General features: G+C 45.4%; 1 protein-coding gene across 4 annotated transcripts; it reads left to right on the top strand.

Annotated features, from left to right (window-relative positions):
- The first annotated feature begins 50,734 nt into the window (after positions 1 to 50,734).
- LOC144817887 (deoxyguanosine kinase, mitochondrial-like) lies at positions 50,735 to 142,446 on the top strand. Of its 4 annotated transcripts, none has more exons than XM_078674794.1 (3): positions 50,735 to 50,838; positions 137,578 to 137,672; positions 141,389 to 142,446. In XM_078674794.1, exon 3 carries the CDS (start codon positions 141,393 to 141,395, stop codon positions 142,296 to 142,298), a length of 906 nt encoding a protein of 301 aa, XP_078530920.1. In that variant the 5' UTR covers positions 50,735 to 50,838; positions 137,578 to 137,672; positions 141,389 to 141,392; the 3' UTR covers positions 142,299 to 142,446. The 4 variants fall into 4 exon arrangements, with proteins under 4 accessions (XP_078530920.1, XP_078530928.1, XP_078530913.1 ...); XM_078674802.1 differs by lacking the exon at positions 50,735 to 50,838 and adding an exon at positions 132,835 to 132,914; XM_078674787.1 differs by lacking the exon at positions 50,735 to 50,838 and adding an exon at positions 132,873 to 133,005.
- The last annotated feature ends 1,733 nt before the right edge of the window (positions 142,447 to 144,179 follow it).

Raw genomic sequence — 144,179 nt, 5'->3', positions numbered from 1 at the left:
GAGGTGTTTTCAAATAACTGGAAGTGTGCAGCAAGAATAACTCCAAACTGAGCTCGTGATTAAGTATTTGACGGGATGAAAAAAAAAATTACAAAATGAGCCACCGCCATTCAATGATAACATTTTCATGTACCTGCTGTGTAACTGTGTACATCGTTGAAAAACGTGAGGCTGGCATTTTTAAACTTACTGTTAGTTGATTTGACATAGAAGCACGTGAGGCAGGCATTGTTCAAATCAACACGACTGTTCCGAGCACGAGCAGGCTTGTGGAAGCGCGTCACATTCAATTCCGGGTATGCTAATGAAGTCACATTCAAACGCGTTGAAGTCAGCGGCAGAAACAAACTAGAACGTGAGTGTTGGGAATGTATTCTTGGTGACTCGAGCTGTCACGAGCGCTCAGCTGCGTCTGGCTGCTCGTGACAAGCTCGTGTTGCTATTTACACATGTTGTGTTTTGAACTTATGGAATGTCATCGGTTGTACTGCATCTGTTAAATGCTCATAACTACTTATGACTTCGAGACGAGACGAGCTAATAAACCACGTCTCCAACTTTAACCTCTCTCAGTGTCTTCTTACCACTTCCTACACTGGCGACGAACGGGATCCGTTTTACCTGCGTTTAAAGAGACCATCGGATATTTATTTTAAAATTTTTTTTTACTTCTTTGTTCATCCTGGATTACCTTGGAATTTGCCAGCGTCTTGAAATTCGCCTTGGAGAACAGCATCGGATTGCTACTGTGCAGAGGAAAGCAGAAGCACTTCTGTTCACTTAAAGAATATAAATCAAGCAATTCTTACTTGTTTTCCGGATCTGCATCTTTGGAATTGTTGCCATAGGAGTCCGCGCTCAATATTCTTAATTGCGCAATCCTACGCTACGCACCTGACATCGCGTGATTTCATCCAACGTGACGTCTTTGGTCATTGCGCATGAGTGTGTCACGCAACGTTGCTAGGAGACTGCCGGCTTCATCGCGCAAAACAGGAACCACTACAGATTTGCCGATTTTCATCGCGCATCGATCGTTTCCTTTGTAAAGAACTGGGAATCTACTCTACCTTCAGTCCTCAGAACTTGAATTCAATCAAGATAACCACAATAATTTTTTATTCTCTTTTACTGAAGCAGGAAATTTTAATTACAATTTCATTTGTGTTGTGCAATACTAAACATTTATGACTTTAAAGTGCATTTTAATTTAGAAATACATATTTCAAGTGTAATTATATGTGTATACCAACTTCCTGATAGCTTATAACAATTGATTCAACATGTCTGGCATTGTACCACCACCTTCATTTTTGTCAGCACCTGGTGAGCCACCCATGGCTTGGGAGATTTGGGAACCTGTCTTCTTAGCCTATGTTGATGTTTTAGAAGAAGGGGATTGTGAACCAGAAAGGAAGTTGTCTTTGCTAAAACACTGTTTAGGCGGCATTGCTTTGAAAGAATTTAAAACTCTACCTGTTTTAGTGAATCCAGGAGAGATTAATGTATATGAGTATGCTTCACAACAGTTATGTTTAAGATATGGGAAAAAGAAGAACGTTGTCATGGAGAGGTTTATATTTTATTCTCGGAAACAACGTGCTGATGAACCTGTTGAAGATTTTGTTTCAGCTTTAAGAACGTTGGCTGTAACATGTGATTTCGAACATATTTCTTACGAGCAAGTATTAAGAGACCAAATTTTGATGAGAACTAACAACAAAAAAGTGCAGGAACGTCTTTGGACTACTTCTGATATGTCTCTTAATAACGCTATAGACATTGCAAAGTCCATAGAACACTCAGAGAAGTTTGTTAAGGAGATCAGAGGTAATGATAAGAGTGATGTTTTCAGTATACCTAAAGACAGGGATAAGTTTAAAAAAACGTTTTCGCAGAGAAATGAATCTTTTTCTAGGAACGATAATAGATATAAAAATCAGAAATATGACAAGAGAACTTCTAAACTATTGTGTTTTAGGTGTGGAAGTGATGGACATTTAGCAGATTGTAAGAATTGTCCTGCTCTAGGCAAAACTTGTTCAAAGTGCTACAAAAAAGGCCATTTCACCAAGTTTTGCAAATCTACACCAGGGAAGATGAATTGTGTACATGAATGCTGTGATGAGTTTCAATCAGATGATGAAGAAACTTTCCAAGTTAATACAGTTATTAATGTTTGTGAAGATGGGGATTGCACAAAATTTCCATCTTGTGTTGTTACTATAGACAATGTGAATTTAGAAATTTTTGTAGACTCGTGTGCTTGGTACACTTTAATTTCTCTAAGTGTCTTTAAGGAGAAATTTCCGAATAAGAGTCTAATTGATTCTGATGTTTCCCCTGGTGGTTATACGGGTCACAGAATTGACCTAATTGGCTATTTCATAGCAGATATACAATTCTCTGAGCAGCGTATATCAGGGAAAGTGTATGTATCAAGAGCTGGTCTATCACTTTTGAGTTGGCCACACCAATTTCAATTGGGAATGAAAATTGATCCCAGGGCTGATCCTCCTGTGTATGTGGTGCAATCTTTGAGTGTGTCTAATGTCACTGGGGACAATTCTCAATCCTTGAGTGTATCTAGTGTTACTGAGGACAGTTCTCTAATTATTGAGAAATTACGTCAATCCTTTCCCACAGTATTCAGTGGTACCTTGGGTCGGTATAAGGGTTTTGAACATGTCATCAAATTAAATGAGAATGCCATTCCTGTAAGACATAGAGTAAGGAATGTCCCTTTATCCTATAGAGTTAAACTTAAGGATATGTTAAAGGACTTATGTGAGAAGAACATTATTGAACCCATTGAGTCTTCACCTTGGGTTTCTCCGATTGTTATTTCGGTTAAGTCCAATGGTGAACTCAGACTATGCATTGACCTCCGCAGTGTCAACAACGCTATTTGGGTTGATTCGCACCCTTTACCAAACCTCCATGAGATGGTGTCGACATTGGCTGGAGCACAAGTTTTTTCCAGTGTTGACCTAGCCAGTGCTTACCACCAAGTTGTACTTGCTGAGGAATCCAAAAACATCACTGCCTTCATTACACCTGAAGGATTATACAGGTTTTGTCGTATGCCCTTTGGACTGGCGAGTGCAGCCTCCGTGTTCCAGAGGTTAATGAGGGATACCCTAGAAGGTTTGAGTGGTGCCATAGCATTCCAGGATGATATTTTAGTGCATGGAAAAGATGACCGTGAGCATGACAATAATCTAAAGTGTGTGATTGCTGCATTAGCGCAGAAGGGTCTTACTATTCGCCTTGATAAATGCAAGTTTAAGCAAAAGGAGGTAGAATATCTTGGACATACCATTAGTGGAATGGGTATCAAGCCAAAGAAGAATCATGTTAAGAGCATTGTTGATGCTCCAGTGCCTACATCAAAAGAGCAACTTGTGGCCTTTTTAGGTCTCATTGAGTTTTATGCTAAGTTTATCCCTAACTTTTCAGTAAAAGTTGATCCGTTCAGATGTCTTTTAAAGAAAAATGCTAAGTTTGTCTGGACTGATGAAATGACACAAGCTTTCAAATCTCTAAAAATGTTTATTGTGAATGCTCCTTGCTTAAAACCTTTCGTTATTGGCGTGAAATGCATCATTATGGTGGACGCCAGTTCCTCTGGTTTAGGTGGAGTACTCTTGCAGAAAGATTGTGAGAAAGAATGGGTTGTGGCCTATGCATCTAGGGCCTTACGTGATGCTGAAAAGAATTACTCCGTTATAGAAAGGGAGTTACTGGCATGTGTTTGGGGTGCTGAACATTTCAGACCTTTTTTGTGGGGCACCAAATTTTTGATAAAAACCGATCATAAGCCATTGGTGTACCTCATGGCTCCAGGTGGAGGAAGGACTATGTCGGCACGCCTTGCAAGGTTAGCATCTAGGTTGCAATCTTTTCAATATACTATTGAATATGTTCAAGGGAAGGCGAATGTTCATGCAGATTGCATGTCCAGACTGACTTCCGAATCTGATGTTTCGGGAGTTGGTCATGAAGAAGAGTGTGAAGTTGCTTTCAATTTTAAAGATGTCAATTCTGTATGTAGCGGAAAATTTTCTTTGCAGGAGGATGTGTGGATAGAACAGATGAATAAAGATTTGGAGTTGAGCAAAGTTATAAAATATCTTACACAGGGTTGGCCTGAACAGAGGAAGTTGTCTGGAGACATGATGGGTTTTTTCAAGGTTCAAGAGGAACTTGCTCTGGAAAATGGTTTGGTTCTTCGTGGCGACAAGATTATTCCACCTTTTCAACTTAGGAATTCTTTACTCGAAATAGCACATGAAGGACATTTGGGGATTTCATTTACCAGAAGGCGTCTGAAGGAGTCTTTCTGGTGGCCAGGGATTGACTCGTGTGTAGAGCATTTTGTGCGTAAGTGTACCCAGTGTTCTAACAGTGATAAATCAGCAGTTGCTTTACGTCCTGAACCGTGCCCCATTGACTTACCTTTAGGTCCCTGGCGGAAATTGGGGTTAGACATCATTGGCCCTTTCAGTTGCCTACCCAAGCAAGAAGCTTTCGGCATTGTACTCATAGACTATTTTTCTAAATGGCCTGAGGTCAAAATGGTTAAGGAAGTTACTTCGAGTCATGTTATAGAATTTTTAGATGAAACTTTTTGCAGGGAAGGAATTCCCCAGGAAATAGTGACTGACAACGGTCCACAGTTTGTAAGTAAAGAGATTGAACTTTTTTTTACTAAATGTGGTATTGTCCATAGGAAGATCGCAGTATTCCATCCTGAAGCGAATGGTCAGGTTGAACGCTTCAACCGTGTGGTCAAAGAGGCCATACAGCTTTCTATTAAAGGTAATCTAAATTGGAGGAATGCTTTGCAATCCATGTTATTGGCTTACAGGACGTCTCCCAACTCTGTGACTTTGGTTTCTCCCTTTGAGCTTCTGAGAGGGCGAAAGCCCAGCACCAAGTTAGTTCCTTGGTGGCTAAAGAAAAATTTAGCTGGTTCTGAAAACTGTTCTAAAGTTGATTTTGAAGCTGTTCTACACAGAGTTCAGTCATATAAGGAAAGAATGAAACACGACATGGTCAAAAGGACTGGTTCTATGTCCAGTCGTTCTATCAAAGTGGGCGATATCGTTCGCATTAAAAAGAAAGAGGGTGTGAGTAAGGGTTTTCCTGTTTGGTCGAATCCCAAGAAGGTTATTGAAGTTTTTAGGAACGCGGTCAGACTTGAGGGTGGTTCTGTCTGGAACTTGAGTAGGGTTTCTTTATTTAATGGGCCTTATCCATTGATGGAAGATTCGGACAGCAATGTTTTTTATGATGTTGGAGGAATGAGTGGAAATGGCGAACGTCCTCAAGCCACGTGTGACTCAGACAATACCAGACCTATACGCTCTCACCGCTTACCTGTTAGGTTTAATGAATTTGTGATGAATTGATCCTTGTTTTTTTTTTTTTTTTTTTTTATTTGGGTTTTCTTTTAAGGGGGGAAGGTGTGTTGGGAATGTATTCTTGGTGACTCGAGCTGTCACGAGCGCTCAGCTGCGTCTGGCTGCTCGTGACAAGCTCGTGTTGCTATTTACACATGTTGTGTTTTGAACTTATGGAATGTCATCGGTTGTACTGCATCTGTTAAATGCTCATAACTACTTATGACTTCGAGACGAGACGAGCTAATAAACCACGTCTCCAACTTTAACCTCTCTCAGTGTCTTCTTACCACTTCCTACAGTGAGATATGAACAAGCTGGTGGGAGGCGCATCACGGAAAAGGCGACGTCAAGCTGTGAAACGAAGAAGGCACGGCGAGACGTGTTTCAAGAACGTAATAGCAGATAATCATAGTCAACTCGTGTTTCAGCAATCGACCGCTTTAAGAATTGAAGCAGGTACAATTTTGATATTATAAAATGAGCTGTCTGTGTCTCAGTAAGGAAAGAAGAAGCAATCGGGTGAAAAGAAGTATTTGTGTTAGTTCATTATTTTAACCTGTTGTATTAGATTATTATTTTGAAGTTGTTTTTTTAGATTTTTATAGTAACTTGTTTTGCCAGTTTGATAGTTTGAGTATTGCCTTTCCAGCATGTTGACATCCAGTGGAATGAGTCAACCATCACAATTTCTATCTGAACATGGTGAACCTATTCTTCCATGGAAGAAATGGTCACCATTATTTGACTCTTATCTTATAGCCATCGGGGTGAGAAGTTCTCAGCTGCCAGGAAGCAAGCTGACCTACTTCTCAACCTTGGAATTTAAGAAAGAAACATTTATGACAGTCTGAATCCAATACCGATTGGGAGAGGGGCTGGTGAACCTGTTGAATTGTCTCATAGAGGTTATGGAAGGTGCTCCAGAAGCTAAAATGAGAAAATATTTTCTGTAAATTAACGCTGTCTTTCTCAGCCATACGAGAATGAAGTCTGACATTCTCAGGAAAACATGTACTTCAAACAGGAGCAGCCTGTCAGGATCAGGCTGCCAGTTAATTCCCTGGTGATGAGCAGCTTTACTACAGTGTTCTAATGAGCAACTAAAGTGCTATCATTGTGAATTTATGCCAAACTTGTGGCACATCTGAACTCTATCTTGATGGAATCGAAGTGGAAAACTGAAATCCCTTTCTACTTAGGATGCTGCAGTAAATGAGGAAATTAGGGAGCTTCACAACATTTAAATTTACCAAGAAGGCCACAAGAGAAAAAAGAGCCCAAATGTAGCCCAAATATCACCTAAATGTAGCCCAAATATAGTCCAATGATAGAAGTGTGCAAAACACATATATATTTTTTTTGCAGTTTTATATAGTGCAGTCTTTGGTCCGAAGGTATTAGAGTGCCTTACATGAGCATCAGTTATGTTACACAAGGACACATTGATTTTGGTTTTAGGCATGAGGAGAATAAGAGATTTGCCCAGAATCACAGGATGTCTAGCTGACGCGAAACTCGAACCTGGTTCCCCAGTTGCAAAGTCTGCAGCTCTCGCCATAACGCGACAACCTCTTCCCTAAGTCTACTATATAATCAAGTGATCATTGGATAAAAGAACATAAAGATAGCAAATCATTTAAAAGTGCTTTGTCGCTATTTGAGAACTCAGAAAATATGTCCTCGTTTCAGTCTTTTAGAGCACTAACTATAATTTCTATGGAAATAAGGCCCTCTCATTTTCATAATTTCTAAAGTAAATGCTTTAGGTGTTATAATTTTGATTACATCAAGATGACGTCAGGTTTGCCACACTTTTGTAATAAATATAGAATGTTAGCAATTTAGTTGTTCATTAGAATATTGTTGGGAGGCAGAGGTCAGGGGCACGGACCCAGATGATTGAAGGGAGGGAGGTGGGTGCAGAGACAACAAGTTGACCACGCTGGGCAGGTGAATAGACCATTGAGGGTAGTAGGAAGAGGCAGTGGAAGTACAACCATACATACCTACAAACCCGATTCAGGTAGGAGACTCCCAATGTTTTTAAGTGCAAAAAGGCTTTATTTTATCTGTCTCCTGCCTAAAATCCTATATTTTTCAATGTAATTCAATGGAGAACACCAATTCCCCAGTTTTTTCTCCAATTGCAATGACCAGACAATGCAGGAGGAAGGTGATAGGGGCAGTTCTTAATTTGTAAACAAATAAGTGACCGGGCCCTCGTTAGGAGCCACTGCAGCATACTCTACCCATTGTCCGTGCCAGCAGTGCTGTCATCATAATACCACAACTAGCGATCATCCCACTCATAGAAGTGTGACTATTTATACTATTCATTGCTGCCAAAGCTATAAGAATTGCTTGGGTAGCAATCATTATTCATTTTAATGCACATTTAATTTATAGAGAGCCATTGTTGTGCTCATCTCTACTGTAGACAAAGAGTGTTGCCTTGTTGCATCCTGTCATAAGGGCCGATGATAACATTTGAGTGCTGGTGCTGAGCATTGAAAACCACCTGCTCAAATTAAGCTCTGTATAGGGGTCTGCACATGGGAAACTGATGGCAGGGGGCAAGGGAAGAGCAACAAGCTGACCATGGAGGGCAACATTGAGACTATCATGGTATACATACAGACAACGGAGGGAAGATGGAAGGGGGTCAGGGGCAGCAAGCTGACCACACAGGGCAGGTGGGGGGAGCTGTGACAGCACAAAAGACCATACATGGCAAGCAGGAAGGTTAGTGTCAGCACAATGACCATGGTGTGCAAGACGGTGGTGCCAGGGGGATGCACAAAGGACCATGAAGGACAAAAGGGAGGGGTAAGGCTGAACACAAACAAGATATAGCAGGTTAAATGGACTTTACAACAGACCACATAGGCAGCAGGAGCAGTTGCAGCACAACAGAGCATGGAGTACAGAAGGAAGTGGCAGCAAAATGGACCATGGAGGACAGGAGGGAAGGTATAGGGAAATGGAACTCGGACAGGCAAGTTGGAGGTGGTAGTGGCAGGTGGCAGCATCTGACATGCTAGGCAGGTGGGAGGGGCAGTGGCAGCTCAACAGAAGACTCAGAGTAGACAGGAGTGGCAGTGGTAGGTCCAATAGAACAAGTTGGGCAAAATGGAGGGAGGAGGGGTATGCATACAAACATCGGATGAGGTAGGAAGAAGAGTAGGGGCAGCGAGCTAAGCACAGAGACTAAGCAGAAGGGAAATGATGGGGCATAGATTTGGGCAACCGAGGGCAGGAATAGTGGGCAGGCACATCGAGCTAAATGCAGGTGGCAGCACATCGGACCATGCAGGGCAGGAGGGAAGGGCTGTTGCATGGACTTGGACAACAGAGGGTAGAAAGCAGGTGGATGGGGCAGCAAACTAACTGTTTAGGGCAGGCAGGAAGGACGGTGGCAGGACACTAGCCATACACAGCTGTAATGAGGAGGCAGGGTCAGACTTGAACAATGGATGGCAAGGAAGGGGGGGACAGGAGCAGCAAGCTTGGGTGGGGGCAGCACAATGCCAGGCCAGGCCCTGCACTTAATGTTAAAAAACCCTAAAAATTCACTGAAAAACCTAAGGTTACAGAGATGTTATAATTAGGAAATAGAATTTGAACAACCTTAGAAATTTACTGAAAAAAACAAAGGTTACAGGAACGTTAAGCGAGGCAGAGATTTTACTTGTTCAAAACCAGTGAAATTCAGCAGTTATATTTACCTGAACTAACTATAAATTACGCCCTCGCAATGCAAATGCTTATGACCACACATATTACATCACTCATTACATCTCAAATAGCATCACTGATGACATCATCCAGTGATTTTGAGTGGTTTCTAAAAGTTTATGAGTGTTTAATATACTTTAGTACTATAAAAGTTAAATTACTATTGTTTGTGTACTACTAATGAGTGATATTACATGAAACACATTCTATGTGAGTTGCTGAGTGATTGTGTGTATCTGTGTGTAAGTGGATGTCTGAGTGGCTGTATAGGTGTGTGAGTGGGTGTGAGCGTCTGCATGGGTGAATAAGTGGGTGTGTGAGTACCTATATGGGTGAATAAGTGGGTGTGTGAGTAACTATATGGGAGTGGCTGTGTGACTTGCTGTATTGGTGAGTGAGTGGGGGAATGGGTGAGTGAGTGGCTATATGGGTGAGTGAGTGGCTTTGTGAGTTGCTGTATGGGTGGGTGAGTGGGTGGGTATGTGCGTGGCTCTATGGATGAGTGAGTGGGTGTGAGTGTCTGTATTGGCAAGTAAATGGGTATATGAGTGGCTGTATGGGTCTGTGAGTGGCTGTATCAGTGACTAAGTAGCTGTGTAACTTGCTGTATGGGTGACTGAGTAGCGGTGTGAGTGTCTGTATTGAATAGTGAGTGTCTATTTGAGTGGCTGTATAGGTGTGTGAGTGGGTGTGAGCGTCTGCATGGGTGAATAAGTGGGTGTGTGAGTACCTATATGGGTGAATAAGTGGGTGTGTGAGTAACTATATGGGAGTGGCTGTGTGACTTGCTGTATTGGTGAGTGAGTGGGGGAATGGGTGAGTGAGTGGCTATATGGGTGAGTGAGTGGCTTTGTGAGTTGCTGTATGGGTGGGTGAGTGGGTGGATATGTGCGTGGCTCTATGGATGAGTGAGTGGGTGTGAGTGTCTGTATTGGCAAGTAAATGGGTATATGAGTGGCTGTATGGGTCTGTGAGTGGCTGTATCAGTGACTAAGTAGCTGTGTAACTTGCTGTATGGGTGACTGAGTAGCGGTGTGAGTGTCTGTATTGAATAGTGAGTGTCTATTTGAGTGGCTATATGGGTGAGTGAGTACACATGTGAGTGCTTGTATGGGAATGTGACTGGGTGTTTAAGTGGTTGTATGGGTGAGTGAGTGGCACTGTTGAGAAGCTCTATGGGTGAATGATTGGGTGTGTGAGTGGATGTATGGATGACTGTGGGTGTGTGAGAAGCTGTATGAGGGAGTGAGTGGCGGTGTGAGTGACTGTATGGGTAAGTGAGCAGCTGTGTCAGTAGGTGTATGAAAAGTGAATAGTTGTATGGATGAGTGAGTGGGTGTGTGAGTGGCTCTATGGATCAGTGAGTGGGTGTATGAGTGGTTATGTGGGTGTGTGAGTGGGTGTATGTGTGGTTGTGTTTCAGTAGATGTGTGAGTGGTTCTATGGATGATGTCATCAGTGATGTCAGTTGAGATGTCATCAGTGATGTCATAAGTGATGTCACTGACCAAGTCATGAGTGATGCAATATGTGAGATCACAAGCAGTGCCTTGTGGGCGTAAGTTATAGTAAGCTCAGGTAACTATAACTGCAGGATTTCACTGTTTTTGTTCGAGTGAAATCTGAGCCTAACTATAATGTCCCCGTAAACTTTGGCTTTTCCAGTGAATAAATAAAAAATAAAAAGTGGGTCTTCCAGTTCTGTTAGTCGATAAATAAATTGCTCAGCTGCGCCATCACAAGGTTTGGAGTGTTCGAAACCTCTGGCCCCTTTCTTTCTGTGCGGTGGGTCATTCCCCACGGCCGGGCGCCGTGAATACATCAAGCCAAAAACGTTGCCACGTTGCGGGAATGACCACAGCAGCTGAAGGTTCAAACCTTTATTTGCATCAAACCGGCAAAACAGACTTTGGAAGCTTTAAGTATTTAAGATCCGACGCGTTTCGGATCCACTTGGAAAATACGTGGCTGTAGAACTACAGAACTACAAGCACCAGCATGCTGTTATCATTGGAACTCACACGAGAAGTCCACTGGGACTATTTACAGGTGCATGCATTTTGGTGCTTTGACAAGCCTTTCAGCGCACAGCGGAGCCATTATCCCATGAAGAAGGAGCAATTGCCTGCTCCGAAACGCGTCGGATCTTAAATACTTAAAGCTTCCAAAGTCTGTTTTGCCGGTTTGATGCAAATAAAGGTTTGAACCTTCAGCTGCTGTGGTCATTCCCGCAACGTGGCAACGTTTTTGGCTTGATGTATTCACGGCGCCCGGCCGTGGGGAATGACCCACCGCACAGAAAGAAAGGGGCCAGAGGTTTCGAACACTCCAAACCTTGTGATGGCGCAGCTGAGCAATTTATTTATCGACTAACAGAACTGGAAGACCCACTTGGGGAATACTGGATTTTATTTTTCTGTTTGTGCACAGATTCCACTTGGAAAATACGTGGCTGTAGAACTACAGAACTACAAGCACCAGCATGCTGTTATCATTGGAACTCACACGAGAAGTCCACTGGGACTATTTACAGGTGCATGCATTTTGGTGCTTTGACAAGCCTTTCAGCGCACAGCGGAGCCATTATCCCATGAAGAAGGAGCAATTGCCTGCTCCGAAACGCGTCGGATCTTAAATACTTAAAGCTTCCAAAGTCTGTTTTGCCGGTTTGATGCAAATAAAGGTTTGAACCTTCAGCTGCTGTGGTCATTCCCGCAACGTGGCAACGTTTTTGGCTTGATGTATTCACGGCGCCCGGCCGTGGGGAATGACCCACCGCACAGAAAGAAAGGGGCCAGAGGTTTCGAACACTCCAAACCTTGTGATGGCGCAGCTGAGCAATTTATTTATCGACTAACAGAACTGGAAGACCCACTTGGGGAATACTGGATTTTATTTTTCTGTTTGTGCACAGATTCCACTTGGAAAATACGTGGCTGTAGAACTACAGAACTACAAGCACCAGCATGCTGTTATCATTGGAACTCACACGAGAAGTCCACTGGGACTATTTACAGGTGCATGCATTTTGGTGCTTTGACAAGCCTTTCAGCGCACAGCGGAGCCATTATCCCATGAAGAAGGAGCAATTGCCTGCTCCGAAACGCGTCGGATCTTAAATACTTAAAGCTTCCAATGTCTGTTTTGCCGGTTTGATGCAAATAAAGGTTTGAACCTTCAGCTGCTGTGGTCATTCCCGCAACGTGGCAACGTTTTTGGCTTGATGTATTCACGGCGCCCGGCCGTGGGGAATGACCCACCGCACAGAAAGAAAGGGGCCAGAGGTTTCGAACACTCCAAACCTTGTGATGGCGCAGCTGAGCAATTTATTTATCGACTAACAGAACTGGAAGACCCACTTGGGGAATACTGGATTTTATTTTTCTGTTTGTGCACAGATTCCACTTGGAAAATACGTGGCTGTAGAACTACAGAACTACAAGAACCAGCATGCTGTTATCATTGGAACTCACACGAGAAGTCCACTGGGACTATTTACAGGTGCATGCATTTTGGTGCTTTGACAAGCCTTTCGGCGCACAGCGGAGCCATTATCCCATGAAGAAGGAGCAATTGCCTGCTCCGAAACGCGTCGGATCTTAAATACTTAAAGCTTCCAAAGTCTGTTTTGCCGGTTTGATGCAAATAAAGGTTTGAACCTTCAGCTGCTGTGGTCATTCCCGCAACGTGGCAACGTTTTTGGCTTGATGTATTCACGGCGCCCGGCCGTGGGGAATGACCCACCACACAGAAAGAAAGGGGCCAGAGGTTTCGAACACTCCAAACCTTGTGATGGCGCAGCTGAGCAATTTATTTATCGACTAACAGAACTGGAAGACCCACTTGGGGAATACTGGATTTTATTTTTCTGTTTGTGCACAGATTCCACTTGGAAAATACGTGGCTGTAGAACTACAGAACTACAAGCACCAGCATGCTGTTATCATTGGAACTCACACGAGAAGTCCACAGGGACTATTTACAGGTGCATGCATTTTGGTGCTTTGACAAGCCTTTCAGCGCACAGCGGAGCCATTATCCCATGAAGAAGGAGCAATTGCCTGCTCCGAAACGCGTCGGATCTTAAATACTTAAAGCTTCCAAAGTCTGTTTTGCCGGTTTGATGCAAATAAAGGTTTGAACCTTCAGCTGCTGTGGTCATTCCCGCAACGTGGCAACGTTTTTGGCTTGATGTATTCACGGCGCCCGGCCGTGGGGAATGACCCACCGCACAGAAAGAAAGGGGCCAGAGGTTTCGAACACTCCAAACCTTGAGATGGCGCAGCTGAGCAATTTATTTATCGACTAACAGAACTGGAAGACCCACTTGGGGAATACTGGATTTTATTTTTCTGTTTGTGCACAGATTCCACTTGGAAAATACGTGGCTGTAGAACTACAGAACTACAAGCACCAGCATGCTGTTATCATTGGAACTCACACGAGAAGTCCACTGGGACTATTTACAGGTGCATGCATTTTGGTGCTTTGACAAGCCTTTCAGCGCACAGCGGAGCCATTATCCCATGAAGAAGGAGCAATTGCCTGCTCCGAAACGCGTCGGATCTTAAATACTTAAAGCTTCCAAAGTCTGTTTTGCCGGTTTGATGCAAATAAAGGTTTGAACCTTCAGCTGCTGTGGTCATTCCCGCAACGTGGCAACGTTTTTGGCTTGATAGATATATATATATATATATATATATCCAGGTTCCACTCTTCTCGCTACCACTATCGCAGCGCTCGCCAGGAAATGAGAGAGACGGACTCTTGCTTTGTACAGCAGCCGCTGGTATTCTTTATTTTTCAAATCTTTTGTGCATTGCTGTGGCAAAAAACCAAACGCGTTTCGGCGTTCCCTGACCCCTTGCTCGCTGGTATTCTGTGTGTTGGAGCCCTCCTCTTTTTAAAAAAACATATAAACCTTCGTGATTGGTCATGATTCCCCAGTAAAAATAAACAACATACTACATGCTTTTGTTACTTCAGCAGTAATAAAACTGAAAACAGATTCAATGTGTTTAAGATGTTGTTCGGTTATTTTCTAAAGGTCAAATATATACAATGTTAATATATGTTTCAATTTCTAGATAGACAGAACACACCATTCTAGTGGTTAAACAGTGAAATTGTGGTAGAAATGTTTTATCCTTTTCCCTTTCTCTACCCTATGTACAGGGTTCTCTGTACTCACACTGCTTTACATCGCCTACATTTGTATCCTTAATTGTTGTACTACTCATGGGTTCATGATATCCACCTATGTTAGAGTTAAGTGCAAAATAAAAAATAAAAAATTAAAATCATTACTAGTTGAAGTTTGATGTTAACATTTCCCAGCCGGGAATATTGAAACATAAGTTGTATGAATACTTCAACAGTGTAATTTTGACATCAGAGTGGGCGTTGAGGGAAAGGAGGCAAACAATCCTTTATCATGAGAAAAAGAAATTATAACTGTACAAATACAATATGCTTCTCAGTTGCTAGGCCACATAGATGGATTATTCATTTCAGTTGTGCAAATAACGCATATACGTTACTACCCACAATTTACATTAGAGAATGCCTTTAACTACCTTATTCGTTCCTATGTCTGTTTAGTGACTTTTATAGCCTAATGAGCATAAGTGACCTTTTGATATATGTGATCCCTTTGTGGGAGTGCTATTACTGGGTCCATAACATGGTTTAATACATTTAATTGGCTGCCAAATGTTCTGTAAATGTCAGTTAGTCATCTCAACTATACATAGTATGATTTAAAGCCTTTTCCCATATCTAGCACAGATTTTCTATGTAATTCTCCCAATTTTACATATCAAATATTGTGTATTATATTTTTCATCATAACAAATCTATCTGTGTAAATGCTCATCTATGGATATAAGAATCCACAGTGTCTTACAGTTATCCTAGGAAGTGGTGTAGGTCTTCGCAAATGTTAAGGCCTCGTGGACTCTTGGTTTCTAGTTCCACAATATAACTGGTTTCTAGCCGACGAAGTTGTTTTTCCCTGTCTCCTCCCCTTTTACTACTAGGGACATGATGTATTACAAAATAGCTGAGAACATTGAGATTGTCTCCATGTTCAGCTCTTACGTGCCTAGCAACAGGGTAGGTCGGGTCCGAATTTACTGTGGCTCTTAGATGTTGTAAAATTCTTGCCTGTACCGGAAGCTTAGTGCTCCCTACATATCTTAATCCGCACTCACACGTTAGAATATACACCGCATACTCAGTTTTGCAAGTGTAATGCCCTTTGATTTTAATGGGTCGTTCTGAGAATGCGTTGGTGTATGTTGCGGTGTTTGAGCCAAATTTACAGGCTCGGCAAGAAAAGCATTTAAAAAAGCCATTTCGGGAAGAAAGCCAGTAATCTTTATTCACAATCTCCGGACTGGTTTTCACCAAGTCTGATTTCATAGAATGGGCCTTACGAAAAGTGAAGTTGGGCTTATTGACGTACATGTCTTTTAGGATACCATCAGTCATCACAATAGGCCATTCATTATTAACGTTCTTTCTAATGTTCTTAGATTGTCTGCTATAGGTTGATATGAATCTACATGTTTTAGAACTGTCTTTCTCTTTATTTATGTTTGTCGTAGAGACAGTTCCTTTCTTATTTTTGTCTACCCTAGATTGTAAAAGGGTTTCTCTTTTGATCAGAGCAACTTTTCGTAGGGTGGCTGTCAGTTTTCTCTCATTGTAGCCCCTGTCTAGTAGTCTCTGTTTAGTTAAATTAAGGGCTTCCTCACATGCAAGTTCTGTGCTGCATGCTCTTTTAACCCTGAGAAATTCACCGTAGGGTAGGCTGGCTATGGTGTGGCTGGGGTGAAAACTGCTGGCATGGAGCAGGGTGTTCCCAAATGTAGGTTTCTGGAACAAACTTGTTTCTACTTGTCCTGCCCTAATGTTAACCTGGATGTCAAGGAAGCTAATGGTAGTTGCATTTATTTGGTGTGAAATTCCAAATTACATGAGTTGTTATTAATAATTCCCATGAATTCAATTGCCTCCGCCTCCATACCTTTCCAGATAATAAATATGTTGTCTATAAATCTCCATAGATGTACAATGTGTTGGTCATATAGGGCTTTGTGTTTCCCCCTGAGGACATGCTCCTCCCACCAGCCCACATGTAAACATGCGTAACTGGGGGAGAAGCATGCCCCATAGCCACACCTTGTTTTTGCCTGTAAATTGTGCCATCATATAAGAATCTGTTGTTATGAAGGCACCAGGGTATCATACTTAATAGCATTTTGTTGTGGCCATAATATTCAATATTGCGATGATTCAAAAAGTATTCTACCGCTATCAGGCCATCAATATGTTTGATGCAAGTATAAAGGGATTTAATGTCTAGAGTAATTAGCAAATACTCCTCTTCCCATTTGACTTTATATAATTTAGCTAGAAAGTCTCTAGAGTCTTGTATGAAAGAGGGTAATGTTCTCACAAAATCCTGTAAAAAAAAGTCCACGTACTTGGACGTGTTCTCAAAAGTACTGTTTTGTGCGGAAATAATGGGTCTTCCTTGTAGTGGGTTGATTCCCTTGTGAACTTTTGGGATTAGATAAAATGTGGGCAGCTTTGGATGGTTATTCAATAGGAATTTGAATTCATCTTTAGTGATTAGATCTTCTCGTGTCCATTTATTAAGATCTTTTCTAAATAGTTCATTAGCTTTATGAACTGCTGTTCCATTAGAAACTTCATCACATTCCGCTTCATTAAGGTGCCTACTTGCTTCCTCTCTGTACTATTTTTTTATCCCACAGGACAATATTGCCCCCTTTGTCTGCCCGATTGATCACTACTGAGTCATTGTTCTTTAATTTGGCCATGAGTTGAAAATATTGTTTGTCTTTGGTTTTGATTTTAGGTTTGTTAGTGCACGTTCTTTTGTAGAGCGATTTTAATTCATCCACCACCCTATCGTGAAAGACATCAACTGCGTCTCTCGGCATTATCGGGACGAATGTTGATGGGGCTTTGGATAGAGTTTTTTCACCTCTGTTTCCTGAGATATTCTCTTCTTGGTGTGGCTGGGGTGAAAACTGCTGGCATGGAGCAGGGTGTTCCCTGCTGTAGGTTTCTGGAACAAACTTGTTCCTACTTGTCCTGCCCTAATGTTAACCTGGATGTCAAGGAAGCTAATGGTAGTTGCGTTTATTTGGTGTGAAATTCCAAATTACATGAGTTGTTATTAATAATTCCCATGAATTCAATTGCCTTCGCCTCCGTAACTTTCCAGATAATAAATATGTCGTCTATAAATCTCCATAGACGTACAATGTGTATATATATATATATATATATATATATATATATATATATATATATATAGAGAGAGAGAGAGAGAGAGAGAGAGAGATACACCATGAGTAATATATAGATTTGTTAAGCAGACCTATAGGAATATGTATATATTTTATACCATAAGTAGCATATATATTTGCACACAAAAATGCACATATCTAGATACGTTCATGTAATCAAATTATGCATACTTAATTGCACGGGCATATGCTGTATATATGTGTTTTGATAATGATGGGCATGTAGGAGAGAACCAACTCTTGAGTAGAACTCTGAAGGTAAGATAGTTATCTGTGGATCTTATTTTTGGAGGTAATACATTCCATAGTGTGGCTGCTTCAACAAAGAAGGATTTACCCCCCGTGTTTTTTTCTTGTATTCTGGGGTTTTGAATTGAGGTGCTCTAGTCTTATCTTTTCCCACTCATCAGATATGATTTCGTGACACAGGTCCCTTTCCCATACAAGTGTGTTTTTAGGTTTGTATTTGTGCCAAGGTTTGTCATAGTTCATTGTACAATTGTTATGCCTTTATGTGTTATTTTATCTGCAAATAATATTTCTAGTGCAGTTATTTTCCTTGCAGCTTTGTCCTTTATTCCCTTGGTGCTCAGTGGAGCAATTGTGTAAGGTGATAGTGGTCCTCCCTACCAGGCGCCAGTCTAGTTGTAACTCGTCCATAGTGGAGACTTTGACATCAAAATATAGGTCACCCAAAGTTAGCTGGGTTCCCCACTTTCCAATGTGCAAACCCTGGGTCTGGAATGCCCAGTGGAAATCTGGGTTGCTGATAATGGGTGTTAATGGGGATGGAAAGGCTGTAGATTATGTTTTGTGTGTCATTTGTTGCCACAATTCCAATAATATAAAGGTTTTGTTGAGTATGAGTCATTTTGTGGGTCTTGCTCTCTGGGAAAGCCATAGTATTTCCTGCAGTGGGTTGGGAAGAAATATTGCTTATTATGAATCCAGCCTCTGTCATTAACTCTATAATTCCAGTCCAGTGCTGGACAAAGCTGTGTGGACAGATGTTCGGGAACCCCAACCCCCTTTCACAGGAGATTTGTGAATGGTTGTTCCGGGAACCCTGGGAACCCTTTCCCTCCACATGAAGGTTAAAAACTTTTGCTGGATAAGGTCTAGGGTGGCTGTTGGAAACTTCATCTGAAGTGATTGAACTAAGTAAAGAAGACTTAGCAGAAAATCCATCTTTACCAAGGTCATGAAGCCTAACCAAGAAATCTCGAGTTGGGCCCACCTATATAGATCCTAGTATAAGGCGCAAAGCAGGGACGGGACAATACCCTGGTATATGTTTCCCAAGGAAAATGGGATTTCTCAGGTCAGGATAGAATAAAGCGTCTATGTGAAGTCGTTATGGAGGACTGTGTTACGGGAGCCCTGTGTTTCTGCAGCCATGCCCATGCCACAGAATTTGGAAAAGTTAACAGAGGAAGCCAAGGCTTCTGCAAATCTTGCCAGTTCCTCCTTTAACACAGAGATAGAGGTGGCAGGGTCAGTGAGGAAACAGAGCACATCGTCTGCATAAAGTGCAAATGTATATTCTTCGCTACCCACACGAAGCCCTTTAATACTGGGATTATTCTGTACTCTCTGAATGAAAAGTTCCATTGACAAAGCAAATATTAGCGATGAAAGTGGACCTCGTTGCCTGGTGTCTTTTGTGAATGTTATCGATGCTCTGAGCTTATTGTTTATCTTTATATTTGCTGTTGCGTTTTGGTAGTTAGACAATATCATTTGTTTCAGCCGTGGGCCCCAGCAGGTCGTATCATGGGCCCAAGCAGGTATTATCTAGCAGCGTAGATATATAAGGCCAATTGATCCTTTGATGACCTTTCCTTTGTCCAGTGAGAGAACGACCATCATTGTCTTGGTCCTTTTAGCTACTTTGATAGGGTGGTGGCTAAACTGGTTTGGTCTCTAGCATGTTAATTGTGTATGAGCCCTGTTTGTTAGAGTGACATCAGGGTGGCCAAGATCGTGTGGAGCTGAGACACTGTTTTGGATGTGAATATTTTGGCATCAATGTTGAGGAACGCAATGGGTTGATACACAGTGCATGCAGTAGGCTCTTTCTGGCATTTTAAGAGGAGAGTAATTTGTTCCTCTAGCAATCGGGACTACAACGATTAAGCAGATGACAATGTCATTATAGACAGAAAACAATGGTGTAGCCAGGAGAGTGGTGAATGCCTTGTAGAATGAAGCAGGAAATCGACCGAATCCCGGCCCTTTACAGGTTGGTAGGTTAAAAATTGTAATTCTGACCTTCCCTGCTATTTCTTCCGCAAGAGGCATAAGGTCTTCGATCCTCCTGGAGCAATGATAGGAGGACAAGTAAGCATCCTGTGGTTCCCATGAATACGATTTCTTGTGCACGCTTGTTGGAGCCAATATGCCAGCAATCTGTCTGCCTTGTCACCGCGTTCATAGTACGTGTGCTTTAAGTGGATAGTTTTCTCGTATTATCACACATTAGGAGTTGTTCTAGTTTGCTTCTAACCTTACGTAGTTTCCTATGTGTGTGGAGTGAGTATGTCTGCTTATGTTGTGTCTCTAAGCATTGTAGGTCCTCTTCTAGTTTGTCTTTTTTTGCCTTCTTAACCTCTCATGGGTTGAAGTATGTGAGGTGAGTTCATTACTGCTTTCACCACGTCCCATAGATGCTCTGGCTCAAAGCGCCGTCATTGTTTTCTCTGGAATAAAGTTCTATTGCCTCTTTTTTACAGCCTTTCACTATTGAATCCCTAAATGCTAATTCATTGAAGGGCCACAGGTGACTGAGGCATGGATAGGGTAGTGCTGTGTCTAGGTTCAGTCACACTGCTGTGTGGTCTGAAAGCATTTTGGGACCTATTTCCTATTTCTGTGGCCACTATCGGAGGCTTGAGGGCAGTGGATGTCAGAAAATAGTTAATGCATGTATATGATCTATGGATGCTGGAGCAAAAACTAAATTTCCTGTCACCTGATTGTATTCTCCAGATGTCCTCTGTATTCAAGTCCATTAAGCTTTGGATCAGGGACAGTGGTGGTCTTGTCTGCCCTGGTCATGTTGGGGATCGGTCCTGTTCTGTATTAGAGAGTTTTCATTTATCCCCCCTCATACACACTAGAATGTGTCCTTTGGATGAGTCCTTGATCGCAGCAACCGTGATTGCATAGAACTGTTCTTTGTCATTGGGTGTGCACAGACAAAGTAAATGATGATAACGAGGCCGCCCGGCCTGCCCTGAATCCCAACCAGCGTTTCCGCCCTTGTCTTGCAATTATGAGCCAAGTTCGCAAAATAGGCCATGTCTCAACATTATGGCTATGCCTCCAGGAGAAGCTCCTCCGATATGGTGGCGGAGCGTCACCTCACCGCTACTACCCAGTAGAGGCAACAGTGATAAATACAAATGATAATAAAATAATTTTATTATCATTTTTTTATTTTACCGGGGGACGCCATCCCCCCTGCCAAACAGCTGGACTTAACTCTTTGGCCTCTCTGGGATGAGGAGCTCGGCACCTTTCGTGACGTCACTTCCTGTCGTGACGTAACTTCCGGTGACAGCGTCCCCCCACTTCTTTTTTCATGACTTGTGCCCTGCTTCCACCTGATATCAAAGGTGATATTGCATTAGAAAGCAATGAGTACCGTCTGGCTCTCACCACATAAGCAAGCATTATATCAGGAGTAGAGAGATCGGTGCGCATGTAGTACAAGAGTAAACCTATTGGACAATAAAAGCCTTGGAGTCTGCTTCCTATGACATCACAGAAGATGACACGTCTGCTTGACGAATAAACCGATTTAATCATTCCACAGTTTAATTTTAGACATCTCGACTCACTTAAAACAGACAAGGGCTTTTAAGCATTGGGATAAGCATTAATAAAGAACAACTGGGGTCCACAATTTATTGGTGGATATGTCAATATGTAACAACGTTAGTACATAACAGAGATTGTGAACAAAGGGCTAATTTGTCCTTGTAAAACATTCTTTAAAGATTGGGATTAGGATGGAACCTGCAACTCCTTGACTACAAGCAGATTTAATAGTAATAAAGGACATCTTTCCAGGTAACCATCCTGATACCACTGCCAGCCAAGGAGGCCTTAGAAGGCTATTCAGCCAAAACAAAATCTACCAAATTGAGGTCTCATGCAGGGTGGAATCTCTGAATTGGAGGCAAAAGTTTTTCAGGGACTTAAGATGGCACCTCCTCACAGCTTGATTAACAAATAACCTGCAGGGGGGGCGTGACCAAGTGCGGGTCGAAGATGGCCGCGTAGTGCACTAGCTCCGGAGTTTGTCCTTGCCCCACCGTCCCAGAATCGCCGCACAGCTCGGATAGGGGAGATATCTTCCCCATGACATTGAGGCCTACCAGGACTGCAGAAGCCGGGGCCAACAGTAATTGTGAGGCCGGCGGAGGGCCCGTTCGGCTCGGGCCCCTTTGTGCGGAGGTGCTGCGATCTGAAGGGGCTGCCACTGATCTGTGGCAGAGCTGTGAGGAAGTGTCTTCCGCCCGCGACAGCAGCAGAGACTGGATGCCTTGACTTCACCATGCATGAGAGCGCCAGGGGAGAGGCCGGGCTGATCGGATCTCACTGCGCGGCGGCGCCACAGGATTAAAGGTGCAGCCGCAATTCCCCTGCACATCCCCGCGACCAGGTGCATTCTACCCCTGGCGGTGACGGTGAGTTCTGGGCCACGCATTATCCCCTAACGAGGCAGTGGAGCGTAGTCACCACAACCTACACATCACGCATCAATCGTAGTTTGGGTAATGGCGGCGGTGCGCATTTAACTACAGTGACCTTCCCCTGCCTACTCCGTTGGAGCCGTATACACTGCGCAGTCTCCCTCAGCAGTGACCCTGCATGCTGAGCAGCCGGCCCCTTGGAGCGCTGAAGAGACCCCACCCCCAAGAGCTTGGGGGGGCTTTGAGGGAGTGCTGGCCCCCCTGTGCCACCCAGTCGCCGCCAGGCAAGGGTGACCAGAATTTTAAAGCAAAAACCGGAACATTTCCTAAAATGGAGGAAGGACTACAGTTTTCCTTCACCCAAGCGCACAGAATAACAGTACTCCTTAGCAGAGAATTACTGAAGAGGCAATAAGAACATCCATAAAATGCCATTTTTAAAGCCAGAAGCATGCTTGTTAATCAAAGTGCTTTCTTACTACAGTTGCTGCTTTGCAAAAATAAAAAGATACCTCCCACCGTTTTCACCCGACCCTCTCAAAAACCGGGACATGAGCTTAATTTCATGAAATCTCCTGGGACAGCTGCCAAAAAACATGGACTGTCCGGGCAAATCTGGGATGCCTGGTCACCCTACTCCAGGCGGGAGGAGTAGGAGCGGGTTTCCAGGGGGTTAACGCAGGTAGACTTTGGGGCATGCAAACGGCGGATGCCCCTGAAGCCCGTGGATCGCTTGGCGCTTCTGGTCCCCTGGACGTCTACAGCTGCCAGGAGCTGCTTTCTGGGGGCCCATCCCTCCCCGGGGGGGAACATATGGTGTGATTGAGGTCCTACCGGGCTGGCATTGCTGTCAAGAACTGTGGGGGGAGGCACATCGGCCCACTCTGAGTGCCCTGGTCTGGTTGGCAGTTTGCATTGGACATTACTAAGGAGCGCGTCAAGGGCGCTGGATCCCGCGGGACGAAACCGGTCCAGTCTAACAAACTGGAATGCTACACAGTCTCCAAAGACGCTCGGGGGGGCCGACTGTCCCAGGATGACACCAAGGGGAGTCCCGGGGAAGATGAACAGGAACCGTCGCTTAAGGATGTCATGGAGGCCATTACTCGAGTCAAAACTTCCCTGGATACCGTGGCGATTGACGTTAATCTTATTAGGGGCGATCTTGGAAAACTTAACGAAAAAGTCAAGCAGGTAGAAATCACGACCTCTAGTCTCGTCGAAGACGTCTCGCAGCTACAAAGGGAGGTCCGCGAGCCCCAGGATTCTCACGCCCTCGCGGACCTTAAGTTGGACGATTATGAAGGTCGACTTTGGCGCAACAATCTTCACATCCTGGGAATTCCGGAGAAAGCTGAGGGGCAATCCCCAGACCTGTTTATCGAGGACCTCATCCTTAAACACCTCCAATCCAAAGGACTTAGTAAGTTCTTCGCTATTGAAAGTGCTCACAGGGTCCCGGGCGGCCATCCCAAACCGGGCGCTCCCACGTGGCCCATGCTGGCTCGAATCCTGAACTTTCACGACAGAGATGTGATTCTCCAGAACTCCAGGGCAGGGGCCCCCCTTCGCTACGAGAATACTGACATTTCCTTCTTTGCGGACTTTACGCAAAGAGTGCAGAAGCAGAGGCGTTCACTTCTCTCTGTGAAATGCGACCTGAGGGACAGGGGCCTGAAGTACTCGATTCTGTTCCCAGCGCGCCTCCGGGTTGATGCGGAGGGGAAAGCGCAGTTCTTCGACCAACCGGAGGCAGTAGCAGAGTGGATTGAGTATCGAGGATCAAAAGGTCCTACAGGTCGCAATGCCAGGGAACATGCGGACACTCGACCTCCTTGAGACAAAAACTTGGAGCATGGCAGCCAGACACTGAGTAACTGGGGACACAGTGGCGGGGTGGGCCAGAAGGGCTGGGGCATGAATATTTGATTGCAGGGGTTGGGGATTGCGTATGGTTTTCTGCTATCAGTCTTATAGGGGCGTTGCGAGTATTATGGTTAGGGGCAGGGACATGGAGCACGTTATTTTTCCCCTCTTTCTTTCTTTGAATTTTTCTGGCGCGGCAGGCACTCTGCAAGTTTTCTATGGGCAGTTCAAAGCCCAGAGTGAAGGGCAGCGGGGTGGGGGTTTGTTTGTTGGGGTGTTTTGTTTGTTGGTTTGGTGTTATTTTTGTTACATCAGCATGGTATATGACTACATCCTCAGGAACATAACAGGTGGAATAAATGCGGAGGGTATTTGGCTTGGTGACTCGCAGGACAGAAGTGATGTGAGATAAAAACATTAAAATCTTGACCTGGTATGTTAATGGGTTAGGGGTCAAAATTAAACGAAGTGTTGCTATCCAGTACATTAAAAGGCATGTTCCGGATGTAGTTCTACTCCAGGAAACACACCTGATTTGGAACCTATGGAAAGCGAGGTACAGGGGGGATATAAAATGGTTGCGCATTCTGGGTTCACATCGGGCTCCAGGGGGGTAGGTATTATGACAAGAAATGCCTTTCCATTGGCACTGAACTCCACGTGGGTGTATGATCGAGGCAGATATGTTGGTGTCTCCGGGCTGTGGGAGGGCCGGGTTCTTACCCTCATGTTGGTCTATGTCCCTCCAGACTTAGAGAGCACAACGTTCGCTGACTTGGGTGCGGTCCTGCTTACCATTCCGGAGGGGCTCTTAGTAATTGGGGGTGACTTTAATGCAGTGGTCTCAGGTACATTGGATAGGTACCCCCCCTGGGAAGTGCGGCTATCGGCTCGGTTGTTGCCTGACTTTCTTGAGGCAATGGGGCTAGTTGATGGATGGAGGATATACCATCCAGACCGGATACAATACACTTTCCACTCTGGGGCACACCACAGTCTCTCCCGTTTAGACTATTGTCTCGTTCCTGCCACACAAGCCACCTATATAAACAAAATCAAACACTTAGCTAGGGGTATTTCCGATCATTTACCCCTCTGGGTCTATCTGCTTATTAGCCCGCACACGGTGGGAATGTTAGCTCCCATTAACCCTTGGTACTTGTGCAGCCCTAAGATCCGCAAAGATCATATCAAGACCATTGACGAATATTTCTCTGAAAATGTGGGGTCTGTGTCCTCCCCCCAGATCCTATGGGAAGCGTTTAAGACCGTGATTCAGGGAAAAGCCTTGTCTTTAATATCTTGCTCTAAAAGAGATAAGCAGAAGGAAGTGCTTGAGCTCGAGGCTGCTATTTATAGGCTAGAAAGTGACCTGGCATCTGGGGTGACGCCAGAGAGGCTCCATCTGCTGAACCTAAAACATCATTACTATAGAACTTTAGTCTCCGATAGGGCCAAGGCCCTCAGTAGAGAACAGCAGGGCAGACTGTACGATCTGGGAGATAAAGCCGGGAAGCTCATAGAGTGGTTAGACAGAAAGGAATGGGCCAGCCGGCTGGTCCCAGAGCTTGTAGGAGAGGTTGGTGTCTCAATTACGGAACCCCAGGACAGTCGACAGGTTTGCTGGTCATTTCCAAATGGTTTACACATCAGTGAACCCTCACACAGAAGCAGACTCTCATGACTTATTGCGGGATATTAAGCTCCCCTGTCTCTCCCTTGAGGATCAGGATTTTATGGACAGCCCTCTTATAACCGATGAGATTGCACTAGCAATCCGCTCTTTAAACTCTGGAAAAGCTTTGGGCCACAATAGTCTCCCCATTGAACTTTACAAACTTAAACCGGACAAACTTGCCCCCTATCCAAAAGCCATGTTCGAGGAATCTAGGGAAGCGGGAATGCTCCCCCGGGAGCAGAGAATAGCTACCCTTGTCACTATCCATAAGGAAGGGAAGGCTAAAACAGACTGTGCCTCATATAGACCATCTCTCTCCTAAATGCAGAGCCTAAGATATTAGACCAAATTACTGGCTAACCGCCTGGTGAAAGTGATCAGTGACTTAGTGCATCTGGATCAATCAGGTTTTATGCCCCATAGAAATACGGCCCTCAACCTTTACAGAGTCCATGGGGTGGTGGATAGAGCTCACACTCTTCGAGAACCGACTGTGATCGTGTCACTAGACGCGACCATAACCTTTGATACAATTGAGTGGCCCTATTTATGGGCAGTCTTAGCGAAGTTAGGATTTGGTCCGAAATATATTCACTGGGTGCGTCTTCTATATTCCGAACCACTGGCTCAAGTGGTGGTAAACTGCAAAGTTTTGGCCACTTTTTCGCTTAGTCGGGGAACTCGTCAGGGTTGCCCGCTATCCCCTCTTCTTTTCTCCCTGGCCTTGGAGCCCTTTGCTGCTTGGATCTGTCGGTATCCGATGATAAGGGGGCTGCGGTGGTCCCCCGGGAGGGAGGACTGCATATCCTTATACGCAGACGACATACTATTTTATTTGGCCTCCCTTAAAAAATCTCTTAGAGTAGTACTAGACATCCTCAGAATCTTTGGCAGATCCTCTGGACTCTCCATTAACTGGGGAAAATCCTTACTATTTGTACTGAGCGGTGATCCCACTGTTCCACCCCGGGACTGTCAAATATAAATCAACACAGCCGGATTCAAATATCTGGGAATTTTTATCACACGCGACCCCTCAGTCCGTTATGCCCAAAATCCTCTTCCCCTTCTTCGAAGGCTCAAAAGCAACATTGCTAGTTGGAAGACACTTCTGATTTCACTTCTGGGCAGGGCCACCTTATTTAAAATTATGGCTTTACCATGATTCCTCTATGCCCTACAAAACACCTTCGATCTAGTTTCAGCTCATTACTTTAGGGAGATCGAGAGCCTGCACAGGGACTTATTGTGGGATGGAAGACCCCGAATTGCCCTCCATAAACTAACCCTAAACTGGTATGACGAGGCATCAGCCTCCCAGATATCAAGAAGTATTATTGGGCCTCTCAAATGGCGGCCATCAATCATTGCACATATGGTCGTGCGGACGATCTGGGTAAGCTATGGACAGGTGGCTCCGTCCGGGAGGCACCTACGGCAGAGCCTTGTATTCCCGACCTAAAAGATTTGTGTTAACAGGCCCCACGAAACATTCCGTTCAAATTTGGCATAACGCCACCAACTTACTTAATTGGAGACATAAATTGACTTTGGCCACCCCTCTTTGGGACTCGGAGCGGTTGGGCAATTTATGGAAAACGAAGGGCTTCGATAGGTGGGATCTGATCGGTATCTCAGCTGTCAAGGATATCTGGGGAAAGGAGGGGATCAAGTCCTTCAGTACGCTTCAGAGCGAATATGAGCTTGCAAACACCGAGTACTTTCATTATTCTCAGGTCTCACACTCACTCCAATCATTACTGCCTAAGGGTTCCAATCCACCGGAGGCCTCTCCCCTGGAAAACAGGATTCTAGATGGTCACTTACCCGACAAAACAATCTCGTTAATATACAAAAAGTTAATCAACCACATGGCAGACCCTCTACAGACATTGTGGGATCAATGGACACAGGATGGGATTGAATTGGATGACGAGGATTGGCAAGTTGCAATATCCTCCCCTAAAGAGGTGGCTATTCCGGCACGCTTGAGGCTGGTTCAGCTTAAAATCCTTCATAGGATATACATAACTGGGCCCCGGTTGGTGCACATGGGGTGGTGGGACACAGGCGAATGCAAAAGGGCTGAGGCCTCACCGAAACATTCATGCACACCATCTGGGAATGCACACATATTAGCTCCTAATGGCTCCAAATCCACGACACAATTAATGAGGTGTTACGTGTCTCTCTCCATCCGGAGGCACGACGATGTATTCTAAATATTTGGGAGCCCACAAACCTGAACACTTCCCAGACACAATGGGCCACACTGGGATTCATGTTGGCCAAACGAAACATCGCTCAACTGTGGGGGGCAGCGCCCCCACCCACTCTGGACGCCTGGGAGAGGGACCTTGATTGGTGTATGTTTCGAGAAAAAACTGTATTTCTGGCAAGGGGGTGTCCTGGGAAGTCATCCCGTATCTGGACTCCATGGAATGTATATAGAGGGGAGATTTGTGTACCGCCTCGAAGCGTTGAGCATGATAACCCAATATCCTCATGATATTCCTCTCTATGATGAAGTCAATGTATCTATTCACCCACACGTACTGTAGTGTGTAACCTTGCTACCCCAAAAAAAATCAAACTTGCTTTATTCGATTTAGGAGTTCAAACCATAAAAGCACACAAGTTAAGAACAATTATTACAAAAAATAGTACATGTAATAAACATATACAGATGAAGGTAATTAATAGTACCCAGAAAATAATCGTTAGAAATTTTTTGATCAATTCATTGAGTTATGGAACTTTATTACAAGTTTTAGAAAGCAGTTCAGTGCATGAATAACGTAGTCTTCTTCCATCCGTTACAATTTGAAAAAAGCTAGCTTACAAGGTCGAATCCCCCATGTCCTTAAATTTGGGTAATAAGTACGCCCTGCCTTGCTACCCTCTACACTGTACTGTGTTGCCGATGTATGTTTCAATAAAAATATTTATTAAAAAATAAATAAAGTACCTACAGGAGGCAACATGCATTTCCAACCAAGCCAGGCAGGAGACAAAGAAAAGCATATACTCCAGAACGTGACTGAGATTATTTTCCAAGTGTTAATATCTTCAGTAGTAAGTCCTAATAGACCTTCTCTTGACTTCCTGCAAAGCATCTAAGAATGTATTTGACAAATCAACGCAGAAGTATTCCAAACTAGGTGGCTAAAGGTAGAGATGGAGGGAGAATACAGCTGCAGAATGGAGTCTACTTGCTGGGACAGCCTTTTATCTGCCTAGAAAATAAGTTAAATATTTTATGCCATGTGAAGTGACGTTATCCTGTGTAATGTTAAGTTATTGAAATGTGTATAATGTGTGATGTACTATTCTCATCACATTGTTTTCTTTAGTCTTTCCAGGCAGTTGTGAGCTTTTCCTCATAGACAGAGCCAGGGCTTTAATTGGGGTAAAAAAAAGTGATGGGGGGGTCTCTAACGGGGATGAGGCCTGTTTATTTAAAGGCCTGGCTTAAACATGTAAACTAAATTTCTGTGATTCCCATAGTCTGCCACCCGATCGCTATGCGTTTTCTCACATTGACTTCGCTTCACCATTCGAAAGACACTAAACACTCACTCACCTATGAGCATTTTCTTACACTTTAATCATGTGAATATTTTGATTACTGTTTAACTCCTTCTCACACATTTGCAAAGAATCACAATCGCAACTGGAATATGGGACCATTGCTTTGAGCACCCAGAAGAGAGGCCAAGGATTGGTTGACCACGATTTCTGAACACCTTTTTGACCTAGTGATAGGAACTGTGAGAAACTCACACCCCTTCTCCTCTCTTTGGAATTTACAGAAACTCACATCAGCCTTCAGCGTCAACTCCACAGCTATCAAGCAAGGCCCATTATATACAACTGGCGGCGACTTAGTTCAAAGTATGCACCATACAAGGGTAATGTTCTACACAAAAATAAATACAGGAACACAACAACTTGGAAATAGCTAGAAGCAGAGCTGCTTGCAACATGACTTAAAAGTCAAGAAAAAAATTGTTATGACACGCCCTGCATTGACCAAGTCATATCGCTTTTTTAAGCACAGTTTAAAAAAAGCAGGGGGATAAGCAATAACAGACAGCAGGAGGAGGGGGGCATGTTGACAACAAAATGAGGGAGGTGCGGAAGAGGCAAGAGGGAACACCAAATGGGGGCAAGGGAAGTGGGAGGGAGGAAGAAGAATTAGTATCTCAATCACAGCATCAGCAGCGGATGGGCACTAATTAAGTTGAATCAAATTGTGGTTGGTCCATGCTCCACAGAAAGGAGCGAAAGTGACATTTGGCCTATGCTGGGCAATTAGGAAGCTGCCAAGAAGAGTGACACTGAAGCCAACAAATGGTAAGTAATAGGTGTACTTCAAGTCTTTTATTTTATTTATTTATTTATTTATTTTTTTTAAAACCTTTATTGATATCCAAAAAAGACAAATCGAGGCCCACAACCAAGCCGGCCGGCCGCAGTGTACAAAACAGTCAGGAGTCATCAGGCAAATAGTACACAATCAATCAATACAAAGCAGAGGCCGTACAATCGCAATAGGGGAGAAGAAATACAGAAACTAAAGGGCAAACACAGGAGTAAAGAAGGCTTAATTTTACAATAAGGGGAGAGGACGTATGACAGGCACACTTGCAATACGGAGGCATCCGACATCCCGTAATCAACCTCAACATTAAGAAGGGGGCATGGGGCAAAATATCAGGGGGACAACACAATGCAGTCAAGAAATCAGGATATGTGAGATACAGTCAGCCCCTGAGCATTATCCTCGCAACACGCCCACCACCCGGGACACTACCAAGCCAGAACAGAGGGATCGGAAGACAATGCATGAAAACCCGCCCGTCACAGTACCCTCTGGGACGCAGGAAGGAAAAAGGGAAGGGGGACTAGATAGGGGGGGGGGGAGAGGAAGGGAAAGGAAAATGGAGGGAAGAAAAACCAAACAATAAAAAGGGGATAAGGAAATATGAAAAAAGAAAGGTAAAAGACACGCCGACACGGCTCCCCGTGGTGGGAGGACAGGAGACAAAAGGATTAGCGGCCCAAGTGGGGCATGGCAATCGGATGGAAAGACAGCCGAAATGTAGCCGGAGGAGTAACGATGCCATACCCCCACCCGAAACACACCATAGGAGGTCGGGACAGACGCGGCCTCACGAAAAAGAGATACAAAAGGGCCATAGAACCAGAAGACAAACAAAAAATAGAACCCAACCCACCCGTCCCACCCTGCACCCCTGTAGAAGGCTACGGCCTACCCTTCAAACAGCGTGCCTGTCGCCCTAAACCAGAACCCGAAATATAGCAAGAAGAAAGAAAGAAAAACGAGACAAAAAGGCCACAAAAGCGGAGAAAGAAAACAGGAGGGAGGAGCAGAATAACTATAATACAAACGGTAGGCCACAGCCCTCCGCCCAACCCGACAAGTACAATCAAAAACAGACCAGGACGACACCCCATCACGCGCCACAAAATATTAGAAGAAGGGGACCTCCCACCCCTCTACAATCAGAGACAATTGTGCAACGAAATCGCATACCGGGAATCAAGCAGAAGTCGTACATTTCACCCCCAACCCTTCCGAGCGACAAACCCCACCCACCACAGGGCAATGTACAACCACATACCAAATACGAAATCAGCATATAATCGAGTGGAATGGTGACTAGCATAGCTACGTGGGGGGTAGATAGATCGAAAAGTGAGCAGTAGTCCAAACTGAAAGTATCGATGCATCAACAATCGAGGCACGAGCCATGAGAAACAGGAGTTCAGTTGCACCACTGGAGCGGGCGAGGTGGTCCCAATTTTAAACACAGGCAAAGTCATCGAAGCAGGCGCAGGAGTAAGTCCACCCATAATTCCAGGCAACAATGTCGAACAGGGTCGCAGTCCCGCATCCGAGTCCCCGGGGTCCGAATCTTGAAAAGCAGGACGCCCCAAAGTCACCAGCACACTACACGATCTTCGATCAGTGGTGGAGACACTCAGGTCAATCGAGGGGGGTGAGGCAATGGAGGCATCGAAACAAGAGGGCGACAAGAAGAAACGGCCGCCCAAAATGGCGGCGGATCGTGGCGGACCCACCGAGACGCCCATGGCCAGGGAAGCGTGCAGGGATCTGAGGGCTTCCAGGATATCTCTGACTGTCGGCTCACGCCCACCAGATCCGATCCCCACACAATCAGGCAACTCGGGCCCGCCGCCACAGGGTGACTCTCGTTCCAGAGGGCCGGCCGCCATTTCGTGAATCAGCCCAATCGCCGCCCACGAGGACCCCCGGAAATAACAGTTCTCAAATGTAGGACTTTACAAGCGCCGGGGGTCCCAGCAAGGGCGGCGTCGATGCCAAAAGGATGTCCGCCCAAAACGGGTCTCCGCCCGCACCGGTGCCCCAAACAAGCGGAGTCCGGGCCCCGAGGACCAGGGCCATCGGACAAAGCAGCGGCGGGGGGACCCCCTCTCAGAATCAGGTCCCGGGGCTTTCCACCCACGTCGGCCACGCGACCACCAGGGCAGGTCCGGTTCAGGATCGCCGGGATCTTCGCACATCGGCTCCCAACACTGGTTCTCGCTCTCGGCCGAGGCCGAGAGCCGTCGGATCCCACCGGCCAGGTCCCGGTCCAAGTCTCGCAGAGGCCCCGATCTCTCGGAGGCCAGAACTCCGGAGCCACTGCACGTCGAGACCCCGGGGTCAGATGGTAAGTACAAACAAGCCGTAATGTTTCCAGTTCCCCAAAAGTGTGCCGTCCCGGGACAGGATAAAAGACAGGATAGGCAGTCAGGATGGAGGGCTGCGGGAGCCGAGCTAAAGGGCGACCATCACGGCCGCGAGCGAAGTCTTTTATTGTAAATAATTAGGCACTGTTGCAGGCTCAACCTAAAAATCGTCCAGAATGCTTCTTTTTTCGGTTTAAACTTTCCAGTTCTGTAAGTGTTTGTTATAAGCTGCATCACTTAAACTGCTAGATTTTCAGTTCAATATTCTTTAATTGATCTACTGGCAAATTTCATTTTCTTCAAAGTATAGTCTTACTTTGTAATAATCACATTTTCACTGGGCTTTAATGAGTAGATGGGAAATTGCGACACTGTTTTGCCCTGATCAATAGAGGAGCAGTAATGCTGGAAAAGGGAAATATATGTGTTGGACCTGACCCATTTTGCAGGTTTATCCCCAAGCCTTTTGCCTACTATTTTTCCGACCCTCTTTTTGTTGGCTTTAGGACTCTAGGCACTTTACCACTGATGATCAGTGCTAAAGTGCATATGCTCTCTGTCTAATTTGTATTGGTGATTGGTAATCCATGACTGGCAAATTTGATTTACTGATAACTCCCTAGTAAAGTGCACTGTATGTGTCCAGGATCTAAAAATCAAATGCTACTTGTGGCCTGCGCACTGGTTACGCCACCCACACTAGTAGCCCTGTAACTGTCTCAGGCATGTCACTGCAGTGTCCGTGAGAGCAGTTTTAATCTTTACTTACTGTTAGACACCTCTAAGATAGGCCCAAGGTACCCCTATGAGCAGAGTGCATGTGAAAGGTAGGACATGTAATAGTGTGTTTTACATGTCCTGATAGTGAAATACTACCAATTTCGTTTTTTAGGTCGAGCAGACGTACTCTCAATGCGTGAGCATTGAGGTGTCTGCTTCAGACCTATTGCTACCCGTATCTAGTTTTGAGGACACCAATCTGACACGAGCTTTTCTTTTCCAGTTTTGACCGCGTGAGCGCGCGTCTGAGGCGCGCATGCGCAGAGTAACTTGCTCACACACAGACAGCCCCCACCCCTCCCACCCCACCCCGGGACACATGCACACGCAGGCAGGAAGGCACAGACACGCGCCCCCCCCGCGCGCCGCATCCACACACACGCACGCACACACACACACACACACATACAGAGACACCACCACCACCACCTCCCCCCCCCGCCGCATACATAGAAGGGCCCCCGGCCGCCGCATACATTCGGGACTCACCGGGTCGGCTGGCGCTCGGCGGCGGGCCGGTCTCTCCTTCTCCAGCGGGGGCTCCATCTTCTGCACGGGGCGCCATGGCTGGCACGGCATCTCCGGTCACAACAGGCAAAGCTTCCGCAAGGCAGTGGGAGTGGACACACCTCTTCCCGGCCCCGCCCACATCCATTATTTTACAACAAGGGGTGGTGATGGACAGAGTCTCTGAATTAAGCAGAGTACTCTCACCCAGTCAAGAGATCAGGGCTAGATCCAACACCGTTTTTTAGCTCATTGCACCATCCCAGTTTCAGAACCTGGCTGTATGCAAATTAGTCTGTCCCTGGCCCAGTGCATCATGGGAACAGGGCAGACCAGACTACAAAAGCCAATTCTTACACTGGGAAGGAAACAAGCTTCCGGGGACCGGTTTCTGCCATTTCAGGCGTCTTCGGCCCGGCTTGCTTGAATCCTGATGGTGCAATGAGCAAGGGACTCACATCTGAGTATACCCTTCCACGCTTAGGGTGGACAAAATAATTTACAACAAGGGGTGGTGATGGACAGAGTCTCTGAATTAAGCAGAGTACTCTCACCCAGTCAAGAGATCAGGGCTAGATCCAACACCGTTTTTTAGCTCATTGCACCATCCCAGTTTCAGAACCTGGCTGTATGCAAATTAGTCTGTCCCTGGCCCAGTGCATCATGGGAACAGGGCAGACCAGACTACAAAAGCCAATTCTTACACTGGGAAGGAAACAAGCTTCCGGGGACCGGTTTCTGCCATTTCAGGCGTCTTCGGCCCGGCTTGCTTGAATCCTGATGGTGCAATGAGCAAGGGACTCACATCTGAGTATACCCTTCCACGCTTAGGGTGGACAAAATAATTTACAACAAGGGGTGGTGATGGACAGAGTCTCTGAATTAAGCAGAGTACTCTCACCCAGTCAAGAGATCAGGGCTAGATCCAACACCGTTTTTTAGCTCATTGCACCATCCCAGTTTCAGAACCTGGCTGTATGCAAATTAGTCTGTCCCTGGCCCAGTGCATCATGGGAACAGGGCAGACCAGACTACAAAAGCCAATTCTTACACTGGGAAGGAAACAAGCTTCCGGGGACCGGTTTCTGCCATTTCAGGCGTCTTCGGCCCGGCTTGCTTGAATCCTGATGGTGCAATGAGCAAGGGACTCACATCTGAGTATACCCTTCCACGCTTAGGGTGGACAAAATAATTTACAACAAGGGGTGGTGATGGACAGAGTCTCTGAATTAAGCAGAGTACTCTCACCCAGTCAAGAGATCAGGGCTAGATCCAACACCGTTTTTTAGCTCATTGCACCATCCCAGTTTCAGAACCTGGCTGTATGCAAATTAGTCTGTCCCTGGCCCAGTGCATCATGGGAACAGGGCAGACCAGACTACAAAAGCCAATTCTTACACTGGGAAGGAAACAAGCTTCCGGGGACCGGTTTCTGCCATTTCAGGCGTCTTCGGCCCGGCTTGCTTGAATCCTGATGGTGCAATGAGCAAGGGACTCACATCTGAGTATACCCTTCCACGCTTAGGGTGGACAAAATAATTTACAACAAGGGGTGGTGATGGCCAGAGTCTCTGAATTAAGCAGAGTACTCTCACCCAGTCAAGAGATCAGGGCTAGATCCAACACCGTTTTTTAGCTCATTGCACCATCCCAGTTTCAGAACCTGGCTGTATGCAAATTAGTCTGTCCCTGGCCCAGTGCATCATGGGAACAGGGCAGACCAGACTACAAAAGCCAATTCTTACACTGGGAAGGAAACAAGCTTCCGGGGACCGGTTTCTGCCATTTCAGGCGTCTTCGGCCCGGCTTGCTTGAATCCTGATGGTGCAATGAGCAAGGGACTCACATCTGAGTATACCCTTCCACGCTTAGGGTGGACAAAATAATTTACAACAAGGGGTGGTGATGGACAGAGTCTCTGAATTAAGCAGAGTACTCTCACCCAGTCAAGAGATCAGGGCTAGATCCAACACCGTTTTTTAGCTCATTCACCATCCCAGTTTCAGAACCTGGCTGTATGCAAATTAGTCTGTCCCTGGCCCAGTGCATCATGGGAACAGGGCAGACCAGACTACAAAAGCCAATTCTTACACTGGGAAGGAAACAAGCTTACGGGGACCGGTTTCTGCCATTTCAGGCGTCTTCGGCCCGGCTTGCTTGAATCCTGATGGTGCAATGAGCAAGGGACTCACATCTGAGTATACCCTTCCACGCTTAGGGTGGACAAAATAATTTACAACAAGGGGTGGTGATGGACAGAGTCTCTGAATTAAGCAGAGTACTCTCACCCAGTCAAGAGATCAGGGCTAGATCCAACACCGTTTTTTAGCTCATTGCACCATCCCAGTTTCAGAACCTGGCTGTATGCAAATTAGTCTGTCCCTGGCCCAGTGCATCATGGGAACAGGGCAGACCAGACTACAAAAGCCAATTCTTACACTGGGAAGGAAACAAGCTTCCGGGGACCGGTTTCTGCCATTTCAGGCGTCTTCGGCCCGGCTTGCTTGAATCCTGATGGTGCAATGAGCAAGGGACTCACATCTGAGTATACCCTTCCACGCTTGGGGTGGACAAAATAATAACAACCAGGCGGCGGGCCGGACATCTGCTTCCGGTGTTTTCCTCCGGGCTGCGGCGGTGATTGTTCTCTCATCTCCTCCTGTAATGCACCGTTCGCTCCTCTTGTATTTTTTTAATATAGCTTTTCTTTTTTCGCGTTTCATCAGCCTGATGAGCAATGAGACCAACTTCCGGGCATTTCGTTTTCTCGATCACAGAGTTTCAGCGCCCTTTCCTTTTAACAAGTGCTGTCCTGTAATTGGCGGCTGCACTGCAAGTTGTGAAAAGGCTGCAGCTGCGCGAGAGACGCCCACACTGGTGGCAGACCACCCGTAGCTTTATTACAGTTCTCTCTCAGGGCGTTGGTCGGGTAATTCAGGAAGTGTTTTATCACTGTTAACCACATCGGCGCCATGCTCGTAGCCTCTGCGGAGGCGGGGGGTTGGGAGAGTGGGGGCACGAATGTAAGGCACTCTGCTTTTATAAACACCATCCGTTCCTGTTCTGAAAGATTATGTGAGATGTGTATCTGGTCCAGGTCTGAAACGAAGTTATGGGAATTTCTATCTTGTTCTTGCTTTGGCGGCAGCACTCCTCAAAGACAGCGGTGAAGACGCAGGCACCGCACTGGGCACGAGCCGCAGGACACTCCCATGTGCACGCTCACGGCGAGCCTACAACGTGCACATCGCGTTCTTTCACGCGCGGCGGCACTGAAAATGACTAAACTAAAGCCAGGGTGCTGCTAGCGCGCGCTGCCCAGCGCACAGAGGCCGGGCTCCAGGCGCTGACACCCTGGAGGCCTGAGGCGCTTCATCCAGACATAAGCCGAGGGGATGACATGAAAAGCCGCTGAATCCGAGCATGTTTACTTAGCCCAGGCCCCTCCTCCCCACAGCCCCCACCCCACTACACCCACCTCAACCCCCCTCCGTAGCTCCTTCGGGCCCGCACAAGGGAAGGCTTTAAAAGGCCAGGACGGTACAGCATCACACCCGAGGGACAGAGCAGCCGAGAGGAGCTTTCGCCACACCCTGGACAGGAGCATCGCACGCAGGAGCTAGGTGAGTGCGCTTTAAGGCGCTGTGAGGGCAGGGGGGGGTCTGTGCAAAGGGGGGGTATGTGCAAAGGGGGGTATGTGCAGGGAGCTTCTGTGCAGGGAGCTTCTGAACAAGTACGTTAGAGCCGCACACACATGTGGCAGCGCACAGAGGCCGGGCTCGAGGCGCTGACACCCTGGAGGCCTGAGGCGCTTTATCCAGACATAAGCCGAGGGGATGACATGAAAGGCCGCTGAATCCGAGCATGTTTACTTAGCCCAGGCCCCTCCTCCCCCAGCCCCCACCTCACCCCCCACCCCTCCCGTGGCTCCCTCAGGCCCGCACAAGGGACGGCTTTTTCTTTCTCCCAAGGTTTAAAATGGTTTTTCCCTGTATTTTATTCCTTCTAAAGAAATTGTCAAGGAGAAGCCGAGACTGCCCGGGCTATACATTAACATCACTTTAGCTTGTTACAAAAAATGCTAAGTTGCCATTGTTTAATGTCTGACATTTTAAAATGCTTTAGGAGTCATCTATCCCATAAAATTATTAACTGATGCTAAAATTGCCTTGTAAGTATTAGGACAAAAGCAATTTCGAAACAGCTGGGACACTGACAGGGGAAGATAAGTACATTTTCTTCGCAGATTCATAAAGTGCTTACAGTGAGTTCTAAATTACAGATGGGTGCATTTGAAAAAGGCTTAAAAAGCTGACACACATGCATGCAAATGCCATCCTGTTGGTAATTAGCTTTTTCTTTCAGAGGCATTAATGGCATAGTTAGACACATTATTTTGTATATTGCACATAACAATACAAGATACACAAAATCAGCCGGTACAAAACATTTCATATTGATAGAAGAGTCCGTGGCTGCAGCGTCGGATTAGCATAAATGTGCACGCACTCTCTCAAGCGCCTGCAGGCAGCGCCGCACAACGAGGTGCAACTCCTGCTAACTTTAAGACGGGGATGATGTATGAAACGGTGTCTGCGGGGAGACACCGGCCCGGTGACGGCCTAAAGGCAACCTTATACATTCGGTGCCCCCGTGCCTTTGCCTATCCCCCCATGCTCTAAGTGCATCCACCAACCGTACCCGCCCAAAGTGCCTAGAAGTCTCTGATCGCGCACTCTGTAAATGCCATTCCTTCATTATTCACAAATTAACAGAAGTATAACCGTAAGTTTCAAGGACTGAAATAAAACAATTGGGTGAACAAGATCCGTCTGTTACGTTGGCCCGAAAAGTGCCGGTCGCTAATTTTGCACCAGCGACCGACATGTACGGTGGCCCGCGTAGACAAGATTGTGCCGCCAGACTGGCGTGGCTTTGGTCCCATGCATAGAGATGGCTTGAAAGAGCACCTTATCGGGACACGGCTCATAAAAGTGTTCTGGGTTTCTTCAAAGTTGACCCCACCGTCTGGGGTCTCATGTAATGATATAGTAAATATAACAAGCATTTGCAATGCAATAGGTCTCGCATTTACGCGAGTTTAAGCTATTGGCATTGTAAATAACAATGCCTTTTATTTATGTTTTTAAAACGAAAGCAAAAATAAAAGGCATTTTTATTTGCAATGTCAATAGCTCAAACTTGTGTAAATGCGAGACCTATTGCATTGCAAATGCTTGTTTACTATTGCAAGGACTAGCTCTCCCTTAAGCTATCATTGGAGCTGCACTGTAGCAGTTTACAAGTGTAACTTTCAATTGGGAGCAGCAAGAGATTTGGAGTTTGTGCTCTCTGAGCTCAGAATTTAAAAACATATTTTAGTGACCATGGTTTTTAAATTGTGTATTTGAAAATGCCACTTTTAGAAAGTGGAACTTTTTTTGTTTGACTTTCCTGTGCATCTGCATGCCTGTGGAATTAATGTCTTGTTTAGACTGACAGGGGCCTGTTTGTTTATTCACTTTAGACAGGCACACAAAGGGAAGTGAGGTGTGCCCCACATATCCTAATGGCCCATCACCAGACTGATGGGCCTACCTGAGCCAGAGTGGTGGGAGTAGTTGTCACCTACACCTGAATAGGGCTGTGGCTGGTTTCTCACAATGCTGTCTCCATGCCTCTGTGTGTCTGGAGCCAAGACCAGGCAGGGTAGGAGCTTGTGTATTACAAAGACAATCGTTTGACAATATCCGACTTGCCCTAGATAAAGGCGAGTCCACAGTTCAGATCCTATTGGACCCATCGGCGGCCTTTGACACCATATCCCACAGCATTCTCAAACATCGGCTGTGGGAGATTGGTATCAGAGGCAAGGCCCTATCCTGGTTTGAGAACTATCTCGCGGACCGCCTTACTTACATCAAGGTCAATACCCTTGTATCCAGTAGTACACCTCTCACCGTGGGAGTCCCGCAGGGGTCAATTCTCAGCCCCATGCTATTTAACCTATACCTCACTCCGCTGGCGAACATCATAAAATCACATGGCTTCACAACAGTGTCATATGCCGACGACACTCAGGTGCTCATCACCTGCAGCTCTGATTTCCATGAAACCAGTACTATATTCAAACAGTGCATGATCAACATCAGCAACTGGATGTGTGAAAATAAACTCCAACTTAATTACAGCAAAACAGAAATCATACTGTTTGGCAAGGCCAAGAAAGTCTGGTCACAGGATTGGTGGCCCCAAGAAATAGGACCCTGCCCTGAACCTAAAGAGGTGGTACGCGACCAGGGAATCATGATTGACTGCGCTCTTTTCATGAAAACACACATCAATCAAGTATCAGGTGTCTGCTACGGGATTTTGCATAAATTGCGTAAATTTTTTAAATGGCTACCTCTTGAAACCAGAAAGCCTGGTTCAAGGCTTAATTATAAGCCGTTTAGACTACGGAAACGCTCTGTTTGTCGCCATCAATGAGTGTTTACTTACAAAATTACAAACTCTTCAGAATGTTGCCGCAAGACTGGTGCTAGGACTGCCCCCTAGGTCAGCCACTATACCCAGCCTCAAACAACTGCACTGGCTGCCTATCCGCCAGCAAAGCCAAATTAAAATCTTAAGTCTGACTCATAAACTCCTTCATAGCACCGGGCCCACATATCTAGCGAAAAAACTGGTCTGGTATCGCCCGGCCAGAGCTTTAAGATCCAGTTCCAAACTCCTTTTAGTTCAGCCACGGGCTCGAACATCGCGAAATGGATGTAAGTCCTTCTCCTACATAGCTCCACTACTCTGGAACAAACTGCCCCATCATCTTTTGTCCCTTTCCAATCACCTGGCATTTCGTAAAAATCTAAAAATCTGGCTCTTCCCTAATTAACATCTCCACCTCAGTCCCTTACTTCGTCAAGGATGCTGTTTTTTCACTGCAAAGCGCCCTGAGACCTTTTTGGTGAATTGTGCGCTATACAAAAGCATTTGACTTATGACTTTATGACTTTGAAAAATGCCTACTTCAAAGGCCAAAATGGGTATAAGTATTGGACTTAAAACCCCAGTGTATTAGATTACTTCTGGAGTAAAATGGCCCTGTCAACAAGAAGAACTGAAGAGCTGCCAGGAGCAGTACTGCCCTTTGCTGGATGTTGCTTTGCTGGGCTGACCTGCAGTTGCTGCTTCTGTCTGTATGTAGTGGAAAGGACTGGACTTTTGACTTGCTGTGGTATCCTGCTTAAGAAGATTTTCTAAAGGTGTGAGGTAGAGCTTGCCTCCTGCTAAGAAGTCTCAGGGACACAAAAACTTCACCCTCCGCATCCTTGAACTTTACTGCTGGGAGTTCTGCTCTGCCTTATGGTGCCATATCCAGTTTTGGGCCCTTGGAGGTTGTTCCTGCTGCAAAGAACTACAAAGAACTGAAGAAACCAACACAATTGATGCTTCTCCCTTCTTGCGGCTGTATTTTCCAAAGCAGCACCACAGTGCGGGAGAAAATCTAGATGCAGAGCCCCATTCGGCCGAAGAAATTGACGCAGGCCCTGTCAGCGGCCCAAAGAACCGAGTGAATTGAGTTCAGCACACAGGTCTCCGAAGTTTGAGACCACCGCACCAACTCCTACGTAGGCCCTGCAATGCGGCTAATAGAAACAAGCTATTGTTGGACCGCAGCTGAAGAAATCGATGCAGCACCTGTTTGCTGCCGCCACATCAACCTCCAGTGCATTCCAGATTTCCATGCGTCGCACCTGTGCACCACTCATCTCTGACGCAGTGATGGAGCAAGGTTTCGTACTTAAACAAAAATTTGTTCTGATTCAATCCTCTCGAATAACATGTAATAATGTAACCAACATGTTTTGTGAATACTAATAAATACATTACACAACATATTTTTCATCTAGGGGAAGCTTTTAAATGTGCTTTACTAACCAGTACCCCGAGTGACTAAAAATGGCTGCCAAAAACGCTGGAATTTTCTGCCCATCATCTACTGCATCTACATAGTATGATGTCCTTTGCTTGGTGGGAACTCTTTGCAGCTGCGCAGTAGTACTTAAGATGGCAGCTTGACTCTGACATGCTAATGCACATGCTGTGCTAAAACTAAATCTTGCTCATTCTACTAAACTGCTAATGCTATAGTTAAAATATATTAAAGAAAATAGAGTAGGAATATGTGGTATAGGGTGCATTCATTTATTTTCGTATTCTAATGTGTTTTTCTTTGACTTTATTATTAGTTCGTATTTGGGCCTGGAGGGTGTCTGAAATCTCCATTTGGAAATGATGCGCATGCGCATGGAATTATGTCAGTCTGCGAGCCATGACATCAAAAGCTTGCCAATTACAGTATGAAGAAGATGCACCTGGGAACATCACCTCTTGACCCAAAAAGAAGAGACTGAAACAAATGTTATATACAATGTAGATGAAATTATATGAAATACGGGTGGAATTAAAGCATGGGAAATTGAAATTAAGGGGAGGGAACATAGAACAATAACACCTAAGAAAATGACATTACATTAGTATGGTGTGATGACCTCTCCCCATCCCATTGTCCAATCAGGAGTTAGGAATACACGAATATTGAAACATTGGGGGTGGTACATACACTGAGAATAGTATAACTAAGGTAGGCTTAGCCAGTTAAATTGTCACCGATTTATCAGTCTTGTCACGGACCTGTCACCGACCCATCATTGAAGCAGAAGACAGAGGATGCCACGGAGGTCAGAGACGCTGTTCGAGCACTCTGACAGAAGAATCAAGGGGGGAGATTCGGATAGATTGCGGAAGGAGAAGAATCGATCCATCTGGAAGGGAGAAGAATCGTGGGGAATAGTACCAGAGAGGGGTGCTACGCTGGCGTTGCACTTAGAAGAGGTCACCTGCCCTGTCCTGAACCTGTCCTGTACTGTTGGCTCCTGACTATTCGGGAGTCCCTTTTTCCAGCCCTTGGCCAGGGGTTGGTCCTCACACCATTCTAGTTAAATATAAATCTGTGTGGTATGTCCTTGTCCACCTTTCCCAGGTACAAACAGTATTAGATTTTACTAAAGTTTTCTATATATGTATTTTACTTGATTTTTATTCTACATGAAGTTGGTATTTGACATGTATTAGTATTTGACTCAAAAAATGTAAGCATAGATAAAGGTTTTAAAACTCTCCCGAGTCTGTGATTATTGAAATAAAAACAAATGTTATTTCTACCTATTCTGCTACAACCTGATCCAATTGATCAGAGGAAATTTAGAAATTAGGGAATTAAATTTGGTAATTTATGGTATAAAGTGAATACATTATAAGGTTAAAATAAATCCTGATTGCTAGTGGTAATTATCAGCTATGTATAAGTGTTTATGGGCCCAGGTGAGTATGGTAGTTTATGAGTAACCCAAGCTGGTAAGTATTACCCTGCATCAGTACTTGCAGCACCCGCAGACCAGAACCGTCTTGGAATCGAAACATCACTTCCCCCTACAGTCTGGATTCTATGGATCACTTCTCCTGCGTGCAACAGAAATGTTGAGTCGCATCCCCAAGGACTGAGGAACTGACTCATCACTGTGTTTTCCGACGTTTCTCTCCTCTGCAGCTATTTTGCCTTGTGGATTTTTACGCATTTGAGGTACTTTGTGTAAAAATCATGTATTCATAGATTTCTATGGACAGAATTTCTTGAATCCCTTTAAAAGACATATTTTGAGTTGTGTATGTTGGATTTTAGTCATTTAGGTCTTGTTTGGTTTAGATAAATATACTTTTTTTCTGAACTGGTGTGGTGTCCATTTGTAGTGCTTTCACTGTGTTACTGTGTGTGTTAATGTTCAAACGTTTTACTCATTGCCTCTGAGAAAGGCCTGACTGCTTGAACCAAGCTACCAAGGGAACGAGCAGGGCTTATCTTAGACGTGTAAACCCCTTATTTTGAATAGAAGGAAGGGCCCCTACTTGGACAGGGTGCATACCACTGCCACATAGAGACCCCCATTTCTAACAAACTGGATGGGATAAGCAAAGCTCATATGTTGGGACATGGTTCAATTAATTTCAATTTCAATTTCAATAGCTCAATTAATTTAAATCCTGTTCCCATTGTATGATACTGTCCTCGGTATCAGAGGACCACTTTTTAATTTCATGTTGATTTAGGTCAGATGCTATATGACGTAGTTTCATGTGGGGCCATTTTCAGGTGAAAGACCATGTGATGTAAATTCCTGTGAATGTAAAGTCTCTAAATACACAAAAAAACACCCTCACCCACACCAAGCAACACAACGTCTACTCTTCACACCAGCAAAGGATGGCATAAAAGACACGTTCTCATAAGCTTATCTGTCTCATATGTGATATGCCAAAGCTGTTGTGTGAGGCTGAAGAATGAAAGAGACAGACATAATTTTAGAACATAAGTGCATATTTTAAAGCACAATGGGCTAGTAGTAGTCATAAAGGGCTAGTAATAGTAATACATATTGTCTTGTTGCATTGTAAAGTCCACCTACCAGCAGTGTTGGTCACAAGTGCATATAGTTTAAAGAATGATTTACACAGGGTTCATTCCCAAGGAAGGCTATGCACATTTTGTGATATGTAGAACGTTTTGGAGTACACCATGGCGACAAGATTGCTCAGAACTGCATATGGTTAAAGACCAGTGCTTAGTTTGAGTCAGTGGTTACCAATGGTGACCATAGACACTCATTTTTCAGGGCGAGCACTTCAGACAATTACTGAGTGCATAAGAGGGAAAAACACACAAAACAGAGAGATGGAGAAAGAGAAAGATGTAAAAATGTCATAAAGAGAGAAAATACGAATTTACATGAGTGAGACAAAGGGGCAAGGAGTGTGTGCAACTGGATTACAGAGGCAGGATTTGAATTCAAGATTCAAGATTACACAGCCTTGGTATTTGGCGCACTGACATTTAATAGTGCAGGCCATCAGCTTATCATCAGAGCTTTGGGCACGACCCTCATTTCTTTACAAATTACCCACTGACCAATAGCCTTCAGAAATTTGCTGTCTACCTCCTCCTCCTAATCCCAACAACAATAGTAAAACAAGACTAGAGGGGATACAGTTCCCATCGAAACCAGTGCCATTGAAAGGCTGGGCAGAGTCTTTCACATTAAGCCAGGCTTTATGTTGCATGTCACTGATTTTACCCTGAGCACTACTAGACTTGCTAATGCACGGGCCTGTCTTATGATTCCTGATTTCTCCTGTAGCCTAGTCCACCCATGGCTGATTCAGTCAGAGAAAGCACAGGCTCAGACAACAGACCTGTCCTAAATATAGGCTGCTTTTACGCCATAATGTTGGCTGTCTTGTTTACTGTGAAACACGTCATCTTACAGCTTGGTGGTGCTGCAAGAGTTGATATAGTCAGGGCCTACTCTAGGGTGGTGCAACTGGTGCAGCTGCACCAGGCGCAGACCTCGGGGGTGTTGTGTTTAGAAATAACTCATGGATTTAAAAGCACCTGCTGCAGAGTTCCTTGAGTGTCCTGCAGTTTTCATGCAACAATAAAAATGTCACTGTAACTCTGGTGATTAATGTTCTTGCTAGAGAGAGATTGAGGTTTGTCTAGTGGCAGTTCTGACTGATCATAAAGTAGCGTAAGGGTTAATATGCCTGCTTCAAGGAACCTGTACCATGCAGATCACAGACCTGTATTTTATGTGGTCGCTCAGTAGGTTACTGCTTCGGAGATCCTTTTATTACTTGCAGTGGATTAGTTGCAATCCTAATATAGCAAATTGACATATGAACTGTCATCAAAGAGCTGCATGCAATCTGCAAGGCATGGGGTTGGACCCATATGTTTTTCCCTAGTCTTTCATTATTCTAATGTTGCTAAAAAGATTCAGTTTGGGCAGAAATACATTCTTATAAGTAAAGCCAACCCCAACCACTGTGTTACGATTGAAATCGAGTTTGTACTTCCCCAGACCAAACACCCTTAAAATTATCGGCCTACTAGTATGGGTGACATGTGATTCTACACCTCGCAATTCCCATCGTTTTATGTAACATTTCCTAGTGACTGATTTACAGATGTATGATTCATTGTCTTTGTATAATGTGTGTGTGAAGTAAAGTACTCTGACACCCTACACTGGTATGACTAGTGCTATAAAACAAATTAAATACATGCGAGAGAGGGGCTATAGAGAGACGAGGGGCACTGTTGAAGAGTCGTAGTGAGGACATTTGTGAAGGAGGTAATTAGGGGGGCATCAAACCGATGTCGCACCTTTTGCCACCAGCACAAAGCCGGCCCTGGATGCATTCATGTTAACATGTGAAGTCTCTAGTCACCCGTAATAATGAACTGCAATACCTGCTCATCTGTAATACCTTATTACACTTGACTTACTCTGTCATGATACCTACTTTCAGAGCCAGCAGCCAAGGTGGAAATGCATCATTACAGTTTCCGTTTAAACAAGATAAAACTGGCTTTTCATGTTCTGATCTGTCTAAAACAAACAGCAATGAGGATAAAGAAGATATTTATGCCACCATGTTTATTTCTTTGCACACAAAAGGTCATAACACGAGAAATAGAATCTCTCTGCAATCATCTACACTTTGTCAGCCTAAACATTTTTTCATCTGATTTATATTAAACTGAGTCTTATATCTTTTTGCAAAAAGTTCCTAACTGCTTTTGATCTGTTTAATTTCGCACAATGTTCCTCATTTATTCATCATGTCTGCAAACATACTATATCTAGGGTCAAGCAGTTTGCGAGAAGGTTGATTGTGCGACTGTATATTGGGTTTACACAACGTTTGGTTGTTTGACTTTGAATTATAAGGAATACAATACTTTCTACTGTTTATTTTGATGATATTGCAAGTAACCTTGGAGTTCCATTCCCTTATAAAGGAACTTGGCTTTTAGCCCCTTTCTTTATATATGCACGGAACACCTCAGTTACTGGCGATCTCCGTTACTTTATCCCATATATGTTATGTTATGTTATGTTATATTTATTTTTGTATAGCGCACGGCTACTCAAAAAGAGTGTCCGGCGCTTTAAGTAAAGAGGACTACCATACAATAACACAACACAGTTAAAAGAAAGCAGAAAAAAAATAGGGCAGACAGAATTTATACAGCCTACTGGCTAAACAACCAGGTTTTAAGACCTTTTCTGAAAACAAGTAGGCTGGTGGCTCCCCGAAGTGTGAGAGGCAAAGAATTCCACAGCTGTGGTGCAAGAAGTGCAAAAGAACGACCTCCCAATCGAGCTTTTTTCACTCGCGGGACCACCGCCAAGAACAGGGATTCCGACCTCAAAGAGCGGACTGGGTGGTAAAAAGCGAGTCTCTTTTGGAGGTACTTGGCTCCAACCGCATGGAGAGCCTTGTAGGCCAAAGTCAGGGCCTTGAAGGCAATCCGTTTGCGGATTGGAAGCCAGTGCAGCGTCTGCAACAGCCCAGCTGCACTGACACGTCTGTTTAGGCCAAAGACAGCTCTAGCAGCCGCATTCTGCACCACTTGAAGCCGCTGTAGCAGATACTCTGGCAGGCCCAGGTAAAGAACGTTGGAATAATCTAGCCTAGAGCCGACCAGAGCCTGCACAGTCAGCTTCCTATGCTCCTCAGATAAAAGGGGGAGAAACCTCTGCAGCATCTTAAGGAGGCCGAAACACATCCCCGAGACCCCAAGGATCTGGGACTTCAACGTTAGCCCCTTATCCATCTTGACCCCCAAGTTCTTCGCCATTTGGGATGAACAAGACGGAGGAAACATACTGATGGGCCACCAAGCCTGCCAGTCTGGTTCTGTTGTACACCCAAAGAAGAGTACCTCGGACTTATCGGAATTGCACTTGAGGCTGTTTAGTTGGAACCATTGAAAAACAGCCCCAAGGCAATCCCGGATACTCTCCCCATCAAAGTCCCCTCCTCTCTTACACGAGAAGAGGAGCTGGGTGTCGTCCGCGTAGGATACGATCTGGGCCCCAAACGACTCCACCAGCGCCGCCAAGGGGGCCATAAAGATGTTGAAAAGGGTCGGGCTCAAAATAGAGCCCTGAGGGACCCCGACTCCCAATGGCGGCATCACTGCGGAATCTGGCGAGGCCCAGACCGTTTGCCGGCGGCCCGCTAGAAAGGAAGAAAACCAGCCGAGCACCGTCCCCCGCAGTCCTATCTCATAGAGTCTTGCGAGAAGGCCGTCATGGGGGACGGTGTCGAAAGCCGCCGACAGATCCAACAGCACCAGCATGGCTCTGCCTCCCGTGTCCAGAACCCCTTTAATGGTTTCTGAGACCTCGAGGAGCGCAGTCTCGGTGCTGAGATTTGGACGGAAACCAGACTGGGTGGCATGCAGAATCTCGTTTGTCTCTAGAAAATTGGAAAGCACCGATTGAACGTGCTTCTCCACAACTTTCGTGAGAGCCGGCAACAGAGAGATAGGCCTATAGTTAACTGGGGCCTTTGGATCCAGACCAGGCTTCTTTAGCAGCGGGATGACCATTGCCTGCTTCCAGGCCTGCGGAACCACTCCCTGGCTCAGCGAGAGATTCAATAACGGGTTCGCCAGTGGGTTGATTACCTCCGCCATTTTTGCCAGAAATTTGGCGGGGCACGGGTCCAGCGGCGAGCCCGATTTAAGCTTGCCCATAAGTATTAGAGAAGCAGGGGCAGAAATAGGTGGAAACACGCCCAACGTCGAAGCTGACAAGGTCAGAGGAGGCAGATTAGCCTCGCGGTTAATCAGTCCTACTGGGGCAGCCGCAGGGAAGGAGTCCTGTATAAGTTGGATCTTACTAGTAAAAAAATTAGCCAGATCCAAGGCCCAGGAGTCAACTGGCCTCTCATCCAAGATATTAGACCGTGGGGATGTAAATTCTCTCACAATGGAGAAAATCTCCTTACAGGAGTTGGTAGCGGCTTCTATCCTCCCTGCCAAATAGGCTTTTTTCCCCCAACCGGATGTCGCGGTGATAGGCCTTAACCGCCGACTTATAGATCAGCTTAGCCCCTGTGTCATATTGTGCCCTCCAAGCTCTTTCGGCCACCTTACACTGCTGCCGCGTAGCGGACAGTGCTGCGGTGAACCAAGGAGCGGAGACCCGTTTCGGTGTCGAGCGGGGGGTCAATTCCGGGGCAAGATCATTTATCCTGTCTGCCAGCCACGCACGCAAGGAATCCAAATCCCTCTCTAAGTCGCCTGTGAGAGGGCAGGGATGGGCCAAGGCTGCCTGGGCAAGCATCGCAGGGGTCACTAGATGGTAAGCCCTATGGACTCGACCCTGCTGCTGCGAAAAGGCAACAGCCGCTTTAACTGTGCCTTTGATAGTAAATTTTGCAAGCAGATGGTCTGACCACAGTACCGGGGTGATCTCTATCCCCTCAAGAGGGGATGACGAGAAAACCTGGTCCAGAGTATGCCCCTTGTCGTGCGTAGGCCCCTGCAAATAAGGAATCAGACCAGCGGGGTCATAGCCTCTGAAAGCTTGATAGCGGCAGGGTCCGACGGATCATCCAACCGGAAGTTGAAATCCCCAGCCACAATGCAGTGTTCCGCTTTCAGGGCCAGTCCCAGCAACACGGAATCAAGATCTTCAAAGAACGTGCCCGATGGACCAGGCGGTCTATAGACCAATAACCCCTTAGCTGATTGGTGCGGTGCCAGGGTGATAGAAAAGGCGAGGCTCTCTGAGCCACGGATGTCATCTGCTGGCAAGATAGTACAAGGCGTGCCCTTCCTCACCACCAGAGCCACTCCCCCGCCCCTTCCCTTGGCTCTATCCTTCCTGAAGATGTTATAATCAGGCGGAATTGCCATGGCAACATCTGGATTGGAGAATTCGCCCCACCACGTCTCAGTAAGCATGAGACAAAGTGGCCTTAGCGTATCCAGAAGCTCGTAAATATCCTGTGCATGTCTACCCGCCGATCGCGTGTTTAATAGCATGCACAGATATCCAGCACTAGCGATGTCATTATGCGGAGGGGATAACAGAGCGCGGGAGGGGCGCCAGCCACAACCCGGGCAGATGGACTTACCACGGTGGCGACCAGGGAAAACAGTGCAACAGCCACTGTAATGTGGTGAGAACTGTGATTAGGGAGGCAAGGCAAGAAAGTATAAGGTTTTGACAAGATGATGAGGTGAGCATATGAGAGCAAGACACAGTCATATTCAACATTTTCCTATTGTGCAGTTCCCACCCAATCAAAGTCAAGCGGGTTCACATGAGCACACCAGTTGAATTGCCCTCGAAGTAACAACTTTTTTAGACATGCCGACATTTTAGAAGAAGCAAGTGTGGGCTTTAAAAATAATTATCAGGAGAATATATTTCTTCCATGGAGTTCTACTGAAGTATAGAGGCCATTTCAGGCAGAAGACAGACAAAACAAAAACATTTTTAGCTTCAAAAATCGAGTCTCCTGTCTGAATCGGGTCTATTGACATTTACGCACAACACCACAAAGCACTAAGGCACATAGACGGACCTACATAAAGTCCTGTCAAGTTTTCAAGATCCCTGCCTGATGTATGGCTCAGGTCCAGGTTTTTCCTTTGAGTTCGAGGCGTTCCTGCCTTCTTTATTTCATTACAAAACGTGGCTACTTGTCCCAAAGTTGAGAAAAAAAACTAGACTGGACCAACACATCACGCATGGACCTCGGAAGCTTGGCAAGAAGACAGCCAGATAAAACACGACCCAGCCTCCTCTCTCCTCCTGGAGCACTCTAGCAAGAGGTTTCGTCCCAGTGTTCAAGCACAGGCGGAGGTTTTGGGTATTCGTATTCTCAAAGGAAAGAGGCGTTTTAAGTTTCATAGAATTCAATCAGGTAAAAGCTTATGCAGGCGTCGCTTTACACACGCCTCAATTTAAACCACAACTCCCAGAACCACCGCATCGACCGCGTGCTTGGGGTTAAACTACTTCACTTCCTGAGCTAGTAGCAACAGTGACAGCACGGGCTGACCTTCAGCAGGCTACAGCTGGGTTTCCCGGCTCGGCAAGTTTTCTTCCGGCAGAGCAGCCGTGTAGCAGTGTATTGCGGAGGGAGCAATTACGGTGAGCACCAGTGTTTAGTTTCTAGCAGGTGTTCGGCGGCCCCGTGCTCTTGCACGTACTGAGCACGCAGTTTTATTTATGTGCCTCTCGCAGTGAGTAGTGTGTACAATGATCTGACGTATTATTGTTACATAATTCTACCACAGTTCTCCGATTCAAGCATTTGATAGATTAAATATTAATTGGTTTGTTTTTGCTTTCGACACTCCGCGACTCCGAGGCACTTTATATGTATTTTACTGCTCCCCTTGAGTCGGTAAATCCTGGAAGGGACGTTCATTGGGGATATCCACGACTGCTGAGAATTGTAGGAAACGTGGGTCACAAGGTGGAGTCCAGGGTGGGTTGCTAAGCCTTTCTTCCAAAGTTGAGTTAAAAAAAACAAAAAAACGAGCAGCATTGAGAAGGAATTATAATAGCACATGTTTCGAATGCATTCGAAGCTGGAAGGCTGTGACAAGTAAGCAAACTATAAATGCCAGACTAATTCCAATAAGGCCCACACCGTAGCAATACCCCGCTTAAAAAAAATAGACTCGGTGAGACCTCCTTCTTAGTATAGTATGGCCTGCAGTGCCAAAATCAGGAACCGCCTCCCCCTTCAGCTCTGCAGCATAGAAAACTGAATCTACCGCAAATCCCTAAAAACATTTTAGTTCAGCCAATAATATCCTCTCTCTCTTTGACCCAATTTCCCTGTTTACTTCTCGTGGCAGCGCGGAGGGTACTCCAATTTTGAGTAGCTTTTCGTGCTATAAATTAACATCATTCATTTATTCATGCTACAGGCTCAATCTTTGGAGGGGATAAGTGTATTTTAGTGCAGAAAATCAATGGGGACGGAGGGAGAAGCTAGCTGTCGTCTCACTCAACTTGCCAAGCAACTTCAATAGATCAAGAGGAGTGGGAAAACACTGTGTCAAATCATAGGATATCCAACGGAAATTGATGTGGGACCCTCAACAGTTATGATCTGTCAGTGGCATGTTTCCCCTGGCATACCGATGACCGATGGAAACCTCATCAGGTCTGTTCTTCACCAGGAGGGAACGTCTCTCACAACAGAAGCAGTTTGGTATCCTTGATATAGAAATTCCTTGGTATAGAAATTATGTTTAAAATTCAGTCCTACCTCCAAAAACGTGTGGCTTTTATTAAAAATTGGGGCAGGTACAAGGTTAAAAAAGAGGATGGATGTGTGCAGGGAGATATTAGGTGTCCCGCACACCTAAGTGAAATATCTGATCAACACGTTTCAGCCTACTTGTGCCCTCTGGGGTCGGTGGCTTTCATCAGCAGCGTGCGATGATATTTGGATCGCTCCAATAAACCAACAGGTACTCTTTCTCCTGGTTACGAATATTTTCACTGATTGGAGAACTTGGAGGATATTATGTCCTCACCTGGAAGTATAATAACATTAGTAGCTCATACATAATTGGCTTCAACAGTAATGCTGTGTTAAGGATTACTGATGACTATAAGACTCGATCCATCTTATTGTGAAAATGTAAAAAAACAACATTACACCAATTTTCCATGTGTACACCGAATTAGTCCAATTTTTTACATCGTGGGTGTAAAAGAATGAGTGAACTTGTGGGACATAGGTAATATGCGAGTCGGAAGATACTGTTACCTATTCTGTCGTTATGCTACTGCTCAAGTTGTTAATTTTTAAAAAGTAGCAGCAACTTGTGTCCTCGGTTTCCAGTAGGGAGCAATTCAAAGTTAAAAATAACTAATTTGTCATTCCTTTTCTATGCATTGTACTCATAGTATAGGCTTATACCCTTGTGTGACCTTCTTGTGCTTCGACAAAGTGAAGTAAACATTCCTTATACTTTATTTATCCTTGGGGTTTAGCTATATCTTCAAGCTCTAGAAAAGCCTATGCCTAGAATGATAACCATTTTTTACTCTGACTCTTAACAAAAATACGGTGTTAAAGAATGGTCTACATCGTCGAAAATATTTTAGAAATACCTTATGTCTGATGTGGGCCTCTGGTGTGAAAAATGGGTTTTACGTGGGAGTGTCATGAGAATTGATAATGTAGATGCTGTGAACACCCATGACGCTGTAGCTTTGGTTATTTACAAACATGCAGAGTTATCAAGTTTCCCTGTTCAGTGTTTGAGGAGTTCATTCATTTAACTGCTATATGCTCAAATACCAGTGTAATGCTGGGGTTTGAGAAAGAACCCATCTTTAAAAGTTTGACTTCACATAGGCTGTTTTGAGATGCAAGAGTATAAATAGCATTAATATAAATATATTTATCTGAATAATGTGAAAAGGCATAAATTACTGATGCATAGTTGGTGTAAAGCATAGATTTTCAGGTTTTTTCCCGTTGTCATCAAAGTTTTAGCGCTTTAGGCGCACACCAGGAAACTCTGACTTTTGCAGATTTCAATGTTTGTTTGAACTAACCCCACTCCTATGATTGTCCTGAGAGCTGGGAGTCCGCATCCTTGGCGCTAGAGAAAATGTATATTTGTGCAATACATTTTTCTCCTTTTTTTAATTCACCTCAACACCACTTTTCCATAATAGGAATTCTAATGTGACCAGCTAGACCACTAACAAGACCTTGCGTAGGCACCATGCATCCAGCAATGACCAACATCTCTCACTTTCATGGGCTTCATCTTGCTGTAGCCTCTGAACATTTAGGTTCAGATGATGGCAGTCACGTTCTTCAGCTGGTTGACATCATGCCTAGAAGTGACCCTCTGGTAAAGCTCAATGTCATCAGTTTATTTATAGACTAGCAGCCCGTCCCGACCTTGTCCAGGAGCAATCAGGCTTCAGGGCCCCCACCCGCCCGGCCCCCGCCCGCCTCGACATTGTCCGTGGGTCCCCCAGAGTAGCAGCCCGTCCCGACCTTGGCTTCAGGGCCCCCGCCCGCCCTGACATTGTCCGTGGGTCCCCCGGAACCTTACCTCATCCCCCGCCCGCCCCGACCTTGGCTTCAGGGCCCCCGCCTGCCCCGACATTGTCCGTGGGTCCCCCGGAGCCTTACCTCATCCGCCGCACCTCCCCGCGCTCCTGAGTTCACCAGTCCGCCGCTCCTCGCCAATCCTCCCCGCCTGTCCGCAGCTCCTCACCGCTCCTCCCCGCCTGTCCGCCGCTCCTCCCCGCGCTCATGTCCGCCGCTGCTCCTCGCGCTCCTGGACGCCGCTCCTCCCCGCGCTCTTGATGTCAGCACGCACGTCGCGGCCGGCGCTACTTCCATGGGACTACTTTTTTTTTTCTTGTCAATTTTTTAAATGTGTCCATCTGCACACCCTGACAATTACAACGATGTATCGGGTGTGTGAATTGGCGCTGTGGTTCCCGAGTTTACCCGCCTCAAAGGTTCAAAGTTCTTCCTTTATAATAGTAGTATAGATGATGGAGGTAGAGAAGGTGATTAGGAAATTTCATGGTTCCACAATATTGAGGACCAAAATATCGACTGGTAGTAATATATAGGTTTACAATAATTAACTTCACAGATATGTAGCTGATCAATATATATGTCAGAGATATTTAGATGTAGAGTTAGGAATAATACATCTACACTTATGTATATGCACTTACCAACTCAATATTTTGGCCCCTGATATTTTGGCTAAAATATTGTGATATCGACTACAACTCTGATAGATGCTGCCGTCCGTGTATTCCGGTATGCTGGCTTTCATATATTAAAGATCATTGGTGAGAAAATGGAACCGTAGGAAATATGGCATGCGATGGAGATGGGCTTGAATGTAAAATAGCTAATCTGGATCATCTGGACCCTCTTCATCAGGTACAACCTGAATGCTTTAGGACTGGCTGTTGAATCCTTTTTGGAGTGCAAAGTTGTTAGATATGATTTGATGGTGGAAGGCTTGGTGATGTTTAGTAGAGGTGTTCGTATTTCACAAGCTATTTCATTCCTGATTTATGATGGGATAATGTTGTCTTTGTCTGAATGGCCCTTTATGAATTGGAGTATATTTGTCACGGTTCCACTGCAAAGAAGATGTAGCTCACAGTGCAGCATAGCGTGATGGAATGAACATGCAGAGGACAGGCATGGGCATGCTTTCAATGAGCGGTTGAATCCTGCCTACTTGTACTTAAATAAGTTGTTGATGACTGAGCACTTCTCATTGGTCATGCTGTTTATGGTTATTGTTGTGTGGTTGACACAGTCTTCAAAGCACCTGAAGGGAACTCTACTTTTGTTGGAGGCCTCATTGATAGTGTTTCTGTATTGGGTAACCTTGTCACCTTTGGTAGGCTGCCTGCTTGTGCAGTAAAATTGTTTCAGGGTGGTAGGAATCTTTGGCAGCTATGTGCCTCTAAAGTTTTCCTAGGTTTGATAGCTCTTTTGAGTTTCTGATTGTTCAGAGAATCGGAGGGCTTTTCTCTCGTAAAGTGAGTTTTTTGTGGGGATTAGACATCTGCTGTTACCTGAAGGATGTTAATAAGTCAGTGAGCGGGCTCTAGGCATCAATGATGGAGTTTTGAAAAGGTTGCTAGTGCTGCCGCCTCTTTATGGAGGGCAAATAGAGGCACATTTCTCAAGGATTGATTTCAATCAAACTTTGTTCTCTACACTGGGTTGGAGAGTCATTGGGTAGGTTAATGAGTATGTTGGCTTGGCCGGTCCAGTTGAGGTACAGCGGAAAGTTGCAGGAAACACAGTTGGGTGAATTGCAGATAATCCTGACAGTTCCCCAATTCGGGTTAGTAGATTAATGAGCTGTGTGCTGTTAGTGGCCAGCAGGTTGAGGACGTTGTCCTTTAAAAATCTATATGGAAGCATCATCTGGCAGATTAAAGGCCCGAAGGAAGACTTTGTGGAGTGGCTGAATGTTGTTCTGATGAGTTCAGTTATGGCTTTGCTGAATAAGGGTTTAAATAGGTTTTTAGTTGATAAAGTGGAATAAGGTAAATTGGAATTCAGCCAGCAGAAAGTGTCAGTTGTTAAGTTCAAATGTGCTAATAATAAATTGTTGCTGGGGTATGGAGGGCCACATGGTTCAACAGTCAAGTCTTCTTTAAAAGAAAAAAAAATATTATACATTTATATATGTTTGCAATTGTTAATGAAATTCAGTTGAGGGCCTTCGATAGTTAGACTCATGCATGGAGCCTGCATCAATTGCTAAGCACAATCACAAGAATGATCATCTACCATCCGTCTAATAGTGAGGTCAGTCACTATCTTTATTTCAGCCTAAAAGGCCATAAAACAGCAACATAAATACAAAATATATAAACGCAAAATGTTAGAACATTAAGTACACAGCAGCATTAAGGGGACACCTTTTTCTGTCTCGACCTCCACATACCATTAAGCTCAATGGGGTCACCCTGTTTTCCTCGGCACCTGGGTATCGATATACAAAGCTACAAGTGATTCCATTGGGTAAGTACCAAGGGGTGCTTATTTAGAACAAAACCATTTCTTCAAACACAAATTAATTCTAACCAACAATCCTGAATGCACCACACCTACAACACTTTAGCAAATACATATACACTGTTTTTCTTTTTTTGTTTTAATTTGCTGTCTTTCTCATAGATTTTTTTTTACTTAGCCCATTTTTATTGACCGTCCAAAATTGTTCTGTCAGACAAAAAAGAAACACACTAACGATGAAGACAATTCAGTAAGTGACTGTGGTGACAAAAAGTGAAATGAGTGACGTTTTAGATTCAAACACAAACAAGACAATGACATAGATTCTCTGTCCTTTCCCGGTCTTTCACTATAGCATGCACTGTCAGATTAATTTCTAGCTATAGTGAGCCTGGACACTAGACTGTTTCACGTCGACGTTTGGACCCTGTAAATACATGCTTCGAAATCCATGACATGAATGATGGAGACTAGAAACGCCCGGCAATCTAGGATTCATTGATGTGCGGGCAGTTGAAGTGAATTGATGAAGTTGCTACATTCTGGAAAATCGATATCACAATTGTATGGGCATTTGATACTAGACCCGGGCGGTAAATTCTGTTTCATTTGCAGAATTTGGGTAATTTCGCGTTCCGCGGAGACCGCAAAATTGCCCAAAATTCTGCGTTCCGCAACTTCGCGAAATTTTTTGCTTGTTTGCGTTCTCAAATGCATGTTCGTGAGATATTTCTCCCCGAGCACGCAAACCGTGATTGCGAACAGTAAAAAAGCATCGCGAACAAGCAATTCTGCGTGTTCGCGGAATTTCTGCATGCTCGCGGAGATTTTTTACAGTTTTGCGGAGATTTGCGTAACGCGATTACGCAAATTCCACCCACCCCTATTTGATACCTGTATGGTACGGTGTGGGGGAATTGGGAGGGGGGGCTAGTGAGACCCCTTTGAATGCTCCTGGTTTGGAATGACACAGAATGGAGAACAAGGTCAGCATCCTCAGATGGAAGTGTATTGCCTGCATTCCTTTGGCTGAAGGGGGGAACATCCAGATACTGTTGTGAGGATAACTTAGACAGGACTCTGTTTAGAAATTCTATTAATACATGGTTAGCTAGGGCACTGCCATTAGGTTGATGATAGATTTGAGACAGGGGTGTGGAATTTCTATAGCCTGACTCCCAGGACATTTTGTTTGCGTTTTGGACAAGTAGGCCCAACCTCCCGCAGCACAAACCATTTGACTGTCAGTTTACAGTACCACATAATGGATCAGGGAAGGGCATTATCTACAATTAAGGTAATATTTGTGTCCATATGTTAATGCTGTTCCAACTTGTATTTATGGTTCATTAAAACAAAGTTTTTCTTATTAAGGTGAATAAACTAAGGGAATGGAAGCTCGGACTGTACTACTGACAGTGGTTCCAGTGTAAAAATGTGTACAAACGTTTGCAATGTTTAACAATATGAGGCTACAGGCAATGTTCCCGAAATGCTCTCTAATTAAATATCTGCAGGAGTTTGAAAGCAAAATTGATGATCCTTTGCTTTCAAAATTAGAAATGCAACTAGGAAAAAAAAAACGGTGAAATTGTAGGTTACATTTCTTTGAATTATCATTTAATACAATGTTTTGATGCATGCTAGTATTTCCCAAAAATATTCCTAAAGGAAAATCGGTGCAAACAGTTTCAACAAGATAATGGGAAACATGAAAAAACAAGCATTGGGAAAGCCAATAGGTCTGATTTCGGTTGTCAGCCTTTTGGGAGCTACCAGACCCTCACCATTATAGCAAACATTGGCAAAAAAGCAATAATATGGTCTCAAAAAGCACACATTTTCACAGTAGACCATGGCAGTGAACAAAATCACTTTGTGTGCAAATGTTCTCCTTGTGAAATGTTTATAAAATCAAAAGGTCATGGTTAACTCAAGACCTAATTAGAGGCCCAGTTCTTACAGGAAGTTACAAAATTGCACTGGTGGTATATGTCCTTGCATAAGTGCAGATTTACATCTTTAATGAATTCACAAGAATTTACAGGAGTAGGGCAGAAAATATTACTCCTAGAAAAAACATGTGAACTGCTTTTTAGCATGAGCAAATATGCAGGTGTAGATTTACTCCTGCGAAAATCTGTTGAGTGTTTACAAATTCACTTTCTCTCCAACCACTTTTTCCCAACTCTGGAAAATATTTTACTTCTGCCATTGTCAGGACTAAATTTCCAACCTTTCTCAGTATGGGAAAAGATTAGAGAAGAGCTGGTAAAACCTCTAAATCATACAATTTAGTAGATTTGGATAGTCTGAAGAGGGCATTCCAAACCTAGAACCATTGCTTAACACTACCTCCAGCCCCAGTATGTAGATCTACAGCAAGATGGCAAAATAAGGAAATTGCTAGAATTCAAACCATACTATAGTATGAGTCCTGCCTTAATCAGGAAGGCTAATATCAGAGTTGTTTTATATAATACGATTGCTGCCATATGTTGTCGCTGCACTACATGGCACCAACGGGGACAAGTTGATTTTTTTACAGGACTGGTAGATTTATGAAGCAACCTGTCCCATTGACAAGTAGATATTTTTATTTTATTTTAATCCGCACCCCTGTGAAGGGTAAGAATTGTGACATTGGGACTACCGTTTTGGCTGTTCAAGCTGTTGGTGTTTTAGGTACAAAGAGAATACCTTTGTAGGACAGGTCGGCCATTTTCTCCAGCAGTAATTATAGCTTTAAATAGGCTGATGGCAGCCAGATGCAAATAGCTCGCTTTTCTTTGTACCCATGTTTTGCACATACTCCTTGCATGGCTAGACTCATTGGTAAACTTCTGTGAGAAGCATCACTTTGCACAAAGGTTATGCTTGGAGAGCAGCCTGGAAAAAGAAAGTATCAAAATTGGTTTTGAAGCATGAGACAGTGGATCGTGGATCCACACCCCATCTGGAAAATGTGAATACAAGTAGGATCCAAACACCCCTCTTGTTTCAGTTTCAAGCTCTTCATGGCCTAGGCATACTAAAGTACCTAATAGTGGGATACACGCAAGACAAACATTGACAAAGGCAATATATCTCACCTATGAGATCTATTTGTTTTGGCGATGATTTGAAACCATGCTGTACAGCAGCGCGGATGCTTTGCAGTGTGCCTAAAACTAATTTAAACAAGCATTTACAATGCAATGGTCTCGGCATTATTAAAGGTAGAGCTATTGGCATTGCTCATGACATTTTTTTAATTTTTTTTAAAATCATAAATAAATGACATTGTCATTTACATTGCCAATAGCTTAATCGTTAAATAAATGGCATTGTCATTTACAATGCCAATAGCTTAATCGCTCGCAAATGCTTGACCTATTGCATTTAAACCCACACAGAGCCACACACACAGAGCCACCCACACAGTCATTCACATAGAGCCCCCTACACAGAGGCACCCTCACACAGACCGAGCCACCCACACATAGAGCCACCTACAACAAAAGCTATCCACACAGAGCCAGACACACACACACACAGCCACACACACACAGAGCCAGACACACACACACACAGCCACACACACACACACACACAGCCACACACACAGCCACACACACAGCCACACACACACACACACACACAGCCACACACACACACACACACAGAGCCCCACACACACAGAGCCCCACACACACAAAGCCCCACACACACAGAGCCCCACACACACAGAGCCCCCCACACACACAGAGCCCCCCACACACACAGAGCCCCCCACACACACAGAGCCCCACACACACACACAGAGCCCCACACACACACACAGAGCCCCCCCCCCACACACAGAGCCCCCCCACACACACAGAGCCCCCCCACACACACAGAGCCCCCCCCACACACAGCCCCACACACACAGAGCCCCCCCACACACACAGAGCCCCACACACACAGAGCCCCCCACACACACACACTGAGCCCCCCACACACAGAGCTCCCACACACACAGAGCTCTCACACACACAGTGCTGCACACACAGAGCCGCACACACACCCTGAGCCGCACACACACCCTGAGCCGCACACACACCCTGAGCCGCACACACACCCTGAGCCGCACACACACCCAGAGCCGCACACACACCCAGAGCCGCACACACACCCAGAGCCGCACACACACCCAGAGCCGCACACACACCCAGAGCCGCACACACACCCAGAGCCGCACACACACCCAGAGCCGCACACACACCCAGAGCCGCACACACACCCAGAGCCACACACACACCCAGAGCCAGACACACACAGAGCCCCACACACACAGAGCCCCACACACACAGAGCCCCCCCACACACACAGAGCCCCCCCACACACACAGAGCCCCCCCACACACACAGAGCCCCCCCACACACACAGAGCCCCCCCACACACACAGAGCCCCCCCACACACACAGAGCCCCCCCCACACACAGAGCCCCCCCCACACACAGAGCCCCCCCCACACACAGGGCCCCCCACACACACACACAGCGCCCCCAACACACACACACAGCGCCCCCAACACACACACACTGAGCCCCCCACACACAGAGCTCCCACACACACAGAGCTCTCACACACACCCAGAGCCGCACACACACCCAGAGCCGCACACACACCCAGAGCCGCACACACACCCAGAGCCAGTACACACACCCAGAGCCAGTACACACACCCAGAGCCAGTACACACACCCAGAGCCAGTACACACACCCAGAGCCAGTACACACACCCAGAGCCAGTACACACACCCAGAGCCAGTACACACACCCAGAGCCAGTACACACACCCAGAGCCAGTACACACACCCAGAGCCAGTACACACACCCAGAGCCAGTACACACACCCAGAGCCAGTACACACACCCAGAGCCAGTACACACACCCAGAGCCGCACACACACACCCAGAGCCAGTACACACACACCCAGAGCCAGTACACACACACCCAGAGCCAGTACACACACACCCAGAGCCAGTACACACACACCCAGAGCCAGTACACACACACCCAGAGCCAGTACACACACACCCAGAGCCAGTACACACACACCCAGAGCCAGTACACACACACCCAGAGCCAGTACACACACACCCAGAGCCAGTACACACACACCCAGAGCCAGTACACACACACCCAGAGCCACACACACACCCAGAGCCACACACACACACCCAGAGCCACACACACACCCAGAGCCACACACACACACAGGAGAGCAAGCACAGCGAGGGGGCAGGAGAGCAAGCACAGCCAGGGGGCAGGAGAACCAGGGGGCAGGGGAGCAAGCACAGCCAGGGGGCAGGGGAGCAAGCACAGCCAGGGGGCAGGCGAGCAAGCAGAGCGAGGGGGCAGGGAAGCAAGCAGAGCGAGGGGGCAGGGAAGCAAGCAGAGCGAGGGGGCAGATCCATTAGACGAAGAAGACATCGCTGAAAATTAAAAGGGAATTACATAACCTGGAGAATGCTGCGCCGTGCAGCCACTCTCTCCCAGCCTGAAGGTATTTTTATGCAACAAATCATGTTTAGGTCTTACTTAACAGCGCTGCTGGTAACTTTAAGAGATGAACTGAAAATGAGCTACCGGGAACACTACTGGGAGAGGGGCTGGGGCCCCACCCATATTGATTACCTTGACTACAGCACACACACGGGACTGATAAAACGTAAGACATCTGCTTGGGAGTGCAATGTTACAATTTGAAATAAAAAAAAAAACAATCACAAGCTGCACAACGCATACAATGTTGACCGAAGAGCGAGATGACAGGGTGAAGGTTATGCAGAGCACGTGTTGGCGATAGCAGTGCTTTGCGGCACCGGTTGTTTTCCTTCCCACAACTGAAAACATAGAAAACATATTAGCAGGACTCCTACGCCTTCTATTCTTTACGTAGGCACTGCGGGGAGCTCGTGACCTGCCCTGTTTACGTAGCTGTGGACTTTGACGATTTAGCTCGTCACTGCGATGTTTGAGCTCGTGGGGCATTACGCTGCCTGCGTTCAGCAGCTGCGATTCCCGTAGCTGCGCGTGCTTAGTGTCCTGCCTCAGTCCCGGTCAACAACTTTTAAAGTACGCTCTGTTCGCAAGTACAGCCTTTTTCCCACGACATATGCCCGGGCTCCTAGTGTGGACCCGACCGAGAAAAAGGTAGCGCGGGTGACCGTGGAGGCCTCTTCTGGTCGAGGACCGGTGACTCAGCTGCGAGCCGCGGACTGCACGGAGTTGGATGTGGGGGCTGAGAGCAGCAGGTACTGGGATGACTTCCGCTGGGGGCGGAGCTACCGTCAGCGGCTGAGCTGCGGTGCGCTAGGACGACCAAGTAAGCAACTCCCAGGACAGTGTCAGACCTTCAATAGATGTCTTCAGTCTAGAATTCTCCATGTTGGCTGTGGATTGCAGATGGGCATACCTAGCACTATTTAGTTGCTGAATGCCCGCGAACATTGTGGGAGAACACGCTAGCAAAGGCCCCACCTGTTATGAGGTTGTGGATGAACAACCCTATGAGCTTTAAGTTGTCCCTTGTGACGTCAGACACGTGTAGTTAACGAAGGAGCAGTGCTTTAAATGGGCAGGTACCGCCCGGGACCTGCCCTTCTCAGCACTCCTGTAATACATTCAACTGGGGGAAAAACCATCACTTCTGAGGAGCAAACAGGAACTCTAATGAGTACCTGAAAGTCTAGATTTCCACAATGTTGAGGGGCTGGTGCCCCACCCATATTGATTACCTTGACTACAGCACACACACAGGACTGATAAAACGTAAGACATCGGCTTGGGAGTGCAATGTTAAAATTTGAAGGAAAAAAAAATCACAAGCTGCACAACGCATACAATGTTGACCGAAGAGCGAGATGACAGGTTGAAGGTTATGCAGAGCACGTGTTGGCGATAGCAGTGCTTTGCGGCACCGGTTGTTTTCCTTCCCACAACTGAAAACACAGAAAACATATTAGCAGGACTCCTACGCCTTCTATTCTTTACGAAGGCACTGCGGGGAGCTCATGACTTGCCTGTTTACGTAGCTGTGGACTTTGACAATTTAGCTCGTCACTGCGCTGTTTGAGCTCGTGGGGCGTTACCCTGCCTGCGTTCAGCAGCTGTGATTCCCGTAGCTGCGTGTGCTTAGTGTCCTGCCTCAGTCCCGGTCAGCAACTTTTAAAGTACGCTCTGTTCGCAAGTACAGCCTTTTCCCCGCGACAGCAGAGCTAATAAGAGAGCAACAACCACAACAAAAAATGGCTGCCGCAAAGCTCCGAAATTTTCGGAATCGGGGGCGTGTTTTTTGCTGAGTGACGGATGACGTCACAGATAGAAGGAACGCAAAAAACATGCCCCCGAATCCGAAAAAGACGGGGCTTGAACCGAGTGACGCCCCTCTCCTCCAATGGCTGGCCAGCATTTACTAGGCCAGCCAATGGAGAAGAGGGGCGGGTTCCAAGCCCCCTCTAAGAAACATAAAATCTTCGGGCTCCGCCCACACTGCCTACAGCAGTGCGACGGAGTCCTAGACCTAAAAAGCACTGGGATGCTGCAAGGGCTAATGTGCTTATTTTAAAATGTACATTTAAGCTGGATGCGTCATAGTCCTTTTTAGGTCGAGCTGGAGAGCATCCGTAGGATGCGTCCAGTCTCGAGAACTTTAGTGATCAGTCTGGGGGGAATGACGGACAAAAAGGTGTTACGAGCTTGGATTGGGTGCGCGAACGCGCACGCCCAGCCCGGTGCCGTGCACGTCCCCTGCCACAGATTCCCTGAACACAGACATACACACATGCACACGCAGGCAGGAAGGCACACACACACACACACGCGCGCACCCCCCCTACTTTCCCCGACTCACCGACACCCCGCACCCCCCCCCGCCGCACACACACAGGAGCGCACCTACACACACGCACGCACGCACGAACACACACATACAGAGACCACCGCCATAAAAGCCCCCCGCTCCTCTCACCGCTCCCGGTTTCCTTCCCGCTCTGGCTCCACAACCGGACTCCAGAACCCAATCAGAGGCCGATCACCCTGCGCAAGATAGCGGCCGGGACAAAGGACAGACGAGAACGTTGCGAAGCAGTGCGCGTGCGCAGCTAAAGGTCACGCCTACTAACATGCCGCCCTCCGGTTGCGTAAACGCTATGTGACGGACTACGGTTTGCTTCTTCCAGTGCTGTTTGTGACCAGCGGCGTGGTCTTCCTCACTTAGCCTGCCCTGCTGTTTTACACAGCTGAAGTAAAGTTCTGATGTCGGTCAAAGACACACACAGTAAGAGACTGGACGGGACTCGGCTGTGTAGTCAAGCGATTAGCCGCCCAACGCTTTTTGAAATAATTACAGCGCCTGCTGTAGTGTCTCACTCAGTCTGAGGCTTGCCTAATCAATGCCCGGAAGTGCTGCTCTCGAGTCAGCAAGTTTAGTACTGATTGTTGGGTGTTGATTCTGAATTATAAATTAAGCAGCTGAGAGCTTAGCTGTGTGCCTCTAGCTGCAGTGCCTGTGGGGCTGGGAAGGTAGGGTGCTCTGGCGGACAGACGGTATCGGATCGGAACAGGCAGAGCTGACACGAGCAGGACTGGGCCCTGAGGGGTTGGGCCGCTTCTGCACCTGGCCGCTTCAGGCCCTCTCACTGCTGGCCGCAAAGATTGAAATTACCCCATCTCACTACCCGGCTACTCGCGCAGCATGATGATGGCAAACTACTAGGGGTGCCGGCGCCGCACCTGCCACCGCGTTTCCCAGCAGCACTGGGTACAGAGGCCAGCAGAGAGGTGAGCGGACACTGGGGACGGAACAGTAGAGAGAGTCAGTGACTGCCACTCTAACCATCAGGAGACGCTGGCTGAGGGGAGGAGAAGGGCAGGGAGTGTTTAGGCTGTTGTAACTTGTGTAAAGTCCTCTGAGGCCTGTGGCGAAATCGGGACAGCAAAAGGCACACCAATTGCTTGACAATAACTGTCTCGCGCTGGAACCCCGGTGGCTTATTACGTCATACTAGGGACCTAAACTATTCTGTTATGAACTACCATGCAATGTTTTTCTCCACCCCATATCTACACGAGTGGATGCTGTTCGTGTAGGTCTAAATTCAGTGCTTGTGCGTGTTTTCGTCCTTATTTTTGGGTTTACTTTAGCCACGTAGTGTCTTTATGTACAACTAGCACCTCGGACACTAGGGTCAAAGCACTCCAAATGGAAAGTTAAGTGCGGAGGAAAAACACATGTCAGGTGGCATTTTCGGCCGTGTGTCTTCTGAAGAAGCAGCACTGTGCAAAGGGTCCTCGTCATTCCAGGAGACCGTTACTCAGAAGGCAATTTTCTAAAAATCAGTCACAAAGAGGCTCCAAACCGATGTTTTAATTACCACTACTTTACGCACCAAGGTGGACAATCTACAACTGACTCTTCAGTAACATATATTTTTAATCATCTTCACTGAAAACCCATCCACCACACGTGAACTATAAATCTTTACACTAAGCATTGAACAGACTGTAATATGTGCAGTATCACTAACCCTATATTTGATTTAACCCTAGACATCGTCCTATAATGTACCTTATAGTACTACTCTACACACCTTGTACCTCTGTGTCTGGTTGCTTAGTGCGCTGCATGTGTTGCTGACGTTCTTTCTAGGTGCCTGCCCCTATCGAACCAGGCAGGGTGCAGGATCCTGAATGATTTTGATTTTGTTGTGGGGCACCACAGGATAGTCAAGCAAGAGCATACCTTTAACATGGTTCTCATGCTCCTGGCCCCCCACCTCCCCCAGACAACATAATGACTGTCTTTCACTGACGTCCGCCCTTATATTATGATGTTCACACCCAAAGAGCTGAGAGGTCCCATGTACATACCACTTACAGGCTACCAGATTTCCTATATGGATAAAAGTTAGACTTAGCCCAGACTTGATCACCTTGGATTGTGGCTTTATTTTGCGCGCAAGAATGTGTCACTCTTAGTCGTTAAAATGTCACTCATAATTACATTGAAATTATGAAAATGTCACACATAGCAATTTGAAACCTTGCCAGCTATGCAGCCCTGCCTCAGTATATGAACTCATATCGGTTCTTCTCAGCTTTCCTAAGCACGCGAGAGTTCTCTGTACATGACATGCCTGAGGGGTCCAGAATTGTCAAGGGTGGAGGGCAACAATTGATGGATGTTAAATTCTTGAGCAAACCTTTCTTAACCACAGGGCCCATCTTGGGTGACATGCCATTGCATTGTTTTTTAGCTTGTATATGCGCTAACAGAAATTAGTCTTGTGCCTGGGTGAAGACGAGTTTGCATATGGTATGCCCCCTGCTGTGCTGAAAAGACGAGCAAGAACATGGAATGGAATGTTAGCCAGAGGCATTCCTGATGGCAGCAAGCGATGGCTCCAACATACACATCAATCACTTTTTTTTGTACTTCCGCTAAATGTGGTAATGTAAGTAAGTATTAAGCACGCTCTTGAAGCCACCATTGGAAAGCCTACTGACCACACAAAAATATGACTTCTGTGAAAATAACTATACTGAATTCGTGTTGAAGCACTAACGCAGCCTTCCAAACAGCACTGATCAATCGATAATGTGATTGATTAGCAGAACGACTTGCTTACCTCAGAGAACAGGCAGTTAAGACGCATTCGTTCCCCAGTTGGGAAGCCCTGCGGCAGCAGACTGAAACACGGGGCATGACGTCACGAAAAAACGTAGAACAAAGATAACTGTTAGACCCATACAACCAGCGCCGTCTTAACGCATGGGCACGCTGGGCAGCTGCCCGGGGTCCCACGAGCATAGGGGCCCCATTCAGACAAGAATTTAACACAGAATTTCCATGAAACATTTGTATTCCTGTGAGTGATTTTGTACGCAGGGCCCAGTGCACTGCTTTGCTCAGGGGCCTACAGTGATGTTTAGACGGCCCTGCATATAACCTGCATTTCACTCATACACGGAAGAAAAATAATCCTTTATTAGGGCTCGCTGGTACTGCATCCGAAGGATGCGTCCAGCTGGGAGCCTTTTAGTTACCTGACTCGGGGGAATGAGGGACAAAAGGGTGTTACGAGCTTGGATTTGGGTGCGCGCACGCCCAGCCCGGCGCCGTGCACATCCCCTGCCACAGATTCCCTGAACACGGACATACACACATGCACATGCAGGCAGGAAGGCACACACACACACACACGCGCGCACCCCCCCTACTTCCCCCGACTCACCGGCACCCCCTCCCCCCCCGCCGCACACACACAGGAGCGCACCTACACACACGCACACACACATACAGAGACCACCGCCATACAAGCCCCCCGCCCCCCCGCTCGCTCTCACCGCTCCCGGTTTCCTTCCCGCTCTGGCTCCACAACCGGACTCCAGAACCCAATCAGAGGCCGATCACCCTGCGCAAGATAGCGGCCGGGACAAAGGACGACAGACGAGAACGTTGCGAAGCAGTGCACTTGCGCAGCTAAAGGTCACGCCTACTAACATGCCGCCCTCCAGTTGCGTCCGCCACCGCCATACAAGCCCCCCCCCACCCCCCCCGCTCGCTCTCACCGCTCCCGGTTTCCTTCCCGCTCTGGCTCCACAACCGGACTCCAGAACCCCAGAACCCAATCAGAGGCCGATCATCCTGCGCAAGATAGCGCCCGGGACAAAGGACGACAGACGAGAACGTTGCGAAGCAGTGCGCGTGCGCAGCTTAAGGTCACGCCTACTAACATGCCGCCCTCCGGTTGCGTAAGCGCTATGTGACGGACTACGGTTTGCCACGATCGATTCCCCAATGAGTTCGTTTCTCATCTTGTAATGGTCTTCCTACACGGAGCTAGTTCCAAACACTATGCTTATTTTGCAAGAATTATTTTAGAATATCTGAAATGCAGCTTTTTTGGCTGCTCTAAAAGGAAAGTTTAGGCGGTACTAGGGAAGATAACTAACAACTCGCTTAGCCCCTACCAGCACAAACACTACGTACACATATTTTGTCACGGGACATTAAGCGCATGCATTCTACCAGCACCCTGCAACACTGGGGATTTACAGGAATCCAAACACCAGCGTAAAGTACTCAAACAACAATGACGTCTGTCTTATAAATGTCACAATTTTTTTTAAATATTTCACTTCTGTTCTTGGATTTTCGTGAAAATACAACACATATTGCATTACAAAAACTATAGGTGTCACATTTGTGAAAGCTAAAACTATTGGCATTGTAAATGACAAAGCTATTAATTTAGCTATTTTCAAAACCAACACATAAATAAAAAAAATGTCATTTACAATACCAATAGCTCAAACTTTCCTAATGCGAGACCTATTGCATTGCAAATGCTTGTTTATTATTATTTTTATACCTGGTGTACAGCAGCCACTGTGCTATGGAGCATAGTTCTGTATGTCACGCACTAAAGTTGTTTTACAATTTGAGGACATTCCATGAAAATAAGTAGACTGACTATTGTTGATTGAGATGTATATGTTGGGGAATACATTTTGATCTTTGGTGTAGTACACATGCATATTTTAAGTATAGACAAGTTCGTTGGTAGGACTCTGATGCAAAATCTCAGGAAGTAAAGAGTTGGGCAGAAATTAGATGTATCAGCATTTTGTAATAAGTTAAGTTATTCAAGACCTGTCAATTAGTAGATTGTGGCGTCAGGGCCAAAACCGTTTGCTTGATTTTTGAGGAATTTATTCGGCCTTGTCCTCCTTCTTTCCCTTTGTGTAGGATCATCCTTCTTTCCCTTTGTGTAGGATCATGCATACAAGGTGTCGCAGATATTACCATAGCCATGATTTTTTATCGTGAATATAGGGATATTTGGGTCCATTTGACTATTCAAATAAAGTCTAACATTCTAGCTGTGGGCCATGTGTCACAAACTGTGTCAGTCATCTCTGCAACATGGTAGAGCTAAACTGTGCTGGAGTGGAGGCATGGAGCAGGCTGACTGCTGTCTTCTATAAGTAGGAATTGCACCAGGTGCAAGAGATGCTCTTTTCAGGCTGGAGCTTTCGAATATCAAACTTTTTACTTCCCACGGTAACCGCAAATATGCTGTCTTTTATCTGCGGAACTGCCCTAACAGATGTGTTAATGACTTTAAGTTCCTTGTATGTTTCCTTCAACAACTTTTCGGCTGGTTCAGAAAAAAATAACATTTCATCGTAAAGCGGCCATAATGTTTAGGGCACCAGACCCGTGAGAAGGACATCGAACGTTGCTGTTATTTTGGTGTTGGCATAGTGGTAGCACTGTTTGTGTAGGCTATGCAGAAAATGAAATATTTTTCATTTTGTTGTACCCATTTTAAAAGTTGGAAATAGGATTTAGTGAAGATGCTGTCTTGGAAACGAAATAAGTAAATAAATAAATAAAAAATATTTGCCTGAATGATTCAAGCTTGTGACTGGACTAGAAAAAACTAGATTTTTGTTTCTACTTTGGGCATAATAAATATATATTGCCAGGTGCAAGATGCTGAACAATTTCAGGTAGTCTGGTCTAATATGGCAATACTTTTGCAAAGTAATTTGTATGTCCATAATGAGGAACTTAACATGTGGCTACTGATGGAAGCCATGGTACTATGTTACTTATGGTAAAATACTGTGTGATATTGTGACACATGTATTTTACCTTGCAAAAAAACATGTTTCAGAAAGTAAGTTATTTCTTTTTCATAAAATCGGCTTCTAGAGATGAATAAGCCCAAACCACCCTCCTTGAGAAAACTGGCCCTTTCTTTTTGGAAGAGAAGCATTTTAACCCATTTCCGAGAGAGATTTGAAACATCCTGTCCAAGTGAGGCTCCTTTGATGACTGGCCACATCATACTCTGTCACAGCACTGCAACCCATCCTTCTGAGGCCCTTAACCAAAGCACCATTTTAGGATAACATTACCAACTTCGATTGGTAGTCCATATCTGAGCAATTGTTTATTAAAAAGATTCGCTATCAGGTCCTAGAAAATCATTTATTTTCAACTTTTTCATGTCAAGAATACTCCTGTATCCAATGCAATTTGATCGGCAGGCACATTTTCCCACTGCCTGGTTGCCACCTCTTGAGTGCTTCCTAATGCTGGCATGCAAGAGCTTCCTCAGATCATGAATGCTCTCCAGACCAATATAAAACAAGTCTCTGATTATCCAGAGTAACCACTCTTAAGCAGTGGAAAGGTTTAGTGAGAACTATATCAAAAGGAATACAGTAAAAAGTAAATGCACGTATGGGCTAATTGTTGACCCTGGCAGATCAGCCCATGCCAATCGTTTCAAGGCTGGATAAGTGGCAACCCAATTCTACCCCCTTAAAAGACTTTCCTGTGCCTCCCTGAGCACACTCAAACATCTTTTCTAAAGGAAGAGTACGCAGAGCACCACCACCCACAAAAGCCAAAAATTCCCCCACCCGTGTCATTTTTGCCAGCTTTGCAAATCTGTGATGAGGGTAACTCCAAACTGAGCCTTTGTGCAAGGCTTACTTTTATTTACATTGGACACAATTAACATATCAGGGGGGTTCACAGAAGAAATATGGATCAAAAATGCCACCAAAATGAAGATTGGGTCTCCTAGGTGAGATATCTAGCGTGAAGCCACCGATACTGCCTGATGAAAGGCCTAGCTTTAGACGCCCCCCTCCTATAGTGAGCAGCAAAGGCCCCCAAACACTTCCCTCCCATTTTTTGTTCCTCACAAGCACGGGGAGCAGCCAAATAATGAGGGAGGAGGGGAGAAGGGATCAGTGTGGGAGTGTTCTCATTGAAAAGCAGCACAGCAAATTGCAGGGTTGCTGAACACTTGGAGCCCAGAGTCGTTGGAGCCCATTCAGGGGTTTAAATGCCGACTCTATATAGCTGTCACATAAATTCACGGCCGTGACTGGGCCCATTACAGTTCTCTGTGGATATCAACTAGAAGGGGGGGGGCTCACTGGGGTCTACAGGTGTCCTTAAAAGCATAACTACAGTAGCGGCCCAGCTTAGCAAGCTTCAAGTGGCTGCCTTGATTTGTATTAATTTTACAGTAGATGAACATGTAAATGTCTTCTTGGACCCCCTTCAGCCCCACCTCCATCTGCACTCCATTTGGTTAAAAGAAAAGAAATGAGGCCTTTCTCTGTAAAAGACCCAGGACAATAGTGGGGTCACAGCTAATGTCATAGCTGTGTTGCTCAGCAAGAGCACAGAGAACTTTTTTGTTCCCTGAATTGCTTTTTTTATTTATGGAAATTGGCTTGAAGTTTAGTGAACCAGCCTGGAGCAAGTGGAAGAAAAACAAAACGGGGCAATAAACGCCTCCAGTGCATTCTGGGACCGGTGCCTACTAACACCTGTGACTTACAAAGGCAGAGGGTAAAATAAAAGAAGCAGCATGGAGAGGGTGTGCGCTCTTTTCAGCGCGGGGGCATAATGGCTATTTAGTTGTCGAGCGTGATGGGGATGAAGCGCAGAGATTGCATCTTCATACTCCAAAAAGCTCATACAATGTGTGCTGGTTTAATAAACTCTGTTCGCCGTTTTTGTCCCTGTGGGCAGGTGCTCCCATCCATACAACTGGCCTCTCTGCAGGCGGCGCATACACCAAAGGGATATTTGAGGGTAGGAAGGCGCGCTCAGGTGTAGTTTTGTGCATTGCCATGGTGGAAATACAGCTTTAAATCTCATGTTTTACGGAGTCTGGAGGGCGAGTCTGGCCTCTTGGCTCGGGTTACGCTTGACTTTGGGTAAGGGACCAGACCTAACGGAGCGCAAGATACAGATTCGTCCTCCCACGGGGGAAGGCAGACAGCTGAAAGGTTAGGAAAGGTATGCCCAGTGACATGAACACGGACCAGCAACATGCCTGGCAATCACTTGATTCGCGCTACCGACCCCAAATCTTGCATTCAAGGGCGTGGCACAGAGGTTGATGGAGATGGCATTGTTTGGGTAAGGATGGAGGTTAACTCGCCGACCCAAAAGTTTTAACATAGAGCTCAATTTGTGCGTTTTCATGTAGCCTTACCTCTCAGGTACTTATGAAGCACATTTTTTTCACTTTACAAACCGGCTACTTTCTAAGGAATAATGTTCACCTTCTTCTGAAGAAATGTGGGTGGCACTGAGAAAATATCCCTTGCCCTCAAGTTCCCGCGATAGGACACAAAGAATTCCATTGAGTTTGAGCTGAACACTGTGCTCCCAATTCACAAATAGTAGTAAATATACACTTGTAGGAACACTCTACAAATGGGTGCAGATTTGCTACTGTTGTGCAGTTCACAAATAATCCTAGTAGTTTACCTGAAAAATTGTTCCAGTTGTAGGTTTCTGGCATGCCCAGGTGAAATGTTAATTACGCTGGCAGAATTTGTGTTTACAACTGTATTAGGTGAAATTCCTGTATTTATACCATTGCGACATGTTGTGTAATTCCACAACATTCGAGAGGTGTGGCGCCGCGGCCAGGGCGACTGACGCTGGAATCTGGGGATCAGGGTTCGATCCCTGGCTCCGGCGGCAGGTTAGCCCAGCACCATGTGACTCTGGGCAATAGCTCGCTTAATCTTCCCGACGGCCCCCAGCGCCTAGAGACCCTAACGGGTGATTGTGAGCTATACAAATGTGGATTATTATTATTATTATTATTCCACGAACGCGCCATTCCTGGTAACAGTTTACTGCACATGCACGTGAACAAATAACACGTGAGCAGTTGTTGTTTGAGGTGCTTAGTTTTTTCAATTACTTTTGTGGAAATGAATCCTTGCGTCAAAGATTGACGCCAGAATGTATTTCACGATAAAATATAGACCTAATTGACTGATTATCATTGCACTTATTTATATGTAATGTGACAGAAATTTCGGGTAATGGGACAAAAGCAAATTACGCAACCTTCTCACACCCCTAGTTTCCAGATGTACTTTTGGGAACTTTTCTCTATGAAAAAACCCTTTTCCCTAGTGGTTTCTATTCCCCATCCCACGTGGAAGGAAGATTTAATCCACCAGCAATTTGCTGGAGTAAATCTCAGACCATTTCTAGGTTGGAAAGGCTCAACATAGGGTTGTCAGTGCTCATAAATTTAGGATTTTGTGGGCGGTCACAAACTTGTAAGGCAAATCACATCTTGAACCACACACCCCACTGTTTGCTTGGGGATTACTCCTGCCTAAGTGTATGCAGCCATGGTATACAGTTACGCAGTAATACGTGCATTTAAATGCTTCCATTTGCGGCCTTACATGTACATTAATGGGTGACAATGGCACTGTAAATTGGCCTGTGAGTTTACAAGCATGGGTACCAGCATTACTACAAACTCATAATGCTTTTTCTGTAAAAGGAAAGCAGATTTTCTGATAGCTTTGTGAAAAGCGGTGCACTTTTTCCTTTTTTTTTCTTTCATTATTGCCGTCATCAGCTGAGAGTTCGTTTAAAACGGTTGATAGGTATAACATTAACATAGCTTGTAGTTCGTTCATCGTGTGATGCCATTTTTTGCTTCCTCTTCGATGGTCCGAAAATACTCTGGTCCAAAGGAGGTGTGACCTGGATACCAATGTGGCCCTTTATTGCTCCCTATCTTCCAAAATTCTATTTCCAATTGGTAGACCGGCATTGTTCACTTTACATCTGTAACTAAAGAGACATTGGCTGGTAATAGAAGAGGGTTATTTGTCTGACAATAAATAGTAGCAGAGCAATTGGAGTGATGGTGAATTTGTGTTGAGGTGTTCCGTTTGAACCTTTCCTTTCCAGCCGTGCCTCCATATCCTGGGTCCAGCTTAAAAGGCACTGTAATCTTCTATCGTGTCTGGTTCATTTCCTATATATGCCCTCTGGATCCACAATCTTGATGGACACTTGGAAAAAAAACGTCTCCCAAATTCGAAATTGGGTATTGTAGTACAATAAACCTACACATGCTTATCTAAGTGAATTGGGCTCAGACTCGATAACTGGGTACAAGGTAATTTACTAGAGCCCTCCCACCACTTTAGTGAGGAACATACTGCCCTAAAGCATCAGCTTCCTTCTGTACTCTAAAAAATAAGGTTAAGCCTAGGGATGGTGAAAGTGAGTGGGGCACCCTTCACATTCAACATGCTACAAGAAGATGGACTGAGCTCTTGGGCACTCTAGGAAGTGGTCTAAATAAAGAAGAGTAGTCCTACCTTATTTGACTGCCCCCTACCTGAAAGATAAACATGCTCTCTCCTGCTTACCAGAGGTTCCCTATGCCCTGTAGATGTTTTGACACACACCTCACTTCTGAAATGGCACTTCTGCATTTCCTCTGGAAGCAAAAGATTTTTTTAGGTCTCCCCTGAGCCAGCGCATATGCTGGCTCAGGGGACATTGCCAAGACATTGGCAAAGTCAATATCTCTGGCTAAACACTTAAAAGGCGAGACCTATTGGCAATGCCAATGCTTGTTTTTATTTTGGTCCAGTCTTAGGGATGCAACATTGGTAACACGTTAATAATACGAGAAGGGTTGAAGCTCAGGTAGTTTCTTTCCGAGTAGAGAGATGGGCCACTCATCGTAGCATACATATTTTAACACTGAGTGGGTTTCGAGGTTCACCCAGATGTTTTAGCTGGAAACTCCAATGGCTGAAGGATCTAGGATCCTTTCCAGTTGTTAATCCTGCTGCTCTTATCTGTACCATGTGAAGGTGTAGGGTCCAGTGCTTTGGAACTCCTAGACACATGGAGATGGAACGGTCCAGGTGGCAGTTGATAGTGGCAACAATGGCTACCAATCGGTGATCCTTGTGTATAAATGGTATACATAAGAAGGTGGCTTCCATCGAAGTAGCAGCAGCCGACCTCTGCTTTCATATGAGCTATGAACATTAGTCAAGGGTCCAATTTACACATGGACTGTGCTGTGGCACATGATTTTATGGTTTGTTGAAGATGGATAAGGGGGAAATGGGCTGTGGGAATTTCGGTATTGATTTGGGGTGTATAACTTCCATTGTGTATTTATTCATTTGGGTCCTTGTTTTATACGGAATGACCATGATCGCTTGGCTGTTTCAGAACCCTTAGAGGTTTGTTAGGATGTACGGATACAATATGCATAATCATGAAATATAAGCAGCTGCAACAAGTAGCGAGTGTCTGTGAATGGTGAAGGTTAAGTAGTATGTTACTTTGCTACGTTACGTTCTGACACTTCACATACAGAGAATTCCACGCTTTAATGTGTTTATTTAACGGTATTAATATAATTCAGGAATCGTAACCTAGTACTGGCACTTTACATTTACTTTACTTAAATGCTATGAATGCTCATTTCGTGGTCTGAAATGTGACATATTTCATTTGAAACGGATGAAACTAACAACATCAGGATGCCGCTCTCCAGTGTCTCCCGCTCAGCTGTTTCAAACCTAATCATTACAGCATTTATTCCGTTGTTTATTCTGGTCCATCAGGCCCTTTTTTGCCATATCATATTATCAAGTGCCAAGGTAGTTCTCTCTTCCGCTTCATCTACCAACTATTTTGGTCTTGCTGTAAACAGATTTAGCTAACTTTAGTGGGTTTTGGTTCTGCCCCTTGCTCATAGTAGGATTGTTTTTTTTGTCCCTTCGCTTCCCTACTCCTTATTCAAGAGTTTTCCACCTTCTACTTGTATCCTTCTAATGCTGACATCACATCATTTTTTCTCCTTTCTGTGTTGCTTGCTATGTCATTACCATTTTTGCACTCAACAGGAGTGCATGGCCGTCCTCTTTTACCCTGGTTCCCTATATTATGTCTGTATACACCCATTTTCTCTGTCCCTGCCACCCCTGCTCTGTTTCTTTATATCTCTCTCTCTCTCTTTCCACACTTCTCTCCTCTTTATCTCCTCCCGCCACCCTGCTCTTTTTCTGTCCCTTACCAGTGCTCTCATGCACCTCCCTCTGTCCAGCTTTCTCTTGGGAACCTGAATACAAAAGAGACAACCACCCACTGCTCCTATTGACTTTGTCAATACTTACACAATAGCATATATTTTAACTTTGTTTTAAAGCACATAGTGCCTGTCAAAATAAATAATTCAGCTATCAATCTCTCGATACTTGTTCCAATCATCTAAAATAATCTGGATCATTATTTTCTTTCTAAGTATTAAACATCAAATGTGTGTACGTTAAAGCCAAAACACAAGTAATACATCACAATACACAAAACATAAACAATATTGGCTCTGTGCAACATGTTGCCTGATGGATTAAATTGTTTGAATGTAGCCAGATCTGTTATCACTCCTCTTATTGACTCAGCAGTTGTACCTCTACTCTTGCAGCTGTTGTAGGTACATTAAGGTCTGAGTACGGGCTGTCCATTGGATAGAGCTGTAGTCACTTCATTAGTAAAAAAGCCTATTGCGATTCCTTATGATCTGTCCAGTTTCAGACCCATAACTGGGCAGCTCGTTTTCATCGATTCCCTTCAACATTTAGCTCCAGTGCAGTGGTGACCACACAAAGACAAGCTTCCAGTGAAATCCTGATCTTTATTTCACAACGGCAGAAGTGTAGTTCTCTTTGGCCAGCCAGGTTCTCAACTGACCAGAGTAGAATCCGCACTGCACACAAAAGCTGAAGGCGAAAACTAATATAGCATGTTTTCTTAAAGATTTACCATGCCTTCTTTTCTCATTAGAATAAAACATTTGAATATAAAACATAACTTAAAGTATTATAAAGAAACACGTTATGAAGTAACCCCAGTCCCAAAGAGAAAACCAAACAGATGAGCAGGTTACCAAAATGTGTCAATAAATTCAGAATAAAGAACCGTAGTAAATCCTCTGACCAAAACGCACTACTCACAAACGTAGCCCTCCAACCAAGCAGGAGCCCTCCTAGATATACCTCTCAATACCCTTCTTGTTTCTCCACCTTCACACAATTCTCACTGTCCTTTCTCCCGTTCAACATTTCCTATGACACAATCTTCTCCACCTTCTTGCACATGCATATATGGTGATAACCTCTTGTCTCCTTTCAACTTCCTCCCAGTATCTCTTTATCTCTCCTTATAAACCTGTTATAATGCGCATCCCTTTGCTTCCGCACCCTGTCACACTTGCCACCTCTCTAATATATTGCTACTCTCCGGTGGTTCCACACCCTGTCACACTTGCTACTTGAACCACTAAGTTTGTTTAATTTCTTCTCCAAAGAAGTCCTCGAACTTCGAGAACCTACTACGCACTCTACCATTCTTGACCATCACCAAATCTTCAACTCATGCACACACCTTCACACAGTCTCCTTTATAACCACATTGGCACCAACTTGACCCCAAGTTCTCTTTCTCTCATGACTTGGGGCGGAACTATACCGGGGACACTTTTGACAGTGATATGATGCTCCCATTTCATGTCCACAACAAAGTCCTTTGCTTTCTGCCCACTTGTCAGTGCCAATTATATGGGCTCCTTAATCATTTTTGTTGCTCTCTGCACAATTCCATTTGCTTGGGGATTATACAAAGCAGTGCCACTATGACCAATTCCACTCTTACTCAAGAACTCTTTCATTTCATGAGATGCCAACTGAGTACTGGTATTGGAAATTAAATGTGAAACACTTCCTTTAACATCTTAATGGTATTAGCAGTGAAGATCTCACTCCCAAACACAACCTCCAACCACCTTGAATGTACATCCACCATCACCACTGGATAGTAGTGACTCTCCTGAAGACCTACTATTGGCCCAGTGAAGTCCAAACATACACTCCTCCACTGTCTTTCCCGGTCTTCTGTGTGGTGTTGACAACCACCACCTAACTATTTTTCAGTCTTTGTATTCCTGACACTGTTAAATCATTCTCACCCAACCAGTAAAAGTCTGCCACACCGTCTTCCTGGGCATGGTCTGGCCTAAATTACCTTCATGGGCCAGACCATTTATTTACTCCCTCACCCCTATAGGGGATATGAAGCAATCATCTGCCATTACTAAACCACCCTACTTTACTGAGAGTTCATCCAAATTCTTGACATATGGTATCATCCCACCTGAACTGCACTTTCCAGTACTCCAGCTTCTTATGGTGTAGGGAGTACAATTTATTCCAAACTTTATCCTTACCCGTAGGAAACTCCCATTCCTCACTGCATTCTATACCTCCACACTCTGCCATGACCTCCTGAATATTAGCAATAACCTCCTGAACATGATGAAATACACCTTCATTCTTACTGCCTCTTATTGCATCACCATCTGTCTCCTCCGAGCTCCCAGGTAACCTTGACAAACTGTTTAACTGTTTGCTGCACCAATCCGAAAATTAAATGTTTCAACTTCTATCTATACTTCTGCAGATGAGATGCCAACCCTCCTAGTCTAGTCAATATCTGTTCCACCCTGCCTGGTAACACTACCCTCAAAAGTGGTTAATGGACTGTGTACAACACAACTTCAAAACCCCAAGTGTATGTTTTGTTATACTCTGTGCCCCATGCTGCAACCAATGCCTCTTTCTCAGTACTGATTAGTTTCTTTCTGCATTGTTGAGTGAACCGGAGGTAACTGCCACCGTTTTTTGCACATACTTCTGCACTCGGAATAAGATCGTTCTTGTGCCTGTGGCACTTGCATCTACAATCAAAATTGTATTTTTCTTTATATCGAAGCTCGTTATAATATCAGCATTTATTTATTATGTAATTCATAATATTTTTAAAGCTCACCTGTTGTGTCCTGTCCCAGTCAAAACTCTTCCCCTTGTGTGATAATACTCTAAGATCTTCCGTTTTTTTCGCAAAGGCTTTGAGGACTTTTTCATAATATTTAGTGAGCCTCATAAAGGATCTAAGGTAATCCTTGTCTTTCACTGGAAGAGCCAGGTTTATAGCCTTTAAGAGGTCAGATTTTGACTGCACTACTTCTGTCGAAATGATGTATCACAAGTAGTCCACATCTATCTTCAGAAATTTGCATTAATCATTCTACAAAATCAAACCTGATTTGCCCAATCTATCCAACACTTGTTTGGAAGTGAGATTGATTTCTTGCACACTATTCCCACACACACTGAAAAGTCGTCCTTAAGAATATCAAGTCTGTCATCCCCTCAAATAAATTCACCGTGAGGGGTTGGAAAACATTTAAAGCTGATAACAAGCTGAAAAACATTTGAGTGAACTGGAGCTCTACACCCATTGTTGGGTATGCTGTCAGCTGCTTAGAAGTTTTGTGTAGTTTGATCTGATGATAGCTCTTTAAATCCAAATTCGAAAAGAAATTTCCACCTTTCAACAGTAGTTAATTGATGTTCGATAACGGTAAGTTATCTTCCACAATGTTCTAGTTGAGACTGCCATGGTTTCATCAAAATTTCAACTTGCATTTCTATTACCCCATTGATGATAAACTAATAATTGCTTTCACTGGCTCATATTTTAACAGGCTGATCACTTCATAGGGTAGGATCACAGGTTATCTCCCCAAAGCATGTCGGACTGGTTCTGCGTTCCTCTTAAGTATAATCTGGAGTACAAGCCTTTACAGCAGGCATAATTCCTTCCAGTTAGAAACTGGGTTACTGGTTGACAGAGGTGTGAGCCCTGGTCAAGTAGCAACAACAATACTAATGAGAGTAAGGCACCAGCAAACCCCAAATTAATCTGTGCTCACCCAGTGGTTGCTTGGCACAAAGCAGTCAGGCTTAGCTTGAAGGCAATGTGTAAAGTACTTATGCAACACTACAAACAGTCAGATAGTGAAAACACCACACAAAAAGATCACACACGAGGTTTAGAAGATTTTAATAAACAAAACAAGAAAAAAAAATCTATTTAGTTAATTCAGAGATATTGAAATTTTAAGTTAAATTGAAATAGCCCCCAAAACAGGAAGCACCAACAAGGGCTATCTCGTGCTCCGAACCTGGACAAATTCACAAGTTCAGGCCCACTGCGATGGAGCACGGGACAGCTACAGGGACCCAGTTAGGGCTGCTGAACAAGGTACCTTAAATTCTTGTTACGGAACATTGCGTGGATCTGAGTTGAAGATGCGGCACGCAACCGAGGCGATGAGTCTGTTCTGAAGTTTGATGAGGTGTGGTGTGAGGTCCAGTAGCGTTGTCGTCGAGGATCCCGTCGATGGGTCTTGTGATGCGAAATCCTGGTGTCAGCAATGCGGAACGCAACCGGCGATACATCTGTTCCGATGAGCTGCAAGGCTGCGCTGCAAAGTCTGTTGGCGTCTTACACATAAGAGTTCCCCTGAAAACTGGTATGAGGAGAATACAACAGCACGGAAAACAGCTGAAAATCAAATAAAGAGACCGCCGTTTCCAGTTCTTTTATGAAGGATAACTCCAAAAATAATCAATGTAGTGAGACCAACTTAATCGCAACATGTTTTATTTGATAAATATTCATTTTTATAATACAATTTTGGACTCCCTATCTTCATGATCCATATCAACCACCAAACTCATACCCATACATAGTACCACTCATATACAGTTAATCAGAGATAAAACATCCAATCCACACAAATTAAAAACTTGCTCAAAATACATCTATTCATCCATTGACATTCGTATAGGATAATCATTTTACGTGATATATGCCAATGGACGAATAATTGTATTTTGAGCAATGTTTTTAATGTGTGGATTGGATGTTTTTTCTCTGATGTTTGAGTGGTACTATGTGTGGGTATAGTTACGAGTTTGGTGGTTGATATGGATCATGAAGATAGGGAGTCCGAAATTGTATTATAAAATGAATATCAAAATAATAAAACATGTTGTGATTAGGACTGTCTTATGACATTATATATATTTTTTGAGTTCTCCTTTATAAAAGAACTGGCGAAGGCTGTCTCTTTATTTGATAAGTCCGTCGACGATGTCAAGGCAGCTGTCGACGAGAGATGCCAGGACATGAGCTGGAGATGCACTGTGTCTTTAGCGATGTGTCGGTTCAGAGGATGCGAGGGCGATGCAGTCATCTTGCGCAGGGTCCAAGCCATGCAGTAGCGGCGATGCATCTGTTCTGCTCCAGGATGAGTCGCTCCGCCAAGGAGATGCATTGGTTTGATTTGGAGATGCACCACTCAGCAGATGTTGTTTCTGCTGGTAAGCACTTTAGGCCCACTTCCAAGGGTCCAGGTGTGGGGTGGCACCACTTGGGATGGTAGACTCACAGATGGCAGAGACCAGGTGCAGATGCAAAGTTGTTTGAAGCCTACCTTGTCTCTGAGGCTTCAGATCAGGAGGTCAGCAAACTAGCCCTTGATAAGTTCAAGTTCAAGTTCAGGCATTTATAGAGCGCACTACTCACCCAGAGGGTCTCAAGGCGCTAGGGGGAGGGGATCACTGTTTATCGAATAGCCAAGTTTTCAGTTCTTTTCTGAAGGAGATGTGATTCTGAGTAAGGCGGAGGTGGGTGGGGAGTGAGTTCCAGGTCTTGGCAGCCAGGAAGGAGAAGGATCTGCCACCCATGGTGGTTTTTCGGATGCGCGGGACTGCGGCGAGGGCTTGATTGAATGATCTTAGTTGGCGGGTGGGATAGTAGAAGGACAGTCGGGTGTTGAGGCATTCGGGTCCTAGATTATAAAGGGCCTTGTGTGCGTGGGTAAGAAGGCGGAAAGTGATTCTTTTGTTGACGGGAAGCCAGTGGAGGTTTTTTAAGTGACCGGTGATGTGTTCTTGGCGTGGGATGTCTAATATGAGTCTCGCTGATGCGTTTTGAATGCGCTGGAGCTTTTTCTGCAATTTTGTTGTAATTCCGGCATAGAGTGTGTTGCCATAGTCCAGTCGACTTGTGACCAGTGCATGGGTGACAGTCTTTCTTGTTTCGAGGGGGATCCAGCGGAAGATCTTTTTGAGAATGCGAAGGACGTTGAAGCAGGAGGACGATACCGCGTTGACTTGTCTGGACATTGAGAGAGAGGAGTCTAGAATGAAGCCAAGGTTACGTGCATGGTCTGTGGGTGTGGGCGCTGATCCCAAAGCGGAAGGCCACCAGGAGTCGTCCCAAGCTGAGGGGGAGGATCCAAGGATGAGCACCTCCGTTTTGTCTGAGTTGAGTTTTAAGCGGCTCTGTTTCATCCATTCGGCTACTTCTTTCATACCTTCGTGAAGGTCAAGAGATGGAGCTCCATCCTTCTCACCCATGCACTGCACGAGGGCTGCAGGTCAGCACAGAAAAGTAGGAGTTGACCAGCGTAGCATTCCAGCAGAATGGCAGTTGTTTCAGCAGCACAGCAGTTCTTCTTTCTGCCATAGTATTTACAGGTCCAGACGTATACTAAAATGGTTGTCTCTGAGGTCCTTCTTTTCTACACAGTTGTGCCTTTGAAGTGGGGAAAAGCTTTTAGAGGTACGCCTTTGAAGTGCACCGAGGCCCTGTCCTGCCAGCCCGGGCCTGCCAGCCCTGGCTTCATTGTAACTACAGGGGGCATGCAGCCCTTTGTGTGGAGACAGGACACAACTTATTCAAGTGTGGGTGTGGTTGGTCCCAGCTCCTCCCTGTCTAGGAGGAATACACAAAGCGCAGTTGCCAACTAAACTAAGTGTTGTGACCAGAGACAGGCTGCAGGCACCGAATGGCTAAGGTAAGAAAATGTCAACTTTCTAAAACTGGCATTTTCAGAATTGTAATTTAAAATCTGACATTTTACATAAGTTAGGATTTTAAATTAGGATTCCAGAGACACCAAACATCAACCCGTGATATCTTCGCATTTGGAAATTATTCTTATAAAATTTAATAAGCTTATGCCAATGCTATCCTAAGTGAAATATAGGCCTTGCAGTAGTGAACAACATATTCAAATCTTTTTCACTATCAGGACATGTAAATCTTAAAGGTACATGTCCTGAATTTTAATTACATAGCACCCTGCCTCTGGGCTGTCCAGGGCCTACCCCTAGGGGTGACATATAAATTAAAAAGTAAGGTTTGGGCCTGGCAAGAGGTATTTCTTGCTAAGTCGAGATGGCAGTTTAAAACTACACATACAGGCTCTGCAATGGCAGGCCTGATACATGTTTAAAGGACTACTTAAGTGGGTGGCACAATCAGTGCTGCAGGTCCACTAGAAGCATTTAATGTATAGAATCAGGGCACATGTGGTGCACTTTACTACGGACATCTAAGTAAATTATATGTGCCATTTGAGTATAAGGCAATGTTACCATGTTTTAGGGAGCGAGCACATGCACTTTAGGGTGCTTAGCAGCAGTGAAGTGCACAGAATCCTAAGACCAGCAAACATTGTCAGCAAAAAAAGAAGGTCTGAAGGTAAAAAGTTGGGGGAAACCATGCCAAGGATGCCAGGTCAAACACTCCCTCTACACCTCTTTGGCATTCTTCACAATTTCCTCCACCTTGGTACCTTCTACCACTATAACCCGATGTGAGGGCCACTAATGTAGGACCATATGCAACTCCTATTGATGCATCCAGCCTGGAAATGGAATTCCATCTTCTGCTACCTGCACTTTCCCTTTTATCTCTTTCTCATCGAACACAAATGTGAGCCACATAAACCTATGACATCATTCTCAGTTCCTTGGTAACTGCCTTGTCGTATAGCTCGGGACTGTAATACAATCTGGCTATTCCTTCTGAAACATGCTGTTGGGTATTATTATGAACATAGACCATGAATCATCAATGAGATCGGCATTTCTCCCAAGCACACTTAAAGTGGCATAGGGTCTATTTTTCGTGCCATTCGCTGTGATTTCCTTCATGAAGTACACACACAACACTTTCAGGTTTCTTATACTCCTCTTCTGATAGTGCTTCAATCCTGTTATTAGTATTCTCTTTACATATTATTGTGAAATGTTCCTTCCCTTCTCAGTTCCTACATTCTCTCAATGGCAAAAGTGTTGTAAGTATCCAGGCTGGGAAAATTAATTCCACATCCGGGAGAATCCATGGTGTACAGATAAGGATGCTCCTTTGTTCCCCTTTTGCTCTGCATTGTCCCTCCTCTAGCTTATGCCACTTGTCCCAGCATATACCAAACTCACGTCACATTCATCCTACTCAATCACTGCTATCTTTGTCCTCTTCTTGCTATTCATTTCTCTTCCACCTCTTTCTCATACAGTTTTCTGATTCTTCCAATTCTTTGGATATTTTAGTGTCATCCTTCAAAGACTGGTTTCTAGTCGCCCTCTGTCTTCCCTGGCTTATTTTACTTGAGCAGTGCACTATTAACCGATCTCTGATAAGGTTGCTGTTGCTTCAAATTGACACCTCTTAGGTAATCATCATAGTACAGGAGATTGGTTATTCCCCTCTAGCTAGAGGTGGCTACTTAAATATATATTGGCCCTCCTTGCCTAATGTACTTAATAATCGTACCTTTTTCCTTGCTGGTCTGAAATCCTGGCCATCACATGTTTCTAAGTAGTTTTTGAAAACTTCCCCCCTACTGCTCCCGCTCAGTTGGAGGTGGGCCAGCTTTTGACAAGAAACATAGACTGGGATTAATGCAGTGTTTTCCATGTCCACCAGCAATTCCATTTTGGATTTACCAGTGGTTGTCCTGGTATATCCTTCTGAGACAGTAAGTAATAACTGATGGTATTGCCACAACTGCGGTGTTTATCCCAAACTGTAAACGCCAACACAACACTTATACACCATGCATTATTAACTCCTCTCATGATGACAAAATACATTTGACCTGCAAGAGTTACAGAGCCTCTGGTCATTCCTTCAATTATTTCTTTGGTGGGCGTGGCCTGGCCCCATCTCTAGTTGTCTCGATTACCTCAAGTATTCAGAAAAAAATATTTAAAATTATACATACATAGTGGCTTTGGGTCCACCCTCTTCATCCAGTGGTCTGGTTAACTGTCATTCATATCTTGTTCCTGCCCACAACAGCATGTTACATGGGCAGTGACTGAATCTACTCCAGCTGATCGCATTTAGCCTCTTTTTATGGGGAAGGATCGAGAGGCAAGTCAGTCCTTATCTCTGGCTACATTATGTACCAGATCTGAAGGAGCTTTCAAGCAAGTAACAGAAGTGTTAACCCCTTCGCTGCTAGGCCTTTTCCCCTCCTGTGCTAAGCCTTTTTTTGGCGATTTGGGGTGGTGCGCGCTTAGGCCCCTGTAACTTTTTGACCACATAAGGTATCCACGCCAAATTTGCGTCCTTTTCTTCCAACGTCATGTGGATTCTAAAGGTTCCCAGGGTTTGTGGATTCCCCTGGAGGGGTCCCAGAAATTAAGCAAAATACAGTGAAATTTTTGTTTTTTTCGGAAAAATGGGAAAAACGGGCTGCAAATGAAAGCCTCTGGGTTTTTCCCTGCAAATGTTATCAAAAAAGGGTTTGTGGGGCTGAAATCTCAATTTTCTCAGCTTTTAGGGAATGACAGTCTTTTGTCAGAGAACCAACATTTTTCACACAGTTTTGGCATTTTTCTGGGACATAGCCTATTTTTGCTATTTTTAGAGCTTTCAACCTTCTTCCAGTTAATGGTAGAAATGAGTTTGGAAGCAATAATGGATCCTGGAAAGCTATACATTTTCGAAAAGTAGACACAATTTTGAATTCAGAAAGGGGTAATTCGTCTAAATCCATGAAGGTTTCTTTATAGAAACTAACAGTTAAATATTGAAATAATTGAAAATTTGTTGAAAAAAACAGCCTTTTGTCTCAACGTTTTCACCTATAACTTCTTGTAATTTTGACAGCTCTTGGAAAGCAATATACCGTTACATTCGTTAGACCTTCCTGGTTGTGGGGATATATAGGACTTGTAGCTTCACCAAGAACCCGACGAACCCAGATCCAAAAACTGAGCAGCAGCTTGCAATGGTATTGTTTTATTTACAGGGTATAGAGCACTTTTCCTTGGAAAATGTATACATGGAAAAATCTGTATGAAAGACACCTATGTATTTCTGAATTGGGTACAAATTATAGAGTTTAGAAACAGTATATATTTGCACATTTTCAAAATTGGGAATACTCATACTAGCATGAGAATTATTGGTCATTTTTGAAAAAGATTTTTTTTTTACACAATGTCTTTCATTGGGAAGGGAGAAATGCATGAAAACTCAATTGGTAATAACAGTTGATTTACAAATCTGAATTACCCTAAGTCTCCCGATAAAAACGGTACCTCACTTGTGTGGGTCGGCCTTGTGCCTGCAACAGGAAACGCTGCAAAATGCAACGTGGTCACACCTCAATTTTGCAGTTAAAAATTGACCCTTTTTTGGCAAAGTGCCTAGCTGTAGTTTTTGCACCCAAGCTCTGCCGGCACCTAGGGAAAACTAGCAAACCTATACATTTTTTAAAACTAGACACCCAGGGGAATTCAGGATGGGGTGACTCGACTGCCTACCACCAGGTTCTGTTACCCAGAATCCCTTTCAAAGCTAAGAAATTGACAAAAAAAACGCATTTTCCTCACATTTCTGTGGTGGAAAGTTCTGGAATCTGCGTGGATCAACAAATTTCCACCCACCCAGCTTTCCCCTGGGTCTCCCGAAAAAAATGGTACCTCACTTGCATGGGTCTGCCTAGTGCCTGCGACAGGAAACAGCGCAAAACGCAACGTCGTCGCACCTCAATTTCGCAGTGAAATCGTGCCCTTTTTGGGCAAAGAGACTACCTTTTGTTTTTGAACCCTAGCTCTGCCGGCACCTAGGGAAACCTAGCAAACCTATATTATTTTTTAAAAGTAGACACGCAGGGGAATTCAGGATGGGGTGACTCGAATGCCTACCACCAGGTTCTGTTACCCATAATCCCTTGCAAAGCTAAGAAATTGACAAAAAAAAAGCATTTTCCTCACATTTCTGTGGTGGAAAGTTCTGGAATCTGCGTGGATCAACAAATTTCCACCCACCCCGCGTTCCCCTGGGTCTCCCGAAAAAAATGGTACCTCACTTGCCTGGGTCTGCCTAGTGCCTGCGACAGGAAACAGCGCAAAACGCAACGTGGTCGCACCTCAATTTCGCAGTGAAATCGTGCCCTTTTTGGACAAAGAGACTACCTTTTGTTTTTGAACCCTAGCTCTGCCGGCACCTAGGGAAACCTAGCCAACCTATACATTTTTGAGAACAAGACACCCAGGGGAATTCAGGATGGGGTGACTCGACTGCCTAGCACCAGGTTTTGATACCCAGAATCCCTTGCAAAGCTAAGAAATTGACAAAAAAAACACATTTTCCTCACATTTCTGTGGTGGAAAGTTCTGGAATCTGCGTGGATCAACAATTTTCCACCCACCCAGCGTTCCCCCGGGTCCCCCGAAAAAAATGGTACCTCACTTGCCTGGGTCTGCCTAGTGCCTGCGACAGGAAACAGCGCAAAACGCAACGTGGTCTCACCTCAATTTCGCAGTGAAATCGTGCCCTTTTTGGGCAAAGAGACTAACTTTTGTTTTTTAACCCTAGCTCTGCCGGCACCTAGGGAAACCTAGCAAACCTATCCATTTTTGAAAACTAGACACCCAGGGGAATTCAGGATGGGGTGATTCGACTGCCTCCCACCAGGTTCTGTTACCCAGAATCCCTTGCAAATCTAAGAAATTGACAAAAAAAACGCATTTTCCTCACATTTCTGTGGTGGAAAGTTCTGGAATCTGCGTGAATCAACAAATTTCCACCCACCCAGTGTTGCCCCGGGTCTCCCCCAAAAAATTGTACCTCACTTGCGTGGGTGGCTCAAGGACCCGCGATAGGCAAGGGCACCAAACCTAAGGAGGTGACATCAAAATAACCTATCACTAAACAACCGGGTTTTGCAAGGGGGTTCCCATGAGTTTTTGGCCCGGGGCTCGGCGGCCATCTAGGGAAACCTACCTAACCCACACATTTCTTGAAACTAGACATCCGGGGGAGTCCAGGGAGGTATGGCATACGTGGGTCCCCCAATGTTTTTCTACTCCGAAATCCCTGCAAACCTTAAATTTAGGTTAAAAAAACACTTTTCCATACATTTTTGCGTGGGATCACCGTGGCGGCAAAAATTTCCTACAGCCCAGTGTTCCCCTTGTTCTCCTGAGTAAAATGATACCTCACTTGTGTGGGTGCCCCAAAGCAGAACAGGCTAAAAATGAATTTTTAAAAATTGTAGTATTTAGGTTTGACAATTTAAGCACCTCACCTTAGTCACAGGCCTTTGGCCCACCCACACAAGTGAGGTATCATTTTACTCGGGAGATCAAGGGGAACGCTGGGTGGGAGAAAATTTGTGTGAGCCTAGTGATGCCACGCTTTCCCACACAAAAAAGTGTGAAAAAACTGTTTTTTTCAGCAAAAATTGAGGTTTGTGAGGGATTCTGGGTAAAGGAGCGTTGGAGGAACCACGCAAGCCATACCTCCTTAGAAGCCCCCGGGTGTCTACTTTTCAGAAATGTGTGGGTTTGGTAGATTTCCCTAGATGGCCGTCTAGCACGGGGCCAAAAACCCAGGAAACCCCTCTTTCAATAGCTGGTGGTTTTGACGTTAAAACCACCAGCTTTTGCAAGAGGGGTTACCTGGGTTTTTGGCCCCGTGCTAGACGGCCATCTAGGGAAACCTACCAAACCCACACATTTCTGAAAAGTAGACACCCGGGGGCTTCCAAGGAGGTATGGCTTGTGTGGTTCCTCCAACGTTCCTTTACCCAGAATCCCTTGCAAACCTCAATTTTAGCTGAAAAAATCAGTTTTTTCACACTTTTTTTGTGTGGGAAAGCGTGGCATCACTGGGCTCATACAAATTTCCTCTCACCCAGCGTTCCCCCAGGTCTCCCGATAAAAATGGCACCTCACTTGCGTGGGTAGGCATAGTGGCTGCAACAGGAAAAGGTCCAAATCGTACGGTGGAGAATTTAAAATGACATATAGCAAAATTACCTTGATTTCTTTTGGGGGGGGCACCTGAGTTTTTGGCCCGGGGCTCGGCGGCCATCTTTGGAATGTACCAAACCCAAACAGTTCTGAAAACTAGACACCCGGGGGAGTCCAGGGAGGTATGGCATGCGTGGGTCCCCCAATGTTTTCCTACTCAGAAATCCCTGCAAACCTTAAATTTAGGTTAAAAAAACACTTTTCCATACATTTTTGCGTGGGATCACCATGGCGGCAAAAATGTCCTACAGCCCAGTGTTCCACTTGTTCTCCCGAGTAAAATGATACCTCACTTGTGTGGGTGCCCCAAAGCAGAACAGGCTAAAAATGAATTTTTAAAAATTGTAGTATTTAGGTTTGACAAATTAAGCACCTCACCTTAGTCACAAGCCTTTGGCCCACCCACACAAGTGAGGTATCATTTTACTCGGGAGATCAAGGGGAACGCTGGGTGGTAGGACATTTGTGCAGGCACAGAGATCCCACGCAAAATGTGTGGAAAAGTGTTTTTTTTAACCTAAATTTAAGGTTTGCAGGGATTTCTGGTAGGAAAACATTGAGGGACCCACGCATGCCATACCTCCCTGGACTCCCCCGGGTGTCTAGTTTTCAGAACTGTTTGGGTTCGGTAGTTTCCAAAGATGCCCGCCAAGCCCAGGGCCAAAAACTCATGGGAACCCCCTTGCAAAACCAAATTGTTTTGAATGAAATAAGTTTTCAATTTGAGAGCGTGCGATTCTTGGGACAATATTGCATGGAAATTGTGACAGACATTTTCAAGTTTGCAGGAGATTGTGGATAAAAAAAACCAATAGAATACACTCGAAAGACATGACCATATACTCCCATGGTTTAACAATAATATCTAAATTTAGTAAGTTATTTATAGCTATAATGTACACCTTAACAGAGTTACTCAAAAGTCAAACATTCAAGCATGGCTAACTATTCCTCAAAGACACACACATACAGGTTGGATTTGGCACGAGGGCGAGTGATGGTTCAGTACATAAAATTTTATTAACAAGATATTTCAACAAAATGAAATGCTCTGTCAATGAATAAATGCATAAAAACCGAACCAGTGACTCGCAACTCGTGAGCTGTAAAGCCACGACAAGGCACCAACCATTTTACAGGCGATTCACGTACCTTTCATACCTGATACACACCAGACCATTGACACCATCCGGAAGGAAAAGCAACACATTACAACATTCACAAAAAGGGACAGGGTAAAAAGGGACAAGGTACACCCTATTTCAGAAAGAGAAAAAAGACAAATATTACTGCACAGCCATCTAAACCGCAAGCACACACACATACTGGTTGGATTTGGCACGAGGGTGAGTGATGATTCAGTACATACAATTGTATTCGCAAGTAATTTCACAAAAATGAAATACACTGCGTATAATTGAAAGTATGATAAACTGAACCACTGACTCAAAGCTCGTGAGCTGTAAAGCCACGTCAAGGCACCAACCTCTTTACAGGCCATTCATACACCTTTCGTACGTGTGACACATACAAAACATTCACACCGCCAGCCGCGGACCCATCACATTACAACACTCACACCAGCAGACAGCGCCATTCAAGGGCCCATCACTTTCACATGCCCACAAAATGATGGACTGCGTGGAGTGTCACTCAACTAGCAGTGTGTGTAGTGACCAACAGAAAGTAACTACTCACACACCGCCAGCCGTGCGCCAGTCCACCCACACCACTATCCAAGCACCAGACCATGCACACCGTCAGCCAAACACCACTCCACACACACCACCAGCCAAGCACAACTCCACGCACACCGCAAGCCAAGTGCCACTCCACACACACTGCCAGCCAAGCACCACTCCGTGCACAGACAGCCAAGTACCACTCCACGCACACCACCAGCCAAGCGCCACTCCACACACACCGCCAGCCAAGCACCACTCCGTGCACAGACAGCCATGTATCACTCCACGCACACCACCAGCCAAGCGCCACTCCACACACACCACCAGCCAAGCACCAGTCCACGCACACCGCAAGCCAAGCGCCACTCCACACACACCGCCAGCCAAGCACCACTCCATGCACAGACAGCCAAGTACCACTCCACACACACCACCAGCCAAGCACCAGTCCACGCACACCACAAGCCAAGCGCCACTCCACACACACCGCCAGCCAAGCACCACAGACAGCCAAGTACCACTCCACGCACACCACCAGCCAAGCGCCAGTCCACGCACACCGCAAGCCAAGCGCCACTCCACACACACCACCAGCCAAGCACCACTCCGTGCACAGACAGCCAAGTACCACTCCACGCACACCACCAGCCAAGCGCCACTCTGTGCACAGACAGCCAAGTACCACTCCACACACACCATCCAGCCAAGTGCCACTCCACATACACCGCCAGCCAAGCACCACTCCGTGCACAGACAGCCAAGTACCACTCCACGCACACCATCCAGCCAAGCGCCACTCCACACACACCATCCAGCCAAGCACCACTCCACACACACCGCCAGCCAAGCACCACTCCACACACACCACCAGCCAAGCGCCAGTCCATGCAGCCCGCCAGCCAACCACCAGTGCACGCACACAGACCAGTAAAGCACCAATCCTTGCACTCCACCAGCCAAGCACCATCCACTCACACCGCCAGCCAAGCATCTAACCATGCACTTCGCCAGCCAAACAAAAATCCACACACACCACCCGCAAAACACCAATCCATGCACTCTGCCAGCCAGGCACCAGTCCACGCACACCACCAGCCAAGCGCCAGCCCACGCACACCGCCATCCAAGCACCAGCCTGCACACACCACAATCACTTTCAGAATTCTTTTTTTCAAAATAAAACTAAACAAATGAAAATACCTACAAATCAGCTAACACAAATTCTAAAACTAAACACATTGCACTAATGCCAATCCTTGAAACAAACTAAAAAATTGTACAGAATACAGACCAGGCAATTCACTTTACAGCTCATTATAACTCCCAAAACTTCTTTTGCGTGTGGTACGATTTAAAACAAGCTGACACACACAACCCAGGCTTAGAAGGACAGTCAGGGCAGTACATATGAGACTCCTTCCGCACGCCTCTTCGCCAACAGACTCTGCATCTTCTAGTCGGAAAGTCTCTTGCGGAAGTGGGAGGAATGTATTCAGGAAAGTGGCGATCTTTCAATCTATCATAAACAAAAGAAGAGTGTCCATGTAGAGAGGACTGAGCCAATCACAGGAGCATCAGGACACCCTCACTGGGATGTTAAAGAAGGCCCTCACTCACCACCTAGTGATGACATGCTTCATCATCGGGCCCCACCAAAGAGACCGAATGTCTCTTTGGTGTGCTACAACGCCAGAATTAACGCGGCTCCGCAGTAATTCTGGCGTTGTAGCACACCAAAGAGACATTCGGTCTCTTTGGTGGGGCCCGATGATGAAGCATGTCATTACTAGGTGGTGAGTGAGGGCCTTCTTTAACATCCCAGTGAGGGTGTCCTGATGCTCCTGTGATTGGCTCAGTCCTCTCTACATGGACACTCTTCTTTTGTTTATGAAATACTGACCGGGGAACAAGAGTGTCCCCATACTCTCCCTGTCTCTCTTTTTGTAATACGATCTTTCAATCTAGCCACATCCTCCACCACTCCAAATCTAGGAACACTTGCCTGCTCCACTAGTACAAGGCTGCCTATTATAGACTCCTGAAACTTAACAAAAGGCATCTTCGACTCAGGACAAGACTTCTGGAACACAACAAAAGCATTAAAGGATGACAAGTGGAAAAGATGGATAGCCAACTTCTTGTACCAAATGTAAGCCTTTCGAAGAGCAGCATAAGGTTCCAACCTCTGATCTACTCTGTCAACACCACCCATGTACTTATTGTAAGCTAAAATGCACACAGGTTTGCGCACTTCAGCACCCTGACTCCAAACAGGCACAGGTACAGTACTTTCATCATGGATAGTAGTCAGCATGTACACATCTCTCTTGTCTGAAAACTTCACAGCTAGAAGCTCCCCAAATCGCAATGCACTAGACTGTCCCCGCACAAGCCTTTTGCAAACAAGTTCCTTTGGGAAACCTTTACGGTTACAGCGCATTGTGCAACAGTGCCCACTTTGGCCAACCGCACACCAGTGTAGAAGTTATCTACATATAAATGGTGGCCTTTGTGAAATAATCCTCTACCTAGTTCCCACACAATTTTCTCAGTCACTCCAAAAGTGGAAGGACAACCAGGAGGGTTAATGCTGGACTCCTTACCAGTGTACACCCTGAAATTGTAGACATATCCAGTCTCACTGTCGCACAGCATATACAGTTTGATTCCATAGCGTGCCCTCTTACTAGGAATGTATTGCCTAAAAACCAAGCGGCCCTTGAACAATAGCAAAGACTCATCCACTGCAATTTCTTTACCAGTAGCAAAGATCTCAGAAAAACGATCAACAAAATGATCAAGGACAGGCTGAATTTTAAACAGACGGTCACAATCAGGATGATCGCGTGGCAACGCTAAACCATTATCAACAAAATGCATCATCCGAAGAAGAAGCATATACCGATCACGACTTATGACTGCTGGAAATATAGCTGTGGACCAATATGAAGACATTGATAGCTTCCTTAGCAAGCCCATCAAAAAAGTTAATCCCAAAAACATCTTCATCTCTTCAACATTTGTGGGAGTCCACCGGGTAGCTCTAGAATGGGGCTTAAGGCTGGCACTGTTGTCCCTCAAAAACTGTTCTGCATACAAATTAGTTTGCTCAACAATCTCTTGCAAAAACACATCGTCAAAAAACAACTGAAAAAAATTTATTGGCAGAAAATTCTCAGTATTCACTCTACACCCAGGAACACCAGTGCAATCCGGTAATGCCGGCTGCACCATGCCAGGGGGAACCCAGAGGCCATCCCTATCAACGGGAGGAGCAGCCACCCCAGCCTGCAGCCCAGAAGCCTCTTGCTGCTGTTCACCAACAGGAAGCCTAACAGCCACAGATACTTCTGGCTGCACAACACCAACAGAAAACATAGCATCCCCAGAGGGCTCTTGCTGCACTACACTAACGGGAAGCCTAGCAGCCTGAGATGCTTCTTGCTGCACTACACCACCGGGAAACCAAGCAGGCCCAGATGCCTCTTGCCGCTCTACACCAATGGGAAGCCTAACAGCCCCAGATGCCTCTTGCTGCACTACACCAACAGGAAGCCTAACAGCCCCAGATGCCTCTTGCTGCACTACACCAACAGGAAGACGAACAGCCCCAGATGCCTCTTGGCGCACCACAGCAATGTGAAGCCTTTTGGGCGCAGGCTGCAGCCCACATGCCTCTTGCCGACATTAAAAAAAAGGGAAACCTTGCGGCCCTAGGCAGCAGCCCAGATGCCTCTTGGCCCACTACCGGCACATCAATGTCCTCCTCTACCATAGGCACTTCATCAGCACTAGAAGAAGATTCATCATCCGATGATTCCATGCGAAGAGAAAACTCACTGCCTGAATCTTCTCCCCCTACCTCTGGGTCCGAATCGGAGTCAGTCTCTGAACCATGGTCAGAGGAAGACTCAAAAAGCAAACCAAGAACCTGCTGAGCAGTAATCCTGCGATTAGCCAATTTTCTTACAAAGACTGCACACACAAGTGAACAACAACCTACACTTTGCAAAGTAAGAAGTAAACAAGGTAAGGCTTTCACACAAAGATCTATACAATCCAAAACAATTTCACTCTTACAAAATATAGCTACACTCACCAGCACCTACTCTGCTGAAACAGCAAAAAGACATGATATCCCACTAGAAAGAGAAAAAAAAATGACACATTAGAAAACAAAGTGCACATCAAGCACTAATGCAGAAAAAAAACACAGAGCCACACAAACTGCTATAAGTACACCTTTTTCAAAAAGACAATCATCTAAGGAAAGTAGTACAAAATACATTCACTTACCAAGCACATGCAACTTCACAAGCTGCAAAACCAGCAGTAACAGAACCGCAACCTACAACAATACAAACAGCAATAGCCTGGAACAAGACAAAAATAGAGAAGAAAGTAAAATTACTACCACATTTCACAAACAATATAACAATTAAAAAAACAACACAAAAATTTGCCCCCAAAATTTACATTCGCCCAGATGGGCCATCAAATAGGGCTTAGACTAATTGGGATTCGGTGAGGGTTTCCATCAAGACACTGGTTAGTTTTATGAAAGTTTTTTACTGCCTGACCCCTTTGCTGCCAGTCGCTCTTTTGGTCCTAGCAGTAACCCCCTCACACGGGGGCAGTAAGAACAAAAATAGACCAACTAGCACCAAGGGAGGCGGCCAGTAAAAAACAACCAAAAATATAACCAACATTGGAAGCAAGCCTTGCCCAAGGGCTCACTTCCACACCCTACAAAACTCAATTCCTAGGGCCTAGTGGGTCAAAAAACAGAAAAGAAAAGGGCCAATTCGCCCCCAGGGGTGTGGGGGTGAAGCAGAAAAACAAACCTAAAACAAGTTCCCTCTAAGAAGCAAACCTTGCCCAAGGGGTAGCTGCCATTACAAAAAAAAACAATCCCTGGTGCCTAGTGGCATTGTCTGCCCCCCTTGGGGCAGAAAAGGGCAAAAAAAGGGCCTATTTGCCCCCAGGGGGGGCACAAAATATACATAAAAAATTAAGCCCCCTCCAGGAAGTGACCATTGCGCAAGGGGTCAATAGTAACCTTGCAAAAAAAATAACCCTGGTGCTAGTGGCGATTTTCTGCCCCCCCCCCTTGGAGGCAAAACGGCCAAAAAAAAGGCCGATTTGCCCCAAGGGGGGGGGCAGAAAATCTAAACCATAAATATTTGCCACAAGGAAGCAACCCTTGCCCAAGGGGTAGCTTCCAAAACATAAACAATGCCCAAATACAAATCCCTGGTGCTAGTGGTGAATTTCTGCCCCCCCGGGGGCAAAACGGCCGAAAAAACGGGCCAATTTGCCCCCAGGGGGAGCAGAAAATCAAAAAGAAATTCACAGCCCACCTGGAAGCGACCTTTGCCCAAGGGGTCGCTTCCTAAAAACTAAATTTAAATTCCCTGGTGCTAGTGGGGATTTTCTGCCTCCCCTGGGGGCAAACCGGCCAAAAAAACGGGCCGATTTGCCCCCAGGGGGGACAGAAAATAATGTACATAATTTATGGCCACCAGGAAGCGACCCTTACCCAAGGGGTCACTTCCAAAATAAAAACATTGCCCCCAAAAACAAACCCTGGTGCTAGTGGGGAATTTCTGCCCCCCCTGAGGGCAAAACGGCCGAAAAAACGGGCCGATTTGCCCCCAGGGGGGCAGAAAAACGAAAAGATATTATCAGGCCACCTGGAAGCGACCCTTGCCCAAGGGCAGCAGAAACTCTTCCGCTGCCCTCCCCGAACTGGAAACGGAGATCGAAGACCCTCGGGGGGAGCGCCAGCGCTTCCCCCGAGGGTGGGGCTCATGACGAGCTGGGCTCGTCATCAGCGCACGACCGGTGTGCACCATGACGAGCCCAGCTCGTCATCAGCTCCGAAGGGGTTAAACGTACCAGAAAATGAAGCAGAGATGGCCCTGGTGCACACAGTGGAGTGGCTATTTTGCTGACTTTAGCATAAGAGACTGAATTCTCATCCGGGCGTTTTTAAGTCAAACATCAGAAGCATTCAAATGACACCTAGTCTGGAAACCATCCCAAGTTTGAAACACAGAACAAGAAACTCGGATCAAAAGCTTCGACATTTGGCACTTTATCATTCAGAGTAGTCGTCTGGGGATCTCGCATGCTTTCAAGCATATTTGTTTTCTTAACTGTTTCACGCTGTGCTCGTAAAATTTGGCAGCTAGGGCACCCACGTAATAAGTTGATTCATGCTTGTTTAGGATGATACGCTTTTTTAAATTAAGGACGAGTCGGTTTAAAGACGTCCTTTTAATTTATTAGTTCATTTAATCAATGCTCCTTAAAGTACTCCCATTGGGTCTTATGCCACTGATGCCTGATTACAAGGTTTCAAGTCCATAAATTGTACATTGGCTATTTATGTTTTTTATATTATTTTATTTCAGAACTGAGTTTATTCTCTCCCTCAAAGTGACTGGCCGCCACAGTTTGTGTTTGTGGTGTACAGGCACAAACTTAGCATAGATTTTTAGGTTGAAGCCTGCCAGACAGCACAGCTGTCTGTTTGCAAAGATGTATTGGAGACATGCTGGAAGATGACCGACAAATGCCCATTGCTTACCACAGTCGATTTATATAGCGCTGCTTTTCGTGAGGGTATCCAGGCGCTTGCTGGGCCCAAGGTACTAGTCGAACAGCCAGGTCTTGAGCGTCTTTTGGAATGCCGGTAGAGAAGGTGAGGTCCGGAGCTGTAGGGGGAGATAATTCCATGTCTTTGATGGGAGGTAGAAGAAGGAGCGCTCTCCACTCCTGCCTTGGTGGATGCAGGAAGTGAGGGCCAACGAGAGTAATGCGGAGCATGGATGTCTGGCTGGTTGGTGGAAGTTCAGTCGGTGAATGATGTAGGTGGGTCCTTGGTTGTGAAGGGCCCTGTATGCGTGGGTCAGCAGTTTGAATTGGGAGCCAGTTCTTTGAGGTGAGGGGCGATGTGAATTTTCGAGGATGAGTCTGGCAGCAGTGGTCTGTAAAGTCTGAAGTCTCTGTAGGAGGTGTGCAGCCATCCCCGAGTCGAAAACTTTGCCTTAGTCCAATCGGCTGGTGATGAGGGCCTGTGTGACCGTGCAGCTTATATTCTGGAGAAGCCATTTGAAGATTTGTTCGTATTATGCATAGAGTGAAGAAGCAGGTGGAGGAGACCAAGTTGATCTGGGACTTCATGGCCAGTTTGCTCTCCAGGATAATGCGGAGGTTTCTGGGATGGTTGGTTGGGGTGGGTGAGGGTCCTAGTTTCGAAGGCCACCAGGAAGCGTTCCAGGGAGTGGTATTGTTGCGGAAGATCGGTGCTTCCATTTTGTCTGTGTTGAGCTTCATGCAGGGGTCCTCATCCAGTCAGCGATGCTTGTCATGTACCTGTGGAAGTTGGTTATGGTTGTGATAGGGACTTTGGAGGAAATAAAAATTATTAGTAGGAGAGGCACACCTGGATTATACGAAATCTGAAACAGTATATAAGACTAACTATTCAATGCGTGCGACTGAGGTTGGCGCAATGCCCAAATCGCGCCAGCGAACATGAAATAATACATCCAAGCGAAACCGCTTGCCCTCTGTGCACTGTTGCAAATCCTGATTGGAAATTCATAAACAAAATTCATCAAATGTATTTCATGATGTCATGTAAAAAGCTCAACTTATAATTTGATTCAAAACCTTTTCACTGAAATATTTTAGTCCATCAGAACATTATTATATATCATAACATTCCATAAACGTTTATAATACAATGCTTTTCAAATATCCATTTTGGAGGAAATACCTTGAGTGTCGTCTGCATAGGATATGATGTTGAATCCGTGAGATCTGACCATGTTATCCAAAGGGGTCATGTAGGAGTTGAAGAGGGTGAGGCTGAGGGAAGAGCCTGTTTGTGAATCCGCAGATTATTTACTGGGGTTCCGAGGTAAATGGTGGTAGGCAGAACTTCTGTGCTCTTCCGGTGAGGAAGGAGGCGATCCATCTCAGCACTTTTCCATGGATGCCGATGTGGTACAGCTTTGCAATCTGCGGGTGTTTGGATGAGCAGTTGAATGCCCCCAAGAGATTGAGGAGTATCAGTGCCGCCGTCTCTCCCCAGTCAAGGAAGGCTCAGATTACATGTGGGGCTGAGATCAGGGCGGTCTCAGTGCTGTGAATACTGTGGAATCCGGACTGGGATGTGTCAAGAAGATGGTTCCACTCCAGATATTTTAAAAGCTGTCTGTTGTTGGCCTTCTCCAGGACCTTGGCCAGGAAAGTGAGGAAGGTCTGGTAATGCTTGTGTGCACTAGGATCGGAAGATGGCTTCTTGAGGAGCAGTTTGACCGTGGCATGTTTCCAGTCTTTGGGGCAAGTGGCAGTGGTTCATAAGGTGTAGAGTAGGGTAGTGAGTTTGAGGCTGATCCCGTGGCTTACAAGGTTGAGGACGTGGTGTTGGAAAGGGTCTGTGGGAGCTCCTGAGTGAACGGAGTTCATAATGACGGAAGTGTACTGGGGGACGACCTGGTACCAGGTGGTCAGTTGGTTGTGGTATAGGAGTGTAGGTTGCAGTATTTCTGTAGGTTTTGGCTGGGGCTTCAAGTTTTTCACGATCTTGTTGTAGAACAAGTTGGCGAGATTGTCGCAGAGTTCCTGGGAGGTGGTGATGCTGTTTTCTCTGGCTGCTGGGTTGCACAACTCACTGCCGATGTTGGAAGCGTTAATGGCTGTGGTTGAGGCAGGGTTTGATGCGAACAGTTTGGGCCTCTTCTTCTTCCTCAGCAGCAGGTGGTAAAGGTTGAGGGAGGTCTTGAAGGAGGTCCTGTCAGAGGTGTCCTTGCTCGCACACTCTCTTCTTTCCAGTTGCTTGCAGTTGTGTTTTGAAGTTCTCAGATCTTCGGTGTACCAGCTGGACTGTTTGATGGATCTCCTGTGTCTACTGTTGTTGTTGGGGGCAATGGTGTTGGCACAGTTGGTGATCAAGGTGGGGAAGTTCTTGACAACCTGTATCAGGTTTGTTGCAGCATCTGGGTTGGAGGTGTTGGGGTTGGTCTATTGGGTTTCCAATACTTTCTTCAGCTGCGGTTGGGGGCGCTGGGCAGCTTGGGGGGGGGGGGGCGCGGGGGCAGTACATGGCCTGGTGACGTTGAAGTATACTATAGATTGGTCGGTGCATGTGAGTTTGGTGATATGGCTGTATTCGATGCAGTTGCTGGAGGTAAAGATGGAGTCCAACGGTGTGTGTGGGTTTGTGGATGAGTTGGGTGAGTCCGATGTTGTTCATGCTGCCGATGAGGTCGCCGGTGTTGGTGTCGTTTTGATCACTGAGGTGGAGATTGAGGTCGCTGAGGAATATATAGTTGCTGGAGCCTGTGGCGAGGGGGCAATTAAGTCAGGATTTATATTGTGGAAACTGGGGCGCAGTCCCGGAGGTTGGCAGGCGAGGGTGCTTCTGATGGTCGACATGCTGTCTGTTAGGATGTTGAAGTTGAGGTGTTCCTTGGCTGGGGTGGTGTTGTCCTTTTGTTGTGATGCATTGGATAGTGTCTTTGTGGGTAACGGCAATTCCTCCGTGGGTGCCCTTTCCGTTGGGTATTGCTGTGGCGATGTCGGGGGCAGACAAAGGGTTGAGACATGATTCGGTGTGGAAGACGATGTCTGGTGCAAAGGTGACATTGAGGTCCCACAGCTCCACTGTGCCTGCACAGCAAGCGCATGTTGAGGAGGATGCATGCGGCCTGGTGGTGCTGGTGTGGTGAGTGGTCTGCGTGGTGCCAGGTGGCCTGCTGGTGCAGTGGGTGCCAGTAAAGGGGCTTACCATTGAGTGTGATGATGTGTGGCAGCAGTGTTCGCTGAGGTGTCCGGGATCCGAGGCGCAGTGGTCAGCTGCGAGGTAGCTGCAGGGGAGCGGAGAGCCAGGATTCTGGTGCTGGGAGCAGTCTAGGCCCAGATGGGCTTACCTTTGACGTGCAGCTGTACTGCAGCCTCCATTAAATAGGTCCTGGGTGGTGCACTGAGGGGCAGTGGGTGGGGCAGCAGCCGGTGGGAAGAAGAGGTGGGAAGACGGTGTGGAGCAGGAGAATGGCGGTGGGAAGGGGAAACCATCTGCGGGAGCAGCAAACGGGAGAAGGTAGGAGTATAAATGGAGAAATAAAGAAAAAGAAGGGCAGCAGTGGAAAAGAAGAGCAGTAATGAGAGAACCAGAACTGCTGTTAACGAGAGTGAGTAGAGTGGGGCAAAAGGTAGCCCAGAGAGTAAAAGCAGGCAAAATGCCAGCCCACAGACACGAGCAAAATGTGAAAGAGACCAGAAAACAGGAGAGAGAGTGAAAGGGGAGATTGGCAATGGAAGTGAAAGTTCCAAAAAGCACAAGCAGAATATGAAAAAAAAAAACAGAAATGGGAGCGAGTGAGGAGAGGGAGAGCCGGGCAACAGGCAAGCACAGAGTAGGTCAGAGGTTCTGGAGTAAAGTGGAGCAAAAAAGGCAGAGAAATGCCAAAAAGTCCAAGGACAAACGACAGAGGACAAGAGCGTGAAAACAGAGCCAAGGAGCAGAAGAGAGGCAGACCAGAGAAGGGCAGAGCGATAGCATGGCATCTGGGTCCAAAAGGGCCTTGACTGGTCGGAGGACCATTCTAGGTAAGTGGGAGCATGGGTACCTGACTTTGTGTTTTAGTCCGTCCAGCATGTTTCTGCCCCTCCCATGGAGCATAGCCGTTTTACCATCTCTTTGATTGGCGCCTTCTGTTCTTACTCGAGTGCTTGCTTCCAGGCACTTTTTCTTTTCTCTTTTCCCTGAAGCAATCCATAGGAGTACATATGCTTTCACGTTGTCTTCCTGTGTGCTTCTTTTCCCATGGCCCGCTCCATGTCGCTCCCATGCACGGTGTGTTTCTGTGGAACCCACCCCTGTGTGCTTCTGTCCCTCCCCTGTCTCTGAATGTTTCTGGCGATAGCGTGTCGCGGCTGGGTGATACACCGGGTGCTTTGGTGATCCACTTACAATGTTTTCAAGATGTAACCTATCTGTAGGTATAGCTTCCTAGTAAAAAATAAATATAAGAAACCAGTAATTTTGAGTACACATTATCTCTTCTCGTCAAAAGCGACAGATGTCTCCATGCCCTGCCATTGCAGAAAGTGTCCGCTTTAATCACTATTTCCATATATTTCTGTAGCACTTCATATACATTTGAGGAAGTCTGGGCGCTTGATGTCGAATCCTTTATTATGTATTCATGTGAGTTTTACAAGCACGTTGCTCTTTTCAGTACCAAAAGCATGAGGCGCTTTGTTGGTTTCGCAAGCTCGTGTTTGGAGGTTCTCGGCCGACACGATCCATTAGTGGTTTTACAACCTCACTAGTTCATCTGCAGCCTCCTTTGTTATTTGTTTACTTGGGGTTGGCTGGGGCTCTAAGCTCTGCCGCCTCCTCCGTTGCTTCGGTGTCGATGGATTCACAGACTGACGTCCTGACGCTCTCAGTAGCGGTCGCTCCCCACGCTCCCAGCTCTCGTTTGGTATCGTTGGGCTGCGCTCTTTGCTCAGATCTGCTCTTTAAAAATCTGCTGGCTGCTGTCTGTCATAGCGCTGTAGTGCGATAAGCATTGTCGAGTATTAGAAATATTTATAGCGCTTTAGCTGATTTAAGCACTGTGTTTTCATTTACGATGTCCCAGTTGTAGCGCTATCTGTGTTGCTTTGTCTGGATATTGCATTGCTTGTTTTCTGCATCGATAATTGTAGCGCTTTCATCACACATTGTCTAAGCTCTTTAATTTGTCTTTGTGCCCCAGCCTGTCTCTAGTTTCGATTTTGCTGCCATTTTTGTTGTTGTTGTGACTCGGAGCCCGTCCTCTACACCCCGCCCCGCCTCCCAGCTGACCCCCCCCTCGCCCCTCCCCCTCCACCTCTCAACTTATGACAGATGCTATTACGCGCAGCGGTCACGTGCAGCGGTCGCGCCCCATGCGCGCCGAAGGTGCGCCAAAGGTAAGCCCGTCTTCGCCCGTCCACGCCTAGACCGCGCCCAGCGCCAGTCCCCCTGGTCCACGCAAACCCCACTCCGCCCGCATAACGTACGACGCCGCTACCCTCTCTGCCCTTAACCCCGGACGCACACCACAATGCTGCAAAGCTGCCCCAGGACTCACTCATGGACCCTTCACCTGCCACTCCTGCAAGTTCGACTGCATCAAGACCCACACCAAATCCACAAACTCCAAACAGAGCTCAGACTCTAACAACCTGAAGTGCATTCTGCTGAACACCCGCTCGGTCCACAGACACGCCACTGAACTTTGGGACCTACTCGACACGACATCTCCGGACGTCGCCTTCCTTACAGAAACCTGGATGAACACCTCATCAGCGCCCGGCATCGCCACAGCCATCCCGGACGCTTACAAGATCATCCGAAAAGACCGCACCAACCAAACAGGAGGAGGCATCGCCATCGTCCATAAGAACACCATCCGAATCACGACCAGCTCCGACGATAACCTCACTACCTCCGAACACCTCCACTTCCAGATCCACACCGACCCCAGGACCACACTTAGAGGCACCCTCATCTATAGACCACCAGGAACCCGCACACAATTCAACGAAGACATCACTGACTTCATCAGCCTACATGCCCTCAACTCCGAAAACTACATCCTTCTGGGAGACCTCAACTTCCACCTGGAAAAGAAAAACAACAGTAACACCACCACCCTTCTGGACAACCTGGCCAACCTCGGACTCAAACAACTTGTTGACACCCCCACCCACCTTGCCGGACACACGCTCGACCCCATCTTCACCTCCAGCAAGCACATCTCTTTCGACCACACCACAGCTCTACATTGGACGGACCACAGCTGCATTCACTTCAGCTACAAAAAGACCTTGACCCACAACCCCCCACAACCTGTTCCTTGAAGAAACTGGAACAAAATCACCGCCGAACAACTCTTCACATCGCTTAACCAAAACCCTCCTGCCATATCATCGAATCCAAACCAAGCTGCCTCCAAACTCACACAATGGATCACCCACAACGCTGACGAACTAGCACCCTTGAAAAAACACCAAAACAAACTAGGTAGCAAAAAGGCCCCCTGGTTCAACGATGACCTTAAGAAATCCAAGAAGTTATGTCGTACTCTCGAGAAAACCTGGAGAAAAAACCCAACCACCAACAACCTGACCACCTTCAAGGCCGCCACCCGCAAACACCACCAATTGATCCGATCCACCAAGAAATCAACATTCAAGGACCGACTCGACAAAAACGCCCACAACAGCAAGGAACTATTCAACATCGTCAAAGAATGTACCAACCCCACCGCCGGCACGAACGACATCACTCCCTCCCAAGACCTCTGCGACTCCTTATCCTCTTTCTTCCACAACAAAATCGCCGACATACATAACAGCTTTGAAAACCAGTCCGAAGAACAGTCCTCTCCACCCACCCCCGAACAAAAAAAGAACTCTCACAACCTTCGCGCCTGGAACCCTATCACTACTGAAGACACCATCCGCCTGATGAACTCCATCCACTCAGGATCGCCAACCGACCCATGTCCCCACTACATTTTCAACAAAGCAGACTCCATCATCGCACCCCATCTCCGCGATATCATCAACTGCTCCTTCAACTCCGCTACCTTCCCAGAAAGCTGGAAACATGCCGAACTCAGCGCCCTCCTGAAGAAACCCACTGCAGACCCCTCTGAACTTAAGAACTATCGCCCCATCTCACTCCCCCCATTCCCTGCCAAAGTCATTGAGAAAGCCGTCAACAGTCAGCTAGCCGCCTTCCAGGAATCCAACAATTCCCTCGACACCTCACAGTCAGGCTTCCGAGCCAAACACAGCACCGAAACCGCACTCATCACAGCTACAGACGACATCCGAACGCTACTGGACAACGGAGAAACAGTTGCCCTCATCCTTCTTGACCTCTCCGCCGCATTCGACACAGTATGTCACTGCACTCTCATTCAACGCCTCAGCAACGTCAGAATACATGGAAATGCATTGGACTGGATCATCTAGTTCCTCACCGGGAGAACCCAGAGAGTCCGCCTCCCCCCATTCAAATCAGAGGCCACCGAAGTCATCTGCGGAGTACCACAAGGATCTTCACTCAGTCCCACCCTCTTTAACGTTTACATGAGTCCCCTCGCATCTATCGCGCGACAACACAACCTCAACATCATCTCCTACACTGACGACACCCAGCTGATCCTCTCCCTCACCAAAGACCCGAACACCGCCAAAACCAATCTACACGAAGGAATGAAAGAAGTAGCCGAATGGATGAAGAACAGCCGCTTAAAACTAAACTCGGACAAAACGGAAGTCCTCATCTTAGGGTCATCCCCCTCTGCCTGGGATGACTCATGGTGGCCACCGGCCCTAGGTACAGCACCCATACCTACAGACCACGCACGTAACCTGGGCTTCATCCTAGATTCCTCTTTCTCGATGACCAAACAAGTCAACGCCGTCTCATCCTCATGCTTCAACGTACTTCGCATGCTCAAAAAAATCTTCCGTTGGATCCCCACCGAAACAAGAAAGACAGTCACCCACGCACTGGTCACTAGCCGACTGGACTATGGAAACACCCTCTACGCCGGAACCACAGCCAAACTACAGAAAAAACTCCAACGCATCCAAAACGCCTCAGCCAGACTAATATTGGACATCCCCCGTCACGCTCACATTACCGATCACCTGAAAGACCTCCACTGGCTTCCCGTCAACAAGAGAATAACGTTCCGTCTCCTCACCCACGCACACAATGCCCTCTACGACCTAGGACCCGAATGCCTCAACACACGTCTGTCCTTCTACACACCCACCCGCCAACTACGATCATCCAATCAAGCCCTCGCCGCAATTCCGCGCATCCACAGATCCACCATGGGAGGAAGATCCTTCTCCTACTTAGTGGCCAAAACCTGGAATTCTCTCCCCACTCACCTCCGCCTTACACAGAACCACCTTTCCTTCAGAAAACAGCTTAAAACCTGGCTATTTGAGAAGTAATGCACAACCCTCCCCCAAGCGCCTTGAGACCCTCTGGGTGAGTAGTGCGCTATACAAATTCCTGAACTTGAACTTGAACCCCCACACCGTCAAGACTCTGCCCATCTCACACAGTAAAATTATATTCAAACGGAGCACGACTGTGTCCAAAAACGCATTCTTTACTTTGCTTAAAGTGGGCTTGAGAGGAGCAGCACAGGGGCTAAAAGGAGGTGACGCTGCCGGCTGACCCTGCATCCAGCAGAGTTTGTAAGAAAAGTGCATTGTTGACCTGTCAACTTTTGTAGATGAGGACAAGACCCATATCTTGCACTGATGAGACACTAGTTTCTCCGATCACTTGGGGTAGCATCCCAACCCCTCGATATTTTGCTCACCGTGCCACCTCAGTTTGGATACTGCCATATGCAAAACAGCCTTGACCCGGCTCCTCATGGGAGTGTAGTCCAGCCTAAACTGCCAGTCTAGGTCGTCGCCGACTGGAGCACTAGCAATTCAAGACCAGTATCAGTCCCAGTAGCCTATAGTGGCCCCTCGCTCCAACCAGGCTGCTGTACTACTCTGTGGAGACTCGCATATTTGACCATGACCAACAGGAAAGTGATAGTTGAACTTTTATCCAACTCATGATTGCATTATTTGGCCTGGCTTAGAGACTGCTTTAGCCAACTCCCCAGCCTCACATAATAATAATCAACACATAAATCCCTACATATATACCAAGAAGTTCTTTGGAACACCTCTCTTCATACACTGATATGTTCAACTACCATTCATATTTTACTTCCAAATTCCTCTCCCCCCCTCCCCCCACCCGAATACAGCATAGAGCAATGGGTCAGCCCACTTCTGCTGATACATTAGGAGTGGGGGCATTTTTTCTGATCATGTGCACATCTGTATGAAGACAAGTGCAACTCTGTGCCAGGGCTGGTGGGCAAATGCTTTACTTTGCCAAAGAGTTTTTTTTCTTCCATTATCTCTTCTTATATTTTATTAATGATCCTTATGTCTTTAGGCTACAGTAATTTAAAACCCAGTTTTTCTTTTTACTTCGTCAATAAGAAACATATTTTCTTCTTATTTGCATTAAAACCAATATTTATTATTATTATTATGCGTTCTTATATAGCGCTCGATTACCCGTAGGCATCTCGGCGCTTGCCTTGGGAACCCGTCCTGGCTTTATCCCTGTGAGATACTGGGCATCCCCAAGGTGAAAGCCAGGCATCCCGCCGCGGGGGGGCCGTAGTGGAGATTAAGCAGGCTAATGCCCAGAGCTGCAGAGTGTGAACCCGTGATTCGAGTAGGCACCGAAACGAGAATTATCGAGTCCGTGGATATTTGGGCTCAAGACCCTGCCGCGTCGGGAATTGAACCCTGGTCCCGGGTCTGACCTCTGCTTCAGGATCTACCTCCTCTAACCAGTGAGCCACACTTCTCCACTCCAATATGTACTTATAAACCTAACTATGTAGACCTGTTATATTATAATGATATGCAATGGTTACTTTATTGTAATTCCTTTTTCATGGCAACCATACAACTGCCATGTTTAATGCGCAGCATGTTTCCTTGTTTTTTTATTCTATTTATAGTGTCGCAAGATTGCAGTAAATAAACATAACACTACTTTGCCGTGCCATTTTGTTTTTAGGACTCGGCTAGACAGCGCATGCTCTGTCTTTTTGAGACACTTTTTTAAATTCAGTTGGCTTGTAGGCCACCCACTTTCTTTCCTTTTTTTTTTAAGTCCTCATTTATCCAATTATGCTTTAGTTTCAAAGAAATAGGGCATAACGCAAACCAAGACGAGGTATTGATGAATCCCGGTCACTCCATAAAGGAGAGAAAGATAAAATGTATCCCTGGGTCAAAATTTTTGCCTCTAGGCTGGAAAGTGACTCTTCCTCTTTTATATGCAGGTACTATAATTTGAGGTGGCCCCGCCACTAAAGCAGCCTGTATAGCATAATGTGAATCATTGGACCATAAAACACAAACAACAAAAGGTGTATCCTAAGTACCCAAGAAATTAAGTTTGTGAGACTTAAAGGAGAGAAAGAAGGCCTCTAATCCCAAAACAAGTAAAAAGAAGAACAAAAAACAGAGTTTATAACGATAAAGAATATATTTAATGGAGTGCGTTCGAGGCAAAGGTCTTAAACCAGCCATCCCAGATTTTCCAAAATGTATTTTTCTTAGACGGTTTGCTTGCCCTGTCAAGAGGGGAGACCCTCTGAATTGAATGAATCCATTCATCCTCTTTTGGGGAACATGGAAGAATCCACTTTACACACAATTCCCTCCGGGCAAGCGATTCAAAACAAAAAAGAGATCTTTATGTTTTTTTGTTTGATTTCAGTTAACTACCCCCCCTGGGAACACCCAAAAATCACAGAGGGTATAGTCCACTTAATCCCTTGACCCATAATACCTGTTATGGTCTTACCCACTTTCTGCCAGAAGGACTTGATTGAGGGACATCGCCAGAACATATGGACCTCATTTGCTTTATCTTCACCACACTTTGGGCATTTCTCAATCTCTCGACTCCCCATTTTTTATATTTTCTGTGGCGTCCGATATGCCTTATGGACAGTGAAAAGATATTTATTTTTTAACGATGCAGGTTTCACATAAGACCATAAAAGAGACATAGATACTTGCTCTAATATTCCGAGGACTTCGCCCTGCAGGTCCCTCTTCCAGATCTATGTAAATTGATCTTGCCTCTCTTCTCCACTTTGAGTTAGCAACCAATACCATTCTGCAACCTTTTTCTGAATTGTGGAGTGTGCGCAGAACTTGGACACCAAGTCCCCTTTCTCTTCAAGCTTCTTCCTAAAGATTTTACCCAGCTTGACAATTGATACTATTTGAATTTTGAGACCAGGTTCTCACAAATCACAGAGAAGTGATGCCATGAAATTTATTCAGAATCCACAATAAGCTGTCCCCACATGCAGATGCCACAGGATCGAAGCGGAACAGCGAGGACATCCATTAACCCCTTCCACGCTCATGACGAGCTCAGCATGAGGTACGCCTGTCGTACGCTCATGACGAGCTGAGCTCGTCACGTAACGCGGTAAATGCGAATCTTCAGCGCACCGCGGTAAAACGCTTAGCGCGGAAGGGGTTAAACAAGCCGGAGTACCTGAGGAGTCCCAAATAGGTGTTGCATCACTGTAGTAGGGAATTTTTAACAATCGTCTCACCTGCGACCAAAGCTTAAATGCAGCCATAAGAACCTTCAATCTCCCCTTCTTAAAAAATGTAGGGTGGCCAAATTTCAGAAGAAAAGACTGCCTGGTAGGCTACCCATGACTTACCTTTGGTTGGCTTCATTGTTGCTTTCATATACTTGATTATCATTGACCCGCTTCCCTTAGGCTTCCTTCCTGTCTGTGGATTTGCCCCTCCCCTGCAGCTTGGATACATTACTTATGTCCTTCCACTGCTCATATTTGTATGCACAATTTTTTCTTTTGGTAAAAGCACTCTCACAAAGTGAAGCTTTTTCAGCTGGTCCCCTCGTGTACTTCTCTTCTGTGCCCCCACCCATCCTCATTCTATTGATGTCTCGGTTGTTGCTTACCCAACCCCCTCCCTCCCAACATTGTCCTGTGCTTGCTCCTAGCCCCCCGCCCACCCTCCATTGTTCATGTTAACCCCAGCACCTCCCAACCACCCTTTGATGACCACCCTTCCTCCTTGCTGTCTACCAACCTGCCTACCCTCTGTAATAAACAAAATGAGCTACGTTTTGGCCAGTTCTGCTGTGCTATAGTTCTTTTTTTCCTAATCTCCTCCATTGTCGGTGTTGCACCACCCAACACACGTCCCCCCACCCCCTATGTTGCCCCCGCTCTCCCGTCATCAATTAAAAAAAAAAAAGCATTTGCAATGCAATAGGTATCTCATTTGGCAGAGTTAGAGCTATTGGTGTTGTAAATGACAATGTCTTTTATCTATGTGTTTTGGTTTGAATTGTAGTGGATGTATGAACAGAGACACAGCTACAGCATTGGCTAGAGGGTTTATAATGAGGAATTACTACTGGGACCAGAGAAGCAGCTGCAGCACTGCCTAGCAGTCTTTGAATAAGGAATTACCAATGAGACCAGAGAAGCAGGTAGCAGCACTCTGTAGAGGATTTAGAATAAGGAATTACCTACGGGGCCAGAGAAGCAGCCAGCAGCACCATCTAGAGAACTTTAGAATGAGGCGTTACCAATGGCACCTGAGAAGCAGCTAACAGCACTGCCTAGAGGTCTTACACCGTGGCTACTCTGTCTGGAAGACTTAGAAGGAGAAATTACTGATGGGATTAGAATAGCAGCTAGCAGCACTAACTGGAAGACTTAGAATGAGGAGTTACCAACTGGACCAGAGAAGCAGCTTGCAGCACTGTCTTGAGGACTTACAATGAGGAATTACCACTCGGACAGGATAAGCAGGTAGCTGCACTGTGTAGAGGACTTAGAATGAGGAATTACCACTGTTACTAGAGACACAGTTGCAGTACTGCCTTTAGGATTTAGAATTAGGAATTACCGATTGACCAGCAGAGCAGCTAACAGCACTGCCTAGAGGACTTAAATTGTGGGATTTACAACAGCTCCAGAGTAGCAGCTGGCAACAATGTCTGAAAGACTTGGAAGGAGAAATTACTGATGGGATTATAATAGCAGCTAGCAGCACTTTCTAGAGGACTAAGAATGAGGAATTACCACTGGAACTAGAGAAGCAGCAGTAGAACTGGCTGGAGGATTAAGAATGAGGAATTTCTATTGGGAACAGGGATGCAGCTGTAACGCTGCCTAGAGGACTAAGAATGGGGAATTACCACTCAGAACAGAGATACAGCTTCAGCACTGCCTAGAGGACTCAGAATGAGGAATTACTGACCAGGGCCTGAGTAGCAGCTGCAGCCCGTCTAGAGGACTTTGAATGCAGCTAGCAGCACTTGGCAGGACTAAGAATGAGGAGTTACCACGGGAAATAGAGACACAGCAGCAACACTGCCTATAGGACTTTAAAATGTGGGAATTATCAATGGGACCAGACAAGCTGCTGCAGCACTGTCTTGAAGACTTAGAATGAGGAATTAATGACGGGACCATAGTAGCAGCTAGCAGCTAGCAGCACTGTCTGAAAGACTTGGAATGAGGAATTACCGACATGACTAGAATAGCAGCTAGCAGCACTGTCTCGAGGACTTAGAATGAGGAATTATCCATGGGACCAGAGCCGCAGCTAGCAGCTCTGCCTTGAGGACTTAGAATGAGTAATTACCACTGGGAACAGAGACCCAGCTGCAGCACTGACTGGAGGACTTTGAATAAGGAATTACTAATAGACTTGAGAAGCAGTTAGCAGCACTGTCTAGAGGAAGGATAAAGAGGAATTACCACTGGAACCAGAGAAGCAACTGCTGCATTGTCTAGAAGACTTAGAATGAGGAATTACCACTGGCAACAGAGACACAGCTGCAGCACTGTGTATAGGACTTAACATTGAGGAATTACTGATCGGGCCAAAGAAGCAGCTGCAGCACTTTGTAGAGGACTTAGAATGAGGAAATACCATTGGAAACAGAGACATGGCTGCAGCACTGGCTAGAGGATTTAGAATGAGGACTTAGAATGAGGAATTACAGACAGGACCAGAGTAGCATCTAGCTGCACTGCCTAGAGGAATTACCATCTGTACCAGAGAAGTAGCTAGCAGCACTGTCTAAAGGACTTACAATGAGGAATTACAGACGGAACCAGAGAAGCAGCTAGCAGCACTGCTTAGAGGATGAAGAATGAGTAATTACCACTAGTACCAGAGAAACACCTGCTGCACTGTTTAGAGGACTTAGAATGAGGAACTACCATTGGGACCAGAGAAGCAGGTATTACCACGGGAACAGAGATGCAGCTGCAGCACTGCCTAGAGGACTAAGAATGATGCAGAATTACCACTGGCAACAGAGGCTCACCTGCAGGACTTGATGGAAGACTTAGCATGTGGATTTACTGACGGGACCAGAGTGGAGATAACAGCACTGCCTAGAGGGCTTAGAATGAGCTATAACTGACTGGACCGGAGAAGCAGCTAGCAGCACTGGCTAGAGGACTAACAATGAGGAATCACCACTGGGACCAGAGAAGCAGCTAGCAGCACTGGCTAGAGGACTAAGAATGAGGAATTACCACTGGAAATAGAGTTACAGCACTGCCTAGAGGACTAAGAAAGGGGAATTCCCAGTGGGAACAGAGACTCGGCTGCCACATTTTTGACTCGATAAAGAACAAGATTTACAGCCCTGTTAACGGGAACAGAGCAACGGAGCTGTGAGCTAGTGAAACAAATTAATGCTAAAAACGAAAGATTAGGTGGAAGGGAACTTGCTCAACTCCATCTAAAGTGATCCAGACTCTGTAGATCATAAGTGAAAGCTAAGGTGTGAAGAGGAGAACACACAGAGGGTGGATGGGAGGAGAAAGCAATAACACAGGCCAGCTGCTTGTGTTTGCAACATTTCCAGAACACGAGGCAGGCAATGGGAAAGAATAGTGCGCAAAACTAACTGACATGAACAGAAGCTAATTGAGCTCTCTAACGGGGCCAACTGCTATGGGAGGGAATGACCGATCTAAGGAGGAACAAATGAGCACAATTTACCATTCAAAAGTAAGGAATTTAGGAAGGCACCTGGAACAACCAATGAGAAGCGATGGGCCGGCTTGAAGCCCATGTACTGAATACATGCCTCGCAGAGAAGTGCGTGCATGCTGCAAGGCTCAAACAAAAAAGCGATGACACAACCCCATTGCTCACCGCAATACAGTGTTTTTAAAAAAAGTTTCAGCCATGCATCAGGAGGCAATACACTTTCATGCACACCAAGAAACAAAATCCTGGACTTTTGGTGCTTTGGGGGTATCCTGTTTTAGCACCAACAGGTTATTTTTAAAGTGATAGTTTCACTTCCCATAAAACCACATCAGCTGCTGTCTTCTGGAACATGAGCTCTAGTGCATGACACTCCCACTAAGCACCCCAGTACTTTCCTTAGAACCACTTTGCTTCTCGGTCTGAAGAGCTTGCGATCTTGGAAAGAGACATGGCTAATGCACCTTTCCCCAGTATTGTATCTTTTATAGATCCACATGCTTGAATCTTCTCCTTCGTCATGGTGGGAGTCCCACGGTAACAGTAGAAACAGTAGTAGGGAATACATTACCATAGACCTCCTTAGAAAGAAAAATTCAATTGAGTACTCTTTTAACCTCATTTTATAACATCGAAAGTTCAGCCAATCACAGCAGAGACCTCAGATTAATCCTCTCCACAGAGCCACCACACCTCAAATTTCTTTCCGCACGTTGTGTGATTGGGAGTCTCCCTCAGCTCTGCTCAGTGACAGTTGGCTTTTCAACTTTTGGCTTCCAGCTCAAGGTATTTCCTTCTGTGACTTTCAGAACGCCAGATAAAAAAGGGTTGTTTAGGCCCAGTAAAACTTGTGGGAAATGTACACTTTTCTCTCAAGATCCCCACAAGCAATATCTCTATTGCCTCTACCTTGACCATAAGCCCAGGGAATGCAAATACTGCCAGACATTTCTGGCCAAAACCCTCAGGGATAGGGAAGGAAGACTGCTCCTCTGGCTTCAGAAGAAAAAAGCTGTTTCGGAATCTGGGTACGAGATGGAGGAAAGGGGCCATTCTTCTTTCAGGAAAAGACAGGAAGGCAGCCCCTCTTCTCACCATGGGGACCACAAAACATCAAAATCTCTAGAGCAGGAAAAAACTGAGGTGAAACGCCACAAAAAACATAAAGAAGTGGCTTCAAAATCATCGCCTGCTCCAGTCTCTGATACCTTGACTCCTGTGAAGGATAAATATTCTCGTCCATCAATGGCATCGTCGACGAGAGCTATCGCCGCTGGTAGTTCTGAGGTGATTTCTACACTGTCGACGGTTTCTCAGGCGATGACGACGACGGTTAAAACGGCGACAGCGTCAACGGGAACGCAGTTGACTATGACGACCTTCACCGTTGACGAGTCTTTCAACTACAAGGATTTCTCCATCTACCACCACCGCCGATGATGCTGTCCTCTTTTCCACCAACAGTCATGGTATCGGCAACGACCAGGAAAAACTGTTTGGGGCTTTCAAAGCAATTACAGGACTTGTCAAAAATGTCTCCATTACCTCCACTGCATCTGCTTGACTTTCAGGAGTCTGAGGATAACAGCATGTTTGGCCCTGCTTATAGTCCTTCTCAATTAAAATAGGATACGGCTACGATACGGCAGCCAGAAGTCTTTCAGGAACACTATCTCTACGACGAAGAAGATCCTCGCCATGTTAGGGAACCCTCTATTAACGTCCCGGTTTCATTGGTGACGAACTTACGTCATATGTTAAATGATTACTACAAACGCTTTCTAGATGCTAATGCTGCACAACACCTTCCGCCTCCTCAGCATACCCCTACTGAGCAAGCAGGACGAGTTAGACGTAAGCCCACGAGGGAAATGTTTTGCCTCTTCCAGTTATTATTTCTGAGGGCATTTAAAATGTGAATCAACAGGTGGAGGAAGGGGACATAAACACTGACATAGATACCCAGGACGAATGGATTGATTATATAGTTCCCATGCCCCCATCTCCTATCCCTCCTCTGACAGATTCTCCCCCTGCAGACATCGGGAGCTTTCAGGACCTTCACTGCACTTTGATTTACTATGCTAGTAAAACAAACTGAGTGTTTTTTGTATGATTTCAAACCAGGCACTCCGCAATCCATTAGGGCTTTTCCCATTGTGGATTACCTGTGGCAAGTAGGTCTTAAACAGATGAGGACACCAGCTTCTATTCCAGTGGTTATACCAAATTCGGACAAGAAGTACAAAGCCCCAGATAATTCACCCACATGCCTCATTGACCATCCTAGTCCGGATTCCGTAATTATGCAAAGAGAAGTGCTAGCAATCGGGCATGTCAGTGTTCTACTCCTCCGGATAAAGGTCGCCGGCTGGACAACATTGGAAAGAGGTTTTCTGCTCTGGCGGCTACCTCTATAAGGGCTTCAAACGTTATGCCCATTTTGGGAAGGTTCGACCGACAGATGTAGGCGGACCTGTCTTCATTACTGGAACATCTTCCAGAAGATAAGAAAAAGGAAGCAAATGATATTTTATCTGAAGGGGAAAGAGCTTCCACTGAGCTTATAGAGATCGCTATTGATATCTTTTATACTTCCTTTCATCAAATGGAAGGAGCAGCGGTGCTGTGACGTCAGGGGTGGCTAAAGGCGACCAGCTTCCGTCCTGAGGTACAGGCTAAGGTATTAGGATAGCTTGCTAGAAGTTTATTACGAAGGATTTACCCAGGATTACCACTCTCCTGACACACAAATAGCATTTATTAGGTACTGCTTTGAAGTCTCATGAGCTGCATCATAAGAGAATTGTTCTCTGATTTTCAGAATAATCACTAAGCCTTGAGAAAGCCCTGGTCCCACTGAGGGCGAAACACGTGTCAGCTGTTGCCCCTCCAGAGTACATACATACATTTTGTATACGGAAATATAGGGATGTAATCAATAAAGACTTCTTTGAAGACAACACACAGCATTGGCTTCTCTCTAAATAACAACAGATCATAAAAAGGAAATCCTCTGCATGTTTGAAATCACTATTGCTATTTAAAGAGGAGCATATGCCCAAATCCTTACTGCACATTTACGGATATGAGGCTGGATAGGTCCAGCGCCTTGAGCAAAGTTCCTCTTACAATAATCCACGGATGAAGGCGATTCCATCTAGTCCTAGGATTCCTGGACCTTCTTCACACTGCTAAACAGTGAGGTATTAGATATGCCTTTCGATGACGAGTGTTTATTTGGCAGTCATATAGATGAAGCTCTCCAATCTGTAAAGGACACAGACAATGCTAACTCCTTAGGAATGCTTCAACATTGTCGTTTCCAGTCCTTTTGGGATATAGTTCGAGACCAGGATACACCTAGACTGCAGTTCCAACAGCAGTTTCGACATTACCCTCAAAACACCTATCAGTCATACAACCAACCTTTCAGGTCCAACGCTGCATCATCCTATTCACGGCCCACCGGTTGTAAGAGGCAGCAATCAGCCGGGAGATCGCAGGATTCAAACAAAAGGCACGGAGATTAACCAGTCCCACAACAATTCGGTCCAACCTGCTCAAACTTTGTACAAAAATAGATGTCCATCTCTTCTGACAAATGGGTGTTAGATATCTTTCATCATGGTCACACACTGGAATTAGTTCAGCATCCCCCAATTACCCCTCCTCCGAAGGTACCGCGTCGTCATATACCCGATCTCAGGAGGGAAATAAAATCTCTTATTTCCAAACGTGCCATAGAGAAGTTACGAGCTTCGAAGCCTCGTCAGTGGTAGTAAGCACTATATAAATGCAATTACAATACAATTAGGGGCTTATTAAAGAATTTTAGAAAGGCCTCTTCAAGGCCTGTCCACCGGTTAAATATCCTCCAGTGCTGTGGCAATTAAATTTTTGTTGCAATTAATGTGATCCCCATTTGAGCCTACACACAAATATGACTTAAAATTTCTCTCTTGGAAAGTGGCTTTTATCTTAGCCATTATATCAGCCAGACATATCAGCGAAATTCAAGCTTTCACTATAAAAGAGCCATATCTTCAATTTCTGGCAGACAGGGTTATTCTACGTAAGAATCCTACCTTCATACCCAAAGTGCCATCCTCTTATCATCTCAATGAGCCTATAATCTTGCCTACATTTTTTCCAAATCTGTCCTCCATTCTCTGGACATCAAATGTTGTTTGAAATTTTAGTTGCAGAGAACAAGAACTTTTCGTAAATCCCCTCAGCTACTGATTTCCTTTTCTGCACCCAAGAAGGGACTCGCCCTAACTAGGGCCAGTATTGCTCATTGGGTCACTCCAGCAATTGTCTTCTGCCATGAAAAGGCTGGCCATCCATAACTTGACCAGCCCTGTTTGCGGGGTATCCCTCCTTGACATATGCAGGGCAGCAACGTGGGCGAGGATGCACACGTTCACGAATCATTACTGCCTGGATGGTTGGAAAAAGGCAGGTATAGCTGTAGGACAGGCTGCACTTCGTCATCTCTTTGCCTAAGGTAGGTGGCTTGTAGCCATCCTGGTCTATTTATTTATTTATTTATTTGTGTGTTCCTATTTGATTATTGTTACTTGCATTAAGAGTCTTGTGAAAATACATAGTTTCTCTTGGGCTTTCGTGGTGGGATGATTTGCTTTCATTTTCTTCACTTCTATTTATTGATATACTGCTATTTAATCGGATTCAAGCATGTGAATCTATAAAAATATACAATACTGGAGAAAAAACAAGTTACTTACCTGTGCACTGTGGTTCTCCAGTATTGATATCTTTTATAGATTCACATGCAACCCGCCCTCCTCCCTGTTTAGGCTCTCCAATTTACCTCAGAGTACCTTATTATATATTTGCACACTTGTGTTCAAAATCTGAGGTGTGGTGGCTCTTTGGAGAGGGTTACTCTGAGGTCTCTGGTGTGATTAGCTGAACTTTGAATGCTATAAAATGAGGTTGAAAGAGTACTCAATTGAATTTTTCTTTCTATGGAGGTCTATTGTAATATATTCAGTACTACTTTTTCGACTGTCACCGTAGGACTCCCACTATGACGACAGGGAAGATTCAAGCATGTGAACCTAGAAAAGATATAAATACTGGAGAACCATAGTGTACAGCTAAGTTACTTGTTGTTTATGCTCTCCTGAAATAAACGTTCTATGTATGTCCTCTTTTTTTGTGAATGCCTAAACATAAGTTCCTATTTCAGTTTTTTAATTTTTCTTAAGATAACTACAAGCAGTCTTATTATAGCTATACATCTACATTGAAAATACAAATGTTTGATGCATTTAATGTACTGCTGTATTATAATAGTTATTTTTACATTGTAGCCTTAAAGTAACGTAATCTGAGCTGAATAAAACTAAGAGGGTTGGACAACCTATGAATTTCCCATTAACTAAGAGCTTGCGTCGGGAATCTCTCACGTCTCTCGCAACAATAAGGATTTCCCATAAACGCCATCTCCAAATAGCAGAAAAGGAACTGTGAATCCATTCAACATCACCCGTCATGTAAACTGAAAGCTTTTCAAATTGAGCATATCCCAATCATGCATGCTTTTATTTTAACATCCAATCCTGAGTCTGTCTCTGCGCTTCATAAATGTCACAAGTGTAAGGCCAGTACTAGCCTCACTGATGACTTTAAACTTTTCTGTTTTCGACAGCTTTCACTTGATTATGTGGTTGCACTGTGTGCTTTAAGTGGCTGGTTCCTGCCGATGCTAAGCACTGGCAGTTCTAAAAAGCTACCACCCTTCACTGCCTCTGAGGTAACGTCAAGGAGACTAGTTGTAGTTCCTTCACCTTCTCATCATGTCAGCATTTTCAATGTTATATACAACTAAGCCATACTTGTTGGTTATTTAGCTTATGCAACTAACAGTCATTGATAAAGCCAATAGTCCTGGCTTCTTGTAGGTGAAATGTTACTTGTTGTATTATATATCTGTATGCAAGAACAGAAGCAGCAAAATACGCATCTATGCTAAGCACAGATTTTTAGCTTGCTGTTTTTAAGCCATGCCTTTAATTACATTGGCCACACCCCATTTACGCCCCTTCCAGTTTTTTCATCTCACTTAAAGCCTAGGTTGCACTGAAAGCCTCTGATCGCTGGTTTACTTTTTGAGGTTTAGATTTCTGGACCCCAGCCTAAAATTCACCCTAGTGTCTTTGGCTTTACTGTTATTTTTTACTAGCCATTGTTTTACATGGAGTACGTATTTTATTTTAGTTTATTCACTATAAACTTAATTGTTGTTCCCATAAATACTACAGTCCTTATACAAAATAAAAAACGTGTACGTAGTTCCCAAATTCGGGATTTTAACATATCTCTCCAAACTACTATGTTTAAGTAATCGAGTTGGGCAGTAATTTTGTGTCTGGGTAAACCTGCAAGTCATAGTACCAGACTTAAACGGGGCGAAACTAATCCCTTGTCATTTATTGGAAACTTATAAAGAGGGCCAAAGTGGTGGATACGAAGTTGCAATTAAATATCGGGTTTCTATTACAGCAGTAACTATTATACTGTCTCCACTTTTGCGACAACCATGACACCCATGACACTAAAAAAAGTAGGCTAAAAAATCACTATTGGAAAAAGCAATAAAAAGAAAGCTTTGGAATGGCATATCTCAAATGAAATATCAGACTAGGTTGTCCACTTGAATTTCTTTTGCACTATATAGAATGGAACCTATCATATATACATTATTGATGAACCCCACAACTGGTGTGTGCAATCCTTTCTAGCTATCAATACAGATTTCTGAATATAATACTTACAAATAATGTGATGTGTAACATAGCTTTATAGTCCGCAAGATAGATATAAAGTCTAATGTCCACCTTGCTATGTACATTAAATACATCTGGTTAATCAGTAAGTTCACAAATTGCAATTGCACATAGTACACAGTTCCAGACGAACTTGTTCAGTGCTACAAAATAAGAAAATACACTATTAAGCACTGTATAAACAAAAGTTATTATACACTCCTTGCCATTGCTATTCTGTGGCATTTCCATGGAGAACTTGAGGCCTGGTTTAGAGTTTGGCAGATGGGTTACGCATCACAAACGTGCTAAATGTCACGTCCACCGCATTACAAATGCATTATATCCAGTGGCATTTATAATAGGTGAACAGGATATCCATCACGTTTGAGAGTGAGTAACTAACCCATCCGCTGAACTCTAAATCTTAGTCCCTTTGGGCCACATGTATAAAAGTTTGACATAGCGAGTTCCTGCGAATCACAGTGAAGAAATTACTATTTCAAATGTATGAAACTTTCACAGCATGCTACCTACGCAATGCATGCTCTTGATGCGAGGGGAGGATTCACTGTTGCTACCTTTTTTTTAGTACTGGCCTAGAGCCAGCTATATGTATATGCCTACATACACTGGTTTTTGATCAGCCTTCCTCATCCATTGGTCTATTCAGATGTTATACACATTATGCATACTCCCACCGCTGTATAGAGCATGTGGCACTGGGTACGTCCACTTCAGCCATTGGCTGCGTTGTAATGAGTGCACGTGAGTGACAACTGTTTTCCTGATCAATGTGCACAGCCTCATAAAAAGTGTGAGGACTGGCATACTTGGCCTGCTGAGCATCGCCTTTATTTATTTTTTAATATATTTTTGCTACATTGTTAATGTATATTATATATGTTTGCATAACAAAAGTTGCAGTCTTGCCATAGTCAGACCTCTTTCGTGTTTGGATTTGTAGTGAGCGAAATTGTTCTTCAGCAAAATACAGTAAATGCACAAGAGTGACATTTGCTGTTCTGTAGCCGCTACTGCTTATATTTTCTATGAGGTGTTTGGCCTGTTGCTGCCTATGGTGTACAGTGTCACTCTAAGCAACACCACTCTATGCTACGCCGCTCTGCTCTACACCAATCTACCCACTTTTAGTGATGCTAAATAGCAGCCACACTGCTGTACAACCTGGCTAAGAGACATTGGCAAAACCAATAGCTCTTGCATGGGCAAGACCTGTTGGCTTTGTCAGTGCTTGTTGTTACTGAGCTGTTACATTGCTGGTCCTTTACCAGGCTTTGTTATATCACAAAGGGCTTTAAAATGCATGCCTTTACCCTGCATTATAAAAAGTCTGAGATATATATTTATATAATATGAACGATCACTTAAAAACCCAAAGGTTGAAGTGACATTATAGTTAGGTAAAGTAACTATAACATTTGCTCTAGAGTAACTATAACTTGTGCCATGCCATTCACAGTGTTGTCATTAATTATATCATTTTAGATGTTGCAGTGATGTTATCAATATTATCAAAAATCATGTTCTGATTTATGTAATATGTGAGGTAGTTGGCGGTGAATGGAGAGGGTGCAAGTTATAGCTATTTTAGGGCTCAAGTTATAGATACTTGAGAGAGATTTTGTTTGTTTAAAAGTATGTTTTAAATGACATTTTCTTCTAAGTATAACATCTCTTTAATCTTTGTTTCTTCGCAGTGAATTTCTATTGTTTTTTTAAACGTAAAATAAGATACCCATTTATGTGTGCAACCCTCCGCGGGTGCCGAACCCCCACCACGCATGGCCTCCTGCCATATGCAGCTTGGAATTGAGCACAGGGCACAGCCTACAGCCAGGCCCTGCACCCCACTCCCCCAAACCCCCGCCCTTCCCTGGGCATGCAATGCACCACTGCCTCACACAGCTATGTCATTTAACAATACAAGGGGTGTCATTTTAAGTAAGATTTAAGTAAGATAGACCTACAGCTTTGTCAAAGGGTTAGTATACAAAAATATAAAAAACAGCAAGCCTATTGGCTGTATCAAGAGGTCAGCACATCAACATATATAAAGCAGACCTATTGGCTTTGTCAAAAAATCACAAATAACTATATTCAAACATATATGTATATATAGATATACATTCACTCATTGTAATGCTAAATAATAGTGAGTCACAAAGTATTTTCAATAAACATTGAAAAAAATATTTTAACCTTGCCTGATTTAACAAAATATATATAATTCAGGCCGCAAAGTGCAGCCATAGAACCAACTGCAAGAACTCTCCACAGCCCCGCTGAACAGCATATAGCTCGAGCTCAGTATGCTTAAAAAAATGTGCTATGCTCTCCTGTGGTCATGGATTCAGTGACCCAGGAGACTAGCTGTGCTTTTAAAAAAAAATTGTTTTTTAATGTTGCTGGGGAGGACTGCTGCTCTCCCTGCAGCCCTCCACAATAATAAAAAGATGCTTGGTGTTACACTTGCCCCTTCTAGGGGTAACACCAAGACCAAACATTTTAAATCGTTCGGAAGACATGATGGGGAGCTACTTCCCTGAAACAGTGAATAAAAAATGAGCAGGCCCTGCCAGTCATTTATAAATTTAATTTTTTAAGGGTGGCCTGGTGCCTACCTCGGCTGGGGAGAGCTGGGCATTTTCGTAGTGTGCCCTGGTGCGCACCCCAGGCACCTACAATGTAGCCAAGGTCAGGGTCATTGGGGGAGCCTCAAGACTGCCGCGGCTCCTGGCGGCCCCTCCAACCAGCACCCTTCATGGGTGCTGGTGAGAGCTGGTTATTTTCTCACAGTGGGTGCCTACCCTGGGCACCCACAATATAGCTACGTTTAGGGGCATGGGGTAACCCCTTAATTCCTGTGGCACCTGCCAGCTTCACAGTAGACACCTTTCATGCTGGCCGTAGAAATTCACACTGCTCTGACACCCCCCCCCCCCACTAGCCCCTTGTCCGCCATCCCCCCTCCCCCTCTACCCCCCACAAACAAATGTGACAGCAACCTTATGAAATCTGGAGTGTAACAAATTGGCTGATGCCGCACAATTATATTAAAAAAGGTGCATATGAGGTTGGACAAATAAGAATCTCAGTCATCTATGGATTTACATATAAAACATTTTATTTAAACAAAACAACAAAATAAAAGTAGGTACAGGCATGGCGTGTCATCCCTCGACAATTTGTGAATCACAGCCTGCAAGAGAAAAAGAAAGATAAGATTGTGCATCATGCGTCCATCAAAGGAGAGAGAGAGATAGAGAGAGAGGAAGAGTGAGAGAAAGAAAGAGAGAGAGGAAGAGAGAAAGGGAGAAAGTGAGATACAAGGAAGAGAGAAAGAGAAAAAGTGTGAGAGAGAGGAGAGCGAAAGAGTGAGAGAGAGGAAGAGACAGAGAAAGAGTGTGAGTGACAGAAAGGAAGAGATGGAGAGGGAGAGTGAGTGTTGACACTGTGGAAAAAATACTCACAGCTCACCTTCTGCCATTGGTGTGTCTCCAACCACGTGCTTGGACATAGTGCAGCCCTCAAGCTTAGTCATCTGAAACATAGTATAGAATCAGTAATGACAGAGTACATACAACTGCACATGCAGAAATCTCAGGTCCGCCCCTGCGCACCCAGGCTGCTGCACCCCATCGACTCTTGCCGCCCAGAGGTGTCTGCCCGCCTCTGCACACCCAGGCTGCTGTACCCCATCCACTCCCACTGCCCAGAGGTGTCTGCCTGCTCCTGCGCACCCAGGTTGCTGCACACCATCCACTCCCACTGCTCGGAGGTGACTGCCCGTTCCTGCGCACCCAGACTGCTGCACACTATCCACTCCCACCGCCCAGAGGTGAATGCCCGCTGCTGCGGAAACAAGCCTCTCTGCTCACGTTCTGCCACCGGTGTGTGTCTAAGAGGGTCCACCACATGCCGAAGCAACCTTCACCGCTGTTGTATACACACGGTCAAGCCGAGCTCACAATACAGACAGGGTCTTGATTGCCAGGATGTTGTATCAAGGCCACGCATCATCGCCGGCTGCACACGCGCTCAGCTCTGATTGCACTAACTCAGTGGACCTGAAGTCATCACCACGTGGCGGGAGGTCCGTGTCGGGGGGTGAGGGGGTCGTCAATCTGTGAATCACAGCCTGGTAGACAAAAAGCATGATAAGATTGTGTGTCATGCGTCCATCAAAGAAGAGCGAGAGAGAGAAAGTGAGAGAGAGGAAGAGAGAGAGAGAAAGTGAGAGAGAGGAAGAGAGAGAGAAGGAGAAAAACAGTGTGAGAAAGAGGAAGAGAGAAACAGAGGAAGAGTGAGAGAGGGAGAGAGAGAGAAAGAGTGTGAGGAAGAGAAAGGAAGCGATGGAGAGGGACAGTAAGTGCCCACAGTGTGGACAAAACCCTCCCATCTCACCTTTCCACCACCGGTGTGTCTCCAACCACGTGCTGGGACATAATGGAGCCCTCAAGCTTACTCATCTGAAACGTAGTATGGAATCAGTAATGGCAGAGTACATACAACTGCGCACGCCTAAATCGCTGTCCCTCCCCTGTGCATCCAGGCTGCTGCACCCCATCCACTCCCATTGCCCGGCGGTGACTGCCCGCCGCTGCACCTCATGCAATCCCACTGCCTGAAGGTGACTGCCCGCTGTTGCGCAAACAAGCCTCTGCTCATCTTTCGCAACCTGCATGTAGAAAAGAGGGCCTACCACGTGCCGCTGCGGGCCCACGGACAGGGCACCCTGCATATCATGCAGCCCCGCTCCGCAGGCCACCAGGTCTCACATTTGGTGCTGGATCTTGATTTCGCCGTGGCAGAGGACATACCAGTGCACCGACTTTTCATCGCAGGCTGCACACCTGCTCAGCCCTTGCGGTGCCACTAACTCTGTGACCAGCGAAGCAACGCCACGTGGAGGTAGGCCTATGCGGTCTGATGGCTCAAGCCTACACTGCGGTCCAGCAGGGCACGCAAAACCTGAGCTGTCCAGACTGCCGGGATGGGGCATGCACACCCGCTCAGCAGTTATGGTACCCGTACCTCAGCGGACGGAAAGTCACCGTCCCGGTGTGCCTGTGGTGCCAGCAACACTGAAATGGCGTAGAGCACGTGAACTTTTTTATTGGCAAGGTCACATGTCCTGTGACGCCTGTTCTGGATGAGTGTGGTGTGGGTGTATACCAGCCATTAGGGAGCGGCTGTGGCATACTGACAACTAGGCTGTGACCAGCAGATCACTGCAATGGAAATTTGAGCCATGTAGCGTTGTTGTTCTACCCTGTAAGTGTAAGCGGAGTGGGCTGACCTGCCGTATGCCAGTCCTGCGTGAGGCTGTGAAGAATGACTCCGGAGCTATGGGCATGGCTCCGTCCTGGGCTGTATGAGGAATGAACTGATGCGGGTGTCCCTGTTGTAGTCCTGCCGTCACCCGGGTGGCAAGCTCCAATGTGTCACTGTGAGCCAAGTCCCACAACATGGCCAACATGGAGGGTACGGGGAATCACTGACCCTACATTCATCCATAGTTCCACACATGAAAGATGGTGGATATGACATATCTGTTTGGATGTGAATGTTCATTGCACATTGAGTGGAGTGTTGCAGATGTAGCAATACAGGGCCATGCAAAGATCAAGTTTCAGTTTTTGGCACATGGAGGGCAGCCAATTAGAGCCAAGCTCGTGGTCGGGGTTTGGCTGCGCCAACATATGTACTTATACAATCACTCCTCCAATCCCCAAGCACTTATAAATTTACTATATACTCTCCTTGCAGTATTCTAATGATCGAGTCTCTACGTACGTACTTGTACAATGACCAAGAAAGTTATATTACCGAAGTTTTCCCAACTGCCAGAGGTAACATGGCTGAATACACTGTCCACAGCACAATGTAATGTGGTAGGGCCCAGGGGCTGCATCTTGCATACATAATGAACACTCGGACACAGTTAGATAGATAGTGGATTTGGGTACGGGCACGTGCGCTCAACTCCTTTTTATTACCAGTGTCACATGTCCAGTGACGTCTCTGCTGGATGCGTATGGGGTGAGTGTAAGCCAGCCCTCCGGGAATGGTTGGTGCTGGCAACAAGTACAACAGTAATCATTGGATCAGACACAGAGATTCAATCATAAAGGATCAATGATTTGTGCTGCACTGAGGTAGGGGCAGCAGATGTGAAATAATACACAAAAGATTCTATCTTAAAGGGTCCATGAGTTGTGCTGCACTGAGATAGGTGCAGCAGAAGCATTCGACATGTGCGCAGCCAGCGATGATGGCTGGTGTGGGCGAGACGCACTGGGAGCAATGTGTGTTGCCTACTGGACTGCGTCATCTGCAATCGCGACTCGATGTGTATTGTGAGCCTTGCTATCCGCAGTGTAGATCGAAGGCAGTAGTCCGCACAGACATCGAGGAATGCTTTTAGTCACTTTCTCTTGACAAAATTCGAGGACATAGAGTACAATTCTCTCTGCAATAAATAAATCATGTCTCAATTTAAATTGTGAGCTCTGCTGACCGCAGTGTGGGGGTATGGAACAAAAGATGAAACATTTATGGAATACACTGTCGAAATATGTAGTTTTCAGGGACGTTCTAGTTTGTTGCCTACTGGACTCTGAAATTAATTAATGAAGACTGAATTTGAATTGTGAGTCCTGCTGAGCACAGTGTAGGCAAGAGGCAGCGGTCGGCAAAGGACCACAGCCACGTGGCGTTCATTTGAGCTGCACACATTGGGAGCATTTGGTTTCTTAACTGATTATAGTCACTTACACAATTTGCATCAGTACTAATATTGAATTGTGAGCCCTGCTGAACGCAGTGTAGGCCGGAGGCAGTGGTCAGAAAGGGCCCACAGCCACGTGGCGTAGACTTGAGCTGCATAGAGTTAGTGGTAGGTTTGGCGCTCAGCATGTGCACAGCCAGCTATGATGCGTGGTGCGGGCGGGCTGCACTGGGAGCAATCTCTTGCCTACTGGACTGCGTCTTCTGCAATCCCGACCCGATCTGAATTGTGAACCCTGCTGACCACAGTGTAGGCCGGAGGCAGCGGTGAGAAAGGGCCCACAGTCACGTGGCGTTGACTTGAGCTGCATAGAGTTAGTGGGAGGTGTGGCGCTCAGCATGTGCGCAGCCAGCGATGATGTATGGTGCGTGCGTGTTGCACTGGGAGCAATGTCTCTTGCCTACTGGACTGCATCATATGCAATCGCAACTCAATCTGAATTCTGAGCCCTGCTGACCGCAGTGTAGGCCGGAGGCAGCCGTCAGGAAGGGCCTAACAGCCAAATGGCATTGACTTGAGCTGCATAGAGTTAGTGGTAGGTGTGGCGCTCAGTGTGTGCACTGCCAGCGATGATGCGTGGTGCGGGTGGGCCGCACTGGGAGCAATCTCTCGTGCTTACTAGACTGTGTCATCTGCAATCGCTACTCAATCTGAATTGTGAGCCCTGCTGTCCGCATTGTAGATCGAAGGCAGTAGTCAGCACAGACATCTAGAAAGGCTTTTTGTCACTTCCTCTTGACAAAATCTGAGGACATAGAGTACAATTCTGTCTGCAATTAATAAATCAAGACTGAATTCAGATTGTGAGCTCTGCTGTCCGCAGTGTAGACTGCCATTCAGTGTTCCTTTGGACTTGCAAGATGAAGTTGGTTATTGTACTAAAGCTATAACTGATATAAAACAAGTTCTTCAAGTATACTAAAAGGATATTATGTAGGGTTTAGGGACGTAATACTTGGTTGCCTACTGGACTCTGCAATTAATGAATCCAGAGTCAATTTTAAATGTGAGCACTGATGACCGCAGTGTAGGCCGGAGACAGCGGTCAGCAAGGGCCCACAGCCACGTGGCGTTGAGTTGAGCTGCACAGTTAGTGTCACCTGAAGCAACCAGCTTGTGTGGAGCCTCCGACGATGCGTGGTCCGGGCGGGCCGCACTGGTAGCAATGTCTTTTGCCTAATAAATTCTGCCTTAATAAGTCCACGTGGCTTTGACTTGTGGTGCACTGAGTTAGTGGCACCTGATGCACTGCACTCAGTGTGTGCGCAGTCTGCGATGATGCGTGGTCTGGGCAGGCCGCACTGGGAGCAATGTCTCTTGCCTACTGGACTGCGTCATCTGCAATCGCAACTCCATCTGAATTGTGAGCCCTGCTATCCGCAGTGTAGATCGAAGGCAGTAGTCTGTACAGATATAAGTCTGTGGTGCTGTGCTGCTGGGTTCGCAGGGGCCTCTGTTGAGGAGGCCGGCGGTCACGGTGGAGGCCTCGTGGCATGGTGAGGACTGCCGCCTTGGCCTTCCCCCAAGTGAACCATTCCCAGAGCCCCAGCCTATTTATTCATACTTCTACGCTGGAGTGGTGTACGCTGGACCAGCCCACTCTGCTTCCGCTTCCAGGGGGGACAACACAGTTACATGACCGAGGTCTGCCCCAGTGCCTGAGGTAACATGGTTGCGTCTATTGTCCGCAACACTACAAGTACAAGCAGTATATTTAAAGATTTGTTGTACCGCGGCACTCCAATGCTCGTTATCATAAAAACATGTGCTTTTAAGGGAGTTTATTCCCTGTCCTGACCAAGTTAGAGAGTCCTGACTTCCAATTGCTCATATAGACAGTGCCAATACCTATCTATGAAAAGAGAATATCAAAATGTGGCATTCCTTTAGTGGTTTTAATATCTCGTTTGATGCAATTCTTATCTGTACAATGCTCATTAACAATACATAATACAAAATTGTTGTCAAAAGTTCTACTGTACTGTATTCCTGAAGAAATGAAACAGGCAGCCGACACGTGTTTCGTTACTGTAACGTAACTTCCTCAAGGCTTATATGTCTCGTAGTTGGGAAACATCGACAATTGGTTAAAGATTTCTCAGTAAGGAATACGTTGTGGAACCTTGCTTAAGTAGATAAATTGCATCCCAATCCTGTAAGGTTCCTTGCTATAGCCCCAGGCACCAGAAGAAATGTGGTTCTTTCCTTGAAATTTTACTTGTCTATATAAAATTGAATTGTCCACAAGCTGTTTACATATGGTTGAAAAGATCAGTAGGTAGTCCTGAAGAAGCGATGCGTGTACGGTGAGTATCTCCAATATAAAAAGTTCTGATTAGTTCTATGTACTCTACTTGATGATTTTGTGTGACCAGTGACTTCCAGTATCACTGAAAATCACTGCAAAAACCATAGGTTTAATAAACATTAGAACTAGAAATTAGCATTTAAAAAACCTTAGAAATTCACAGAAAAAACCATAGTTTTCATGGATGTTATAGTTAGAAATTAGCATTTAAAAAAACCTTTGAAATTCACTGAAAAAAACATAGGTTTCAGGGACGTTATAGTTAGTTGGACATTTCACTCGTACAAAACCATAGAATTCCGTCGTTATAGTTAGTTGAGCTAACTATAACTCGCGCCCTCGCAATGCACTGCTGATGACATCACATATTACATCATTCATGACATAGTCAGTGACATCACTGATGGCAGTGCTCCATAAGCTATGGCGCAGGATGGCCAAACCTAAATGGGCTACAGGCACAAGGAGCGACGTGGGTGGGAGGAAAGGAAAAAAGGGAAAAGGAAAGGGAAAGAGGACCCATAGGGCATTGCACCCCCGGCCCGACGAGGAGCAACCGCCCAATGATGAAGCATGACATCCTTCGGGGTGTGTGAGGGCAACAAGAGACAAGAATTGTCTTTTTTGAGAACTTCCCCTCACTCCTTATTCTGAGTCCGCGACCTAGCACTTTTCCTTACTATCTGTACAACTCTTTCTGGAACAGTGCCCCCCTTTGTGTTGACTCTATGGTTATTTAGAGCACGGGCACTGGACCATTAATAAGCTCCTGGTCCCCCCCTCTTCTTTTTGATTACGTATCAAGCACGGTGGTTCAGCCGAGGGACCTATCGATCTATCATTCTTGTTGCTAGCCCCCCCTTCTCTACCTTTCTCACACTGAGACATGACTACCTCCACTATGTAGCACAATCTAGGACTTAGTTTTGGCGAAGACATCGTGGCCGAAATATTAAGAACACCTTCACTACTAGATAGTGATGGCAATGCGGCCACAACTAGCATCCAAGGGGACTGGAACTCCTTAGCCTCCCTCAAAAAGCTCCAAGTTAGAATTGCCCTCCACGGCTCAATAATGACTGAATATCTCAGAGCCAACTCAGCATCTAATGGCCTTTTGGTTCGGACTGCACCACGTATCTTTCTGGAAGACCTCATCTTTAGGCAAGAAGGGTGCCAAATCGCATGGAAATGCACCAGCGATTGGATCATCCTAATTATCAGCACGGCAAAACGTTTCTCTGAAGCGCTGATAATAAAAATAAACATAGCTGAGAATGGTCTGAAAACTGGGATCAGTATATCAGCATACAAAACGCGCCTAGCTGAGATCAATGCAGAGATGTCCGACCACCTCCTCAATTAAAAAATTAACAAACTACAGAAAGATCTGAAAAGATTCGACAGGGAGAAAATCTACCCTTACACCAAAGATGACTCCCAACCTACGGAGAATGACGTTCTATCAGACGATGGGTCATTTACTTCTAACCAATCAGGGCGCTCATCCAACAGCAACTCCAGCAATCATAGCTGGGGCAGACGCTCCAATCAACAAGGTCATCTACCACCCCCTGCGATGCCACCAATGTATGGATACCCAAACCAACTCTACCCGCAGCCAGGACCAATGTGGTACCCTCCTTACCCCGGACCACCGCAAGGATTCCAACAGCCATTCTTCCAGAACCCTTCTCCACCTTTTCAGAACAGAGGCAGGGGCAGAGGCAGAGGCAGAGGAAGAAGAAGAGGTGCAGTGGCAGGACACAGAGGATCAACTGAGGAAAACAAGGAGCATGACCAACCAAAAAAAATAATGGTCAACAACCAGGGAACAGAACCCCGACGAGAAGACAGCACTGGAAATGGATCTAAGCTTTGTGCCCACACCCAAGGAAGACAACTTCAGGCTACTTCAGCTTTTCAGAAAAATCAGACTCAGATCATTCTTTAAGGATAATAAGGACACCTTCCTACAACAACATGTCCAACAAACTACGTGATGCAGTCAAATCACTCAATGACGATCCCACAATCATAATCAAGCCAGCTGACAAAGGGGACGCAACTGTCATACTGAATCTCGAAGACTACAAACTTTAATGCGAACGGCAACTTAACAACACCAAACACTACAGAGTACTAGCCAATGATCCCACGACAAGCCTACTAGGACAGATCCGCATCTTGATTAACGAAGCATCGATGGAGGGCTGGATTACAGCCAAAGAGGCAGCTTTCCTGGTAAACGAAACTCCAAAGATGCCATATTTCTATCTCCTCCCCAAGATTCATAAGGGGGTAATCCCCCCCCCCCTTGGGACGCCCAATAGTATCAGGCTTGGGCTCTCTTCTGGAACCATCGAGACTTTTTCCTATGCCCCTTGGTCCAAGCAGCACCAGCATACCTCAAGGACACTGGGGACGTCCTGAATTTGTTACAGGAATTTAATGATGAAAACACAGAAGAGATCAACTTGCTACTCACACTTGATGTAGAGGCCCTGTACACCAACATCCATCAGGATGCAACCATCGAAGTTGTAGAAAATCTCCTGAGGGATGCTACGCTACCAACCAAGACCCGGGCTAGCTTAATTGTCGCCCTTATCAGCGTGGCCTTGACTAACAATTTCTTTATGTATGACACCACAATATACCACCAAGTACAGGGCACCAGCATGGGTAGTACCTTTGCGCCGAGTCTGGCGGGCCTGTACATGTTGCATTTTGAAGCAACACACATCTTCAAAGATACCAACCCTTTTCAGATGAACCTGGTGACCTGGAATAGATCTATTACCGATATCTTGATTCTGTGTAGAGGGTCTTTGATCAACGACAAGGATCCCCTCCTACACTTCACCATGACAGCAAATGAGAAAGAAATTCCTTTCCTTGACCTACTGATCAGTATTGAGGATGGTAACCTTCAAACCACCGTATATAGGAAAGCCACTGACTGTAACAACCTTCTTAGCTTCAAGAGCTACCATCCAAAAGCACTCAGAGAAAATCTACCCTACGGACAGTTCCTGAGGATCCGGCGAAACTGCAGTAGGCTGAACGAATTTGAAATCCAGTCAGATATCTTGGCTAACAACCTCGTGGAGAGACATTACCCAAGAGATTTGATCTCAAAAGCCAGAAAACGTGCCAGAAATAACAACCGCCAAGGTCTCCTCGAAACGAAGGAACCCAAAACTAACAATCTGATCACATGTGTCACCACGTACACTCCTTCATTTAACAGTATCAAAAAGATAATCAACCGCAACTGGAAGACCCTAAAGAGCGACTCATTGGACCTTCCATCACCACGATTTGCGTTCAAGAGAACAAAGAACCTAAGGGACCAGTTGCTGCACACGCGCCCACAAGCACCCAGAACACCCTAGGAAACTACACTGTGGAACCTCCCGGCAGTCACATGACATCATTCCTGTGGCACATGTGGGGCATGCCCTTTGACCAAACACACCAAAACATTACAAATTGGAAAACTTCAGCTGGGAACAGCGTAAGCACACCAACTGCAACACCACCCACTGCATATCTCTCATCACATGTCCCTGCCATCTCAGATATGTTGGGATGACCACACGAGCAGTAAAAGTGAGGATCACCGAGCATAAAAGCACTATCAGACGGAAACGCACAGCCACCAAGCTCACTAATCACTTCATTGAACAGGGCCACCCATGTGAGGTCATAAACTGGACGATCCTGGAGGCGAACCCAGGTTGGAACAGCACCTCACTGCTCAGACGCGAGCAAAGATGGGTTCACCGCATTAAAACTGATAGCCTTGACCTCAATGATGAAATTCCATGGATTGAGCTTTGATCCTATTCCGGATCCATTGTCTCCAACTCTCAGGCTTTCCTTCTCATTGTGACCTGTACGCCTTGTACTTCCTTGAGACCCTACTAGTGGGTTTGCTAGTCTGTTTCAACACATAGTAACTCCCGCCCGCAGCCCCACCCTGTCTCTCTCTTGCACTGCGATACCACACGAGGAACACCTTTTATGTGCCTGTATCGGCTAGGGCGGCACTACAAATAGCATTCATCTGTACCCTGGGTTGCTTGAGGTCTGTGACTGCTGATTCCCACAATATTCAGATGGGACACAGTAACCCCGGGGCCAATTGCACTTAGGCCCGACAGCCTGTTGCTTGCAACATTTCATTAACTTAATATTCATAATCAACTCATCGGGTCTTTATTTTCACCACCCGACTTTACAATGTACTCCACGATGGCTGCCTTTTTTTTCCAGCGCGAGGTCCAGCAGAGATTCAAAACTTCATCTCCCCTAGACACATGCGCAGTACAGCCACGCTCCCCTGGTGCATGCGCGATGAAACACTTCATTCTCACGCAGCCGCAGCATCAGGAGAGATGGGCGAGCACACAGGAAGGGGGAACCTCCCGTTCACCACCAGTCCACCACCAGTCCGCCAGGTACTTAACACGGTCAGAAAACCTAGCACTTTTACATGCAAGCAGGCGCCAGGACGGGGCAGGTCTCACGAGCCGGCACCCGACCGCAACCGTGAGTAATATTGATCGGTTTACGCATAGCTGCCAAGGTTTCAGATTGCTTATGTGTGACATTTTCATAATATCTGTGTAATTATGAGTGACATTGAACGAATATGAGTGACAGGAATTCGTGCGCAAAATCAAGCAGGGAAGGCGAGGTAAACATATAAATATCAGAAATTACACGTATTTGAGCAACAGGAAACTCTTAAGAAAATCTGAAAACTGCTGCAAAACACTAGAAATTGAATATCTTGACATCATGGCTTTAAGTGAGATGAAACAAGTGGGAGCCTCTAAACGGAGCATGCATGGCCTATATAATTAAGCGTTTGGTTTAAACACATAATTTCTGTGATTTTCACAGTGTGCCGTCCGCTAAGTATTTTGGTTCCTCTCTGAGCTTGACAACTGACATATTTCTAAAACCATCCAGGACTATTGGCTTGGTCAATGGTTGTTAGCAGTTTAAGATAAATGAGTAAAAAGAATGTTTCAGTTATGAAACAGTGAGGTTCCGAATTAAACAGCTGAGGCATGTAGAGATGATAGTGGTCTTCTGAATGTCTCAATCACTCCAGTTAAGTTCAACCTATGTCACTCATGTGTGACCTTTGCATACTTTTTTCTCCACATCTGCATATTTTACACCTTGCCACTTTCCTCTTCGTGCTCTCTTTTCACTCACTCTTGAATGCACTCCCTCGCAACTCCTTCACTTCACTGACGAAAACACACAATAGACCCACTCACCGATAAGCACTGGTTTCCTTTCACTGCCATGTCAATATTTTGACAACTGTGCCGCTCCTTGACACAGAATTACAGTTGAAACTGGAATACATGACTATTTGTTTGTGCACTCTGTAAATAGGCTAAGATTGGATGGTCATGCATGGCGAACCCTATTTTTTAACCCACTTGCAAGCACTAGGAGGAATTTTCACTGCCTTCATCTTCAAATCTAAAAGCTATTGATTGTGGCTAGTTATAAAGCAGCTGGAGATGAATAGTTCAAATTGCACTCACTATACAAGCATAAAAAATTACGTGAACAAAATGAGAAAAGCACAAACTGGTAGTAATAATCTTAAGGAATGCAAGATTAAGGAAAATGTGAAATATACAGAGGAACTAAAGCACTGACATCATAGTTTACCTTGAAGGCACCGTGATGCGGCCAGGCTAGTCAGGATGGCGACGCGTCAGCAGCAGGCACTTCAAGAGCATCACAAGGTGCAGACGACCAGTCACAGTTCTCCCCTCCTAACTTGGGACAGTATGTCTGGCTGTCCAGGGGTGCTGGAGCTTGTATTAGTGCAAGTGAGCTTGAGTGGAAGAATGACTGTTCGCCTAGCCTGACACCTGACAGACATAATATGGTGTTTATTAAAAACACCAATCGGTCCAGTGAAATCAAGGTGCCGGGTGGGCTGGGAAAGTAAGGTTTCATCACATGGCTCTCCCCGGTTTCAGTAAACAACATGCACCGGCCGGCTGACCGGTGGTGCCCGCTCTGACCACTGTCTGCAATCACTCAGCCAGCACTTGTCTGGGCGGCCAGCCGATTGTCTGCACCAACAAAACACGCCACGAAAGCTTCAAAGAGTCTCCTAAAGAGATGGGAATGAAAAAGGCTGGAGCTGCAGGACCCTCGAAGAACTGTATTCAAACTGAAAGTAAAGCCAGTTTGCTAACAGTCTAGGAATTCACCTTTACTTCATCATATTTAGGTGATGACGTTAATTGTTACTTACATGACCTACTGGAATTATTTTATGACAACAGGGTTATATAAACCTGCGGCCTGGGAGCTCCGGATTCAAGGGCCTGTGAGGTTTTAAAGCTTTTTCTAGTTACTGGGTATTTAGTCCTAGCTGATGAAATGTGGGGAAATCAATATATCGCATAATATGGGGAGCGGCGGGCAGAGCTTCAATAAATTGCATTTGAGGGTTATAAACCGGACACACTAACGGATCCGCATTATTTAATGCCTCTTAGATGCAATAACAAGGAAGATAACAGAATATAATGTATAATAAACAGCATAAATGCTGTCAAGAGGTATATCACAGATTTAACTTTAGTCATGGTGGCCGCTGCAACAGTGACGGTCCGTGGCGACCTGCCCACTGCATTAGCTCTCCTTCGGCCAGGCAGTGGATCGGAAAATAATAATTCGCCGGCGGCCAGCGTTATACGAATTTAGCCAACACATCACAGGAGGTCTGACTGGTGCAAGCAGCAGCATTACTGTCAGACAGAGGCCGCAGCGCCATGATTGCGGCCTGCCTTGTGGCAACAGAACATCATGTCATGACCCATCATGGCGCCACCTTGTGTCACACAACCTGACTCAGGGTCCCAGCTGTCTCCTCGGTAGTAGCTATCACAGGGCACTACCCGGACGTAAGAGTTCCTCCGGACGTGACGGCACTACCGTGGCCGGCACATCTGGATTTAATCCCGGTGTACCATCGTTAGCTCATTTTAGTTTCCAGGGCAACACAGGAGTCGGACAGCAGCCTGGCAGCTCCTGGGAGAGACTGATACATTGTAGCGCGCCGCTCTCAGCCACTACAGAGCTGAGAGCTGCAGTCTGATTAACTGTTTAGGCACTCGGGCTGAGCAGCACCTCTCTTAGAACAGCAGAGAGATGCTGAGAGCCCGGGCACAGGAGCGCCCTGGCACAGGTGGAAAATGCGTGACAATGCCTTTCAGTGCGGTGATGCGGATCACCGCACTGAAATGCGTGAGCGTCACACCTGTTGCGTGACGCTTGACAGGACTGTTTACGCCAGGAAAAATCTACCTTTCCAAGTAAGTGTGTGTTTGAAAACCGACGCCCGTTTGGCTTACTTAACTGACTGTTGCCTCTTTTCCCCTTTTTTCCCTTCCTCCCGCCCACGTCGCTCCTTGTGCCTGTTGCCCATTTAAGTGTGGGCATCCTGCGCCATAGCTTATGGAGCACTGCTAGTGCTCCCCTAGGTAAGCATGGTGGCTTTTGTGATCTTTACATGAATCGACCATGACTCACAAGACCCGGGCCTTATGAAAGTATTGTTTGTGTTTCAGCATAGCGCCATCATGAGGACTGTGCTCAGGGTACGATTATGATATGGTTTGATGATGGAGTCGTGAAACCAACTTCCATATGATGTGGCCCATCTATGTGAGGCTGTGACCTCACAGCCAGTCGATCTGTGCGGGTCATTGGGCACTGTGGCTGAGTGCGGACAGGCGACTACCCGGTTTGGGCCGTGCAATGTGCCGCTCTGACCGGGACGCCGCTGTGCCTGCGCTCGCCATGCTCCACCTCACAGGAACCACACTGTTGACCGGTTGGCTTATAATTTTTTTATTATTTAGTCATGCTTCTCGCTTTCTCAATACTTTCTGCGCATTCCTTCTACCTACTTAGCAAGGATTGCGCAATTTCTGAATGTACCACCATAACGGGTGTTTTTTCCCCTTTTTGTTGCTTCTTTTCTTTTCTCTCCCGTCTAGGTCATGATCGAATGGGCTGTATTGGCTATTAAGTCATAGCCGCTACTCATTTCCCGAAAGTTAGTGGCCCCATCTGATCTTTTAGAGGGCCAATGGTACCCCTCTATTATTTAATTCCACTCTCGTGCACTACACCACCACCACCTCTAATTTTGGTCCTGATGAAACGCCAGCGATCCTTTGGACAGATATTGCCGTGAAACATGTCGACCTGATCAGTTACCTGGGCACATTGCGCCTCTGTTAGTAACTCCCAACCTGCGGGTTGTTTTATTCTACCAAGGGTACCTTCTTATTAACATTTCTCTAGGTATACCCTTAGGTAGTTTTAACCTCACCACACACACAACAGCACTTTACCTTAGGACTCTACCCACACACCCACATGCACCCAACGGCAGTTGTATGAAAGATCTCGGTTAAAGTGACACTTCGGCCCCCCTTTGTGTTGACTCTACGAACCTAAATTCCCCAGTCCTGCTCCATACCCTACATTACCAGACGGTGGAAAAAACTTTTTGTATCTGCAACTTTTCCAGTCTTAAATTCAGATTATGATTTGTTAGATTGCAGGATCCTCATTCTATAAGTGAGGATGTGGAATTTGCCATTGCATGTGGCATGGCTCCTATATTTGGTTTGTAGCCTATTGCATAAAGTGCTCGTCTTCTTTTTCCAAATCTTTTGATCACGCTCAGCTGTTTGGTGCTGCAGCCTTGACAAGTTCGTTTACATGCATTTAGCTTGAGGGTTGCTTTCTCTTTTGGGCCTATAGTATTACTAAGGTGCAAGCCAGGAAGACTGAAAATATTTTCACACCTTATTAAAAATTATTTTCTTTACAGTTTGGACAACCTCCCAGGTTTTTTACAAAGTGTTCTGCAATGACTACTAAATAAGAGTGAATAATGTTCCAAAAAATGTTTTAAATAAAAATATGTTGAAATTTAAAAAAAGGTGAGACACTTTTTTATTTTAATATCTCTGTTGCTGCTCGTGGTTGTTGTACTGTGTAGAGCTAAATCTTAAAATGTATATGTCTTTGTTTAAATTCCTATGTTTCTTTTTGAAGGTTTTAATCGTTAGCCTGTGAGTAAATGGAGAGAATCGAGATGCTGTGAGCAATGTAGGGCTTTTTTGGCCTTCAGCTTCATGCGAAAATCTCAAGTAGGTAGCCTATTTTTGCTTTTTCTAGTTCTTTTATAAAATATTATGCTGGGTACATTCAAGTTTGACAGGCGCTAATTTATGTAAATTACCAAGTGGTGTACATGCTGTGCTAATTTGTACTGCGGAGTTCTTTGTTGAACTTGTACACTCGAACACCGGATGGTTAAACAAGTATTGCAAAGCCAAGAGGTCAGACTTTAATGCGCTAACAAATGTAAGCATACACATTCGCAAATGCTGCTTACATGTATTGCAACCGCATATGCTAGTGTGGCTTCTTTAAAATAAGCTGTAGCTTCACCCAGCACAGGAAATTGAGTATGATGGCGTTTACTGGAGTTTTAGGATCCCTCACGGAAAAGTAGTTACTCCTACTGTGTGCTATGGCCTCCTTATGAAAATGTAAAGTTACAGTCAGATAAACTATTCCTTGTAAGATGCACAGACAGTGTCTGTCCTCTGAGTGGGCTTCCGCTCAACTCATACGAGTATTACTCTCTATTAAGCTATTGGCTGTTTGGTTTGGTGTATCGTTCCACCTTCCAATTGGTGCTAAAGTAATATTAACAATGGAATCCCTAACTGGACCATATGGTTCCCAAAACAAGGCCGTACTGTAGGGAAATTACAGCTTCCAGTGCACTTCAAACTCAATGGTGGGGCTACCACATTGCAGCTATTTCTCTTCCACCCTAGCTTCCTCGTTCACTGGCTGGTACAAAGCCTGCACCACAACACTCTACACAGCATGCATGATTGAACAAGTGGCAATGTATGGGGTGCTTGGGGTCTGGAGCAGCATGGACAGAAGTCATGCACTTGTGAGAATACACGAAATTACAGTGACAACCATCTGTGTTGTGTGCAGTTTAATTATTATTAAATATTACTTTTTACCTCCGTCACACAGGCCAGGATACCAGACCCTCCAAATGTGTTATATTTACTTTAATAGTTTCCCTTTTGCCATATGATCCCTTTGTCACCACTGTGGAGATAGCTTTCATCGATCTGACAAGCCTGTGAATCATCTGCAAAGTGGAGCATCCACAGGTATTCAATTAAGTCCTGTTTCTGTTTGACGTTCCTCCTACGGAGGAAATTCTTGGCAGGCGGTTTGAACTGGTTCCTGCCAAATCCTGACCATAGCTACAGTAGCTCTCCGTCTAACTGCTAACTTTCCTGCTTCACTTCCGAAGCAGAGGAAATTCCAAAACCTCATAACATTGCAAACAATGAGAAAGTGAGAGCTTAAAGATCTGTCTTCTCATTCTTTGCCTATGTATTATCATGCCAGCCCTGATGCACCTTGTCTTTACTTTCCTGTATCCAACACCACCTACTCCATGAGAGATTTAACACCATGAGGGCATTCTGATATGGTATCTGCCTACCACATATCTTGGTAAGAAGGGGAGCCCAGAGGTAGTCATTTTTCTTACTTCTACTTATCATGTGGACCCAAGTGGCAACCCCGGTAATTGATATGACACCAATTAAAACGCCTTGGAGAGGATGACAAGTTAGCAAGCGCAAAGTCTTTTATGAACAAAAAGGAGACCACACGTGTATCATGTCTGACACCTACTTGTTTTTGTTGTGTGCATATTGTCAGAGACCGTACTAGGTCAAGCATAACACTGCCTCTTGCAACACCTACAGATGGGATACAGAGTGTGCATATTTCTGAAGAAGTATCCCACATCTTACGCCGAATTTCCAGTCCTAAGCTCAGGTGGCGGATATGCACCTTACACGGAGTACCTCCTGACATCCTTTCAGCTGCTAGCACTCCTGTATGTGCGACCTGTCCTAAATAAAGAGCTTGAAATGAGAAAAACTAATTTTACTGTAGACCTTTCCCAGACACTGCTAATGAGCGTTAAATCGACATTCCCATTGTATAACACAGATAGAATGATTGTGAACAAAATAGTCTTTTAGCGAAACAGTGACGTAGACTAAGGGAGAGAGAAACTACAGTCTTGATGTGAGCTGTGACTGAGTTTTCACGGAGCAAATTCTGATTCTTTTCCAAGTGATATAGTGACATTAAAACAACTAATAATAGTCCAAATTAATCTACTGTTCAAGTTAAGTTTGAATTGACTATAGGTACAACTTGCTCATGTGGCTTGTTGCAGACATAGTTGGGCTTACATGCAAGGTAGATACACAGGGTCTCTGTAACTCAAAAATGTTAATTCTTTAGGATATGTTGCAAAGTCTGCTGACAGTTCTACTAAATTAAGCCTGCTGTTAGTCTCTCTGTGGCTACAGAATCCCTTCAGCCCCCTTAGCAGAAAGGCTTCGCTGGGCATGTTCCTCCAAGGGAAGGTAGCATCTTCAAACAGGCAAGCTCGTCTCCACGCCATGGCACCCTAACTGCTTGGGGCTGTTAGTCTACCTGACATGTTCTTATCAAGAGCTAGTTCAAAATATCCCCTTGACTCCAAATCTGGCAACTGAAGCTTGTGGTTCAGCTGATTATTGCTGGAGACCAAGGTTCAAGAGAGAGCTTTAGACCACTCTACTCTCAAAGGTTTGTGGCAGGCAGTCAGGAATTCTTCAGTGTAACAGTCAAGGTGACTTTATTTTCTTCTTCCTCACTAAGTAGGTTATCTCCCACAATGGCTCGAGCAGACGTTTTAAAGGGTAAATTAGTTTGCTCTGTTGGGTGATCGCTTAGCCAACCCTAATGAAGCTCTAACACTTTCCACCTCCATGTTTTCAGCAAGGTAATGTCCATGCAATTCTCAGCATGGGCCATTCATTCTATCCCAGATTTCAGTCCCCCTAAAAATGGTGGAATCTTGTCTGTTGTGTATCACTTTCTTCTACTACCAAACAAACTAATATCCCTACCAGTTTCGGCACTCGATCTTCAAAGGAAAACTACCACCCCAGTTAGGACTTTGCCTCCCACCCCAGTTACCACTTTGCCTGTCCCTTCAACAGGAACACTATAATGTTTCCATGCCCTGCTCTCTGAAAGGCAAAGGGTCTTTACAGATATTATTCAGGCGCAAATGTGTCTCTGCCACGCCCAGTGCCAAATCCGTTATACTATCATGTGGGGTTAATGTTGCAGTGGAGAGAGAGGAGATGAGAGGAGTTACCAACCAAACGTTAGAAATCAAATGTTGCAAAGTGGCTTACCCAATAAGAGATATGTTCTTAATGTATACTCAGGCAGGAACATTTGGGATCGGTTCATTTGCCAATCACTGCTTCCCTGATGTACTGCTGGCATGCTGCCAGGGAACCTTAGAAGAAGCAGCTAACTTACACAAGAGCCCAGCCCTTTTCAAGTGGGGTATAGCCACAGCAGAGGGCCGCATATTGCCTTAAAAACTGTATGTTCTGTCCAGTAAAGTGGAAAGTGCAAACAAACGTCATAGGGTAAAAAAGGTTTGCAGAACACTTTCCTCTCTTTGAGTGAACATGCTACATGGATAGTTTCTTCACAACTGCATGACCACTAAAAATGTTTTTAAAGAATTTGTGATCTTTTCCCATGTAATGAATTTAGCTTCTTAAAAAATTGCTAAGTTATTATTGTAGGTGTTGCATTTATTTTTACAATATATTTATGCAGAAATATATATTCTACCAACTTGTATTATTCAGTGCTATTTTTCTATATTGGTAAAATGTTTATTACAAGTTCTCATGTTTAAGTATTTAAATTGTCAATTTCCATTTGTTTTCAGGACAATGTATTTCAGTAACTCATGGATGCTTCCAAAGACAGTACCACAGCTTAGCATTATTTTCCCAAAGGTACAAAAGTATTTATTTTCTGCTGTACCTTTTTACAGTCAAGGAGATGCTGTAGCTGCCTTGACACCGAATACAGTCAGATATTTAAATACCACTGACATTATGACTTCTAGTTCTTTTACAAGCCCCAGTGTTAAGAGGCTTTCTATAGAGGGAAACATTGCAGTGGGCAAGTCAACATTTTTAACCCTACTAGGTAAAACATTCCAGGGCTGGCACATGGTTACCGAACCGGTGACCAAATGGCAAAACATTCAAGGTTCTGGTGATTGTTCCAAGACTGCAAATTTACTCCAAATGGTCTATCAAGATCCTTCGAGGTGGTCTTATACTTTCCAGACATTTTCCTGCATGGGCCGATTAAAGGCCCAATTAGAACCATTTTCTGAGCATTTGATGAAAGTACAAAATCCAGTACAGGTATTTGAGAGGTCGGTCTACAGTGATAGGTACGTTTTTGCTAAAAATCTATTTGATCTTGGACACATGAGCGAGATTGAATGGACCATATATCAAGACTGGCATTCTTTTTTTCTGCAACAATTCAAGGACCGAGTAGCTCTGAATGGAATTCTTTATCTCCAAGCAACACCAGAGAAATGCTATGAAAGACTGCGGCAAAGAGGCAGGTCAGAAGAGGAACAAGTAGAACTAGAATATTTAAAGAAATTGCATGTCCAACATGAAGACTGGCTCATAAAAAAATCTACTGAAGTCCATTTTGAGAACATACAAAATGTTCCTGTTCTGGTTTTGGATGTAAATAAGGATTTTAAAGGCAACCTAGAGGAAGAGGAAATTCTTACAGATAAGGTCAAAACATTCTTAACGAACCTATGAAACCGATTGTCCAAAATAATGTCAGAGAAATGCTAAACTTTTCACATTTTCAGTTTATACTGCTTAAAATTTATCCCATTTTAATGCATGCATGTTGTTGTATCATTATATTTTTCATTACTTTGTTGCAGGGTCTGGTTACTTTGCATCCTCTACTTTGTTTTAAAAACTCGCATGAATAATAGAAGTTTAAAAATGGACCACGAAGTGGCACATCTTGTGGGATTCTGTGTGTGTTCTACCGTGTTGTGTTTTTTTCATGTCTGGTTTATGGTTCGTTTCTTCATCAATTACCTCCAAAAAAGCTCAATTCAAGAGATACCCCCAACATCTGGCTCATATGATCTACATTGTGAAACAAGTGAACTTTTAAATCGTATGCCTAAAGTAGCCTTTTGCTATCCATGATGCACATTGGGCAACATGAGGCGCAGAAGAAGGCTGAACACGTTCCTTAGATGTGCAGGAGTGCAGCTAGACCAGTTTCACTTCAAACAGTAGCACTGACACTGCACCAAGAATTGACCTACTATATCAGCCTTAGTGATGTCCTCAAGCAGGGAATGGCTTTTAGTAATTTTGAAGTAAGACTTTCAGCATAGTACAGAAATTAAATATTTATGAGCCATTGTATGCCCCGGAAAAACATGACACTGAGACATGTTGTTTCTAAGTTTCCCGTCAGTCATAAAAAGCAATGCAAGAAAACTCACTGCACTAATATCTGAATATATTAAACAGTTTGCTTTGGATCTGTCCTCCGTCAGCAAGTACTGATGCCCAGAGGAAGACGCCCAATCTTAATAACAATGTTCATCCAAAACCTGTAAAATGTCTCCTTTTTCTTTTTTGATCAGACCTGCATCTTTGCTTTTCCAGCACATGTAAGCTCATTTGCAGACACATCCGCATATATACAACAAGCATTGGTAATGCCAATATGTCTCGCATTGTGGACCTCAATTATTTAGCCATTCAGTAAGTTAATGAGTGCTAAAACATTTACTGTTATTTTGCGTGCCACTGGTGAACGGCCAGACACACCTTATGTTGGGCTTTTGTGCTATATAATGAACACTGGAAATTCAATATATCTCCAGATCCACCTAAATATATTTTAATGTTGAAGATAAATAATGTTATTGAAATAATGCTTTCACTAAGTGCACCGTGTGGTGATGCACTAACATCAAACCTATGTGGATTTTTGGCAGTAGTGATATGATGTTGTATTGTTATAAAAATGGGCATTGTGTATTTTACGAGATAAGTCAAGATGTATCATGATGTTCAGTATACAAAGGCAGTAACGTTGCAGTACTCTAATAAAAGCGATTTTGAAATATACATAAAGTAGGCAGATGCTGAAGTGTGTTTTTTTTTTAAATCTCCGTCTATTAGTTTCCATTTTGTGTATGTGTTAAAAATTGCCATTTTGTGAAACGCTATTCCGTGGCACTTTCCAGTGGTTTTTGGTGTTGAAATACATAAAGTAAACAATTGTAATTGTTTGATATAAAAAAATATGTTTCTGAAAGCAAGCCTATGTCGTTAAATTACAGGATGATGTTTTAGGATATTATCTTCCTCTTGTACATTTTATTTTTAAAAAGACATGTTATTTGGGCTACATGGTTTTTTGGGCCACTACCCAGACACAGGCTTTTATTACTGAGATTTATCACAGCAGGCCTGTCTCCATTCTACCTTGAGCACCGAGTCAACATATGCATACAAGTGAGAGCATTCCATAAATAGTGAAGTGATGTTAAAGTTTGCTAAACGCTTTGGCCCACACAAAGCTTGACTTCAAGTTCCTGCTCCACCCTTATATGCTGGGATACATTACATTTTATGGGATGTATGCAGCGTTTTCTAAGA

Source organism: Lissotriton helveticus, chromosome 1_1 (assembly GCF_964261635.1).
Source record: "Lissotriton helveticus chromosome 1_1, aLisHel1.1, whole genome shotgun sequence".
NCBI classification, from domain to species: domain Eukaryota; kingdom Metazoa; phylum Chordata; class Amphibia; order Caudata; family Salamandridae; genus Lissotriton; species Lissotriton helveticus.
Note: the sequence above shows the minus strand (reverse complement) of the source record. Positions and strands in the feature narration are given on the sequence as shown.

What these genes read in the sequence shown, in the direction of transcription:
- LOC144817887 (XM_078674794.1), top strand. Translation starts at nt 141,393, where the DNA reads ATGTATTTCAGTAACTCATGGATGCTTCCAAAGACAGTACCACAGCTT.